General features: G+C 43.1%; 4 protein-coding genes across 9 annotated transcripts; 1 reads left to right on the top strand and 3 right to left on the bottom strand.

Moving 5' to 3' along the window:
* Positions 1–44,821: 44,821 nt before the first annotated feature.
* Positions 44,822–96,306, bottom strand: LOC143329072 (rho GTPase-activating protein 12-like). 5 transcript variants are annotated; one of them, XM_076744750.1, is made up of 18 exons: positions 96,070–96,306; positions 88,156–88,927; positions 57,380–57,643; positions 55,489–55,695; positions 54,916–54,996; positions 53,966–54,094; positions 53,037–53,111; positions 52,185–52,246; positions 51,688–51,769; positions 50,521–50,622; positions 50,130–50,228; positions 49,415–49,517; positions 48,935–49,054; positions 48,258–48,356; positions 47,982–48,059; positions 47,713–47,847; positions 46,814–46,919; positions 44,822–46,282 (listed from the first exon to the last, which is right to left on the bottom strand). In XM_076744750.1, the coding sequence occupies exons 2-18, from the start codon at positions 88,852–88,854 to the stop codon at positions 46,108–46,110; spliced, it is 2,616 nt and encodes an 871-aa protein (XP_076600865.1). In that variant the 5' UTR covers positions 88,855–88,927; positions 96,070–96,306; the 3' UTR covers positions 44,822–46,107. The 5 variants fall into 5 exon arrangements, with proteins under 5 accessions (XP_076600865.1, XP_076600866.1, XP_076600867.1 ...); XM_076744751.1 differs by lacking the exon at positions 53,037–53,111; XM_076744752.1 differs by lacking the exon at positions 55,489–55,695.
* A 1,084-nt stretch (positions 96,307–97,390) lies between these two features.
* On the bottom strand, positions 97,391–115,627 carry LOC143328778 (kinesin-1 heavy chain). The gene is made up of 26 exons (XM_076744092.1): positions 115,250–115,627; positions 110,989–111,076; positions 110,784–110,857; positions 110,581–110,685; positions 109,878–109,926; positions 109,522–109,577; positions 109,354–109,441; positions 109,118–109,242; positions 108,806–108,910; positions 107,315–107,460; positions 106,911–107,059; positions 106,442–106,629; positions 105,747–105,815; positions 105,257–105,463; positions 104,723–104,866; positions 104,401–104,592; positions 104,149–104,266; positions 103,536–103,591; positions 103,290–103,399; positions 102,986–103,087; positions 102,696–102,756; positions 102,154–102,225; positions 101,836–101,940; positions 101,350–101,566; positions 100,727–100,859; positions 97,391–100,307 (listed from the first exon to the last, which is right to left on the bottom strand). Exons 1-26 carry the CDS (start codon positions 115,373–115,375, stop codon positions 100,304–100,306), a joined length of 2,889 nt encoding a protein of 962 aa, XP_076600207.1. The 5' UTR covers positions 115,376–115,627; the 3' UTR covers positions 97,391–100,303.
* A 4,034-nt stretch (positions 115,628–119,661) lies between these two features.
* Positions 119,662–124,789, top strand: LOC143329276 (sodium- and chloride-dependent betaine transporter-like). Its single transcript, XM_076745101.1, has 14 exons — positions 119,662–119,827; positions 119,970–120,104; positions 120,290–120,427; positions 120,587–120,686; positions 121,234–121,366; positions 121,482–121,616; positions 122,520–122,623; positions 122,783–122,907; positions 122,999–123,111; positions 123,194–123,331; positions 123,426–123,528; positions 123,699–123,799; positions 124,116–124,286; positions 124,679–124,789. The coding sequence occupies exons 1-14, from the start codon at positions 119,662–119,664 to the stop codon at positions 124,787–124,789; spliced, it is 1,773 nt and encodes a 590-aa protein (XP_076601216.1).
* Positions 124,790–125,459: 670 nt separating this feature from the next.
* pold3 (polymerase (DNA-directed), delta 3, accessory subunit) lies at positions 125,460–130,466 on the bottom strand. 2 transcript variants are annotated; one of them, XM_076745157.1, is made up of 12 exons: positions 130,308–130,466; positions 129,597–129,652; positions 128,945–129,044; positions 128,805–128,844; positions 128,574–128,706; positions 127,929–128,181; positions 127,763–127,835; positions 127,357–127,501; positions 127,023–127,126; positions 126,813–126,901; positions 126,610–126,691; positions 125,460–125,963 (listed from the first exon to the last, which is right to left on the bottom strand). In XM_076745157.1, exons 1-12 carry the CDS (start codon positions 130,362–130,364, stop codon positions 125,758–125,760), a joined length of 1,338 nt encoding a protein of 445 aa, XP_076601272.1. In that variant the 5' UTR covers positions 130,365–130,466; the 3' UTR covers positions 125,460–125,757. The 2 variants fall into 2 exon arrangements, with proteins under 2 accessions (XP_076601272.1, XP_076601273.1); XM_076745158.1 differs by having other exon boundaries at positions 125,586–125,963; positions 126,610–126,688.
* Between the last annotated feature and the right edge of the window lie 10,308 nt (positions 130,467–140,774).

Raw genomic sequence — 140,774 nt, 5'->3', positions numbered from 1 at the left:
ATGGAAAACAACAAAATCTGGGCTTCTTATCACCCTCAATCAAAGCAGCTAAACTCTGGGACCATGAGGTTCACTAGAAACTCTCCTAAAAAGGACCGCAACGCCAGCGCTGATCAAAACAGCTCAACCGCTCAGCAGGCCGCAGCTAAAGCAGCCCAGAGGAAATGGAGCCGCTGGCCAGTGTCTGATTACCAACCTCTGGACATCTTCAGCGCGACGGCAGAGGATCCTGGTTCAGCCTCGTGGAGCGAGGCAGAAGAGCTGTGTGAGGTCTTCATCAGGATGAAGGAAGTGGAGTTAGGCAACATGATAGAAGAAAGCTCTGGCTTCCAGGAGTGTAAGTACACAATGACAATAATTAGCTGTGCTGCAATTAGAGAGCCCACTTTAGAGCCAGGGGAGTCAGTAGAGTTGGTTGTTGTGCAATTTCCAACGTTGATAATCATCAGCAAAACTATCAGTCAGTCACAATCGATACAATTAGAAAGTTTCACAATCTCCTCATCTCATTTGAGTCTGCGTCACAGGAAAAATGACACGCGTACTGGAAAAGAGACTTTTAGGAAAATACGTGATGACGTTATTAATGCACAATATCTGCCACTTTGATGGTCCACCTGTCCTTCAGGTAAAGGCCGGAACATCAAGTACTGCAGGATACAGAAGACCAGGGGAAGACGGAAATGAAGACACCACCGAGAAAGACGACTAATTGCTGGAAATACTGTAACAGCCTGTTTGATGCTGTCACAGAGGCCACCGTCCAAATCGTCTTTCATTTTAAAGTACAGATTATTTCTCAAAATACCTTCAAACAACAATCAAACTGTAATTTCAGCACTGCTTTGAGTGGCTGATTCCCAGTCTAAAGGATGCATGTTATAATATTCTGCTTTCTTGCTTTCATTTAGAGGCTAAGAAGATTAAATAAATGAGTCTTATTGCGACTGCTCATCCACATGTTTTTTTACAGTGTAATCTGTGTGAGCAGAGCAGCCGTGCGAGTACACAGAGCTCCAAAACAATAGTTGTTCCTACTGTTCGATCCCAGAGGGCCTCTGTGCTCTTCAGGCCAAGAAGTCCACAAATTCTCTCATGTCAAAGAGCTGCTGCAACAGAAAAAACAAAAAAACAAAAACACTCAGTGCGTCTCTGTGCGCATGTTTTTATGATTTTATTCATCTTCAATTAGAGCATAAAAAACAGTGGAAGCACTGGCACATAAAGCACGCGAGTTAAACGTTACTGAAGCTTCCAGTGAGGAGACCCGTGCGGAGCGATGAGGAGGCCCTGACCTTCCTCATACATGAAGCAAACCTCCTCATGTCGCTCTTCTTCTGCAGTGGTTCACTGGCACCCACTTAGCATTTCCTCGTACCAATTTTCTCCAAATTCAGATTCAGAAACTCCAGCTGAAATCTGCACTGTTTGAATGGAAGGTATTGGCTTTACACAAGAGTGAATGCGGGCTGGTTATAATCACAACAGGTGGGAACGAGGAATCAATACACAGCAGGAGTTTCAGACCAATCTGTGTAACAAAGAACCGCCTGGGGATGAGGTTATGGTGTCATGTTCGGCAGATCAAGTCCAGCGCTGAATATTAACGAACACATTTGTGTCAGAGGGGTTTTTGGTCAAGAAGAAGCCCTGAAAACAGAGAGCAGAGGGGGAGGCGAGCAGAGAGCCGGCAGGGGAATCTGATAATGGAAACCTACTGAGAGTATAGACAGCAGGGGAATCAGACGATAAAAAACCTGTTGAGAGCAAACACAGCGGGGGAATCAGATAACAGTGAAGCCAGAGTCAGAGAAACAAGGGATCACACACACACGCACACACACTCAACAAGAGCGTCACACACCTCGGTGGCCCACGGACACACCTCACACAGAGAAAGCAGCTGGATGTCGAATGTCCAGATCAGACGGGTGACAGATTATAAAACTTTGCGGACCTGAGATACGTAAAAACACACGGAGAGGAAACAGCAGGCCGCCGGTCGCAGCAAAGATTTGAAACTTAATAACACACCCTGAGAGTCAAACACAAAGAGTGACACACACACACACACACACACACACACACACACACACACACAAAGCACAGAGGCAGGTCAGATAAGAGGAAACAGAAAATGAAAATTCCCAAAAAGTTTGAAGCAGGGAAAGAAGCAGTGGGCAGAGGACTGAAGCTCCAGCAAGCAGCTGAGCTAAGACACCGTCTCAGCTTTCATCAATGGAAAAAAAAAAGAGGACAGCAACACAAAAATGCTACTTCTGTTTTGTTAAGGGAAGATTAGCTGTTGCTGCGGTTTGGAGAAACTGGGCCACAAAGGGGAAAGTTGGAAAAGCAATTTGTCTCATTGCAAAGAGAAATGTGGCTCGTTTTCGCTGACTGAGCTGTACTTTGGCTTTTACAGATTTTTATTCCACAAGTTGAAGGAATAACAGTCTTCATTATTAATGAATAATGTGCGGCTGAAGGCCGAGCGAGTAGACTGTGTCTAAGAAGTGACTCAGCGGTAAACATGATAGTGGCACTCAGCCTCCCTCCTACACCAGCTCACACTGCCTTTTGTTGGCAGAAGTGATCCAGTCAAACCTGGACGGAGCTCATAAACAAACGGCTTGTTGGTTTGGAGATTTCGGCAGAAGGAAGGAATATTCATACGGGTGAGAGTGTCTCAGCCTCGTCACACTGAGCTGCTGACAGATGTCAACCTCTGCTTCAATCCGTAAAGGTACAGACATGTCAGCCGCACACATTTCCATGAAAAGGGTCAAATCAGCAGGAAACAGACGTGACCGTAAAGCAATAGTTAGAAATTCAGATGAGAAACAACTCTGCTATCTGTGCCTAAAGTATGAAGCTGGAGCTAGAATTGATTAGCTTAGCTTATCTCATCTTAGCGTAAAGACTGGAAGCAGGGGGGTGCAGCCATCCTGTCAGTCCAGAGTTCATCAATAGGTCCACTAACGCCTCTAAAACAGACTAATTAACACACTGTGTTTTAATCCACAGACAGAAATCTAAACGAACATCTGGATGGTTCAGAACATCTCACTAGGAATAGAAGCTAACGCAAAGCTAACATGGCTAAAATGATACGTGGCTAACAACAACTTTTAAATAAATTTGATCCTCTTAACTCTTTAATAACGGCTTAAAACTAGAACATTTTCCAGCTGTGAACGCAGCTTGATTTTTAACATTGAAAGAAAATATTGCTGTTTGTCTCCATCTGATGGTGAAAAAAACACCACGCACCTGCTTTTATTTTGAAAGTAGGGGTGAGCGTGAACAGCTTTGATTGTGGCGAGTGTGACAATCTTTGTTGCTGGCTCAGATGTATTTACACAATTCCTCCTGAAGGCTCAAATCATCTGCTGCTCGTCCTCTGTTGCTGGTGTACCTCCACAAAAACATGTTCTTATTTGTTCATTCGGCCATGGACTCTCAAAGGAAGCCTCACTATCAACCCCTCTCCCCTCTTCACGGAGGAGTTTCCGTCTCTGGCCACGTAAGCCGGTCAAAGCTGTTCTTATGTTTTGAACCAGCCGTCCCGGTGGAGAGGCAGCGCGTTACTTCTGCACCACATCATCATCAATGGAGTGTTTTTTCCTCCTCTCCATGGTAACTTCTAAGCAGATGCTGAATGGACTTTGGAAAAAGAGAAAGGAGCGCAGCGTGAGAATGAGCCGAGAGGAAGTGAGAGGCTGGTCTGTGAGAATAAAAGTGAGAGTGAGCGATATTATGAGTGTGATGAGTTTTAATGATGAATTCATCTGTCTGCATCTTTAACCTCGAGGTGGAGCGTCTCCATTTAGTTTGCTCTGCTACCGTTTTAACAGCAGATTTGGGAACATTTTTTATACATAATTGGGGAAAGTGTGAATATTTGAGAAAATATTGACTCAGGACTTGTTACTAATTCTGTGTGATTCTCTGGATGAATATTGATGAGGAACAGAAGCTTTTCATGTGAGCGAGTTTGCTGCAGTGTCTCGTCTGATGCCGTCAATGTCAACAATCATGTTCGTTGTGATGTTTCGCTCCAAAAATCAGGATTAAGAGTTTTCTCTAACATGCAGCATGGAAGGACGCTGTGTTTTCACTGTGTGACAGTGGAATCAACACAGTCAGTGGATTCAGTCGCTTATTTACATCAAGCTTAAGTCTTCTGACCCACAGAAGCAACCTCAGGACCGGAGAGTCCAAAATGGAGGACACCATTACATCCTGATGCTGCGCCGTCCACTTTCATTTAACCTCCCGTGAGTATAAACGATCCACCAAAGAGGCGCTTCGTACAGATGAAACAGAAACAAGCTTTGAGAGACACGGTGGTCGACGGGAGCTAGCGTGTAGCTGGCTTGCTAGCTCATTTGTGGTTTGCTTGTCGACTACAGTTGGGCCTGCAGGCAGTGCTCATGTCACTGAGCATCCAGAACAACGTATTTTGTGGTTATTTGTGAGCGTGCACAAACTAATTTTGCTGTGAGACTTCCTGGTGTGACCTTTAGTCTAAATGCTTTAACTGAGCGCAGTACTGTCACCCATCAGCATGTGTTTCAGTAGATAATGGAGTGAAGTGAAGTACTAAAGGCTCAAAGTGTCTCTTACACAATCGGTGAGTTTGCTGCTGAATGATGCGAGTTGTTCCTGAGCCGCCGCCTCGTCTTTTTGTCCGGGCTCGTATTCACGTTGAATACCAGATGGAGCGAGCCGGTGATCGATGCACTCTGACTGTACTTCATATTCACAGCAGCAGCTGCAGGCTGTTGGAGGCCTGCTGCCCGACCGGCCGGCCAGTTGGCTGAAACAGAAAAGACATTCAGAGTTTCTTTGAGAGCGGAGCAGAGATCAAGCTGCTGGAAGCCAGAAGAGAGGGAGGGAAATCAACGCGTTTCAGAGACAAGTCGACTCTTCTAAGCACTTTACACTAATGCATTGCATTGTGGGTAGAAAGGGCTGGAAGTAGGGGGTTGCCCTTTTGTCTGCTGTAAATTAAAGACCCACGGAAGCCAAACAGCACTGAGTAATGCAGCGTCTATAGAGCGAAAATGCTGCTGTGCTGTCTAGAAATAGCTCACAAAGCCCAACAGCTCCTTATCACATAAGACATGTAACAGCTCTCTATGGATTTGTACTTATGGATTGGAGCTCGAGGGGTGATGGAGGCTGGGGACTGTCCACAATTACTCTGCTGAATCTGAAAACTTATCTTTTTCTTGACATTTTGGCCTTTTGTTCACACAAAATGGGAATTTTTAACCGCAGTTCCCGAAACAAACAAACGGATTGTGTGTGTGTGTGTGTGTGTGTGTGAGACTTTCAGTGTCTGATGCTAAACTGTGTCACAACAGAATAAACATGCACTAGATTAAAAACATTCTCACACTTATATTTTTGAACATGATTTCAATCCTGTTTGCAGACTGAGACCAACAAGCACACGAAGGATGCGACTGATCCACTTCAGCCTTCTTCCTGTGAAGCTTCACACTCAGAGTTCATTCATTTTTCAGGTGACACATTTTGTTTGAGCAGCACAGGAAGTTCCCCCCTGGGCCTCAGCGTCCGTCCCCGAGCGGCTGCCAACACATTTTGACAAAATCACATTGTGTGTGATTGCGGGTTTGTGTCTCTTTTGGTTTGGCCTTCATGTGCTGTTGTTAAGCTGACGGTGTCTCTTTAAAGAGGCCAAACCTACAGCGGCATTCATCTCAATGCGGCCTCACACATTCTGTAAACATGCATCCGCTGATTCCCTTCAAATGCAGCACAGGAAAGACTCAACTCAGCTCCACGACTGTCACATCATCCTCTTCACCGGATTAAAGTTGAACTCTTTTTCTGTGTTGTTTCATTATTTTCAGGCGACATTATAGCCCGTCTCACAGGCTGATGTCAGGCCGACATGACTGCAGCTGCACACAAAGGTCAAGGACGTACTCGACTCTTACTGTCGCATTTCTTGAGCTCACTCCACCCTCTGCATGCATACTGCTCTGAAATCTTTCTGTATTCCTGACCTTTCTGTGGTTAATAGTACTTCATTAGATGTTTTTTTTTTACGTTGGGATGTCAGGGGCTTCAGTTTTTGCTGCTATTTGAACAGATCATTCAGTTTCCACCCCTTCATTTTCCTCTCAAGTAGCTTCATGTGTGGAAAACATCATCTTATTCTTCACTGTCTCGACAGTATCATATTCTGGGTCAGCTTGTTCTCGCTCGTCACTGAATCGATAAGATGTTCACAACGAGAGAAAGACTGTTTTTCAGTTAGAAAGAAGCGAGCTGACCCGACCTGTAGCCCACTCCTCATCTTTGTTTGAGGCGAGCAGCTCAAGGCTGCATTAGCCTTAACACACCAGAATTTCTCAGTGAACTGCCAGCAGGTTGAGTTGCATTGTGGGTATTGCAGGAGGCAGATAAGAATGCATGGAGTGAAAGAAGATGATACATCTGGTTCTGCTGCACCAATTTGGATTATTCTTCTTTAAAAAAAAACAAACAAAATAAGATTATGCCTCTGAAAAAAGTGAAAAGAGTTCACTACAAACCCGTGGAGTTAAAAATAAGTGAGTGAGGAAAATAAGATCTTCTGGGTGCTCAAAAAATTGGTTATCAGTTTTCTTTTGGTTTCTGGACAGCAAAAAAAGCTTTTTGAGCCTCTTTAAGTACTTTTCTAAAACGCACTTGTAGCTGCATTTTAACAGCAGCAGCAGTGACACGGTGGAAGTTAAACTACTCAACCTGCACCAGTGTCGGTGCACTGTATCCAAAAACCCAGAACTGGAGTAGGACTCCAGAGGCTTCAAATGTAGGTGTGTTAACTTGTGGCAAAAGCAAAATTACTCATGTACAGAACAAATTTCATGTAGGTCAAAGGATTAAAAAAGAAAACATGTGCGACCAGCAGACCGCTCAGGAAATCAGTGCTGAGCAGCTGATCATAACTCTCTGCGCTATGTGATTGGACCGCGCGTCCTGATCTGATTAAATAAAAAAGCATTCCATTAGATGCTGAAAACAAATGAAGAGCACTCAAATTATCTTCACGTCCTTCTGACATCAATCCTCTGACAATCAATGATTAATCAAGTCCTTATCTGAAGAGATTAAATCTAAGGGTATGTAGGTTTTAATCAGGAATTGATGAAAAAACACCCACCAGCCATGCACTTTAACGACTCATATAATTACCTCTGCTGTCTGGATTTGATGAACTCAAAGAATTAATGGATGAAAAAAAGTGAACAGAAAGTCTTCAGCAAACTGGCTCCACACTTCTCCTCTTTCTGGAAGGGTTTGTGTAAAAATGGGGATTGTTAGATAGAGTTAGAGAGCCTCGGGTATGGACAGTTCTGCGTTGTTTAATCCTTACCTGACAGATGGTGTGAAATGCCTGCAGGCTGCCAGTCAGATGATTAAGACAGCAGCGGGTTTCCTCAGAGAGGCACTTCCTGGCTCTGCTGGGTGGACTACAGGTGGGCTGCTCTTCATTTGATCTTACAGGGGAGAGAAATGAGGTTTTGTTAAGCTGACGGCTTCCTCTCAGTCTGCAGTGGCACGTCTTCATCACTGCTGGCCCCTGCAAAACAAAACCTGTGTATATGGAGGTCAGCGTTGTAAGAATAACAATGTTCCTGTGTGTCTGTAACCACAGTGTAAGAATAATACAGAGCAGAGAGAGAAGGGTGGGAGGATGGCATGCAACAAAGGTCCCTGGAGGAACAGGAGCATGGATGTTGCAGATCCTGTATATATCTATACGTGTGTGTATATATGGTATCCACCTGCTTTACTGCTGCCGTCTTCAGCCTGAAGGGACTCAGCGATTCCTCATGAAAACAGTTTGCTGTATGCTGCCAGGAAAATTCTAGTACCACTGGGACGAAAGAGTCTTTGAGAAGACTGGACACGTTTTCAAGAGCACTGAGCTTTCTCCAACTTCTTTTAAGAGGAGGCACACACTGACTGGCCAAAAAAAAAGTTGTCAAAGGAGAATAGTTGAACATTTTGGCAAACAGGCTTAGTTTCTTTCTTCACGAGAGTCTAAGAAGATCAATACCGCTCTCGTGTCTGCATTACTACAGCTCGCCTGGCTCTGTCCGAAGTTAAAATATCTGCCTACCAGCACCTCTAAAGCCCACTAATTAACTCGTCATTGGCTCCAATCTGTGGGCATCTCTCACGTACCTGTTTTGAATGTACAATACAGTTCAACAGTTTGGAATCGTCTGCCACAAAAGCTTGATTCAGAGCAGTCAGATAGTGGAGAGGACTTTTAATTCTATCTTTGAAAAGTCTTTCATGCTTTAAGGTTGTAGAAAGAGCTCTTTACAAACAGACGCTATTTTGTGTGAAAGGTTTGCAAAAAAAAGTAGTTTTGTACAACGGCTCAGACAGACTGACAACTGAAAGGGCAGGAAGAAGCAGAGACCCCTGAACAACAGGCCAACAAACATACAAGAATAAGTGCAGAGGGTGGAATATAAAGCCAATCACATCACTGGTTTCATCGCTCTGAAACAGCTGAGCCAATCACAGGGAAGCATGGCGGCAACAACAAATGAAAAGACACTCAACACGCTAGAAGTCATACTGTCGCCTGGAAGGTGCAGAGCGGCCGGACGTGAACACACATCACCACAGATCCGCAGCCAAAGGCAGAAGGTGAGCCTTTAGTTAATTAGTACCATGATTCTAAACATAAATAAAAAAACACTGATGACGCTGTTTATGTGACGGCATCAATCTCACATGAGTGGTCACAAAATGACGTAGAATGTCATGTCAATCTGAAGGTACTTCATGAGAAAAATACCAATGACTGAAGTGATTACTTGAATTTTCTGACACTCAAACGTTGCTTGCAGGACTTCTTCCCTTGTGTAGCACCTTAGAGGCTTTGAAGAAGGCGCTGAGCCCCACCTGCCCGGGCTCAGACCGCTGGCTGGAGACGAACCCGACCTGTTTCTTTGTGCGTGAGTGAGTCATCTCATCTGACCTTCTCTCACCTTGTGGTGGCTCCTCCTGCCTGATGATATAAATATGAATGTTTTTACACAACGTGACCAGCTCAATGACGCTTAAACAGAGCCGGAAGGTGTTTTATAATCCTGGATTTATGAAAGCGGACCAGGGAACAGAGGAGATCCAAATGGCATTAAAAGTGGGCTCAGTATAACTTTTCTCCTGTTTTATCCTTGAAACACTGATGTTCGACAGCTACAGACAGCAGCTTCACTAATCCTGCTGGTTTCTCTTTCAGGGCATTCTGGGTTTTTGTTGTTTAGGAACAAAGCTGATCAGACCGGCAGCAGCGTCCTGGAAGCTGCAGACGGTCGAGTTATTGGTCGCTTCGCTGCGGCTCGTGTCTGCCAGGAATTAACATGCTTACTGCTGGATTACACAGCGACAGACAACAGCTCTGCTCGACTTACTCTGCTCTCTCAAAAGTCAACAACGGACTTCAAAATAACACAGGAAGTAAGGGTGTATTCACGCCGAGTTCGTTTGGAACATTTGCTTGGAAACCCGGTGTGTTTCACCTCCAGCTTTGGTTCGTTTGAAAGCATTCGCACTCGGGCGCAGGGCAAAGACAAGCAGGCCGAGATCACATGGAAAGGTTGGTCTCGGCTCGCCTCTATTTGAACTATGGAGTGGTTTATTTGCAGTCAGAGTGCAACTGACCACCCCAAACATCTGGCTCATGCACTGACTGATGGGGTGCTCTTTCATCTTGGTACAGCCATTCATCAAATCATCAAATGTGCCGTCTGTGCTGTGGTGCGAGTGTGTGGCGGCGCACACCCGTCAGACCTCGTCTCCGATAGCGAACTCTTGAGTCTTCTGATGAGATGCATGAGGACACCGTGTTCTAGTCGCAGTCTAGGTGCTAGATCTGGATATTTTGTTCATTTAATGAACTCTGGTATGTCAACCACATAAACACAAAGAAAACAATCAGCAAATACATGACGCTGCTGCTCCATAATGAAGAGAAAAAAAGAAAGAGGAGGAAGCTTTTTGAAGCGAATCTTCAAGGTAAGATTTCTGACCAATGGGAGAAGAGCTTGCTTGTGGATGGCATCTGTTTCTAACTTTTGGACCACACTTGAATGTCGCCACATGAACACAAACAAAGGCGAAAAGGCAAAGACTGTATCAAATGAGTCCCTGGAGTCTGAGAGGTCATTACATCAAACAGTAAATGGCATACTCCATTTTCCTTTGTGTCAAGCTAATATCTGTTGCTAATACATTTACTGTATTGAACAGTGAGGGACACACAGGAAGACAGTATCCTCCCGCTAATGCATTCATCGTCTTTGCACAGTTTACCAGAACACACATGGATTTTACCTTGACTGAAAATACACTATTTGCTACTTTATATTCAGCAGACTTCATGTTGGCATTGACAATATAAATATGTCCAGAAAGTCCAGGAAGCTTGATACTTTGAAAGGAGTGTCAAATTTTAATTTTGAAGAGCGCTCAGAAGAAATTAATCAACTTGTCAATCAGAGCTCGGGGATTAGTGGAGTGTAAATGGATTCCAGCAGAGCTTCACTATTTTTGTGCACTAATGGCCTCATTACAGGAATAGAGGAACACGGGTTTCATTAAACCTGAAAATAGCATTTCCATTTACCTCCTCCATTAAAAATGTTTTTGAGAGGAAATCTGTCTGAGCCCAAACCGCCAGCTCAATTTTGGTGAGGAAATGAATCATGGTCATAAATTAGTTATGCAAAAAATTTAAAATGGATTTACGTTAGCTGTTTTTGTTCTAATGTGATGTTACTGAACGCACATTTGTTTGCTCATTTAAGTCACTGTTCACCCTCAGTACCACTGTGTTGTCCTGCAGAGAGGAAGAAGAAGAGGAAGGAGAGAAAATGTATCTAAATAGCTAAATTCTAGAATAATTGAACACTGGTTGGCCAACATGGTATGCAGACAGACGGGGAGACAGAAACAAAGACTGAAGGACGGAGTGAGAGCAAGGTGAGATTATTCTGGAGGAATTAATTTCACTGCAGTTTAATTTCTTGCCAAAATCTTGTTAGCTGCCACCAACTATTCACGGTAATATACTTGAAAGAAAGGGAAAGGACAAACTGGTTTTGTCAAACCAGCTGGATGTCTGCAGGGGCAGCCTGCAGCAGGGACTCCAGAGACAGACGCTGAGGACGCTGGGAACCAACAGCAACACCCTGGGATCCAGGACTTCAGGTAAACCTGAACCCAGCCAGATGAAAATCCAGGAGCCCACAAATGAAAGCTGATGGTACTCATGGAGGCTCTCTAACTGATTCTCTGAAGACCTGGAGTAAAGTTGTAATGTCCCAGAGGGGCAATTCGGCTTACAGGGAGCAGCTATGAATAAGAGAGTACAGCGATGAGTAAAAGCGCCAATGAATACAACAACGTGTAGAGAAGGCAACCAGAAAAAGAAGCTGGAGAATCACCACTGCAGGCCAAGCAGGCCAGCTGATGGACTAACAGACCTTACTGCATATATCTACAGCGTCACCTCTTTTTAAAGATATATTTAAATATGTATTCATGTTCTGTTTTACTGTGTTCATATTTGTTGTGTGTGAAGAACACTGAGTTTACATTGTATAAAATGTGCTACAGAAATAAACTGGACTTGACTGGAGGGCACTGGGCAGGAACTGGGCAACGCAGAGAAGACAGAAAAGACGGACTCAGCAGAAACTGGATGGGTCACCGTGTTTGACACCGTCTGAATCTCTAGCCATGGTTTCCAGAAAAACAGTGGCAACACCAAGCGAGGCTGTGAAGCTTTCTGTTTTCATTACAAATTCACAGCTGGGGAATTGACCCGCGCTGGCATGACAGTCCACAGCTTTAAAGGATAAGGCTGGCATTACTCTATATTTCCAGCAAATCCCAAGAAAAGACCAAACAAACAATGCTTTAGTCTGTCTCAATGGTTTATATATTCCCCAGCCTGTCTGTGGCACTCGGCCAAAAATGACACACATCTTAAAGAACAGGTCAGATTTGTATTGTTCCATTTTAAAACAGGTTCAATGATTTCTTGAAACAGCTGGTCACGCTGCAGACGCTCAGACAAGTGTGAACGGTGCATTTGTTGGGCAGTGTTTTCAGGAGGTGAATACACATTTGGTGCTGTGAAACAAACTTTGGTTCAGAGTGAAGCATGACTTTTTTTTTTTTTTTTTAGAGGAAATGAACTTGTGTAACGTTAAAGTGTAAAGTTAAAATGATGAGTGGACAGAGAGGACAGAGACACACATGGGCACAGCGGGAACACAAATGAATATTATTCATAATGGAAAAGGATTTTTTCCTTTTCTTTCTCTTTAATGGTGAATGAATGCACTTTTCCAGGTGTATCTGATTTAAGTTGAACGGCCTCAGTTATAGAACATCTTTGTTGTGCTTCAGATCTTTATTCACTTTACTAAGATGACTTTTATTCACACAACGTTAGACAGGAGCAAAAATATCGATGAAACAGTGTGAATTATGCGACGCTGTGTTTGGTTTATCTCGCCTGACGCAGCCTCAGAAGTGGAAACCTCTTTTTCGAGATAAGAGACAGCAGAGCTCCTTAAGCTTTCTCAAATACATGAAGGATGCACACTCACTGTTTATCTCCGATCAGGAAGTGAGAAGATGTCACAGCGTCCAGCAATTGGTTGAAATGTCACGCTGATCCAAAAGCTTATCTCTCAATGCGCATATTCCTCTCGTTTGTCCTGGTGTGAAAGGATGTGGGACCTGAATTGAGTTTGAGTCCTGCTCTAACACCAACATGAGTTTTACTGACATGCTTATTTTCTGGCTTGGATAATTGACCTCTGTGGATCAATGAAACTATTGTGTTTTTTCTGTCGTGTTTTCGAGTGAATAAAGGCTCAAAATGACCACCTTGCTCATTGTGACACTCTCAGAAAGAGATAAACAGAGAAAACGAGGCGGTGAAGCAGCATCTGCCTGCAGATATTTTCTGCTGCAGTAATTTCACTGAAGAGGGTGAAACAGAAACAGTCGACAGAGACGAGTTTACCTGCTGTTAAATCTGTGAGCAGAGAAATGGACTGAGCTTAATAGAAACAGGCTGAAATATACTGCTGTAACTACGTCTGCGTTCAGTTAGCCTTTGTGTGATTGGAGAAAAGGTGTACGATGTCATTAAAGACGGTACACGTCAAGCTTGAACATCAGGCTAAAACCTGAAGCTTGAACAAGTCTCAAATATATTTGGAGTGAATTTCTGCCAAAAAGCTTGACAACAGGAAGTCTGTTAGAGGTAAACATGAACCTGCTGGAGCAACTGATGGATGATTTTCCACTTACTGACTCTGAGCGACACACTGACTGACTGATCACTGCTTTATTCTTCTATCATTTCATTTATCACTTACTTCAGTAAAAGAGGGGCCACAGCAGAGGAGAAAGACACTCATCCTGTTTCTAAACTGCTTCAGAGATGTAAAGTTTTTGACGGGTTATCTTTTTGGAGTTGTGAGAAAGATCGAAAACTCTACCAGGAACAGTGCCAAACTCGAGTTTAACAAGTCAACATGGTGGCACACGTGCACTGCACAGGTCACTTCACGCCAGCAAAGCAACTTCAGCAGCTACAGTCCTCCATCCTTAGACAAAACCAGGAGAAACTCAGCTGCTGACAGCACTCGTAACTCCTCTCATTCTTTTCAGATTTTGATAGTTTACATTTCTTCTGAATTTCCCTACTTTCAGACTGTCGTCACAGCTCGCTTTGAATACCTGTTGGTGCAACCAACTGACTTTTTTGGAGGACTGCATCCAGCTGGGGATCCCTGAGGAGTGTTGTGAAGCGTGATATTAGACCCTGAGCTTCACAGCAGGAGAATTCAGAGCTTTAACAACCTCTGAGCATCTCTGACCCGTCAGCTGTGACTGACAGCTGCTCTCATCCGGAACAAAACGCTGCTACAAGAAAGAAACTGCTTCAACAGTGTGAAACGACGAGGAGAGGTCCAGCGGACTAAACATGCTATTACGACTGAGTGGCTGAATGCTTTGACCACACTGATGGATTTAGAGGACGACAAGAAATGAACCTGCTAATAGGCCACAAAATTGACCACAGATCTCTGGGCGACACGATGACACAAAGTCCACAGTATGTTAACTGGTGTGCGGACCGAGAGGGATGGCCGAGCTTCCATGAGCGTGTGAGATAGAGCACTGAAATGCTATTCAGAGGATATATACTTTTAAAATAACTTGTAAAAATAAAAGCAACAAACTCCTTATGGCTCTTCTAATTATCGGTCATATACCAGTACTGTACTGTACCCTGTGTTGGACAGCAGGCAGTGACTGAATCCAAGCCTACTGTTTGTCAGAGTACACATTCATGAGCAAACACAACGAAGAGGTGATGAAAAATTCATTCTGGCTTGAAAACAAGGAAATCTTTTCATGCAAATGCACAGAGGAATGTGGGAAAAAAAGCTGGTGTATAGAAATCTGTCTTGCATTTGCTGGTCAGGGAGCTCGTCTGCAAAATTAGAAGTGAGCAAGCAAGCAAAACTCAAGCCTGAACCCCTGCTGAGCTCCACGGACGTCTCCAGCAGGGAGTCCAGAGGACAGACCTGCAGCACACTGACTGAAGGCTTTAGAGCTGCTGCTCTGTCTCCGCCAAAAGCTTTTGTCCAGAGAAGGAACAGCTGACATTTCCAAAAACTTTTCTCCACAAGGAGACCATCTGTGCAGACACAAAATCGTTAGATAAAAAGAGCAAATTTTCATTAGACTTGAGCATTCAAGAGTAATTCCTGTTTTTCATAATGTTGACTTTACTTGGAGAGATTTAGCCATTGTTTCTATCTATTATGATAACACTATAATTAAAAAGTAATGGGGAAGCGGCCGGGGGCAAAGCATTAAAGCACACAGTGAAGTCGAGGCTGTGTGGCATGCAGACTGAGACGCAGCTTATTTTCTGTCACTGTACGACAAAAGTAGATTCAGCTGTGAATAGCAAGCCAAAGCAGGAAGCCACAGCAATATTTCAACTTCACAGCCACAAAACATCAAAACCTACATTAATGAGACGTTGAACTCCAAACAGCTCAAATGTTGTCCTCAACTTGGCTGATACAACTAAAACCTACAAAATATCAGGCTCACAGGGTCTCATGTAGGTTTCTCCGAATCATCCACACGGCCCATACAGAAGGGGGCTGTGACACCCAGAGGTCCCACACTGCGGGTCGGAGGGTCACGTGTTGTATTCGCTCGTGGACGCTGCTCTTCTGTTTGAGATGGAATGTGCTGCCAAATGCCATGGAAAACTTTGGAGCTGTTAAAAGACTGTCACTTTGAGGAGATTCAGAAGAGTTTGAGCAAGAATGACGAGTCTGACACCTTCGAAGATGAAAACAGCAGATGAGATCATGAAACTGCCATCTGAGCTGTCCAACGAGACATCTGTGCTGCTACTGTGCGTTTGCCTCGGAAAGTTCTGGATCCTTCACTCAGTTCGGCACGCTGAGCTGACAGTTAAAAGTTTTGTCGACTTCTGGAGTCGATATCTGGATTTTCCAATGTTTGCAATTTTTGGTGGGAGGGGGATTATTAGGTTATAATGCATTATTTATAACATTTAAGTGTCCCCTGGTTTATTACTCAGATTTCAATTGAAACCAGACAGTCATTTTGCTTTAATGGGCTTTCTCTCAGGAGGAGTCCTTGTGCTGGCGGTGCTGATTGCTTTGTAATTTGTGAGAAACTGCAGTAATTTCCAAGATGTTAAATTCTCTCTGTGAACATGCTGCAGAGAGCAAAGAACGGTGCAAAATAAACCCTCTACCAGAAATGTCAGAATCACCTGGAACAGAGCGAGAGGACAGCAGGTCAAAGGAAAGACGCTGGAGGAGACAGGCGATTGAACTTTCACAGCGAGGCAGGAAAAGCACCAACTCGTCCTGCTGAGACGCATCTCGCAGTCTGGAAACACACCGACAAGTGGTCTGATTGGGCAACTCATCGCAGCGAAAAGCTCCAAAAACAGGAAGAACTACTTCTTCTTTGAAGCACTTTTCCTCATGTCCAAAAACTAAGCACATTCTAGTTTGTTTATTCCCTACATGCTAAAGGAAGTGTGTTTCCTTCCCTCATTTAAATGAACCTACACACTCGATCTTCTGGGGTAAAACATCTTGATGTTGTCTTTGAAAGGATCTGTGCTGTTAATGAATCTTTGACATTAAAATCCTAAAATATCTATTTTACATAATAAAAACCAGGAGAAAATATCTGCGACAGCAACTCTTAGCTCACTCAGTACCCTTCCGGTCTCTTGTGTTACAGTAATCTTCTTCTTTTAGGTGTTTCACTTACAGATTTACACATCATTTACATTTCTTTGCATTTTCTTGCTTTCAGACATTGTGGCTTTAAACTGACTTCACAGCTTGTTCTAATACAATAAATATTAGTTAGTTAATATAACAACTGGCTGACTGATTTTTGAGCTTTGCATCCAGCTGAGGATCCCTGAGGAGTGTTGTGAAGCGTGATATTACAACCGGAGCTTCACAGTGGGAGAATTCAGAGTCTTAACAACCTCTGAGCTTCTCTGACCCGTCAGCTGTGACTGACAGCTGCACCCATCTGGAACACAACGCTGCTAAAAGAGAGAAACTGCCTCAACGGTGTAAAATGAGGAGGAGAGGGTCAGAGGACTAAACATGCTATTACGACCAAGTGGCTGTCTACAGGTTGTTGAAGGCTTTGACAGCATTGATGGATTTGGACGAGTAGTGAACCTGCTAACAGGATAGAAAACCCTCCACAGACCACTGGACGACATGATGACACAGCCTGAAAGTCCAGGTTCAGAGAGAGAATCTCGTGAAGTGAAAGATCACAAGCTGGACCCCGGTTATAACCAGAGCGCCGTAATGTGACTCGAGCTGGACACCAGCACCCTGTCTGGATATTTAAATGGTACAGGAAGCAGTGTACCACAAAGGGCATGCTGTTGGGTGTGCAAGGCGGGATGGGAGATGTAGGAAAAAGACAGTATGATATTTAACAAAGGTGTTTTTAATTTCAACTTGAAGTTCAGAGTCTGATTGTTTGAAGCCGTGCTGTGAGAGTAAATTTTACCTCGACAGTTCCTGTCTGACGGTATTACAAAATGTAAAACAGAACAGAAATCTGAAGGGAAATGGAGATGTGAAACGGTGGTGTACGACAAATATAAAAACACCAGCACACATATTTTTCTACGTAAGCCAACAAACGTCTCGATGTGAGTCAGTGACTTGGGATTCACCTCCATGGACTGATGATTGGTGGTTTTGGATTCCAAAGACTGGATACGACACACTACACCTATAATATAACCCCACAGAGCAACACAGGCCGTCTATTTTGGGTAGATTTGTTGACCCTTGAGACATTTTTGACAAAGCTCTTGGAGTTTCACAGAAAACATCATAGAACTGATTTTCCAGGCTGAAAAGCACTCATGATCTCTAAATTGAGTCTGAGAGGTGAAATCAGTGAAAAGCCCTTTGGAAAGTAACACGAGGTGTCAGAGAGGACTGAGGACTGACTGCTCTGTGGGTTTTCAAACACATGTTGGTTGGACTCATTTTCTAAAATACTGCACTGCTGCTGTTCTGGTTTGGGGCCTCAAACCTATAAAAAGGAAATTGCCCACATATACATTTGGACAATAATTCATTTCTAATAACCTGCTTCACACTCCTCGGTAATCACATAATTTCCTGCTCTTCACTAACTCTTAATGCATTTAGCGCAGCCTTAGGCGACATTCTCCATTTAGATTAAGTTTCTCCTTCACATATGTAATTTCCTCCTCTTCCTCTCCGCCTGTCTTACTGAATATAGGCTGTCATCCTCCTGTCTGTCCCTCTCTATCTGTTTGTCCATCTCTCGTCAGATCATTGTCTCTCTTCCGTCTCTCCCTCCTCCTCTGTCTTTCTTCCCGTCAGTGTCATTTTTCTCTGCAGGGCTTCTTCCCGTCACAGCTGACACTTGTTTCCCCTCCACCGATCTCCTGCTGACAGCAGCGTGGCTGATCGGAGCAAACTATTTCTCCTCCCATGTAAACATCCATTACTGACCACAGAGAGAGGGAGAGGTAAGACGCTACCAGGTGTTTGCTGCATCCAGCAACAAAACAAACCTTGTGAAAGCTCTGACCTCAATTCCACAACAGGTGAGCACATTTCCATGCTGCCGTCTGCCTCCATGACAGAAACTGTGAGGATCAGCCGTTTCCAACTGCAGCTCGCTATAGGAGATGCAACGAATGTATCATGAGAATGATTGGACGATGACTTACTGTTATCACTGGCCTGTGTCATCCGCACTGTGACTTTTTCTGCCACTGGGGGCAGAAGAATTTAAAAACAAGCTAAAATATGAACACCATGGAAAAACGCTTGATCAAATAATGGTAAACGCTTAGCAAACAGTTGCCTATTTCCACATCCAGGAGAGACGGAGCAACATTATCGTCCCATTGGAGTTGTGTTTCTGGTCAGCCAATGAATGTCAGTCTTTATGGTCTCTGCTGGATGCTCCACTTTATTTAACAGGAAAGGTATGCTACGGTGCTGAGCAAGTCACATACAGTTGACTGGTTTAAGCTCATTTGCGGAGAACAGGGTTACTGAAAGCTACATTTGCAGGCTGAACAACCACGACAATGAAATAAAAGAGGCTAAAAAGCTTCATAGAACTGCAGAGATGGTGTTAAGTCTCTGTGGCTCCATCACTGCACCTGACCCACAGAACAGAACAGGTAAGAGTTCATCGTTTGCTTTTTGAAAAGCCCAACAGGTGTTTTTACTCAGAGTATTTCTGGCTGGTTTGACCTTTGCTCAGGCTGAAGTCGGGTGGACAGTACTCTGGGAATTGTGTACATCAGGTAAAAGGTGTCATTTGTTCTGTCCTAACTGGTGCTAACACAAGATTAAGGAAAATGTCAGTTTTACAGCGTCTATTCACAGCAAAAGTCGACCACAGTGTCCAAAGTAGCTCACCCATTCATCTCTCCCTGCATAACAGAAACTCAAGAGTTTACTCTGTTTTAAGTGCTAAATTAAAACTCCACACACTTATACTGTAGATGTATTAAAATACCAAGAAAAACACTTTTTTGCTCTTTTCTGGGAAATTTTGAGTGCACTACATAGATCATAAACGTCACACTCTCGAAACTCAAATGGCATAAATCTGGAAATAAATCCTCCTAAATCCTACACACACGCCATCATCATATGAATATAAAACATGTTGATTATTAGTGAAAGTTTTAAACATATCATCAAAAACATGACTGTCCAATCTGAGTTGGACATGCGCCCTAATTTTCAGATTCATTCCAGCCACGACCACCAGTGACAGACTTGGAGATGAGAGTGCACTTGGTGTTTTGTAGCAGCAGATAAAAATCTATCCTTCGCTCTGCTGCAGGATCAACCTTCATTTTCGAAAAACACGTTTCACATCAGCTGTAACATCAATCTGAGATTCAATGAAGCCTCAGATGATGAAACCTTGTACAGCTGCTTCCTTACTTAAGGACGAGGTGCTGAACACCTTTTATTCCTTTTAAGTCCTGTCAGAGGTCAGACTCGATCTACGCCAACACTCAAGGTCATACTGAGGCAGAATAACTTAGACACCTCATTTCCAATCAGCACTCTGCTGCAGAAGGTCACGCGATCATACGACAATTCAGCTGTTTTATCTGCGAGCTGAAGCGTTTCTCAGAGCTCAGGACTGTCTCAGCGCTCGCCATCAAAATGTCACCACTCATCTGTTGATTCAGTATCGGGATGTTTGACCTACATGGCTCAATTTAGATTGAGACATTCTCTCCAAACTCAATATTAGGAGGAACTGATTCGCTGTGCTGTAATGAGCTTCTTCTCAGTAACTGCAGACATGCTTGTTTAGTCCACAGGCTGTTTGAATTGTTGTCTGCTGAGGACGAAGCGCTGAGTGTGGAATTAATGGAGACGCTAATGACTCCACTGAATCAGAGAGGAGCTGTTTGTGCTTCAGCGGCTGCAGGTTCAAACAGCTAATGGATTATTTCTCCTTGAGGGCCAGGAGGTCAAATAATGTGATGATATGGTAATCTGAGGAGAGGAGAGCTGATTTCTGATTGGATGCACAGATTTAGACCTTAAATGTGTGTAATGCTGGGATCAGACTGCACGATTTTTCAGTCTTTGACGATGGTCACCGCGTCAGATTTAACGATCACAGCGCCATAAGATCTTGCCGTGCCGGGGATCATGTAACAGTTGTCTTTTTTGGCTCGGTCTTCCTCCCTCGAGGAAATGTCAAACCCAGGCACGACTGGTCCTCCTCCCTCTTTGTTACCCTTCCATCTGTGTCTCTAAAGGTGCAAACATCCAAACACATTTTAATTCTCCTCTAAGGTGTTTCACAGCAGCTCTGATTCAGCAGGTCATTTATTCATAGCTACACCTATTTATGTTCTGCCAAGACTAATGAGCTGCTTAAAATTCTCTTTTTGTCACCTCAGAATTAATTAATGCCCTGACCCGACCAAAGAGAGGAAAAAAAACTTGCACTACATCAACTGTTTCTTTATGTAATGAATAAACATTAGAATGAAACCTGACGCTGTTATGTTGACGTTCAGCACTTTAGACTCTTAACTGTGATTAAATGAATGCTGTTTACAGTAATTAGAAAGTAATTAAGGCGATGTTGAAATAATCTCTGGCCTCTTTTGAACACAGGGCTTCTTTATATAAGCTGAGCCAAGTTGAACTGAACACAGTGACTTATTGATTTCTTACGTTTCTAAAGGTCTAAATTCATAACTCTTATGTTAAACTCTATGAATCACTGATGCATTTACTTCTTGTCTGAAAACAGAAAATAAAAAGAAGACAAAAAATATGAAGGCTGGGAAAAAGTTTTGGCAGCTTGTGATTGGTTCTGTGTTTTTAGCCAATGGCAGCATGCTCATGTAAGACAGCACTGTTGCTGCGCCTGTCGAGCTTTCCATTTTGGATAACTGCGACTTGATGTGCAGTTATTTTTGAAGACATGGGTCTCGGATGTAGGGGTGGTCAGTCCACCAGTTTTATCACCGGTGTCATGTTCTGCCGGTGACGCTTCTGTTGTTAACGTAACAACGTAACTTGCCAAATCAATAAAGAGTCTTAGCTGGACGCGCTAAAGTTAGCAACATCAGAGTGATTCAAGAGCAGGCAAACACACCGATTCACTGCTTCTACCTTTGGCCATGTTTTTGGATTCGGAGAGGCAGAAATGAAAGCAGCTCTCATGCACACCTCTCCAAAGCTTGAGAGGCCTGCCGTGCCTGGTTACGGTTGCTAAGCTGTGATTGGACAGTCGCTGTTTGGGAGAGGGGCTCTGCGAAAAGTCAATTGAGCTTCATCAACTCTGTCAACAGAAAATAAACAGAGATCCTCCACAGTATGGCTGATGAGCTATGGCTCGCAGTCTGCTGCTGCAGCAGAGCAGAGGATTGTGGGCCGCGGCGTCTGACCATTCTTCCCACCAACAGAGCTGGACTGGGCTCAGTCACATCACACTGGCTGTACAAGTGAGACTCTCTCAGCGCTGTGTAATTATCACCATTTGACACAGCCTGAGCGTCTCGTCTGGAATATGAATGAGGAAGATAAAAATACTGAGATCACAGCGAACTGAAGCCTCGTACCTGAAAGAATTATCAACGCCTCGACTCCCATCAATGTCCTCGCTGAGCCCTCGCTAACAGACAACAATTATCTCGTTTGTGGCCGCTTTGCCTCCTCGCATCTTCAGGCTGGTGATTTACTTTCTTTGGGAGGTGAATCCCTGCTGTAAAGCCTGAATATCAGCCAGTGTGTCGCAGGTTTGTGGAGGCTGTGTGGCACCAAGCCCAGACCTGCTATTGATGTGTACAGCTTTTAATGATGCAGCTAATAAGAGCTTAATGACTTGTGTGCGCGTTTGTGTTTTAAATGCCTCGTCTCATGGGAATCCTCTTCCCTCATACCGGAGGTCGGGTCCAGGCAATTTGTCATCACATCCTGTTCGACCTTTTGTTTGACCTCCCTAAAATATGTTAATCCTAAACACACAAAGACGTCCTTGTAAAATGAATCCACTCCTTTCAGCTCCATCCAAAGGCTGATATGTGACAAAGAAACCAAACTGCTATTGAATTAACTGAAGGACAGCATGATTGCTGAGGCTGTTTTGGTCCTGAAGGATGACAGACACACTGACAGAAACATACCTGCTATTTTCCACTGAGTCTCTCATTAGTTCCAATGTATGTTTCCAAATGAAAATATGCATTTTAAATTCAATTCAAGGATTGTACTTGCACTTTCTTCATGTCGAAAATTAAGTTTTAAACTAAGGACTCGTGCCCAAGGTCACAACTGTTTGACTACAATCCATAAAACAAAGGCTGGTGGACCAGACAGGATTGAGCGCTGACTGTCCTGAGGCTCCAGACCTCCCCTGTAATAAACCTGATTTTACCTTCATGGTAACTCCAGCATTATTATACAACCTTGTGGCTTAGTCCTGTGCTCAGAAATATAGTTTAGCATAAGCCAAAGTCATTTCTTTTTAGCTTCTAGAGGTCATGATTTTCTTTTAATCTGGATGCGTCCCCACTGACATGGAGCGCAGATAGAAACAAACATTACAAAGCCTCAGTAAGCGTGCAGAGACTTATACAGTAGACAGATTTGTTAACATAGCAGCACCCCTGTGCTCAAACACGCTGTGTGTGGTGGAGAGACAAATGATGTCCTTTTCAGTCAGTTAATTAGTTCTGCTGCTATTGGAAATTCAGTGTGTGCCTGTGGCAATCGTCAGATAATTACATCAAAACGTTACAAATAGAAACGTTCAAAAACAACCAGAAGAGTTAAGAACTACAGCAGAACACACACACGCACACACACGCACACACACACACACACACACACACACAGAACAAAGACAAGAGGCTAAGACAGCGATGTTTAGAATATTCAGCCCACTTCCATGTAATGTACTCCAGCATGGACTGAATGAAGGAGCGACAGAGAAGGAGAGGACACAGAGGAAGAGGAATAAAGGCCGTTTTTGTCCCACACGTCAGACTTCCAGGTGTCTGCGTGGAAATAAAAGAGCGAGCAGACGGGACACTGGAGCTCCTCAGAGAGATCACACAGATACTTTCATTCACTCTCTCTCTCACACGTTTATCAAGGTCAAATCAAAGTCATTTAATCCTCCGATGAGCTCCTGATGAGCCCGTGAGCAAGGCACTCATTGTGTGGGTGTGATCTCTTTTTACTTTGCTGTTCTCTTTTCACTATTTTGAAGGGATTGTAGATTACCACATCTGTTTGCTATGTTTTATTGAAACTTGGCCCCTGACTTGTCATCTTGTCCAGCTACACACTTGCATACTGTACACGATGAAAGACAATAATATCTAACTTCAACTAAATCCATCTGTGTCCATTCTTCTGTTAGTGAGTGGTGACAAAGCCTGGCGGGATTAAAGACGCTCTGTCACAGCTGCTGGTTAATGCATTCCTTCCTTCTTCTTTGTTATTATGCTGCATATCAGATGGTCTCGTCCAAAGAAGATAATGAAACTAAAAAAGCGAGACTTGATTCTGTTCTGGTTGTCAGTTCTTGTCTCCTCCCTCCGTCCTCTCTCTTGTCGAATGGTTGCTGGCAGTCGGCGGTACAAGGGGGGGGGGGGGGGGGGGGGGGGGTGCCATCCCAACGTGACCAGCATGCACCCCGCTTTGTTAAGCTGTTCTTTATTTGAATGTGTTGGTCTTGTCTGTCTGAATCATTGATCCTTTATCTGACTGAGGTTTGTGCAGGTTAGAATCTATGGCCCTGACCATCGCTCTGACACATCGATATCCTGACTGTGCTGAGTATTGATAGATCCATGGCGCTGTCCGTGGTGCTGAAATAGCAGACAGTTTTGTAATTGTGCCTTTTCCTTTCAGTCCTGCCCTTCTATCAGTCTTCAATCTATAATACGCCGGGCCCTGATAGAAATATTATGGCCGGTCAGTGAATGGTCTGCCTATGATAAGATGGTCGCTTTTAGAAAAACAGAGCAGACGTGGGATCCCAGTACATCAGCAGTCTATGTGCTGTGTATCTGTGCTGCTGAAAATGAATGAATGCTCCTCACCAAGCCACCTCTGCAGCAAAGCATTTTAGGGGGGACATAACTGCAGATCCAGTTTTTCTGATCAGGTTAGGGGACAAGGGTAGGGCCACGCCCCCTGTTAAAAATCAACGAATCACCTGCCGGTTTCTGAGGCAGTTCGACATTCAGGTGAGTTAAAATGCTCGGCCAATCAAGGCTTCGCACTGAACTTGATTGCATTTCAGAAACAAAAAATGGCACCTTGTCAGACTCACTCAGAAGATGCTTTGAGTAACTGCTTGAGATTCCTCCCAAAGAGTGTCTGATTGGGAAGATTTCCTCTCATCATCTTCATCATCATCTGGTAGAATAACACACACACACACACACGCACACACACACACTCTGCGGGCCCTCATTATATGGCTATGAAATGGAAGTTAGCAGGCTCAGTCTGTGAAATGTGGTCAGTAATGTCAGTTATGACACAGAGCTGTGCTGAATTGTAATGACGCTCCAGCGAACACAGTCACACCTTCGCCTCGCTCTCTCCCTCTGCCATATCAAACCATCATCGCTTTCCCCAAATCCCTCTCTGGTATCAAACCACAGAATATTCACTTCTCAAGACTTGTCTCCTCTGTGTCAAACGAAAGCAGCTCTTGCCCAGTTCCCTCTGAAAAGTCCAGCAGCTTTACGTGATTCTCGCTCTCATGTTTCAAAGCACAGAATGAAAATCACTGTCAGGAACACGTACCATGTCACCCCGTGCTCCTGAGCATACACGAGACCAATCACAACGTCGCTCCAGAGCTGTGCAAGCAGTCTTTTTGGGCATCAATAAAGTCTATTTCCCCAGACACTACCACAAAAAAGAACACAACCTTTCTCCCTAAAAACTAACTGACCAGCATCTACAAACAAAAGTTCAATGTGATGTCGTGAAGTGCACATACACTGAGACACACTGGCCCCGCTGTGAGGCTGTTATACGCAGAAGGTTGAGGCCACTCATGTTAGTGCTTTTATACATTTTCTAGAACATTTTCATTACTGTTAGGAGCAGGTTTGTGTTTCAGGACATTTATTTCTGGTCCTGAGAAAAAAACACTTTCTTGTTGCTAAGCGATGTTTTGTTCATGCATCCTGTGTTGAGTCTGACAGTTCAGTGTCGAAGATATTTCCAAACAAAAGTTGCTGAGACAAGAATCCACTGCACCTTTTTTCGAAAGTGAGAATCATTAAATAGGACATTAAAAAACGTCACAGTGTTTTTTTTTTGTTGCAACAGAAAATGCAGAATGCAGCAAGTGCAAAGTGTCAGGAGCTGAGTTAGTTTGATGTAAACGAGGCGGACTGATGCTTCATGGAACTTCTCTTCCAGAGCAAACAAGACTGAAGCTTGTGCTTTACGAAAGTGAAGATTTTCTGATGTATATAAAAAGAAGTGCATTAGGAGTAAATGGACATGAGAGCAGCTGTAAGCACTAACATGCTAACACGCAGAGAGGCAGAACATTTCATGCTCAGTGCCTGAGGAGGAGCACTGAGCCTGGTATGTGCGCTAAGATTAAAGCTGCTCTTAATGCTCTTCATGTGCTTCATGTCTGTTTATTTATAGGCATCTGAAGACTTCGTATATTTTAACCCTTTACATGTGAGGAGCTTACAGTCTTTTTTCCCCTTTGGACGATACTACGGGCCACTACAGAGTTAAGGTTTACAAGCGTGGACTGACTGCTGCTGATGATGCCTCCCTGAAGCTTCCATTCATTCCCCTGACAAGCCATTTATGAAAAGATTAAAGTTATGAACTGTCGTCTCCGTTCCAGTTTAACACAGTAAAGCAAGAGAATAATGTGCATTCTCTGGAGCCAGCAGGTAACTTTAATCAATCAGAGATTTTTTTTTTTGTTTTCATGCAGATGTGGGACGCCTGTCCTGTTTCATCCAGCAGTGACTCTAATAAAATTTCCAACATTTTCCCTGTGGAGACGTTAACACCGAAGAACAACGCGGAACAATGACAACGACTACTCGTCTCTTTTGTATTTGAAGAGCAAGAGGGTAGCTATCACATACACACAGACACAGACACAGACACAGACACACACACACACACACACACACACACACACACACACACACACACACTCTGTGGGGGTTGATTTGATGTGGGCTTAATTAATGATTTGATAACTGTTGAAGTGTTAAACAGAGCGGAGGGAGAGGCGAGACTCCCGGATGAGGAGCGAAAGCAGAGCTGAACCGTCTGTTAATACAACATGCAGGCTTCCTCTCCACCTGCCTCAACACAGCGTCTCTCTCTCGCTCTCTCTCTCCTCTGTCTGAATCAGCCTCTCTCTGCCTTGATCTCTGCCTCAGATCAGCGCAGCAGGCCGCCTGCAGCACGCTGCCAGTGATTCTGTAAATGTGGAGGAGGAGCGCTCGTTCACCTCTGCAGACTCTCTGCAGCTGCCGTTTCATTAGAAAGCAGCGGCGGTCCTTTTACCTGGACAGGGTCAGACTGTTAATGAAATGATCTGGGAGTCAAACTTCAAAGAAAAAGTAACCTTGTAATTTCAGAACAGATTCACGCGCTGACCACTTAAATTTGCTTTCCACCTCTTTAACACAAGAAACCTCTGCCGACTGGACTGTTTTCAGAAAAGACTCAGACGAAAGTTTAAGCTGAGACAAACTTCAGACTGACAGTTTTCACATGCTGTGAATAAGACAACACTGCAATGCTACTGGTCATCTCTAAAACAAAAATAGAAATGCTGTTTAATTTAACTTCCTGGATTAAACCCGAGGCTCCAAGTTTGTGTTGTTCAAGCTTCAGATTAGAGAGAGAGACTTCAGATCATTAAAAGCTGTGCAGCAGGAGAGAGCACATCAATCCGAAACCTTTGTGCTCTGCCTCACACGTGCACATTCATTTTCTATCCCTGCTTTCATGTTCATTCTGTGTCTCTAATGTGAAGCACTTGTTGCATGTGATTTCTTTTGTAAAGCACTTTGAGCTGCAATTCTTGTATAAAAGTTGCTCCACAAATAAAGTTAATTATTACGATTATTATTATTCATCAAACACAACGCGCTTTGCTCTCCTAAAATGTTGTCACTTACGATGGACTGCATAAATAAATAGATTAATTAATTCATCAATTAATGAATAAAGATCACAATTGATTAACATGTCACCAATGAGTCGCCCACAATGCAACCTGACCGGCGTCAGTTCAGTCAGAGATCCAGGTATTTTAGGCTAATTGTGGCAGCTTCAAGCAGAGATGAGGACTGGGCTGTAGAGATCTGGTAAACTCACTTCTTTCAACTCCCACAGATGTTCTTCAGATGTGTGTTCAGTCCCAGCCGACACAGACTCAGGTGACATATTTCACCATCCGCATTGGCATTTCATACAGAACTTTTTCAACATATGCCGAAAAAATCAATTAATGCTGATTTGATTGATGGAAGTAAGAAATATTTTACCGTTGCAGTGACATAACAAGAAAACCTCCAGAAAGTAAAACCAAGGCTGGACTGTCATTAAAGATTATATTTTCAATAATAAAAATATGAATCTGTACATTTTCCTATAGTTGATAAATCATTTAAGTCATTTTCAAGCTAAAATACTAAAAAATGTATCGCTCCAGGACCTCAATGTGAGACTGTTCCTCAGTCATATAATATAGTAAATTAATTATTTTTGGGTTTGGGGACGCTGGCTGGACAAAACAACACATTTAATGAAGTAACCCTGGGGTCTTTTGTCTCACGGCTTTCGCATGTTTTAATGATTAACTGGCTAGTTGAGAAAATAATCAGCCGATGAATCATTGCATCAAATACAGATGGTAAACATCACGTCACGTCAGACCTCCTTCAGTAGCAGAAACAACTGGTCTGTTCATACTGGGGTAGATAAACTGAGCAGCTACACTCCAGCGTGACAAAACGCTTCAGTCGGTTAAAGTGTCAGTGCAGGGGGGAAATCCATCACTGAGGAGGCAGAGAGACGCATTTCTACACCAGCAGCAGTCTCACAAGACTGAAATGCAGCTGTTTGAGCTCATTATCACCGTCACTGCCTCTGCCTACACTTAGAACACAGAGAGAAATCCTCAGGCACTTCTCTGCAGTGCCGAACATCATTCTGGGATGTAGGAAGTCACTAACTGATGCATGAGTAGATGATGGTTCAACAGAAAAGTACATTTAACACTGCATCACAGAAACCCTCCTCAGTGGTTCATCAGTGAACCTCCTGAACCTTCAGCTCGACTCTGTGGCTCCTCTCCGCTGCCATTAACAGCCCGGCTGCAGCTCTGTTCTGCTCTCTGAGCTGCAGGCAAAGTCGACCACTAAAGAAACAGGACAATTAGACACATAATGAACACTGCCGAGAGGAGGAATTAAAATTTAAACCGAGCCAGGTGTACCGCTGAACGAGAGAGTCAAACGTGCCGCCAGGTTTATGAAGTCAGACAGAAGGGCGAGAGGAAGAGGCGGGACTGAATCCATAATCAAACTGACGTGAGGAGAGAATTCATCCGACCCGTTAGATTTCTCTTCATCGGCGGCTGGTTCCGGATCAGAGCTGATGATGCAAAGGGATCAAAACACACACTTTGTGTCGGTTGGCTGCTTTCTCATCAAGCATTTGTTGAGTTTTGGAGTTTTATATTTTACAACCTCTTGATTAAAGACCTCCCATGTTGTAAAATCATGCAGACTTTGGCAAATGTGACTGTTTGAAGATGAAAGTGTTTTTATTTCAGAGCAGAAAGTTGCGTTCATGCTGCCTCGTAACTCTCTGCCTCTCTCTCTGATGACCTTATTTCCTCTAAACTGTTATTCAGAGGTCTTGAGTTAAGCGGCCTTTTGATCTAAATGATGTTATTAATCAGCACCCAGAGGAGAGGAATCACTAATGACCTTTATAACGAGAGGGCTGGAGTCAACATGCTTCTTCTTCTCTCCTCCTCACCTCCTGCCGTGCACTCCTCCCGTCAGCGTCTGCCCTTTTGTCTCATTTCCTTTCTTTGCCTTCTTTATCCTGTTCTCTCCTCTCACTTTTCGCTTAACATGCTTTGATAATTTTTTGAAGTGTTAAACCTCCTTCGGGGGAAGTTGAGAGATCGAGTATGAAAATGGTCCCAGAATAAAGAACAAAATATTCAAAAGATTTCAGCACAATACTGTTTGGTGGGTGCTTTCAGTCAGTTTCACTGCATGCTGGGAAACAAACCCCACAGCCGACTGCGGAAAGTGTGGAGGCTCGGACAGCTGCGGTGAACATCTTGACTTCGGGACTAGGAAGTTTATACTTTTTTTGATGTTTTTGGTTTTATTGAACAGGACAGTTACAGACTGGAAAGGGGGGAGAGAGAAGAGGGAAGAGGGACTTTGCCCGATATTCATGACGATATGGCGGTAAAGACACAGCCATAGCATACAGGGCGAAACCTCCACCTGGGCACCATCACTAGCTCATTCTTGCTACTCAAGAAAGAAAAGTGCCACCAGAGTTAATTCAAAATTTCAAATATGGCCTGAAGAGAAACACATAATCCAACATGATGATGGCGATGAGGGAAGAAAAGCATGTTCGTTTGTCCAACACTGACAACCTTCAACGCAGCAAAAAGAAAAGCTCGCTGAGGCGGAATCAGAACAATGAAACGGCTCACAGAGGCGCATCTGCTGAGTCTGACCTCAGAACAGGAAGATTCACGACGGCAGAAAGCCATCTGACTGCCAAGAAGACCACCACCCATCCAGCAGACGCAGAAACACCAGCTACGAGCCCAACACTGCCAAAAATGTTGCCCACACACAGCAGGGCCAGCGTTGTGCTCGTGACTTGGCAGCTGAGCGATGTTTTCTCTCGCAGGATAAAAGTTTCACTCTCGTTGCCTCGATGCAAAAAGCTCTTTAAATGGAGCTACGTGTTCGTTCCTGTTCGTGCTAAAGATGACGTGACTGCTGGACTAAAACAAGTACTAAATGTATAAGCTATGAGGACAACATCATACACTCTTCTTAAAACACAGTCAGCAGTAACTCTGTCAGCAGCAGGCTCATCACTGTGACACCAGGCAGGAATTCACACAGCATGCAGGCTCTGCTGGGTCTATTCTCAACACTGTCTGCGTAAAAATACAGTCCAGGACGCTCGCAGCCAATGCTTGTGCCTAAAGTGACAGTATAGTCTGCTACTTGTGACTGTGTAAGATCCCGCGGAGTGTTTTGTTTGTTCTTACTGCTCTCTATGAATGCAGCACATGACGTCATCAGCTTGTGTGTGACTCAACAGTTGACTGATTCATGATGGTGTAATTGAAATGTGTGCAGGTCGCGTACTGAAGGAGATATGTTCATTTTCTCATGTCTTAATATTGACCACAGACAGATCAGATGTGCAGTGCTTCATTTTACAGGCCAATATCGCTTAATTTTAAAGGAAATGTTGAATGTAATTTAGGAACAATTACAGTAAAATCATCATCATTGGAAACTCTCTTCATACATGTTGAATTGCACGCTTGCCCTCACAGCAGTATCATATGTTCAGCTGATGTGCTGCACGCTTACTACAAGACTCTCTGATGTGCTTGCAATTAACTGGAAATGTGCCAAGTGAATGCTATAATTCATATCAAATTACAGAAGAGTTTACTGGAACCTTCCTCCTTTCAAGGAAATTATGGGACCCATAAAATAACATGTTGTCGTTGGATGCACTCAGACTAACATGAACATTTCACTTCTTTAGACTTTTCACCCCCAAATTCACCAACATTTTGAGACTTCACCCAATTTACTTTAAGGATCACTTCCAATTATCAGCACTTTGACCAACTTGAACTGGACGAGCGTTACCTGGAGCAGTTTTGGTACATCACTCATCGTTAAGTCTGCCAAGAGTAAAGTAACTGGGTGTGCTGGATTTGGGCCACTTTGGCTTTCTGGGATTTACAGATTTCTGGTTTGAAGACTTGAACAATGAAATGCAGCAATTAACTCCCACCTGCATCTTTCATTCATTCTAAAAATGCATACAGTTATGCTACAGCACACAGGTCTACACACATGATGGAATAACGACTTAATGATTTTGCCCTGTGGTAAACAGAAACACGCCTCTGGCTTCCTTCAGGCAGACAGCAGGTCTGGGATGTGTTACCATCCTCCGCTTGTTCTCCAGGGCTCCAGGCTCTGTTTCATATTGTTGCAGCTCATGAAGGATTAACAGCTTTGGACTACAACTAAAGTTTCAAAAATGCATTGAATATTGATTAAAGTGGTCCTCTGCTCAGAATATTTCCCTTATTATCCAGAGTCACGGCGACACGGGGCGCTATGAATGCTAAGTGTCTGTCTGTAACTCGAGACAGACAGACTAGACAGAGTTCGCCGTTCATCTTGTCTGTTCAGACACTGAAGCCAAGGACGCCAGTCCGCCTCAACGAGCTCCAGCCACTGAACGAGTCCAGCTCCCACTGGACAGAAACACCTCCTCCTGCGTGTTGTTGTTGCTGTGAGGAAATGACCTTGGACTTGTTTTGTTGTGAGAATTGGACACAAAGCTTACGAGGAGGTTTTGTTTTCCATCAGCATTCAGCTGCAGCAGATAAAGAGCCCTCAGAGAGCCAGACATCCACGGCCACAACAACTTTATTTGGAGCATTTCTCTTCATGTGTGAAGCTGTTGTTTATTACTTAATAGTTTAGTGCACAGATGCCTCATCAGTTGCTGATGAGTTTCCCTAATGATAGTTATCAGGTTAATCAACAATGCGAGGCAGGTGTGTCTGCAGCAGCTGTGGGTTATAATGTTGGATCTTGTTGATCTCCTCACCTTGTTGATGTCACAGTGACGGAGGTGCATGGAGCAACTTTAACTTCCACGTCCAGCTCGTGAACACCCAAGAAACCTGCTCAGATCATTTATAGATCATAGCTACAGGTAAGCAAACGTTACTGACAGTCATCAGCTCTACCTTCATCTGCTTACACTCTATCACAACAACACTGCTGATCACAGAAAAAAAACTCTTTTAGCATTCATATTTAAATATGAGAGCCAAGGGTGAGTTTGTAAATACATAAAAGCCTCGCCTCGGCTTCTCTGACAGACTTTGCGACAGTCCCGGGGAGTAATTATAATCCTCACTCTGAGTGGCTTAAAGCCATCCAACAGCTCTGTCCTCCACTCTATGCCTGAGCAAGCAGAAAGGAAGCCATTTAGTGCGCAGGATTTTCTTTTAAAACCAATGATTACAGCACATTGGATTAAGAATGACTGAATGCATAAAGAGCCGAAGAGGACAATGAATCTGTCGTGAATTTAGACACTTTGCATCATTTATAACTGACTATTGCTTTCAACCGATGTTCCAAAGGAAACAGTAAATACATAAAGCAGACGACCATGAATTTGTGTCCCTCACAGTGAAGTCTGTCACACACACATACACACACGCACACACACTACTGTAGAAGCCACTGATTTGCCACAGTCTTATGAACCTCACGGCTTTATTGTTGTACTGACTAGCCTAAAAGCATGGCTACATTCCACTCGTTTTAGGATTATTGGCTCCATCTCCCATCCACCTCAATCCAGGCATAACTGACACACTCAAGCACGTGTTTCCAAATTTGGTACGATTATCTCTGTGGCTAAGGTGACGTCGCAGGTCAGAGTTGACCACTGCTCAGCTTTTATCATGCAGCCAAAAGATACACTCATGCACTGTGTTTGCATTCATTATTCCTGCAGTAGTAAAGTAAATGAGTAAATGAGAATACGTCTGACACAATCAATCTCCTGTTGCGTAACAGTATTTTAGTCATTGCTGGTAAGATTTGGTTGATCTGAGGATTTGTCACAAGAGGTGGAAATTACAAATTAACTTCATAACTCTGCATTTTATTGGCTGCTTGATCACTCAGCTAAGTACCAGCTGTGCAAATGTAAGCACTGTTTATAGGATTAATGGCAGATTTACTGCATCAAAGTCATTTCTGTGGCTTTTGGGGTCTTTAAGTACACTTTTAACCGGGAAGTTACACATTTCATACCGTGGCACTTTTGCTTACCAGCGGGTATGTTTGGTGATTCAGTTAGTTAAACGGATCATTGAGTACTCAGTTCAGCTGAAGGACTGTACTGTTTGTCTTTGTAATGAACACCTTCGATCGTATTTCAATGTCTAACAAGTACTAAGTAACTAAGTACGGCTCCAGATTGGCCCTGACAGACACAATATGATTCACTGAAGACAACATGAAAGGTTTCATTCCTCACGATCTGGGTGAAGATTTTCCACTCCACTGTATTGGACTCAATCAACACATATTCCAAATGATATTTAAGTTTCCAACTCTTTCCATCTTTGCCTTAACTGTGTGTTACAGTGTTAAGCTTTAAACTGTAAGAAAAGAGTTTGACGGAGCCACAGAAAGCAGAGAAACAGACACAGAAGTCCTGTGAAGCTCAACAAGTCAAACATTTCCTCCACAGTCAGTGGTTTTATTTCCACTGGGACCATCTAAAGTCAGAGTCCATGAGCTCTCAGTACTGTGAGCTGCTGCAGATAAGAGCGTCCGGCCAGCTGCGTGTACGTATGATGACACTGAGGTGTTGATATCTGTCTCTCTCTGCTGCCTCTGTCTTCTCTTCACATGCTGCGTCATCTTGTTGTTGCAGAGACAAAGAGGAAAAACTACTGCTAGACAAAAAAAAAAAAACCTCCCGACTGCCTGGTTGAGCCAACGCTTCCTGTCTGACCGTGTCCTGATAGAATCCAGTGGAGACCAGACTCTTCCAAAGGTTTATCAGCAGCCAACAGCAGCACAATTACACCACAATCTACAATGGAAACGATTACTGGAAACAGCTTCTGGAAATTTACATAACTCCGAATGACTGTCTGCCTCTCTCCCAGCATCTCTGCTCCTCTCTGCAGCATCCAGCATCATCCTCAGCTCCACAGTTAAACCTGTTAACTTGTATTACACGGAGCAAAAGGATTCTCACATTTTAATTCACGTTGCTGTGATTTCCAGAACTGTTGTGTTGCTCTGGCAGGTTTAAGTACGACAACGATTAGTGATGGAAACATGGAGGAAACATCATCCTTTGCTTCCAAAGCAGCTCAAAGAGTATAAACATCTCCACTTTCTGTCAGCGTGCCTCCTCCGTCTTCACAGGCAGACAGACAAACAACTGTTTTCTACACTTCAGGGTCTGAGATCCTGGTAGACGTTACAGGGTGGAGGATAAATAGAAAAATGTCTGCCATTTTTTCCTCAAGAGGTTCGTAGCACCCGAGAGGGCAGCTCTTATGTAAATGACTTCAGATATCAAAGCGTGTGATGTTTTCCACTGGAACTTGTTGACAGCAAATGACTGGAGAAGTGGAACTTGTTGGGAGTAATCAGGCAAGACAGCGAAGCTCGAAGCCGACACGGTGGTCAAACTTAACTGAGCATGTAAAATCACGACGTGCCGTTCCTCCTCCTTTTGTTCGACAGCCTCCCCAAGGAGCGGGAAGCTCACTGATCTAACCAAGCATGCTGTGTTAGCAGATGCTGCGACGATCTGCTGGATCTATTTAATGATTTCAGATGGAGGGTTAGCTGCTACCTGTGTCTTGAAAAAGTATATGAAAAACAACCAAAATCAGACGAAAAGCACAACAACCATTCAGCCTTGAAGCTCCAAGTTTAAGAGGACGTGTTCCTGCTGGTGTTACTTTATGCAGTGAATACGTTCAGTGGAGACAGCGTGCAGGAGAAGTGTGGCGACAAATCCCTGAGCTGTTTCTTGATGCTTTATGCTAATCTGCTCCATTATTTGCTTCCATCTGACCTTGATGGAGACAGCTGCACCCTCAGGCAAGTTGGAGAAACAGTTTTTGGATTAATGCCTGGCACACGCGCACACGCGCACACACACACAAAACACAACACACAAACAGTTGGCGTTGATCTGACTGTGACTTTCACGACTGATCTGCGTCACCATTAAAACAAGCAGACATCTAACAATAAGAGCATCTGCTGGGGTGTCAAATTCAACTGGAAATGCACGAAACAGTTCTCACATTTTTTTCTACTAAGTTATTCACATTAAATGTTCAGAGTGCAGCTTCGCTAAATGATGAGCTGAGGAGGGAGTCACACACACTGTTTTCCCTCTGAAGGCCTTTGATGGCACATTAAAGCACACCGTTCCACATGTAATGACAATGCCATTTGTTAATGGATCCACCATATTTTGGAATACAACAAAAGTTCAACCCAATCTGTTCTGCATGAGAAAGTTTTGTTTTGGTTCCGATGCAGCAGTTTCATTTAGAGTCACTTCTGTTTTGTGTGTTTCTGTTTTAATGTTCGGCCTGTGGGGATGGTCCGGCCACTTATCGATCAATCTACAGCCAGAGAAATGTCACGGCGTCTCTATGGATCAGCAGATTGGCCTTTCTGGATAAATCTCATTAACTTGCTTACACTGCCATTTTGCTGTCAGTCATCAAACCAAAATGTCAAGAGAAAACTGGCACCTTCGCTACAAGTGGTGAGGGGATTCAAACGAGGCGATCAAACATTTAGGCGGAGGCAGAAACTTCTTGTGGTAAAGCCTCAACACTCGTCAGCCCTCATCAACAGTGGGTTTCCAGCTCTTTTCTATTTCTATCACTTCAAGGGACTTTAAATATGGTCGGACTCGGGATGCACCGATCCCAATACAGGACCTGTATCGGGTCTGATACCGTGCTCGCAATTGTAATCATAAAACTGCTCAGATAAAACTGCACCCAGTACGACTTCACAGCAACCAGCCGTTAACCTCGTGTCAGCTGAGCAGGCGGGCAGAGGAGGAGCAATGTCAGCCGTTTGGAGAAAGAAGAAGAGCAGATTGCAAACTCTACTAAATTGCCAAGAGGAGGGGTGAAAAGTTGCTCCTTTAACACAAGCAGTTGAAACATCCCAAGAACCAACACAACACACACAGAGCTCAGGGAGTTTGGAAACAGCAACAACCAACTTCTCAGAAAATGCAGGAGAGGCGAGAGGAAACGTCCAGAGAGAACCTGCAGGCAGTAAAAATAACAGAGGCCAGTACATTGCTGTTGATGGTCAGCCATTGACAGGTGGAAAATAATACACGACTCTGTTGGCTTCTCTGTGTGCTGGAGTCGAGGTATGAGACTCCCAGCAGTCACCACATCACTAAAACTGAATTACTGAACGATCTCTCATTGAGCAGAAGTGAGCTCTGGGAATATCTGGGTCCAAATATGAGCTTTGAAACACTGTTCTGGCTGCATTTGAGGAGCTAACCTGGACAGTGAGCTCCTCAGATGCTCTGGCATCAGATGTGACTCCTGCTGTGACCGTGCTTCACAGTACTCGGTACTCTGTCCTGGCAAGTACCCAAATGTAAATGAAAGAAGTGGTACTGGTGCATGTCTAGGTAGGTTTCACAAGCGAGCCGAAAACAGCAGCTCTGCAGGTCTCTTCTTAACGCTGGGCTGAGAGGAGGATAAAAACACACATATCTCTTCAGAATCTGTAATATTAAAATCTTTCAACCTGACCCACAGAACTAAATCCCATCCCAATTACAGGCTACAGACTATCAATCAACCTGTGAAATTGGTGTCACTTTACCTCGAAGAGCAGTTCTCTCATTTTAGAGTTTTGAGCCAAATGAGTGGGGCCGTCTGCTCAGTGATGCTTAGCATGAAATACATTAGAAAATGATGATTGAGTAGAGTCCAACATCCACAGACGGATGGAAGTTTAGTTTGGGCTGTACCAACATGATGAAGTATGATGGAGGATTACTACACGTTTCCTTCATGGCTACCCTTCTTTAAGCTTTACGTTGATCAGATGTGACGTACAGTGTGCTGCTTTTATGTTTTAACAACTTTGTTTTTCAATGCTTATCTTGCTCTGGATGCTGCGGTGAACTTATTTAGCGTTTTTGATTTTTCATCTTCCCTTTCAGTCGCCTTGCAGCAGTGTTCTCACAACTTAAACCACTCGATTGCCATTCCCCACATGGAAAATACAACCTCATGATTTCCGTCTGAGAGCAGCGATAGATATCACATCACCCCGCACATCAACACTTCACGCCTTTCTGCTGGAGGAGAGCATTAAAGGGAGGGAACCTGATTTGGAAGGAGTGGGGTGTGAAATATATTTTGACAGGATGAGTTTTCATTCAGAGCCTGAGCAGCTTTTCCAGTGGATTTTGTCATGCCGGTTAGCTGGTTTTTCTCCCCGTAGTGACTGGCTTACACCGCCAACCAGGAGCTCTTGTCAGTCAATCTTGTCAATCTTAATAGAGATCTCTCTCACAGCCTGCAGTAACCACTGAAGCTCAAAGCCACGTGGAGACGAATGCCAGCCGAAGCTGTGATACCAAAGGCACCTGCGGTTGTGTTGTTTTCCAATCAAACCAGTTCAGCTTCAGCTGCTCAGTCGGAAGCTCACGGTGTCACAGCGAGTGAACAACAACAAAATGACTTGTTTGGTGGTGCCTCACAAACAACAACTCCCTAGATGCCCAATCACACCCAAATTCATTTGTGTGATGGAGGGAAATAAGCAGCACTGGATACAGTAAACAGGAGCTGATCATGACTGTGGCAAGCTCTAGTCATGGCTAAATGCTCTGATGGCACTGCTGCGCTGTCTGTAACGATGGTTTATATAAACTGGATGGTGCCGAAAACTAATCTGAGAGCTTCCTCCAGTTTACAATTGGTCAGCTTTGCAAATCCACTTGTCAAAGTCGGCTCAATTCTACACAAGAGAACAGAATACTTTACTTTTGATGCACTGATCACAGCTATTGAACTTACTGAATACAAAACATGACCCAGAACACCAAAGCATGGATGTGCTGTGAGAGCTCGTAACAGATCTATATCATCTATACATCAGAATAGAATCACTCACCAAACTAAACTCTGGACTTCACTGGACTCCATGATACCGCTCTGTTAATTTTGTCACTTTTACACCACAACAATCCACCTTTTCATTTATTTTCTTATCACTGCCGGTTTTTATTCAGTGTTTGTATCCATGGGTATCTATTAGCAGACCTCCTTCACGGAGTCAGACGTGGTGGGAGCTCACGGACGAAAGCAAAAGCACTCTGCAAGCAAAGTTCAATTCAGCCAAGCTCCTCGGCACGAGGCGGCTGCACTGCATGAAGTGCGTATCGACACACACTCAGCCCACCTTGCTGTTAGTCTGGGTTAAGAGCAGAGAGGCGTGCCAGCGCTGGCGACAGAAATGACTGTGGGCAATGTAATCAGCATGCAAAGCTGCGAGCAGGAGTCATAGAGGAACCTTCTAAGTGAGTGTGTTTTTGGGTTCAAACGACTAAGGAGAATGTAATTACCATGCAGAGCTGGTAAGAGGAGACACAGAGGAGGGCTTGTCTGGATTTACATGTGTGTGGATGGAGAGGGAGTTCCTCAGAGATGGTCACACACAGTCTCACATTCACACACACACAGAGGAGAGAAAAGACCATGTGAGTGTGTGTGATTACCTGTCACTGTCCTCCATTGTTGATGCTCCTCAGGTCCTCCCATCAGTCCTCAGCTGGCGGCGGCTCGCCATCATCCTCACACCAGTTGTCACTCAGCTGTTCACTGAAAACTAAAGTGGAGATTTTCTATTAATGAATTAACAGACTTCTCATTAAGAAAACACAGATTTGTTGAATTAGACAAAATTGGATATGGAGGTCTTTTTGACAGTGAAAAACTACATGGCAATAACAACACATCAGTGTGAACGAAGAGTCTGTCAATCACCTGACTCTCTGTGAACACATCTGGCTGCAGCCGCGTCATGGTACAGTGAACTGGTGCAAACACATGAAAACATACTGACTATAAGGCTTGTCTGGTCTTGCGGGACACTTACAGTCTCGGTTAAGATTAGGGAAAACATAAAACTTGGAAAAGATTTTGAGATTGTGTTAAAGATTAAATCTAATTGCAGTGTCGGGGCTGGATTCCAGTTTCTGTTGTGGTGATGGAGTGGACAGCAGCTCGGCCTGTGTTTATCATTGCCCGTACAGCCAGCGACTGAGCAGATATTAGTTTGGCCTTATCAGCAGGAGCCACAAAGAGGCCGATGGTGAAGAGGAGAGGATGCTGAGGGGAGAACGGCTCCTCTGGTAGGCAGCTAATGATCGTCCCCGTTTCTGGAGCCTGACACTGGGCCTGGGGCGCCGCCGTGACAGCCTCTCCGCAGAGGACAAATGGCAGCTGGAAATTACACGGCAGTAGCGTGTAATTTCACTGTTAACAGAAGAATCTCCTCTTCTGTAAAGCCTGAGTTCACAGAGGATTGTTATTAACTTTCCAGTATTAGTCGATTATAATTCAGAGGGCGGACTGCAAGGTCAATGTTCGAACGCTCACACTAAATCCGACATAAAGCTCCCTCATCAGCGCCTTCAGTCTGGATCCTCCAATTGTTCCATATATTTAAATCAGCTGCAATTATCTTTTAGTCTTAATATCAAGCTGCTTCATTATTTTTCTGATTCTGGTTTAAATAGATGTGGAACTGAGCCTTGTTCTTGACTGCAGATCAAACTCCTCTAAACAGCCAAACAATTATATTTGCAGTATACAGCCAAAACGCATACGTGGCAACATGTCATAGTTTGATTGAGGTGTAGAAAATGGCCTCCACATACCTTAAGTTTACACTGACTGTGAATTTATTTAGGTTAAAGTCATTAGAAAATACTGTTTAAATAGAGAGCGTATACTGAGTCAGTGACTACCAGAGGAACAGCGGTTGTCCTGACCTCATGTCTCAGCTGTAGCTCTGGAACTGGGGCAATTTAAAGTAGAACAGGCCTAAAAAGGAGCATGCTCGCTCAGCAAAAGCCTTTTCCTGGACAGATGAAGGTGCAATGTTGTGAGACCATGCACGCCCTGAGGTAACAGCAGTTAACTTTGCCTTTTTTAAAAATCTGTCTAAAATATATACACAACAAAGTACCCAAAATGTGGACGGAATTTGTGGGAACAGGATATTATGCTGTCAACACAAACTGTCCTTCTGAACACACATGCAATGTAAACCTGCATTCATTAACTTTTGTGGCCACTCGATGCTCCAACATGTTCACCGGGTATCATTAAATTAGTCTGTCTGCGTTTGGTCCTGGCAGGGACAGTTTTACATCCAGTTTCTAGAGCTTTTTCAAATGCAATGTGTTCAGTTCTATTCAGCACAACTTTATTTATCTCTGTGAGGGAAATTATATGCACATGATTTGGTATTTTTCAGTACAGGTCTCTGTGAACTTCCTGTCTTCTGTGTGTCGAGTGGTGGATGAAGGGTCATTTTGTGGTGTATAAAAGTCTCAGAACCAGTGAGATTGATTTACATTAGAATCAAACAGCACATAAGCAGCACTGTCATTAAGGGTCCCAGGATCAGCAACTGGGACAGCGGCACAACACTCTGGGCACAAGGTCTTCAAAGATCCACTAAAACAGGAAGGCTGATCCATTCATCTTCAACCTTCATCACAACTGAATGTTATTTTTTATACAACAGTTATCTTTACAGCATACTCAAGTTAATCCACAGAGCTCCCCGTGAACAGTTTTCAAAATGACAACCGCTGACAGTGAGGGTGATTATTCACAATAAAGAATCTCAAACCAATGCGGTCACAATTACAGTGAGATTGTGATCATAATTTGAAGCTTTCACTTCACCTATAAATGTACTGAACTTGTCGTCGGCTTCAGACAAACTGCAACAGGACTGAACGTGTGCTGATCTGCTAATAACACTGAGGGAAGAAACGTGAGCGCTGAGCTCAGTTCCATCATCTTAAAAAACCCTGAGAAATATGATAAATACTGCTCCTGCTTGCTTATGCCGGTCACAAATGGCAACAAAAACAGCTAAATATTTCATTTGGCCTTACTCTAAGCTTTAACCTTTTTTTTGGAAAGAGATGCTACTATTATTTTTTTTTAAGTGTAGTTTTCCAATGCTGTGCCACCCACAAATCCCAAAAATGTCGATTGTATTCAAGTGGATTTCCAGCCTCATGTATTTGCTTTTACCTGCCTTACTGGAGTCCTGACATGTGTAAATGTATTGAACAGAAATGGAATTTGGATACAGCTGAATTCCAAGTCATCACTCTGTTAATTTTGAACTGTTTTCACTAAAAAACAAGGGAGCAAGGCGACAGTTTTCCTCACTATGATTACAGCGTGGACAGACATCATCCACCCTGTAACTGAGAACAGGGGGGTGACAACATCAATCATTGTTCTGATCATTATAACTCCTCATTTCTTCCCCGAGTGGTGAGGAGGGTCAGGGGTTCGCGGTTATGGTTAGAGACTGAACCAACCTTTGATCATTCCTGCTGCCTATAAAGTTGCATCAAACAACAAAAATCTTCTCAGTCTGTGTTACTGAGGAAAAACATCTTATCAGATGTTGATCTGTGGTCTGAAGCCAGGTTCTTGACATGAAAAGCTTTCTGAGCCTCTGAACCAGACATCTGTTGGAGCCTGCACATCATGGCATATCAGTAACATCACAGTTTGTGAGCTGCATGGATCTGTCTTATCTCTGCGAGTTATTTCACACATGTGTGCCTTCCTGAGTGCTCTGATGGGAGCCGTGGCTGCTGCTGTACAGTCGAGGAACTCTGCAGGTTTGGCATTTAGCACATAACTTCCCATCAGGGCTGCTGTTGTTGTTTAGTGGTTTTAAATTATAAAACTAATTGGCATGTTTTGTTAAGGGAATCCTGAAGCCCGTTGGAGAGCAAACACTTATTAAATTTGCATTTCTTTAAGGGCAGATATTTTTCTGAGGATCTGAAGCACCAGAGCAGAAAACAGCAGGTAGGAAAGTCAAAATGTTGGCGCTTTCTCCAAAATAGGAGATATTTCCACGGCGGAATGAAAGACAACCTTTGCCCCCCGTCGAGCGCTTTTGCATTTTTCTTTTTACACCAGGGAATCTCTGATAAAAGGACCCATTATCAAGTTTTAGCCCAGACCAGACATCAAAGATCTCATCTGAATCTACGTGCCACAATCCCACCGCATTTCTGAGCATCTGCATTGCAAAATTTGACTTTGTGCTTTGCCTTAATGTCATTTCTGATCGTAATCATCCTTTGAAATGTGTCACACGACCCGGCTATCCGTTAATATAAAACTTATCTAACAGAAGTGTAGCTGTTTGCTGCCTGTGTATGTATTTTAGTGCCATCCAGATTAAGACTGCGGAGTCATTTTGTGATTCAAAAGACATTAATCTATTAGAATCGCTTACTTAAGTCACGTGATTCAGTCTTTAAAGATTCAATCTTTCCTCACCTGTTTGTCTTTTCTTCCATTTCTTTTAAATGTCTAATTTGTCTATTCTCTCATTAATGCATTTGGCAATACATTCATTTGTATGAAATGTACAAGTTTTATATTATTATCCTTGTGAGGGAGACAAGTTCAATCAAAATTACAGTTTGAAAGTATCAGTTAGCGATCTGATAACTCTATTTATCATTTCCTGACAGAAAAAAGACCACAACAGCACAATTCCTTCATCTGAATAACCCTGTCAGATCCCGATGATCTTAGTTTAGCTCTGCGTCTTTGGTCTTTGTTCTAAATATCCATACTTTTGCCAAAAGGAGCCAGAATGTGTCTAATTTCAGCCTCTGGTCTTCAGGGAGCTTATCAGCTACCTTTGGTGTTGCTAATGCTGGTAACTGACTGATAATTTTGACTTGACATATCTCAAGATAGTTGTGATCTCACAAGTCTAGATTACTGGTAATTATTTTCTTTAAAAAATACTCTGAACTTTTCATCTTTTTTCCAGAGACAGTGGGCCTCCACACTGGTGAAAAAGCAATTTTAAACTTCTGGAAGCTAATTCTCTCTCAAATGGAATAAATGTGATGCTACAGAAATCCTTTGGTCGGTTGGCTAATCCTACCATAACCAGAACAAAACTTTGTATTCAGTGACTTTTCAATTACTCACCTCTTGCAGGGTTAAAACGGTCTCTCACAGGCCTGTAGTTTGCCTCTTGGTGAAAACGGTTGTAGTTAGCTAACAGTTAGCTAGCTTGGATTCACAGCCGTTCTGTAGTCCAAAGGTCGGGCGTCACGGCGAAAAAACGAAGAAAATCAAGTCGCTTTTCCAGCATAGTCCACCTACTGTATCTGCTGTCCAGGTGTATAATCAGTTTATTCCAAATATTAACATTTTTGAAAGCTAGCCACATCTCGCTTTGTAGCTACCTAATGCGGTTGGTTAGCTTAACAGACGCCAACTGACGTCTTTAACCGCGCTAACCTCAAACATGATGTTTAGCCGTGTTTTGGCCTAATATCCGATCTATTGTGGTTTCCTACTTCATGGATTTAAAAAAAAAAAATCCAATGGCTTAATCACCTCTTTACTATGTCGAAACTCTAGAGATAAGAAACCACCCCAACAACTGTATGAGGACTTCTCACAGCTCTCAAAATAACCTTCACCTGGTTACACATGAGGAGCCATATTGGTTGGTTATGTGCTTGGAAACCAACAAAAGGTCGCTGGAAAGATAAATTTACCGTTGTTTTTTTTGTCAATATTTATATGTCTTTGTCGTAAAAGCTCATTAAACCACCCCCTCTGTCGACCGACAGTCAGTTTGACATTAGAATAGCGTACGTTGAGTTCTTCTTCGGCGTTTATTACAGCGGCCTGATGCAGCAGCAGCGCCCCCTGATGGTGTGCTCAAAGCCGCCACGTACACCGGCGTTTGCTTCACAGCGGTGGAATGTAACTAAATACTTTTACTCCAAGAAAAATTCATGTGTTTCATAACCAGAATTAAGGCTGATTTCCAGTTCAGTCCCAGTTCCAGGACCCTGTTATGCGTATTTGTTGACTGACGTGACTCACTATAAACCTAAATGAAGCAGAGACATCATTGTCATTAATCACACCTGTTCTCTTCCTGTTACGATGACTCAAAATGTTAAAAAGCTCTGGTCTTTGCCTTTTGTTCCCCTCAATAACCTCCTAATTACTGCTTATTAATGATCGTTTCATATGCATTATGACCTTAATAACTCTGTGCTACTGATAAGCATGCTAATAAACATAATGCTTGATTATAAAGTGTGACCAACTTTTCTTCACACTCCTGACAGTAATATCCAGACAACAGTTCAGTTTCTATGGCATGCACACTCCTGGCAAGGTGGAGAAATTAGGACTTCTGAAAATAATAATAATTTTAAAAATGTCCATTATGAGCTACTATAACATATCATTGACAATAGTACATGTAAATCAAAAGGAAATTTAACTAGCAAGTCAAGAGTTTGACTAATTTTGACTTAGAATTCTGCCTTGGTGTCTCAAAATGTAGATTTTTCTTTCATTTCTCTGCTGATTCTGACTCATGAGTTTGATCTACTTGTGGGCACGAAATGTATGAATAAATACAAAAACAACATGAAGAATATCTCCTTTGGAATATCTCTTATTAGAGGTCTTTATTCCAGTTTGATGAAGCCAACAGCTACTCTCCAAAGTTACATTCACCATCATCCATCTACCTGACACACAGGTAAACCTCCACATCCCCAGTTCATAACTTTATTCATCACATCTGTCGGTTACAATGATCACAAAGTAGTGATTTCTCCCTCGTATCATATTTTTTAACACTCCAGGCATACGTACTTATATTTACGATTTGTACAATATATTGTCATTAAATCCATTCATCCATCCACCCCCCACATCCACATGCACACACACAAACACTGTACAGATTTATCAGTGGAGTCATGGTCGAAGGCAGGTTTGCCTGAGCGAGTCAAGGAAAGACACAGCTGAGTACCGTGCTTTGTTTTTTGGATGTTCTGACTGCTGCGAGATGATTTGTTCTTAAAGCCAAATGGAGAAACTGGCGTGCAGACATATATTACAGAGCGATGACCTCCTGTGTGTTCAGAGGACCCCGGTCCAGTATTTCAGGAGGGAAAGAAGAAGCAGAAACAGATTCAGAGAGAGACGGAGGGAGGCAGCCGACGAACAGACATTTAAAACAAAGAGAGAGAGAGAGAGCAGGAAATGTTCTTTGAAGACACACTAAATAAAAGACCTCCATGTCATCCCTTCTTCTTCTTCTTCTTGTTCTGAATCTGTTTCTTTTCTTAGTGTCTAAACGTCTAAAGCTTTAGTACAGCAGTTTGGTTTCTTCTGTCGGTTCCCCAGTGTGGTTGATACAAGTCATAGCACATACAGTACACCGCACACAGAGTGCACCTCCACCTCCAACCTCCAATACTGACGCCTCCTCTGTGGAGGCAGCGACTGAGGCTCCTTTGGTCTCAGTCAGTCTGTGCAGTAGTCAGAGGCTTGTTTGGCCCATGCTTCAGTTTTAGGAATCCAGTGTCGGGGCAGGAGGACGTCGCCTCTGCGGTAAAGTGGCACAAACGCAGCTGCAGGAGGAAATGAGATAGCGAGCAGTGCGAAGAGTCGGAAACGTTTTGGTCGCTAGTTTGTTACATCTATGTTTCGGTTCACGACGTGTTTGCGTGGCTTTGGTCCGGAGGTTTGCGAGATTGGAGAAGCCAGTGACCACACGTTGGTTTGAGATGAAGAGAAGCTGCTCCCGGGCCGGGCCCAACCAGGCCGAGCCAGGCCGGGCTGTTTTTTTGGCAGGGCCGTGCTGGGTTAGGAAGAGCTCTGCGTCGGGAGAGGAAAAAAAACACAAAGAGGCTCATCCTCCGGCGTCTCTTTCTACCTGCCGAAAATGTTCTCGTACTCCAGCAGTATTAGCTCCACTATCTGGTTCTGGTAGACCATGTGGACCGCCATGTTCCAGGTCTCCGTTTCAGGCCGCAGCAGCGTGGGGCCGAACACGATGGCCACGCTCTGGGTGGTCATACGGTTTTCCTCGCCATGGTCGATCACCCTGGAGGAACAAGGAAGACGCAGAGTCAAACACTAAAATTTAAACAACGTTTCTCATCAAACGTTATTTCACACAGAAATGTTCTCCATCAACCTGCCGCATGACAGAGATTTGGAGAATCAGGTTTATAATGAATCTAAATTAAGAAAAGCTTTGAGGACACAGTTGCACTCAGACAACAGAATAAAAAGCAGAGATCAAAGGTACAATCTGAACAGACTACTGGATGGTGTTTACGTGCTAAAGCATCATTTTTTACAGTGTGGAGATTGAGACGGGACTACATAGAGCCTCACATGCGTCAGTGTTTTTCATGGAAAAAACTTCTAAATATGTAATTTTGATCAACAGAGATGAGGTTTTAGGAGTTTAATCAATACCTATAGAGGAGCTTAAACAGGAAAATCAACCATCAGATGAATGTGTCGGCAGCTGCAGCCTTCACTCTCTGTCTCTGACACATATACATCAAAAGTTTAAGCTGTGCTCTGAGGAGGAGAAGAAATCGATGAACTGCAGTGTTTGTCTTACTTCCTGAGGTGTTTGAAGAGAGCCTGCATGGTGTCGTGGTTTGGCTTCGGCAGCTGTCTGACCAGGTCTTTGATGGCCTGAACTCGATGCTTGTAGTCTGGAATCTCTGTAGAACAGGAAACACAACATACATCAAAGTGTGAGGGAACAACCTGAGCCATCATAGATCAAGCTGCTTCTCCTCTCACAGCTCATGAAACTCTCACGACAGTTCACAGATGCAGCGCTGGGTAACATGTAACCTGATGCTGGAGATTTATGGGGTAGATGTCACTGCAGAAGATACTAGAACTTAATCAGTAGGTAAGTGGTTTTCTAAGTGGGCTTTGAGGTTTTTAGTGGTCCATGCAAGTTTCCATGAGGTTTCCAAACAGAGTAATTCGATTTTAATTCCCAACAGGACTACTTCACATCTCATAAAGTTCAGTTTAGAGGTCCAGAGTGTGCGATGTAGTGGTATCTAGTGGTGAGGCATCAGATTTCTACCAGCTGAGGAGCCCTCGCCTCAAAACTTTAAAGGCGCTCTCTAGAGTCAGTGTTTGGTTTGTCCGTTCTGGGCTACTGTAGAAACATGGTGGACTCTGTGGAGGAGGACCTGGGCTCTGTGTAGATGTAAAGAGCTCATTCTCAAGCAACGAAAACACCACAGTTCTTATTTTCAGGTGATCGTACACGTGTACATAAAATCATCAGAAAAACTCTCCATCAGGAGCTCCTGAGAAAAAAAAATGCTTATTGAGCTGGGAAATTTAGTGAAATGATGGTTTGGGGGTTTGCAGGCACTTTGCTCTTGAAGTGAAGAGTCTGACAACGTGCACCGACGCTACACTGACTTCAGACTGCGAGTTAAAGCATGAATGAATGCAGACGTCTGCGGTACAGCTGCATGTAGCACGTACTGATGGCGCTGACGAAGTCATGGAAGAGAGCGTAGGTGAAGAGAGGTTCCGGCAGCTCCCTGAAGTACATCTTCAAAGCTCCGGTGGTCACGTGGATGTCCTCCCACTTCCCGTCCACCAGGTTCACCTTCTCATCTGGACACACACAGGAACCCTTCAGTCAGAGTGCTGCCAGCAGACACTTTAAGCAGCTTACGTGACCACAAGAAGCTTTTTTTTTCACATTATTCTCCGTTTTCTCCCAAACAACAAAGAGAACAGCAACTCACCGTGATTGACAGCAAAGCGGAGTTTTTGTATGACAGCCAGGTTCCCGCTGACTCTGTACAAGCCGTCTACACACAGACCTGCAGGGGATCATGGGAGGAAAAAAATGACATCACTTCAGCATCTGCAAATTGTTCCTGTGGTTTGTTTTTGTTTGCTTTGGACACCCAGAGGACTCAGCCACACCTGATGTGACTCAGCCTGTGTTATCAGGCCACAGGTTCATCAAAAGAAACTACAGTCCCCTCCAGGTCTGACAGTGACTCATGTGAACCCACCGTTGTTTTCCACGTGGTCGATGCACATCTTCACGAAGCTCGGCACGGTGCTGCTCTCCCTGTAACACAGGCTGGACAGACTGCAGCCAAACACCTGATCTGAAGACGCGGAAAGAGAGACGGAAACCACATTCACAAACAGTCCAAAGTCCTGCTCTGGTTGCAGTATGCGCCTTATCGACACTCCGATCTTTACAGCGGTGCCTTACTGCTTTCTGCTGGAGACAAATCAAAGGTTTCTCTCTGCAGGCTCTTTGTCCTGTCGATCAAAACTTCAACAAATCTACAGAATGACTCTAAATAAAAAACTATGCCCAGCTGATTATTATAGACGCATAAAACATCAAGCTTTCCTGACTCCTGTGGCTCAGTGGAGGACACATTAAATAAAAATAGGACATCATCAAGGTCAGAGCAAAATGGATTTATGGACAGAAAGTCAATTCAAATGTAGAAGAAATGTGAATGGAATGATGGCAATCAGTCAGTCAAGCTTCTTGTGGTTGAAAATAAAAAACAGACCACAGAAACTTTCTTCTATATTCCACTCAGTTAACCCAGCAGTAAAATGAACTTGATGTTTATTGATCTCGGCTAATAATCAATCAAACTATCAGGATCTTTTTCACCAACATGAGCAAAGCTTGTGTGTCCAGGTGGACGTCGCGCTCTTGTACCTTTGATGTAACCCTTGTCCCTGACGGACTGCAGGGTCGGCCGGCGGGTCAGGAACTTCTTCAGCTTGTGTCTGGTCTTCTTGTTGTCGGAGCCGTCCATGCTGGCGGAGGTCTTCATGGCTGCGGAGGAACGATGGGACAGGATCGTGATGTCCACCACCCGTCTGAACACACTGATCGCCATGACGGCCGCTCGCTGTTTTGAGAGAGCTCAACTGATAGGCGTCTGTTTTATAGGGCGAGCGCTGAGCCAAACACACTGTCATGCTTTCGCTTTCTATTCACTGTTTATGTATGAACACTGTTTTTATTCCCTGCTGTCTTATTTGCATTTTTCCAAGATTCATTCAGCTTAAATCTTTGACTTTTGGTGATTTATTATCAGTTTCACCCAAACGTTTATGTGATACTTCACGACTAAATGCTGCCGACGTGGTTTGTGTTCATACATGAGTTTGACACCATTTACACCTCACAGACCTCTGCCTTTCTTTGAGTCTCTGTGCTCTTTCTCCTTGTCATGCTTCTCCACACCTGGTGAGTCCGGCAGGTCCTCTTCAATGGCCTCATCAGACTCCCAGGCCTGACACACACACACACACACACACACACACACACACACACACACACACACACACACACACAGAAAGAAATACGACCTTGGTTATAAAAACCTCTGCCTGCTGCACCTTTGGACTCTCGGTGCAAGAAAACAACAAACTTGATCTGCTGATTACAACCTGAGTCAACCTGAAAACAAATAACAGCTTACAGGGTTGTTTTTTCTAACTATTCTGTTTTATAAAGCTTTTCATATTTTCAATTTACTGTGAATTTATTGACGAGTGTTTAGTCTCAGTGTTATTGAGTAAACATCAATTCAACGTCTAATATTCCCTTTATGTTACCCTGTTAAAACCACATACTAGTAGGGCAGACTGTATTCAGCACACTGCTGTTTGTCCTCTCAGTGTCAAAGTGAGCAGCTGCTCTTCAGTTGGAGATCAGCTGAGTTCAAACACATCTGACTTTTTCAGCAGGAAGCGAACAAGCCGACAGTCTCGAGTTAAATTAATAAATCTGTCTGAATTCAGAAAATGTGGCGACTTTTAGGACGACTGGGTCTGGTTTTAGGCTCTGACTGGGTTGAATCTGGCCACGCGTTTCGGGTCTGGGTGAAGGTGTTGGTCCTCACATGGGTGCTGATGGTGTCCTGCAGCGCTCGGTACCATTCGTTGATAAGGGCGTCGTTTTCTGACTGGATCAGCAGTTCTGTGCCCTGCCGAGTCTTCAGCTGAACCAGGAGAGACACAAGGAATCAATTCCAATCAACCTCTGTGGAAACAGCCTTTAACGTTCGTTTTCTCACGTCTGTTCATTCATCAAGTCAAACACTTCAGAGTGTCAACAGCAGTGAGTCATTTTTACATGTTTATTCCTAAAATATGGCAATTTTGCTTCTGAAGGCAGAAGCTTCTTTGATATTTAGTGTTACTACAGCAGAAAGATATTTGTCTTTTCTTTCATAATAAAAAAACACAAACGTAGATTCAAAACCAGGAAGAGGTCGAGGAGCCACGTCCCACCTCTATGACGTGCTTCTTGCTGGACTTGTCCTTGGAAGCCCACTCCGCCGAGCCGCCCCTCAGATCCACCGTGAACTCAGGTTTGGACTGACCGCCTCCAAACTGAACAGAGAGGGGACACGAATCAAAGGAGGCCTGTCCGTGGACGTCCTCAGTGTTCACTCACGCAACAGTTTGTGCAGGTGAAGAGAAATATGCTACTTTGATAACAGAGGACGTCTAGAGATTCAGACTCAAAGTGTGGACACACCTTTCTGATCACCTGCTCTGCTAACAGCTAAAACTTGAGCTAAAACAGATCACTGTGACATGACAGCTGCGTCAGCTCATTCATTTCAGAGAAAACTGCAGAAACTTAAGTTTTATTAAATCAAAGGAGTCTGCTTGTTTGCTCCATCAGCCTCTACATGTGCAACTAAAAGCTGAAAGCAGTTCTGCCTGTGTGTCCTGCCCTGTCGTGTGTGTGTGTTATCAGAAAGCATGACACCACCCGACCACACCCCTACAGACCTACACCTGATGATCTCCATCTGATCGAGCTTTACAACCTCTCCATCTCCAAGAAAACAGCTCTGATTAAACCTAATGGTTCATGAACTCCGTCCTACTTTTTGAGGCAAACACATTACCTGACCGCCCGTAATGTACGATCAATACGTCTATTAAAGTCCAGTCAAGCCACAGAGTGAAACCATCTGACAGTTCGTGACACAGAGATATTGTCCCTGATTCTTGCCCATGCCAGTGACTAATAACACAGAGAGGGGCTGGGGTCAGAGCATGACAGAGAGGAGGGAGGTGGCATGCAGAGGGGAGGGAGGGAGGCACACAAAGGAAGGAGGAAGCACATACAGAGGAGGCTCTGTCGAGCTCAGAGCAGCCAAAGGAGACGGACGGCCTCCAGTTACTCAACACTGACAGGAGAAATTCAGGGAAGGAGCCACTGTGGTAGTATGGCTGCATGGAGGGATGGAGGGGAGACAAGGAGGATTGGGGGGGGGGGGGGGAGTCCAAAGGTAAAGAGATGGAGAAGGAAACATGTAGAAGAGAGTCAGAGACGACAGACCGCTCCCCCTCTAATCACTGAACGTTCTGCTGTCTAGACTCGACCTCCCAGCGTTGACATGAAACAAGCTGCTTTTTCAGGAAAAGGTTACCGTCACTCACCCAGCTAGTCCCGCCTCCTTGGCCTTTGGCAAATAGCAGCGTGGATCCTTGGAGCACGGTCCAGGAGGAAGTCCAGTTCTTCCTGCGACAGATCGTTCATAAACACTTTCAGCTAACTGTTCAGGATTCGGGCCGAGTATCATGTAGAAGGTAAACAAAGTGTTTACATTCACGGTTTCTCACCAAACCACACTGTGTGTCTGTTTGACACCTAAAAAATATGTTGAATGTATTTATTTCTTCATAAAAAAGCACATTTCTTGAATAATTTCAAACCTTTATTGTTTATCAATGTTTACTGTATTGCACTCTTCTTCTTCTTCCTCGCACTTCTCGATATGTTCACACTTATGTTTTTCAGAAAACTGTTGTCAGTAAAGACAGTTTGTTTGCAAATGGCTGCATTCTGTTTTCATTTATGTTTTAGACAGCGTCCCGACTGTTGTGGAATCAGGGTTATGTAGCGTCAGCGCTGGTCTAGCTTTGGTGCTACTCACCGTACTTTCTTTCCGTGTTCAGTGATCTTTGTCACATTCAGAACGCCGCACTTCTCAGATGGCTGGAGGGAAGAAAGCATTGGGACACACTTTAAAGAAGCAGGTTACACACACGCACACACACACACACACACACACACACACACACACCAGTCACTTAAACTATGATTAAAAGCCACAGCAGAATGACAGGAGAGAAAGCTGCTGAACATTGTGTCACCAAACTGTCACAAACCACAACCACCACAAAAAACGCTGCCACCACAACAAATCACCGCTTTCAGCCTGCAGGAAAAACAGACTTCCATCATTATTCCCACTCCAGAAAGGCAGGTGACAAAACACCAGGAAGTGACATCAGATGGAAGTGAGTACAAAGATTAAACCACAGATTCCTGGAAAAAGCGACTCGTGCCGCATTTAGCCAGAGATCTTTGTTTCAGGTTTAGAAACGCAGACAATCAACACACCCAGGAAAAAAACAAACAACTGTTTATCCAAATGTTTCCAGGCGACAGAAGGCTCCTGTGTGATTTTAACATTTCCTCAGACATGTTACCCATCAGCTTATTAACAGGGATTCTACACAGGCTCACATTTACTCTCCTGCTCCAGCATTATTTCTGCCGTGTAATGCTAAAAAAAACATCTTTACTGCTACAAATGACAGATGTAAATGTTTACTGGCACACAAAACTTCTCCCAGTTTACTTCCAGATTTTCTCCACCTGTGTAGAAACCCTGCAATGAGCTACGACATGTGTCCCTGCCGACAACCAGGGACCAGGTCCGACCCCTGCAGGACAGAGCCTCGTGGGTGGTGAGGAGGCGGGTGGAGGGGTGAGTACTAACAGAGCTGGGGGGCTTGGGAGATGAAGGGCAGGAGTCAGAGTCGGGGGAGGGGGGCTTTGGGCCCAGAGGAGCGTCCTAGTGAGGAGACAGGGATGAAGAACAAACTGTCACACCGACTGACAACAAAAGGTTAAATGAGAGGACGATGAGAAGACACGGACAGACAAGAGTGTGACGGCAATTAGCTGTGAGATCAGGAAGAGTGTCCGATACCTGTGAGGGGGTCAGGAGGCCCGAGCAGATCATTCATTAGACGTGGAGGCAGGTATTTATCACAATGCTCATGCTACGACTACAAACTACTTCATCGTCATCACTTTTGAAAAATCATTTCTGGATCATTGTGGCCAAACTCTCAAATCCAAAAGTTCATAAAGTTCGTTCATTGGTTCAAGAATCAAATCAAAAGGCTCAATCAGCTCAGATGATGAAGCGCAAACAGGTGGATCTGACATGAAGGTGGGGTGTAATTATCACTCCTGTTGTGTGATTTGTAACATGCAAGCTGATTGTCTGCTTGGATTAAGGGTCGAGGCACTGATTGGTCGGTCCGACAGGCTACTGACTTGGTGTTTGTACGGGTGTAGGCGGGCAGAGACTGCGCGGAAACGTCTGGTTTTTAACAGCCGCTGCAAAGCAACCAGCCTACAACTGAAACTCTGGATTCGTGTAACACATCTTACCAGTGAACGCATCACACAAGAGCTCCACCGAGAACAAAGTCATTCTGTACGACTGGCTTTTAAATGCATACACAGCTAAAATACAAATCATTAAACACGACTGGTAAAGAAATGGATTTCAAAATTCACTTTTCTGTGGAAATTTTCATGGGAGATTTTTTTTTTTTTTTTTTGCTAGTTGTGAAATTTAGTATTTAGCAGTGGTGTGAGTGATGAGTGCGTGGTTTGCAGATTTGGGTGTCAGACCTTGTCGTTGGGGTCTTGCACGTATGCGCTGTGTCTCCACTTGGTCAGGACGATGGGGTCCACGTGTTTCCTGTCCAGACTGCGACTCTTTGGAGCGTCTCCAGACGGCTGGTGAGGGGAGAGGGTGTACTGCAGGGAGGGAACACGCAATCGTACTGTATCACTACACTTTCAATGTCACCTAATGAATAACAAACATTTTTTCACAGTTAACACTGAATATGTTTACCTGATTTACCAAACATGAATGTTACTTAATTAAAGTGAGCATTCATCTTATAAGTCATGATCACAAAGTGGGGCTAAAACAAAGCACGAGCACAGCACCCCCACTGAAAGAAGTCTGAATGTAACTCATCTACTGAAATAGTGGAGTGAAAGCAAACAGGCCACTTTTAAAGGTGTGTTTTGAGGATTTGAAGGGGCAGACAGAGTCAATATTGCAAATGTCTTGTGGGATTGAGTTCCAGAGACGGGGGCACAACGGCTGAATGCTCCGGACCCCATGCAGTCAAGCAGGCAGATGGTGGAGTTGAATAGCAGAGGAGGGTGTGTAAATATGAAGGAGTCGGCAAAGATACGAAGGACCAAGGTTACGAAGGGCCTTACAGGTGAGAGGCAGAATACTGAAAACCATGAAGTGTTTAACAGAGAGCCAGTGAAGTTACTGAAGAACCGGTCGATGTGATGTATGGGGGACAGCGGCGTTCTGGATCACGTGACTGGGTTTAGCTGCTTCGTGTTGCTCGCTGTCATGGCTGTGTGTGCCGTACTGAACTGTCGCTTTGTTACTGTAATGTTTCTGGTTTGTTTGTTGCATTCAGTTACATCACATTATTTTGGGGAATAAAGGTTCAACTTTTAGTGGCGCTCGTGTCATGCTGAGGCGCCCAGTGCAGCATCAACTCTTAGCATTTTGAGAAACAGTGAGAACTGCTGCGGAGTCTTACCTTTGGCAGCTCCCACTCTGACCTTGAACCGTCTGCACTGTAGTAATACGGTCTGCCCTGCTCGTCGACGTGTTTTAACCACTGGTGGCGCACACACGGACAGACAGGACAAATCAAGACTCATCAGTGTGACTGCTGACATCACTCAGTTATTTGTGCAATAACATCAACTCCACTGACCAGCAGACAAACTTAACGTTTCAGTGTTTTTCACCATATGAAAAGTTGTAAATAGATCATAACTGTATTGTCGTTAAACTCCGTGTACCAACATCACACTGTCATTTCACATGAATGGTTATTGCGTCACTTTTCTGTAAAAGCTTACAATAAATCTATTTTTTTAAGGAGCAAATAGCTTTGAGTTTTCGGAGGGAAACAGTTTGATGTTTTCATCCTTCCTGCAGTGGCAATCAGTCTCATGCTGTGGTGCCGAATCAGTGCGGAGGACACATTTGACTCAGGCGCTACAGAGGGAAATCTACCATAAATCTACCCAAAATCCTCTCCCACATGCATCCCCAGGAACCACCACAGTAAAGAGACAGCAGATAAGCCCCGTGCAGCCGGTACCTTCTCATTAGTATAGTCGCTGACGTACAGCGTGTGGCCGTGCTCGTCCATCTCCTCCGACCAACCACGCGGCGGCGAACCATACTGACTGTCTGACTGGCTAGAGTAGGTACTGAGGCAGGTGTCCTCCGATGACAGAGGCTGCAGTCGACCAATGGAGAGCGACAGGAAGGGAAGGAAAGACGGCGAGAGCGAGAGAGGAGTGGTCTACCATTAGTGGAAAGAGGGGGAAGAGAGAGAGAGAAAAGAGAAGAGAGGGCGTCTTTCACCATGGAGTTACAGAGGAGGAAAGACAGTCGTGCACCCAGAACCAATAAATCATCACAAACCGTCCATCACCACTTTAATGCAGCACAGACAACCAGAAGACCCATCAGAGAGCTAAAAATCACTCATGTTCATGCTTTGGACAGTGTGGCGTAAATCTGAAGGCGGCTGCAGCAGAGGGACACAGAGCAGATGAAGTGACTGCTGTTTGCCTGTAGGTGGCAGTGTGGTACAGTCAGTTCATGAAGCGAGACTGACTCAAAATCAGAGATGACTCCCTAATGAATCAGGCTAATCGGTTATGTCACAATGTGTGTGTGTGTGTGTGTGTGTGTGTGTTGATGATAAAAATGCGTAGTCACTCATTGTTCATCACATGAATCAAAACTGTAATCATTTCCACAACATGTGTTTTATACTCACAATGCTTCAAGAACAAGCCGCTCTGGTGAGGGTGTATAATCAAAGAAAAAAACACACTTCCATTTTCTCTGAGACGTTTCTCGTCTGACAGTTTAAATCTCCCCAAACAATCTGTCAGCACTCAAAGAGCAATTCTGCAGACGCCTCACTTGTCAGCTCGGACATCATTGTTAATCACGAGGAGGTCATAATATGTAAAGTACTGGCACGGCGTGTTTGTTATCTGTTTAATATCCGTCTCTGACTCATGATGCTTTCACACTGACTCAGTATATATAAGCAAGTGTGTGAGTCCTTGTAATTATATGCTTGTGAGAACCAGTTTTGAGTTTAAACTGACAATATTCTTGTTGTTCACTGGTTTCATTGAAAGGTAATACTTTCAATTACGGTCTAGATTAGCTAATCTAAGATTAAGGATTGACTTTAGAGTAAAGGTTAAAAGCCAATATATAATCTGTCAGGAGAGCTGTTCACAAAGCATTGTTCTAATGTTAGAAACTTGGTCTCAGGTGTTCAGACAGGTGAGGAAATCTGCGTCACCCAACTTAAATGGCAGTTCCACCTGTTTTCTGCAGCGGTTGACCAGGTGTTCACACGTTTGAAATGACAGAGGATCAAGCCCTTTGTCAACTCTTTCCTCCACATTTATCAGGTTCCCACGTCCTCCGCTAACAGCGCTAACACCTGAGCTGCTCTGAAAGAATTAGTGTTTGCATTCATGGAGAGGTGCTGAAGTGAAGCAGCTTCATCCACAGGACTCTCCATACGGCTTTACTGCACCGTATTCAAATCACTCTGGCTCAGCTGGTCAAGAAATGTGCTTCCTGTGTGCTACCAGCAAACACAATGTTTTTATCTCTGTAGCTTTCCTTTTTATCTCTTCTAACAACAACTGCCTGCAACATTGAAACCCGCCGACCTCTCAGCTTGAGCATCTAAACTCCCGATGAGGGAGGGTTCTCTCACAACCTCTCTCAGTGCTAGAATGATCTATAAACCGAGTGTAAACCACCTTTTAAAAGAAAAGATTTTGTTTCACTCATATTTCACTTGTTCTTGACAAAAACTGACTTTACTAGCCCATCTGGCATGTGCTAATTTAGGAGTCTCTGCGCTGGAGGTTCTTCATCACGACAGATGTGAAGTACTGTGTGTACGTATGTGTGTGTTTCTTCGACCCTCTGTACTCGATCTGTACCTCAGAGCTCTCTCCTGTGCTGTGGCGATCTGCTCTGGAGCTGTTGGTGTCTTTGGCTCGGGGCGGCTTCCAGGTCCTCTCCTGGGTGGAGCGGTTGTAGTAGAAGTGCCGGCCGTTCTGGTCCTTGTAGGTCTCCCAGTCACCCAGAACATGGAGGGGGGAGCCGGAGGGGAATGGGGGCATGCTGGTCTGGCTGATCTTCAGTTCCTGGAGGTTGGTGTAGACAGGGGACTCGGAGCAGCCCTGGCCTGACGAAGATACCGTCTGATGGGGAGAAAGTAAGAGAGACATGGAACTGTGAGTCATCGCTGAGTGTTTTTAAGTCTGTTATATAACCAGGGAAAAGTTCCTCGACAGCCAGTGATGATACAATGATGTCAAAAATTCACAGCTTTCAGAGCGTAAATCACCTCCACCTATAAGCTGGCCGACACTTCCATCCAAAACAGCTTAAAACACCCTCTGAGCGCACCTCACCCCCACATTGTTACTGCCATGTTCCTACTGAGCTGCACGTCCAGTCAATCATCTACTCTTTGCAGTATTTGTGCTGAACACTGAGTGGCATTTAAGCATAAAGGAAACGGCTGAAACGTCAAAGAGCTGTAGTTCAAGCTGACATAGCCATTGTTGGCAATAAAGGAGCTGAATGAACTCAGAGGAGGAGGAGGAGGAGGAGAAGGAAGACAGGGGAAGGAAGTGGTGTGTTATATAACTGAGTGGCGGGGACCCATGTCAGGTAGAAATAAGGAAGTAAAACTGACTACCAGGATGCATCCTGAGCACTGGGAGGACAGTTCGTCCAGGCTCATCCTGACGGCTGCAAACACAGAAAACTGTGGTGAATGAAATCAGAAAGTAGACAGTCTCCTACAGCTCGAGGTGACGTCTTCAAATCGTAGAGATCCAGTATGCATTCTGAGATTAGATTCTGAATAAAAAAGAGAAGTGTGTGCAGACAGCACTGAGTACTGAGACTGATACAGGCTGACCTGTGAAGGTCCTGAGGAAAAACATGAATTACTTTTCAGGTCCTGTTTCAATAATAACAACAGAGTGTCAAACCAGGTCGCTTGGCAGAGCAAAACACACTGCAGAAATGTTCCTGTTAAACAGGAGGGGAAACCTGAACAACCACAAACCAAATGTTTTTATGCAGTTAAGATGGGAGAGTCTACTGTGCACGCAACCGCCTCTTAGGCAGGCGACCAAACAAGATTTCAAATACTGTTTGTTCACAAAGAGTGAATAAGCTGGTCAGTATGATTTACAAGACAAATGACACTGGAACAAAAAAGTTAATTCCTGTATCCAGTCGAACTAAAACATGTCCACTGCTGGAGTACAGCCTGCATGCTGCCTCTAATGACAGAGCATCCTTCTTCAAAACCCCTGATGCACGACTGATCCAGTCAATGGGCTGCTTGTCATGATTATTTCATGCTGGAACCACAAAGAAGCTGCCTGGCTGCAGAGCGACAGGGCAGAGAGAGTCATAAATAATGCCAGTGCCCCAAGGCCTCCCGACACGGGCCCTGTGATGTTTTTATTGCAGGGGGATCAATAGGGATGAAATATGCAGGAGCCGAGCAAACAGCTGGAGGTACCCACGAGAATCGAATATTCAGTGGACCAGAAGAAGCCTGAACTGTTCAATACAACATCGCAGCACCACAAAACAAAGGTGGGCTGCATACATGAATTACATAATTCACTGAAGTTTCTTCTACCTGTTTTTGGTCACTGGTCGAAAAGCCCAGACAAAACAGGGAAACTTACTTTACTAAGTTCTACCAGCGAGCCACTGAGCAAAGCAGGAGACTTCCAAAATAAAAGACTGCGTTTACCAGAAACACTCTGTAAAGCTGATTCTGCAAAAGTTGCAGCTTAGAAGTTAAATTATTCTCAAGAGTTGAAAATATATAAAGTTTTACCTCTGGTGGTGACCAACTAGTGAAGACATCATCCTCCTCATGTACTGAGACTGCTCGAAAAAAACTTCTCCTCAAACGGATCATTGCCATCGTCTCTGCTTAATGCTTGGACTTTGAATGACTGCGTGCAGTGATGAATGGTGACACTGTGCTGTGGTCTTCCTGTATATTACTGAGTGAACATGTGATTTAGAGCATGGATCTGTCAAAGGGGAAGTTCTGGAAGTCAATCTGTCGTTAAACAGCCAGTAAGTTAGTCTCCCACTTCAGTGTGAGCCACAAAACCACATTTTCCCCCAAAGCTGCTCTGAGAGCTCAACAGACTTTCCACAAAAATGTTTAAGAGCTGGGTTTTCCCAGCAGCGTCCAGGAGAGCGACGCAGGAAAACATTTTAACCTGTTTACCTGATGGCATATGTGCCCAACTTTCCACTTCCTAGAAAACCCATTCAGGACTCAAGAAGATCTGTTTCCAGTATTTACTCTTGGCTGCTCACACATTCGGCAATCTGCTCCCTTTCAGCTGATAAACGTCCTTCATTCAAGGGAGGAGAAACTGAGGATGATACAGAAGGAAGGCTGAAGAAGGATTTGAAGCGTAGATACAGCTGGGTGCAACTCAAAAGGAGAATAGTGTAGTGGATTTTATAAGCCACAAGGTTGTGAAACCCCTCAGCTTAAGGTTCAGCTACAGCCTAAACATAAAACCCACTAGAACTGCAGTTAGGTGTTCCAGTGACAGCAGCAATATGGGCCATGTCAAATAACAGCACACATTATGTAACTGAGGGCTGCGCCGCCAGGCTGGCTTGTTAAAGATGCAGAGGGTGACTCTTGACTCCATTATAGAGGCGGTATATTCCCGAGCAGCTGGTGCTGGACATCTGGTGTGAACAGACTGACCACCTAATCAATACTGAGCTCTAAAACCAGTGAACCACAGTGGGACATTAAGAGGTTGACCTCTTACACCGAGGGAGCTTTGAAAGTACACTGCGCTTCAGTACGGGTTGCCAAGTGCACAAGTGTTATCATGTACTGTAGAGCTGCAGAGTGGCAGGAGGTGCGTTTGGGTTTCCAAAGTTAAAGTCTTGATTGATTTATCGGCATAGCTAATGTTAGAAGTTGGACAGTTGGGTAGACATGAAACTCTCTGAGCAACTGAGTTAAAGGCGTCAAGCAGTCAAATACAACTTTAAGGAGCGTTTTGGTAAATTTATCTAATCATTAAACTTAAAATTATGTAGGCAGGCTGCTAATGTTGAGTTCACATGTGACTGTTGATCGTAGAACTCGAGCAGTTTAAAGACTGTTGGAGGAGCAGAATAATAATCGACTGGTCCAGTGTTCTTCAGCTGAGACAAACCACATCAGAGGCAGAGGGAAAAAGAGATGAGAGAAAAGGGAACGACTGAGACTCTGCTGCAGGCACTGCATGCATCAGAGCTAATATTAGAAGGACATGGCTGCAGATGCTTTGGCAACACATCATTTATATTTAGACTAGTTTGGTGTGAGATTCAGAACACTGTGTTCATTTTGTGCAAAGCTGCTGTCCTGATTCACAAAAAGTTCACTCTAAAACTGCTGGGCTGTGTTTTTAAAAGCCAGTGCCAGGTGGAGTCTGCTGGGTCCTTTCAGTGTTTGTTTCACTTGTGGTTTCAGTGAATCTTTCGGTGGTTTTGGATGATTTGGTTCAACTTCTCGTCCTCAGATTGCTTATTTTGTCTGACCACAAAATGAACAAATCCAGTGACTTGAGAAAGAGAAAAGCAGCAAATCTGAAACGAGACGACTGAGTTCAGTGCTGTCCTGAAAAGAGTTAATGAATGTATTATGCATTATCATATTTACAGCTACATGGAACTATATTCCACAGCCAACATGTTTAAGCTGTCTTCTTCCGCTGACACCAAACCAATGACTCTTAATCCAAACCAGCTGAAAGTGGACTACAACACCAGAAATGACCAGAGGTGCAGGCGTCAGCGCCCTTCAGGTGGCAGCCTGGCAACAGAGTCTGCGAAGTCTCAACGGGGATGGGCCAGAGGAGCAGAGGGAGGAGGAGGAGCAGGAGGTGGGGCTCCACATGCTCACCTCCTCTCTCCTCCCCTTTTCTGTTTGACACAGATGAACCTGCTCTGCTGCATACCGCGGGGAGCTGGCCCATGAAAACACACGACACACACACTCGTAAACATACACACAGCCGAGCACTTCGGTGCCAACGCATGAGCGCGCACACACGCACGAACACAAAGACACGAGGGAGCGAACCTCTTTTCTACGTCCTCCTTCATTCAGTTTTCAGCTCCGCTGGGGCAAAGTGCCACTGCAGAGCTCTCCACGTTCACAGTCACACAGTGTGGTACCGAGACGCTGCCAAACGACATACATTGCATAACATGAGTAGGAAATGTTTTGTAATGTTTTCCTCTTTGGCAACACCTCCAATGAATATGACAGAGGCAGATATTCAGACTGTTTCCTTCAGTCACTTTTTGAGCCATTTTGGATCCACAAAGTAAAGCTTGCGATCATGAGGCAGGCTGTCATTGTACGACTAGTCTGACACAGCTATCATGATTTTAGCATGATGGATAACAAAAGGCACTGATTTTGACCACAGCCAGAAAGCCAAATAGCTAACGTGATTCATGTTTGGGTAAAATGTAAATTTGATTTAAATGTTAATTGAAATGTTAATTTAGTCCAACCTTTCAAACTGTAACAAATGTGCATTTAATTTTGACTTTTAACGATGTAACTTGTCTGAGCTGTTAAAATCTAGCTACAAAAACAGATTTGATGCCTTGTTCCTGCTAATCTGCGTATGTATTTAGTTATTGTCATGTCATTTCTATATCAGATACAGTTTAGGATGGAAGCAGTTACTGGTATTATAGTGCTGGGTGCTACATTACTTGCTGGATGTGGGACAAATGGCCAGTGAAACCAGCCAGGAGGTGTGACGGAGCCTGACCGAAACAGGAAGAGAGGAGCTGTGTTCATGGAAAATGTCCAGCCTGTATTTCCGGATGAGATTACATCACGAATACCATAACACATTCAAAAGCCTTGGAGGTTTTCCAACCTTCTAGCTGCATGAATGCTAAGTTGATATGTCTGTTTCTCACCTGTACTTTATATCTCTGGTATAAATCCATTCAAATTCATTTTGTCCATTTTTCCCCAGTAAATATCTACACGGTGAGGGGGAGCACTGAGTACATGAGGGAGGGAAAAGTGAAAAAGTTGCAGAGGAAAATAAATATTCAGACTCTGAAAACCCTGAAGCTTTGAGAACACATGTCCATTACAGCCTGGTGTCTCTCTCACTGTGGTCACTGTGGACTAAAATCTAACTACGGACAAACACGCTGCAAGTCAACACAAAAAGGCCTCCAAACACTGGCACCACCCAAGGCAATTACGCAATGCTAGAGCAATTCAACAGGAGGGAAGAGCAGCCAGTGCAGCGCAGGGTAAACTCTGTAACAGCCTGAGGTGAGCCTGACCTCTGAGCGGTCTCATGAAGCTCGGAGCTGGAGTCAGGAAGCCGACAGGCTGCGCTGGACTCCTCACAGGGAGCTTCATCCATATTTAAAACCATCAGTTACACACATTACACTTCCATGTGGTCTGGGACAACATCCATTCATTCACACATTCCTTCACGGCACAGACAATGACAAAGACAAAATGAGAGGATGCTTGTGAATGGTGCAAGAAAGAAGGTTTTTTAGAATTACTGTATAAAATATGACTGATGAAACGTCCACGAGTGTTGGATACCAGTGATTTGGGATGGCGTGTAGGGCTGGACGTTGGCACTGATCTCCAACTTCAATCAATTTTTAATTCAGAAAGTCTGTGAATTTCAGTTCAGTTAAATTGGATTGAAGTGGACATTAGATAAATATCAATTCGACCAGTGAACAGCTATCATCTATGTTAACAGATTGAACAATAAAAAACATTTAATGCATGTTGTAATTATTTGATTTCCAGAAAACATGCGTGTTACTCAACATGTAGCTACAGGTTCAACGTTTACATGTAAGAACAGCTGGATTAACATCGCAGCAAACAGAGCACACGTCGCTTTCTGTTTGACAGCTTACTAATAATAATCCATTATTGAAGTTAATGGTCAGTTTATTCCTGGCAGGACAGAAAATCTATTTAATCATCTCATTGTTTCAGTACTAATTTGATTAGCAGCGCTTTTGCTGCTCAAATGGACCAAAGCCGACGTTATCAGTCCCACCAAATCTCCTGTGGTTGACTCCACGTTCAGGTAGCTGATCCTCAGAGACTGACTGGGTGGTGCAGCTCGATCAAATTCAGCCTCTTTGTGATATTTTGTCTGGAGTACATTTTGGAAAGAAAGGAAATGTTCTTTGTGGGATTTGAGGATCTGCACAGTTAGAGATCAGAGAGAAGTGATGTACACGATCCCGCCTGAGTGCAGCATCACTGAAGTCTGCCAGAGAAGCAGGTCCACAGAGGGATCCTGGTCTTGTTCTGAATCTAACTCTCATCTACCCCGAGCAACAAATAAGCCAAAAGTCAGAAACATCAGGAGGGAGGGAGAGTAACGAAGGCAGTGAGGCAGGACGGAGACAGAAGCTGCTTGAAGATGATCTGTCTCCTGTTGCATCATTCTGAAATATTAACAGAACGCCTTCCAAATTCCACACAGTCACATGTAAAAGTTGGGGTTATGGGCTAAGTTTTTGTACACGGTCTCTCTTTTTAAACTGTCTATGAGCAGATGTTTTTTAAAGACCAACAAACTGACCAGAGAACAGTATTTGATAGATCCACTAACAATGCAACAGTGTGGAGCTCTGTGTCTTTACAGCCCTGCTTCAAAAACACAGGTAGTGGTGGGAGAGACGTGTTGTTTCAGGTCCCACTGAGACAATCCAGGAAGCACAGTTGAAAAAATAAAGAAATAATCTTGAAGGTTTATCAAATTTCACAATACTGCACAGCAGGGCTGCAGCGATAAACTGGTTTCATGCTATACTGTGGTATGAAAACTGACAGCATACCATGTACGTTTGCTCATCGACGGTATTGAATCCAATCGTATTAGTGTTATTAAAAAAAATTAATATATTTCAAGCGATATCAGGTTTGAAATTATAATAAAGAAACCAAAACAAAACCCTTATGTTTTCATTCCTTTAAGGGTCATTTTAACTGATAATAATAAAAGTGACTGCACACTGGGATATTTACTGAGACTGTTATCGGACCGTGAAAACCTCATACCCATGCAATCCTCCTGCACAGTAGTTCATATTATTATGAGGAAGGATTAAATTCACCTGGAAAATTGGCACAGCTGCAGTTATTTCAGCTTTCATTGTGACAGAGGTAAACATGAAAAATGTGGTGTTCGTACCTCAAAGCAGTGCAGTTTACAGAGAATATGCGCTTGTACCTGTTTGATTGGCCCAAGCATCCTCTCCCCAGCTGATGCTGCACTGCACTGTGACAGACTAGAGCCAGGACAAACCAGAGCCTCCAGCATGGGAACGCATTCAAATGAATGAGGGGGCTGCTTATGCAGGGCTAAAGTTGGTCTGATGCCCCTAAATAATGGAACAAACTGAAACAAAATAAGAGTTCTTCTGTGTCTTCAAAGCCATAAATCACATCTTCCACAGCGTATGATTGTGTGTTGGGGCTGAATACAGTTGACTGTGGATTGCGTGACTAAATCTACAAAAGGACACAAGCAGAGTACAGAACGTAAGAAGTGATTAGTGTTGGCACTGCCCACATGTAGGAGGAAATGAACTTTTCCACATGTTTTTTTTTTTTAAGATTGCATATGACCATATGCTTGAGTGTCTGGAACAGCAGCTGTCTGGATGCTGCTCTGCCCTCTCCACAGGGCACCAGGGCTATTCTCTGCAGGCTGGGACATGATGCCTGAACCCACGGTCACCCTCTCTGAATGGGGTAGAAAAAAAATCAAACTTTGCAGCAAGACACTTGGTTTTTCAGACCCCTTCCAGACACTTTTAACCACAGAGATTTAAACCAAGTGAGCAGGTACAGGTTCAGTGCTGCTCAGCGACACATTTTCCCTCTCTAGGCTGGAAGCTTTTCCCAAAGTGATACACGCTTTTTCAATAAACACTAAAAATGGCCGTGTAACACCCTCAAAGTTAAATATATGACCAGTGCTGTGGTGACGTTTTTCCATAGAGAAGGACCAGCCTGAGGGAACGCAGGCAGCGAGGCAGCTGACAGCCTCGACTGAATGATTAATCCTCTAAGTCCATCTACCTGACATGGTCGGAGCTAATGATGCTAATTCTGCTGCATGGTGGTTGGCTGCAGGCTGGAGGGATCCACTAAGGACAGCTGGCATGCGTGTGTATATATATAAATATATATATATGGATATGTACGTGTGTGTGTGTGTGTGTGTGTGCGTGTGTGCAGGTGATTATGTAAGAGGGTAGCGGGGGGACAGGTGCGGTCACTGCTCAGGACACATAATGCAATGGGATGTGACTTAGGAAGATGCACGCTGTGTGTAGCTTTCTCCTCCAATTCGGGCTCTGTGGAGGATTTAATGTTATCATCTAATGCAGACACACAGTTGATCATTAAAACGGCATTTTTTTTTCAAAAGCTAAGACCAGGAAAAGTTCTCAAAAGCCCAAAACAGAAGACAGAAATCCTTCAGTACGAGTAAAAACAATGGAATCGCTGAAATTAGAGAGATAAGGTTTTTACTTGGACAACAGAAAAGCCTAAGACTCAGAGATTAGCTTATCTGCTGCTTTTGCTAGAATGAAATGTCACAACAGGCTTTCAGACGGCATCTAAATCGCCACTGATGGATGTTTGCATCTTGATGCCTGTATGGCAATCCAGCTCTGCTGAACCAACACAGCCGAGGAGGATTAGGATGTGAAGCAGAGATATGGAGACCCCTCATGTCGGCCCTCCTACTCAGTTAATGCCAGGCTCAGTCTCAGCATCCTTCTGGAGACCTGAGCGCCGGCTATCTGAATCTGTTCATCCTGTTTCAAACCATGCATATTAAATAAAGTGCTTTATGAAAGTCCTGAGCAGAAACACCCAGTTTAATTTGTGTCCTCATTTAAACGGTGTATTTATCTTGGGATGGTGCAGCTCAGCACACAGGCTTGTTTTCAGCAGAGAGCTGGTTTATGTTCATGAAGAGGGAGGGGCAGTTTTCTACTGTTCGCTGCTCAGAAACTTCAATAGAGCTGTTGGGTGGTCAAATCCGTTTCAGGAGGGAGCAGTTTTTATTTACTTTGCACCAACATTTGTCCCAGATGGCCTGCAGATTTCAACCAGTGACCTTCTGATCACAAACCTCACTAATGTACAGCTGCTCTCCAGAGTCTGAGACTGAGGCACGAAGCTGACCTCGAAAAGCAGAAGAGCTGTAACTATGTGAGCAGAGGAAGTGTAAAAAAAGACATTAATCTGCTGCTCTGACAAATGAACTGTTGGTACAATAGGAAGCAATTATGGGTAGAATTTGAAGATTAATCTGTTGAGAGATCATTGACGAGATAGGAGAGGAGAAGAAAAAACAGTTATGCAAAACAAGTATTTTCTTCAGTCTTTTCTCAAATATTTACTTTTTGTGTGAAATACTGAAGAGTTTCACTTTGTCAGACCGTGAAGAAACATCAAAATTGAACTGACAAGGTGAACATAACGCTCTGGTTGAGCTGCTCAAAGCTGTGGACACATACAACCTGTTACGTGGGGGTTTGAGTGGGCCACAAACCAAAAAAGTTGCCTCACAGGGACTCAGCCTCTTCTCTGGAAAACTGCAGATCTCTGACCTCTCCAGGTAAAAGAATCATCATTTTAGTCACATGTAATGTTCAACAGGCAGAAATAAATCTGAGGCCACTTCAATGCCCCGATACGCTTGATCAGTCCAGCCTGGTAGCATCTGCACATCTGAGCAGACATCAGGGCCTTTGAAAGCAAAAAGTGTTTCATTTATTGTCAGATGCTGTTTAACTTTGTGTGCCTAATTCGATGAACCAAACCTCTGATTTCATTTGAAAGTGATGAGGCAGATGGCTGCATCTGTGAGTGCGTGACTGTGTGAGCCTGTTGTAATCCCTCTGTGGCAGACAGGGCACATTCAGTTCATTTCCCATTCAGCGGGACATTAGAGAACACAAGCGGGACACAGCCTGGTCGCCACTGGAGTCGACTAAAGCCTTACTTTCCAATCAAACGCTGACTTCTGGTTGCATACAGCACACTGTGTAAAAGTAACAGAAGTCAGTCAGAGACTTAGCTGTGGCTACAAAGACACTGTAATTAGACTTTAATGAATTTGTGACTGTAACATTGTTTAAATTATCCTGATGGCACAAGTTTCAATCCAAGTGAAAACTCAGCCCATTCAACTCGTAAGTGCGTTCCCATCCACCTGTTTTCATTTGTACAATTTGTGCATTTAAGTGCGAACAACAGGAAACATCTGCAGAAATGTTTTTATGCTTGGCTTGAAACAGTAGCGGATGCCCATTTTCTGGAAATTCAATTAAAATTTGGACTAAATTTAGAAGGAAGCTTGGCTCGTGTCCCTGCATCTGTCAGTGGAGAGCGACAGGTGGGTAGCAGAGTGTACTGCTGTCTGGCAAAGTGTCTTTTAATACCGCAACTGAAGGACATCAAAGCCAATCATTTTCAATTTCTCCACACTACGGCTTTCAAGATTAGGACGGGTCAATTTGGGAATTTGTTGTCTGCAAGCACGAGTGGAATTCTGTCTTGCAAGCTTTGCAGTTCCCTTTCTAGAAATGCACGCCAGCATCCTTAATGAGTTCATCAACCTGCACACTGAACCAAAACTTCATCATCCAACCAGCTGTGATGAATCACTCAAATCAATGACCTCAACAAAATAAATCAGCTCAACTCCACCACTCGCCGTTCATTTTGGAAACCACTAAACACAGTAGTGAGGAGTTGAACACGTTCGCTTCCTTCCCTGCTCGTCCTGTCAGATCACATTACAACAGACACAGCTTCACTGTTGAGCGGTCTGAGCCAGCTGGGCCTGCTGAATGGGTTAAGAGCAAACTCAGGGGGGAGGAACAGAACTGAGTATTATTCCTTCAAACATAGACACAGGTCTTTTAAGGCCATCAGTCCAAATGTGCTGATGTCCATTCATGGATGTGAATGAGGCTATAGGCCCATTAACCCAGCAAACAGAGACACGACACACTGTGATGCTCTGAGCTCAGCACAGTGTAACTGACAGAGATAAAAGGATCCGAGTAGACTTGACTCATTTATGTTTGCCTTTAGTGAGGCCACCGGCTGAAATACAGTCTGTCCACAGATGTCTTTAGAAACAGCTGTATGTTGTCCACCTTCAACTTGAATGCATGTCTCAACGCTGTTTCTGGGCCAGACCTTCCTCAAAAGGACAAAGCATGACGGGACGTCACCCAGCACACGAGTACTGTCCCCATTAACCACTCCAAAGGTGGATTATAAAAACCCTCAGGAGACAGAAACCATCATGAATCATTCACAGGAGTCTGAGTGACTTTTTTTAGGCGATGTACGACTTCCGCTCCGTCAGGTCAAACTTTGCAGACATTACTAGCCTCTGTTTTTGTTTGCAGGGTCAAATTTTACAACCCTGATTCTAAAACAGCTGGGATGCTGCGTAAAACGTAAATAAAAACAGCATTAAACGACACAAACAAACTGTGTTCCTGAGCCCGTGTGATAATATCCTTCATCCAATCATGTGTTCACAAAGTGGTGAACCTCGCTCCACCCTTGCCTGTGACCGACTGAGCCTTTCCAGGCCGCCCCTTTCATACCCAATCATGATCTATCACCTGGTACCAATGAGCCTGTTTACCTGTGGAATGACCCAAACAGGTGTTTTTGGAGCATTCCACATCGTTCCCAGTCTTCAGTCTACAATTTTTTTGTTTTTTGATAATGGATTAATCATTCAAGTCATTTTACAAGTCGATTAGGATTACTCAATAAATGAAGACAGCAATCAGCAGAATAACAGATCATGAAAGTTGCAGCCGTAGACCCCGAGTCCTCAATACACAACCGGTATTTGACCATGAAGAGAAAACAAAGGGAATGTGAAACTATAAAGAGAATCTGCTTTCTTTCTCACTGGAAATCAATTCTTCATCACACTCTTTAAGACTTCCTGTAACGACATCCAGTGCTGTGGTGGCAATCACCACCAACACCATTCCCACATCAGTCTCACAGCTTTAGCTCAGTGCCCACGGTTTCTTCCCACTTCAGGACTTATGAAGAGCCACATTCTTTTCCTTCAGGCATTAATAATACCGTGAGGTCGAACATGTGGGTGAAAAGTCAAAAGGCAACAGGGCTGATGACAGAGGCAGCAGAGGGACTGTAGGTGCACCAGCCCACACGCTGTTTGATGACTCAGTGTTGCCACTAAAGTTCCCTTTTAAAGAGGCATTAAAGGAGCACAACTGCCAACATGAAATGAAGGCAATACAGAACCAGACGCAAACATTTCAAGGTCTGAGGGTTGAGAGACCTAAGACTTAAAGAGTTAAGACGAAACAAACGCAGAAGAAGAAACAAGCAGGCAAAATTATTCTCTTAATGAGTTCTCATTTCAGAGCCCTGACATCATGAACCAGAATGTGGAGAAACGCTTTATAGGGTCGTACAGATAATGGAAACACTAAAAGTCATGTATTCAAAGCATAGACGTAACAGTGGACCTCATACATGAGTGGGCACTGGAAAAGTGTGAGTCATGCCTGAGACATGACACAAGTGGCCTTTTTACCGACGGCACAAATCACGACAGAGGCCAGAAATAAGGGAATTACTGTAACTGAGATGAATGTGTTATTTAAGAGGGAGAATTAAACCTGATGGCGTTCTGGGTGAAATGATTCTTCCTCACAGACTTGGTTTGAGTCAGAAACACGATTAAAACACGTATTTGTTCACCTTAAGGCCATAATAGAACGGCATCAGCTACACTACTTGAACAAAGCCGCAATAGATGGTAAAAACAATACAGTCTTTATTTGGCTGATGTTAACTTCTCTATCTCTTACAGCTCTTAACAGTCCTTAAATTTTGCAGAAAATGGCCGCACAGTGAGCACATCAGCTCAATGCCAACTCTGATTTCCATTTCTTATCTTGTTCTTGTTGTACTTCAGTGGAAAAATGATATCAAACTGCCTGCTTTTCAGAGGTCAGTGCATCGCTGGCCTGATTGAGGTTAACTGGGTTACTGGATTGACACTGATACAGGACATTCTTACTGATGGACCCAGATGTATTTTAAGCCAACTGTGCTTCATTTAGAAAGCCTTCAGTTGGATACTACCACTGAACTAAGTTATATTGAGCATGAAGTAGTACTGGCAGTTGATGTACTGTTAATATAAACACAGGCTTCTAGTGTACACTTAACTTTTTCCTTGTGGTGTTTCCCATCTTTGAAAACTTCCAAGTAAACTGATATTTCCTGGAAAACTGTACTGCATGTACTATCAAGTCAAACTACTTTGGTCTCGTAGCTATAGTGATATCCCACTGGTTTAAACTCAGCATTGATCCCTCCCCATCCTGTTAAAACAGGACACACACCACATTTAAGGGCTAGTATCCACGGGGCCTTTCAGAGCATCTGCAAACATCTGGGAGTGATTTCTGTCCAAGGTGTGAAAGTAAAAGGAGAACCGAAATGATTAGTGAAGAAAACGAATGGTCCCAGCTTTTGTAATGAGGTTGATTATGAAGACATAAACCTGCATTCTGGAAATTTTTTATGAGCAATTTTCATTATATTATGATATTTCGTAGACGAGAGAGCAAACAGCAGAATACTCAGCAATGAAAATAATTGGCAATTGCAGCCCCAAATGAAAATATAGATTCAAAAGGAAACCCAGGATGATACTTAACAGATAAGAAAATGCCAGGAGAACACTACATGCTTTCAGCTCCAGAAAGACAGTTAAACACGCTGTTACACAGAAAGTGAAGAGGCCAGTAATTGCAATGCAGGACATCTGAGCAGCAGCATGCACCGACAAAATGACACAGCAATTAGAAAAGCTAGCAGTGTAATTAAGCTTGACAATGTGCCCATACAGTATTCCCTCCAAAGTCTTTTCACAAGGTCAACAACGGTGCAAAATAACTGACGGTGAATAACAAGGAAATAATATACAACTAGAGTCAGTCGATGCAAAGACACAGTGCAACAAACCTGCTTCAAACTCCTATTATACAACATGCCTTACTTTCCTTGTTGTTTTCTGTGGCACTGAGGTAAATCTGGGTAAATCTGGATCCCCCTCAGTCCATGTAGGTTAGCCTAATGTGTTTCCAGCCAGAGCCTCATTGATCATCATGTATCCCAGTTAAACCATGACACGCTGCAGAGAGCTGCCTGGAGGAAACAGGCCAATCTGCTGCGTCTCCTCTTAAAGAAGAAACCACAACACACACGTCATTTTGTAACAGAAAGTGTTTTTACTGTTAGTTTTGTTTAGTAATGATTCATTGATGGTACAGGGTGGTGGCGTAAAAATCTGGGTAGGTTAAGATTTTAAATACCAGAGTAAAATCTGCTGTTGAGGTGGTAGAACCCTAACATCTCCTTCTAAAATGTCTTCTTTCCCATCGTCTCCTTTGTTGTGCGTACGTTCTCATAGCTCATTTCAGCCTTTGTGTTGACCGGGGAATCATGTATTGACCTGTCTCTGCACACCTTAAAGAATGCGAAGCGAGAGCGAGAAAAAAATACACGTACTCAAATACTTTTCACCTCCTCCAGCTACAGAGAAGAGGCCACGTGTCCCAGTTTGCTCACAGCCACATGCCTCAACAGCGCACCTCTTTATGGAGGAGGAGGAGAGTAAAAGGGCAGGTATGAGGAAGACACAGGCAGGAAGAGTGATGCCCCCAGGCTAAGGATGAGCCTTCATCAGCCTGTAGCATGTCAGAACTTCTCTTAAAATGACTTCATGGGCTCAGATGGAGAGAAACTGTGCACAAGGAATACAGAGGAATAGTGCTCACGACCCTGATTCCCAAAAAGTTGGGACACTGTGAACAGAATGTGCTAAAATGCTAATCTTTTTTGATATATATTCAATAGGCTGTTTGCAGTCACCTGATGTTAAATTCAGATGGAGGGCAGGAAGTGAAAACCGTAATGGAAGAGATGGAGGAAAGTTCTCACTGTGCTAGTTTAGATGAAATTACAAGTGAAAGGTACAAAGAGAAAGTCAGAACATATGTTGGATGTGACTCTTATGATATGAGGAGCAATCTGTCAGCCAAACTCAAAGTTTGCCTGCTACTGAGGCAGGAGATATAACTAACGACCTGGTCATTCAGACGTCATTCTACTCTAGAAACCAAATGAAAGCAGACAAAAGTATGGAGACATACAACCTTTCTGTTAGCAGCACAAACAAGGTTAATTATTAAATGTAATGCAACTCATTCTCAGAGTCAGACAAGCGGTAGGATTCAACAGCATCTATCTGGCAGAAAACCCAAAGTATATTATCTAAATTCAACAGTGAGAGTAGCACAGGGCATGTCTGTCAAAGCCTTTCTATAGGACAGCAGCAGACACACGCCTACGCTTCACACAGCAGAGGGGACTGTCCTGTATGTGAGACAATGTTCGGCATAATTATGTTTTATGTGTTAGGTTTTATTTTCCATGCATTGTCTACTTTGATCATAAAGTGGGATTTATTCTCCATCTTATTTGACATTTTTAATCCCTGTTTTTATGTCCATTGTATGTCTTTTCTATGTGAAACACTCACTGGGTGCATGTGCTTTCTTTGTTGTGAAGCACATTGAGCTGCACTGCCTATATGAAATGTGCGATACAAATAAAGTTTATAATTCTTATTATCATGTGAGACTACACAAAAAACGGCATAAAAAAATCTTTGTAAAGAAGAAGAAGAAGTGAGAATTGCTTGTAACACTTATCATTGTTTAGTTGCGTTCACAATGAAGTCTCCGTTCTTCATGAACATTAAGTATAAGTTACGTGAAGAGTGAAGCAACAACAGACAAGAGCTTTCACACACTCACACACTGACTGACTGCTCTCCTGAGTGGATTGTAAAATTGTTTATATCCACCTTATCTTTCCTATCATCTTCTCTACTGCAAAGAAAAACTCTGCAGAGAGTCCATGGACTTCTGTCAATAATTAATATTCATTCTGAGGGCGTTTTCACACCTGTACACTTTGTTTGCGCCGGTCCAAATCAGTTCATGAGTCACTGAATTTGGAGAGTTTTGATTCAGTTTCTTTTCACACAGAGAAAAATCCAAGTGAGCCAAGATGCAGCACTGCAAACCACATGACAACATCCGCTTCACTCACTGGTCAGATGTGTCTGAGGCGGGAGCAAGAAGGTAAAGACAGGAAGAAGGTCCAGAGGGAGGCGAATGCAACATATTACATTACATGAGTGTACGTCTGACCTTCATTCATTGTTAGTTGCTAGTAACTGTTAAATTCACTCATCTGCATCCCACAATGCAAAGCACACCAGGCTGCGGGAGCCATTCAAACCTGCAGAGTACACTTAGCACTTGGATCAGATTGAGGTTGAATCACGTTCCCATCAAAAAAGAACCACCCCAGAGTTTGTTTGGGACTGGATCAAGACCACCTCCTCTCAAGGGTCTGCAGAGGGTTCGACTGACAGCCTTCACTCCAGCCGCACTGACCGGGCAAACACACCGGGTTCATTTTAACCAAATCAAACAGGTTAGGTATGAGAGCACCCTGAGACTATAGAGGTGGGCTTGTGACTGTCACACCATTTGTAAACTAAGTCAATAAGGAACCCTTGAGGAAAGCATCTCATCCATGATGTTCCGGTTGGGCGGCTTTAACCAACAAAACACACAGCAGTTGAGAAGTTATTGATGCTGACTGCATGTGAAGCATGGTCATGCTGAAAAATCGTGTAAAATGTGTGGAGTACAGTGAAACCGGTACAAAATGAAAAAAGGGGCTGTGTTGCACAGGAGCTGTCAGCTGCTGTAGCTTGTCTTCAAAATGATTCCTGGCAGTTTTCAATCTGCCAGCTTCCACTCAGGGGATGAAGCATTGTAGAGAGGTGAGCCTGAGATAGAAAGTGCTGGCTGTGATTACTTCAATGACCATGCAAATCCTGCAAGGTCACTCTGATAGGCAAGCAGGGAGGCACAGAGGTAGATGGAAAACTCTGCTACAATCATGCCATGATGAATTCAGCAGGGAGCTTTTTCCCCCAGACATGTTCCAACCTGAACCGGAAAGTGAGAATTTGCCCATGAAGCACTCAGGGGCACTCAGTTAGAGGCGGTACAGAGTCTGAGTAAATGGTGTATAAAGGTACATTTATAAAGGAAACTCAAAACTCTCTTTGGCATCAGACGTCATATTAGATGACACTCTACAGAGCTACAGTAGACCTGAAGAGCTGAACTCTTACATCACGTTATGTGGACTGTGGTTGAATAGTTGGCTGAGATAAAGAGGTTCTCCACAACAAAGGGACACTGAGACTAACTGTAAGAACAATCTGATAAGTGCTTGTTTTTCCATGAAAGTACAAGACTGACTGAAAACAAGCACATGACATCAAACAGTCTCAGCTTCCTGGTCCCCTGACTTCGATTATTTTGTCTATTCAAGCAGCCATGGCAAGAAACAATCATCAACTGTAGGTCTCACTGCAATCTAATAATCTCGGATCTTCACTGGTGAATTCTGGTGTTTGGCTGAGTAGCATGAAGTCTTCTGGGTAAAGCCTGGACCATTTATTTCAACTTAGATTTCATATTTTCCACTTTTGGCCATCCATTCTGTTCATTATAACAGCCTTGTACTCATCCAGTTAATTGCTTAGCTCTGGGAACTTGGCGACAGTGCCAGAGCCACGTCCAATAGGGGTACAGTTTCATGAGCACAATGTTATTTTAAATACAGGAAATTAATAAAGGATTCTCTTGTCTTAAACCAACAGGAATGGTGGCCAAAACTATGAAAATAAGACCCAATTTCTGACGAAATGAAGTTAACCTTCAGTTCAGATGGTCTCTCAATGTTTGTGCTTCTTTTTCATGTTGTTTTGGTAAATTTTCATTGGCCACCATTTAACCATGGCTGAACAGATTCTAGGTTTTCTGTTTGATATATTCACTTTTCATGTATTTTATCATGTTTTATGTACCTTTGTAAATGTATGCTCTATGTTTTACCTGGCTGCAAGACACATTTCCTTTTGGGGACAAGAAAGTTGAAGTTCCTGTGGCGGGGAGGAGGAATAAAATAATAAACTGCTGACATCTCTGGGTCAGGATGAACCATGTTCGTTCAGCCTTTCTCTGCCAGAACACATTTTATCTCAGCAAAAGCTGATAAAACACAAAGCGAGAGCTGCAGAGGGTTACATACTGGTAAAATTTAGTGGCTCAGTCTCGACACTTCAATGATATATTTACTCTATTACAGTGTGAAGCAGAGCAGTGAGGAGAAGGATCAGATTGAGTGCTTCACACTTTAATAATTACAAATTACCAGAGTACAAAGAGCAGAGGACCCAGCACAGAGAACGGTTTGTGAAGCTGACAGATAACAACAAGCACTGTGTGATTAGAATTAGTTTTCACCCAGGCTTACTAAAATCCAACTGTCCTTGGAGAAAAAATGCTTTTCTGAATACCAGCCATTCACTGGGCCAGAACCTGTATTTCTGGTCTTGAATGCAAATGAAAAAAAAAAAAGTCTGCATCATTTCTTTGGCTTCAGACAGGAAACCTGAACAAAGTACAAAAAGCTGCTCACAGCAAACCAGTTCAACAAGCCAAGGAGAGATCGCTGGATTGTCTCTGTGGGATTTAAGCACATTTTACAGAGAACTACAGCAGCACTAAATCACAGAGATAATGTGGTATATTATATATGTTTAACCTTCAACCAAAATTATCAGAAGGCAGGACGAGGAGGAAGAGGAAAAGGAGGAGGAAGAGGAACAGGCAGGCAAGTCTCCTAGAATAATCTATTAATCTAATCTGAAATGGAATTACCTCAGAGTCCAAACAGGAAGTTAAGGAGCTTTTATCCTGCAGGAGAGGAGCTAACATTAAATCTAGGAGAGCTGACAGTGTGCAGCTCATTTCCCAGCATGACTCTGCAGGTCTGTCTTCTTGTGCTTGTGTAAGCTTTGTTCAACTTTGTTTTATCAAAGCAATTAAATCTCAGTGTTTCAGACAGTATATTTGGGAGCTAGTGTCTTTACTTTGTCATGTGCAGGCTTTAAAGAGAGGCGTGGGGAGCAGGCAGACAGTCATGGCAGCACAGCTGCTTGATGACAGCTTGACAAATAAACACACAAGCTGCAGAGCTCGGTTTGAACTTGTAGCTATGCAGTTTAAGGCTGAACCGGCCAACTATTACGCCACACTGCAAGCTACCATTATACTGAAGAAAATACCTCTGACACTAGCCTACACATGTCTCAGCTAATTCATGATTTAACTCCAAATAAGGAGGCCTTGAGCTATGAAGAAACATTCAGTGCTACAAAAGGCTCAGACAAAACCATCAGTTTGACCAGCTGTTCAGACTAGTAGAGTGACGTCATGGTGAACCAGTTACAGAAAGAGAAAAACAAAAACAAAAACAGCTGTGTCACTTAGTTATAGCTGCATCATGTATGGGTTCACAGAGTGTTGGCTAGCAGGCTCAAAGATCATCCACTCATTCCTCTCGTGGTGGAGACTCAATATGGATGCAGAGAAAATCAACCAGACTCAGATCAGACTTTCAGTGTGCAAACGTTTACCTCGGTCCAGGCCCAATACTCCATGTTTCACCTGACTAAAGAATGTGGCCACCATCAAGAGACACCATGCACTGCGCCTCTTGATGTTTGCAAGCGCTGGGTAATAATTATCTCCCTATAAAGACAAAGGACATGGATGGATCGACGTGGATAATCATGAATAATCACAGTGTGCGAGCACTCTCACGTCAAAAACATAAATAAAGACAGATTCCTTTAAGAATGTCAACTGGCGTGTCAATAGCTCACATCACTAAAACTGTGTACTTAAGATCTGGTATTACATTTTTTATACAATGTCAGGTTTTCATGTAACTTCAGGTTTATTAGAACAAAATAAGAAACACAAAGAAAAGCCTTAACAAGCCTGCTGTATATATGTCACGCACAGCAGAATGAGAACAAAGCTTAAGCTGGGATCATCCTGCCATTGATCCCCAACCAGTTCATGTTACTTCCATTTACACTCTGGGTTCTTTATCCAATGACCTCTGACCTGATCGTAGCAAACCAGCCTACGTTACTGTGCTACATGTACAATGAAAGGGTTCAGAAAACTAGATGCAGTGACCCACTGACATCAAATCTTCGACTTGTGACGTCCGTAAGAAACCCACTGTACGCTCTGAGGAAAGTAGGTCTTTGTAATTGAAGGCTAAACCAGCCTGACGGCCTAACATGCACACATGCTCCTCTTTCAAGCTCAGACCAGTGAACATCTCCTGTTCCCATCTTTACACTCCATGTAGGCACCACACTTCTCTGGTATGGTATGGCAAAATGAAAATAATAACTTCTGAGTTCCATTTCCTTCCCCATTCCATTTCCCTTTGAGATTAACCTGACAATTACTTTCTCAATTAAAAATAGAAAGAGTGCTAATAAGTAGTGAAACAAATTGTGAAATAATCAGTCAGAGCTGCTCACAACAGTGGACTGTTGCTTTGCAGCTCAATGATTTATGTTGCTGGTTGTCAGGCACATCAGCTGCTTCCACATTACACAGCGTAGTACATTTGTTTGTTTTTCTGAAACCTCTTCATCAAATGCACAAAGGAGTTTCCACACCAGCATATTCAGATGTCATAGCAGGTGTTTATTCTTGCAGACAAGGAAAATGCACAGTGTTACCCCCTTTTTTTTTTATCAGTGACCCCACAAACAGGCCACAGGTTCACCACCCCTGATGTAAACCTACTGTAGCAGAAATAAAAGTATGAACCTTAAAATGAGCATGTGATACGGCCTCTTTAAGGAAATACTGTTCAAGAAACCGAAAATTTGTCACTCTTCTTCTCTCCATGTCTTTTATAATGTAACACATTCATATTAAAACTAGGCTAAATGTTTTTATTATCGCCAAGTCAATAATCTCTGACTCTGACTCTCACAGGGGGCAAAGTGCACACAAAGATAGTCTTTTCCACTGGAAAGTGAGAAATTACAATGCATGCTGTCATCAGCCAGACAAGCATGAGTACACATGGGCAGGGCCACAAGCAAACCTTTATTTATACTGGACCAGGAGATGATATGGTGCAAACGGCTCTCTGTCATTAAGTGGCTGCTCAGAAACATGTGGCGGTTTGGTGGGGCTTGATCTCATAACACAAAGAGTTGTGTTTAAACTGAGCTTCTTCTTATGTACATATATAAAAAAGAAATCAGTAAGTCTTCTAAGAGGCAGGTGAACTTTTTTAAATGCTATTTTTTCTGCCATTTAACAAAAGCAAAAAGGCAGAAAATACAGGAAATGGTAGGTTATCAATTGAAGACATGTGATGCACTGCAATTGAAAAAAAAAAAAACACAAAAAACATCTAGAATAAAAAAATGGGTCCTTTACATAAAATGAGCAGTTTATGGCTTTGTGGTTCCGGTAAATTCATACTTTAAGACACTAACGGTAAGTAAGAGTAAAGTTTGCATTCAGTCTCTGCTGATTTTGGAAAATAAAGCCCTGTTTTCAGTCAGATGTATTTGGTTCAGTGCACTGAATGAGTAAAATATCAGTCACTCTGTTTAAATAACAGCTACGTTATATTCGAAACACAGACAAATAGAGAATATTCTGTCCCGTCTGCCAAACCGCCTCCTCCTCATCATCACTGCTGCCCCGAGCTCGTCTCAACAGCCAGCTGTCCAAACAAATGTTACGTAGCCAGCACTTATGTAATGAAGCATGGCAAGTGCTTAGCGCATCCTCTTAGCTATCCCGTCTCATGCCATCATCAGTTCAAACATCTCGGAGTACGCCTGAACCTCCCATCTGTTCCTTCTGGCTAGAAAGTAGCTGGGATTCAAACAATCGATGTCATGGATCACTGTGAGCGCTCACGCTGAACGAATGGATAATAAACACAAGTCTGCCCCTGAGCTTGTGAACAAAAACTGCAAGATCAGAGACTGCATGTGTGAGTGAGAGAGGGAGGTAGAGAGACACAGACAGAGAATGGGGCAAAGGCAGAAATACAAAGCTGAAAGGAATAGTTACAAATCTCTGAGTGCGTGTACGACTGAAAGCATCTGAAGATAACTTTAGGGATCAACACTCTCCGCTTGCCTGACCGGGATCAGGATATGAGTGCAATATAGAGTAGCAGGCATAATGAAATTTAAACCAGGCAGGACTTCATCTAAAGATAATTCTCTCAGCGTGCAACGAACACAGCAGATGCAAAAAAGACAGCTGTCATGTGAGCATGTGTGCTTCCTGCAACCCAAACCGCTTAATGGGTTATCATGAGTTGCATTGTGTTAGAAATATTTGCAAGAGCTAGTGACTGTGCAGCACATCACTTTGAATACCTGGACGATTGTGCTGACTTGCATGTAGTTGTATGAACAGATCAAGTTCTGGACGCCTGAAGTTCACTGTTTCTGTATTTCTGAGCGTCCCTGTCGGCGCACATGCACAGATAAAGAAGCTGTCTTACCGTCTCATTCTCATCTGGGTACATACTGTCCTGTAGCTGAGTTGCCGCTGCAGAGGAGTAAGTCTTGTAGCCGGCGGTGCTGACGAGGGCACTGATGATGCAGTGCAACACAGCAGCCTCTGCCTATTCACAAACTCTCTCCCTGACTGACATGTCACTGTGGCAAACCAGATAATGTCTCTCTGGGGCCCTGCACACACTCAAACACACACAATGACTCTTTTTCACTCACACGTCCTTACATAAACAGAGAGAGAGAGAGAGAGAGAGAGAGAGAGAGAGAGAGAGAGAGAGAGAGAGGGTGCAGAGCTCAGTGATGCTCGCTCTCCCTGAGCTGCCACAAAACACACTGCTTGACCTGCCCTCCCCTAATGCCATAATGCCACTCTGCACAACACACACCAGGATGCTCCAGCTGAAATAATAACCAACATCCATGTACACACACACACACACACACACACACACACACACACACATGCGCACACACACGCTTCTAGTGGGATTAAGAAAAGCTCCATAAAGTGAGAACACTGTGCCCCCTGCCCCCACAAACACACACACACAAACACACACTTCTTTGTCTCTAATCAAAGAAGTCGTGCAGGGCAGAGTTACACTGGATGATCTCCTGTAATCACTGCGCAGGAGATTCATCATACTGCTTACAGTTGTGTTTTTCAAACCTCCCTGCTCATCAAGAGTCTAACTTCTACCACTCAGGGTGGAAATCATCACTCCTGTACCTCCAAAAGGCATCAATCTACATGATACTGTGACAAAAATCACTTTGAGTATCTCCCTGATAAAACTCTATTTCTGCACCAGTGTGAAAGCTCTTTACATCTTGGCTGCAATTTTTGCCACAAGTCTCACTCTCTTGTTCATATGTAAATGAACCTTGATGGTGTTAAGTGACTGGAAAACAACAGCCGTGGGTTCTTCATATATCACACAGCTGTCATTCAGTGGCAATCTGAGACACTGTAAAGATACAGATCAATACCGGCCTTAGTAAGTGGACCAGGTACCGGCCATGATGTGACTGATCCACATTAAACACAGTTTCTTTGTCAACGTTTCCTTGATAAAATTCAGTCTTTCTGTGGTCACTTACACTACTGGGACACAATGTGTGGCAAACTCAGTGTTTAGCACCACAGCGATCTCTGGCCTCATGTTTCCTTCCATTTAAATGACTGCAATGAGGTCCATATGAACAACTGTACAGATTCTAAATGTAGGAAGAGAACACTGATATCAGATCAGCACTCTTTATCTGGCGACACCCTGAACTGAAGCATAAGAACTGTACTGAGGCACAAAAAATTGGATCTGTGGATCCCTACATGGTATAAGCAGCCAAATCTTCATGAACATACACGTGTTGTTGCAGTGCATCATGAATACGGGCTTGAATCCAAGTAGATACAGTCAGCTGGGTGTTAATTTTAGTGTTTTACCCACAGAAAAGCAGATGAAGGCAGCTGATTAACCACGGAGCAAGAAATCAGATTCAAAAAAGGCTGATTAAGCCTCCATTGAGTATGAAATGAAGTAAACAATGGAAACGTGTCTACTGTCAAGAGATTATACCACATAATTTACTTCAAAGTATGCTAGTATTGCAGGCAGTGCTGTGAAGGAATGAGGAGGGCTGTTTTATGGTAATACTGGATTAACACCATTTTTAGTCAATGTCATAAAGTAAAAAGGTATTTCACTTCGCTGGATAGCCGCAAACAGACAGTCCTCTTTTTAAAACTGACTTCAGTGCAGTGCAGTGACTTAACTGATTTGTTTTTGGAGTGTTAAAGACAAGCGTAACTTTACAGTGCTTCAACACAAAGAGCTGGACAGGTGGACCAGAGTTGGACCAGAGCTGGACGAGGAGCAGGTGAATTTTAAGCTAAGGCAGACAATACAGGAATGAGAGGATGACAGAAAGAGACTCAAAGTGTCCTTCAAACCCTGCTTTGTTACACAAGAGCTGAACACACTGCAAAGGAGTGGGTCAGCTGCCAGACCGCCTGAAGCTCTGTGTGTTTGTGTTTGTGTAAGTGTGTGTGTCCCAGGTTGAGAACAGTACAGAGCAGCACTATAAACCCCTCAGGGCTGCTTCCTAACATTGGCGATGAGCACCAAAACTGACACTACCCCAGTCTGCACTACTCCACTGAGACTCCTCTGCTTATTCCCAAATGAACTGCTGTTTGCAGATGGTGATTTTCCTGAAAGGAGGCATCTGTGAAGTCATTCTGAGGCTAACATCTCAAAATACATCAGAATCCACAACAGAAGCGGTGTGATAACTGCACCAAAGATTTAGTTTACATGTACTGTACTGATGCATTTCAGGACAAACATCAGAGCCAAATCGACAAATCAAAAATTTACATTTCGTCTTTTTGGACAGTTACTTCAGTTTTTTGGGGGTTTTGGACAGTTTTTCAGCCAAAACTAGATAACTGAAGATGAAGACACATGAGTCAAAAAATAAATCAACAGTAACGAGAATACCCTACAAATTAAAAAGTTAAAATAATCAGCAGCTACAACCCTAATAAACACAGCATGCCATTGTGCTGACAGTCACAATCATCTGGCTGGCTTACTAGTGACCCAGATGTGAGAGAAATGGGTTCGTGGCAGAGGGTCACCAGCTGTAATCCACAAACAATCTGGCAGGAAGCATGACGGCGGAAGATAAGACGACAAAGAAAGAGTATAAACAAACTGCTAAGGTTATCAAAAACATAACAGAGCAAGCAATTTCAGCAAAGACAGTAAGAACAGTAAGTCGGGGGAAAAAAAAAAAGTGGATTGCTTATTTAATTTCAATGTCACTCCCCCTCTGTCAACAGCTAGCATAGCAGTGCCCTCGAGCAAGTTATTTAATTACTGCAGTTCAGCAGTCAACAGTAGCAGAAGAAGAAGAAAGAGGAGGCTAATGTATTAACTGTAGCAACAGAAAACCAAGGAAAAGTTAGAAAGCTTCCTCAGCGTCGACTAATACTATTCCTTATAAAAATCTTTACAAACTGGAGCCCATTGTTTATTGTGTTTCCATCTGGGGGTCCTCATCATGAAAATACCGGGACCCCCTGAAAGAGAGGATGATTTAGCATCTAAATGACCCTGCAGTGAGCTCTGACTGTCCCTGCCAACATGTGATATAATAAGCCTTTTTAATAAGGCAGAGAAAGAGAATTAACAGAAGTGCAGATGGTCGGGGTTCATTTAACAGATCCCTCAGAGTGTGTGTGTGTGTGTGTGTGAGTGAGAGAGAGAGAGAGAGAGAGAGAGAGAGAGAGAGAGAGAGAGAGAGAGAGAGAGAGAGAGAGGGGTCTGTATGGATGTGTCTGCTCATGTGTGTCTTTGCATAACTGAGCAGAATTGGGTGTCCTTACTCAAGACCACTTGACTCAGTACATGTGTGAGTGCATGCATGCATGTGTGTCTGTGTGTGTGTGGGCATGAATGAATGGCTGGATTAATAAATGACTTGTTTTTATGTGCTACGGATGTACATTAATGTGCATGGGTGTGTTCGGCCACTTAAAGTACAACAAGGTGTGACAGTGTGAAGACACACACTTGCCAAATCAACTTCCTGCCACACTGCGTCGCCTAATCAAACAAATGAGGAAGTGCTTCCTCCAATCAATCATCCCGCTGAGAGTCATTAGTTGATTACAGCTGTCATAAAGAACGATGGGAGTCTGCAGGGTTGAGTGGGGGTTACTGACTGTGACAATCAAAGGTGGGGGGGTACAGAGAGGGGCTAAATCTTACCTGCCTGTTGGTTTCAAAAGTGAGAAACTGAGCAGAAACTGAAAACTGCTGAGGGAGAACATCTCATTAATGGACTTAAAATGCTCTCCTTTGATATGATTTGATGACTTATAGATGACAAGTTTCTTAATAAAAGACCTACAAAACAGACAGCAGTCCAGGTTTTCACACTGTGTTTGCAGCCAAACAGAACCGGGTTAATAATGAGGAAAATAAAATCAGGAGAGTTGTAGGTAAATTAAGGCTGATCTATTACACAAATATAGACAGTCAAGGTAGCTGAACATCATGCGAAAGGTCAGATTCAGTCAATATCCATCAAATTCAGCTGCTACGCTATTTCCCATGAGAAGAGCCAATTTCTCCAGCCGTCCTTTTATGGATATCATCTTTGTACAGACAGAACTGCACAGTGGACGCCCACAGATTTCAATACTTCCCTAGAAATTTCTCCTTATCCGCTGCAACAGCTACAAGACCAAAGATTAAAGAGGGCCATCACATGCCAGGAGGAAAAGTCAGGGTTCAGCAGCCAGGATTTGACATTTGACAGTGTGAGTTAAAAAAAATAAATAAATAAAAATCATTTTTGGAGCCAAGGCTGAATGTAAATTACGTGAAATTCTTCCATACAGAGCATCCAGCATGTTTCTCACAAGTGCTGTTGGATTATTTTGATCCTGAAGGAAGAGGGGTATGAAAAGCAGAATGGATGAGGCAGTGCAGTGAAGCAGCAAATTAAAACACACTGAGACCTTGACAGCCATTATATTCAGAGGCTGGAGGGAAGCACCGGTGGATTCAGTGTCCAACCCACCATGGCCAGGGGCTTTAAAACACACTGTATGCGTGACAGCATCAAGTGATATCTCAGTCGGTAACTTCAACATTTTCTAACAAAGGATCAATGGCTGTCGGGCTTATAAGAAACTCAATATTGATGTTGTGACAGCACTGTGATATTTTTCAAAAATGGCTGCAACATTTCTTTTGGTACCTCACAGCTGTTTCATCATGTCTCCTCTGGACTATGTGGATTCTGATTTGCTGACATTGGTACCAAATGGGCTTCATTCTGCATACTGATCCACCATTCAGAGCCCAAAGTCAAACTTAAACAAACGTCCCTGTCCCTGTGGCCCCTGGGACGAGAGGCCTAACTTAGATTTAAGGTCTGGTCACACCAGGAAGCGGCATAGCGAAGTTGATGCATGAGTCTTGCAGAAAAAGGTGGTGATAAAAGCTTAGTGATTTAGGGCCTACTCACAAGGCTGGCGAGCTAACACACACGCTAGTGCTAGTCAGTCACAACAGCTCTCGAGCTTTCCATTTTGTGCTATTTGCTCATCCATTCAACGAAGTGTTACTGGGAAAAAGCTCTCTGAACTAGCTAGCTTGCTAACTGACACTCAAGCTGTCAGCTCCCTCAAAGGTCAGCATGGAATTACTTCAGCCATCGGGACTAAATCTAATGATCAAGACAATTCCAATGAAATCCATTACTTTGGCCAAAAATTTCACCGTTTTAAATTCTGGTGTGACCGGACCTTTAGAGTGAGTGACAATAAATGAAGAGGAAATAACTCAATGAAAGCCATCTTCCCAATATGTCCCTCAGATATCATCAACATTAAGTCAGCAACGTCTGAGATATTACAAATGGCTCAAACAGAGTACAACAATCCCAAACTATATTAAAAAGCAACTCGGGTGTCTGAGATAATGACAAATGGATGATTCAATCACAGCCCCACAATCTAACCCCTACTAGAAAGTGCCAAGGAATGAAGCCTGGAGGATGACAGAGCAGCGGCTGTTGAAAGTTGACTAGTCACTAAAGTAGTGACAAAGTAGACGCCAGCGTCAGCTCCAGTGTGGCAGATAAGAGCCTGGCGAGGAGCTGTGCAGCTCTGCACACTCATGAGCGAGTAGCTTATCAGAAGGAGCTGGATGAGCTGCCAATAAGGAACGAGGCCTGGAGCTGGAGACACAAACACACAGCTCTACTTTGGGCCTTTACACTTCTCCTGCTTTAAAAGACACTCTTTTAAAAAGGACACTGCAGGAAAGGAAAGAATATATGAGAGCTGAGATGGGGGAGGGGAGGGGTTTGCATGTTTCAGGAAGTCCTGACTCACACCTGAGCTGTCGTCACCAGCAGCACGCTGCCAGGACAGGAACAACAAACAACCACCCCCTGAATCAGGGACAGTTTCTCTTCAGCAGGCTCGTGTGGGGAAACGTCCTCAATCTGCCTCACGTGAGCTCTGCAGGTCGGTGTGTCAACCTGACCAAACAACAACGCATCACAACCAGTAGCATGTTGTTAACAAGTCAGCCCATTCACATATCCTGATCAAGGAAAACACAGAATACCACATCACATCATTTCTCTTCTACAGCAGGAGACTCAAACCGCATCATCACAGTTACACCACAGCGACTTACACACTAAAACCACAATCTGGTGTGTAAACACGACTATTTTACTCAATTTCTAACCTCAGGAAACAAACCAACTTTGATTTTGTTGTCTACTTGTCAATTCTCAAACAAACAGCATAAAGAACTTAAAAATATGTCAGGGAGGAAACTTAAACAAACAAAAAACAAATATGAGGCAGAGATGTTGAATTTGATGTAATATCTGCATTTGTTGAACAAATGTCACAGAATGAGAGAATCAGTGAGCGTTGACTGGATGTCTACATTACCAAAAACCAGCTCGACCACTGTGGCCTTTCACCTGCCATTTAAAAGGCGCACAGAGTGACTGAGGAAGGAAGGAACTCCATTGTGGACGGGGCCTGCCTTCGAAGAATACACGGACTTTAAAATTGTATATGCTCTCTTTTAGATAACCTTTAAAAACACATCATACTGAGTCAGTGGTTACGTCAGTGTGTGATGCATCGCTCTGAAACAAACACTTCTCAAAGTAAAGTTGACAGAGTGTTGGAGAGGCCAAAACTTGGAGGGACACATTGACTAACTCAGAGGCAAGCATCAGAGTAATTTAGCAGATGTGAAGTTAAATCTTAAGTCTTTTTTTTAAGAGAGGGGTAGAAGTTTGGCAGCTTTGTCGGGGACTGACTACAATACTTTTATCACTTCATACTTTGAGCAAATGTACTGCAGGATCTCAAAGTCCACTTCAGGTGTATGATAAATGTGGGTTTCTTAAAAGATGTATTATTCACAAATAACTAAGAAAGCTGTCTTTGGGCTTGATGACTATTCTTTGTCATTGTACTGCGGCAGAATTGATACTTATGACATATCAGTGTTGGTATTCAGGTCAAAAGTCCACAAACTGTAAAAGTACTACTCTTTACATATGTAACCTGAACACAACGTCGACTACAATCCACTCCTTTCTATGCACAAAAACAGGTCTACACCCAGTGGCAGCACCACAGAGAGCCGGTTTCTATTTTCTCACTGGCTTTTGTTCAGCAGCAGACTGAGCTAATGATTTCAGGAACAAACACCCCCACTGACCGGGCTCACAAGTAATCAGCTGCTCCATCTCGCTGAGGCTTTCTGACTGAAGCTGTGCTCGTCAGTGGCATTAGGCCTGGAGTGACAGAGAACTCCCCTGTTCAACACAACTTTCTGAATTTGGTCAAGAGATCCGAACACCAAAACATGTCAAACAGAAGGGGAAGAAACAAAGAGAAGGCCAGATTTAAATGAATAACATTGGAAAAATGAGTAGAGCAACTCTAAACCAAGTGTGACACTTCCAGAGCCACAAAGGCACCAATACAGATATAGTATCACGGAGCTATAATAGGAAAGAAAGCAACAATCTAAGGTTAATCTACATTTGTTAAGATAGAAAAGATCCCACAGCTTGAAAGGGGATTCCACTTCATTGGTGCATGTGTATAACAAGTACAGTGCAGTAATAAAACAGCCGTCAACAACTATTGACAATGTTCATCAGCAAACTTCTGGACACGGCTCCATTGTGTGATATGTACCCCTGACTACAGACTCCCATGATTCCTGTGGGGTGATGCAGTAAGAACTGTATATCAGTTCTTTTGACGAGTTGATTATTATTTTGAAAGCCTCTGATGTTCCAGTCCTTTACTGGGGCCTGACTTTCAGCTGGATGTCAGAGCTAAAATGAACGTCAGGTTTCTCATGCATGAAAACATTCACCTGCACAAAATAATCTTGAAATCGGTGTGGCCTTACCTGGAGATGTTCGGTGGAGCTGCTGCTGAGTTCGTCTCCTGACTCCGAGTCGTTGGTGCGCCGCTCTTCGCCTGCAGAGTCACAGTGTTGGGTGCTGTCCACGTCCAGCGGGGCTCTGACCATCTCTGGGGATCGAGCTCGGGTGCGGGGTAGAGTGCTGGACTTTCCTTTGTGGTCGGGCTGGAGGCCTCCACCGTGGACAAGGATGTCAGCCAGAGCTCGCTCATGCTCGGTGGGAGCGTTGGGGGCGTAATGGTGGTTGTTGTCCTTGCGCTGACTGGGGGGACTGAAGTTCCCAGAGGAGGCAGTTTGTGCGGAGGGTGAGCGCCGATAGCTTGACTCATGTCTGTGAAGGTTCTCAGCGGGCTGTTCGTGGAGTCCTAGGTCCAGATTGGTTGGCTTTACCCAGAGTGCACCTCCACTTTGTGGAGGTGTGTTACCAGTGGCAGCAGGAGGATGTGGGATAGGTTTAGAAGGCGGCATGAGGGCTTTACGGACTTCACGGACATACTGAGCAGGTACATAGAAGGCTTTAGTCCCCTCTTCCTTCCTAACCTGCCACCAGTCCTCGTTGGTTTTCTTGACCAACATGTAGCATTCCCCCTGGTGGATGGCGATGAGGCGGTCCTTGGACTTGTATTCATAGTCGTACTCCACCTCGATGTAGACCTGGCCCGGAGCAATAGGCAGTTCCGCCATGATGCCTCTGACTGTCCACGAGGCCGCTCACCGCTAGAGGGAGACGTTTATTAGCATGACGTCCTGAGCAGAGCTGGAGGGAAAACAACAGGGACCAAAAGTAAGCGTCAGTTCAATATACTGTAAATACATCTCCATTTTGATCTTTTCTACTGTTATTTTATGCTCAGCAATCATGATTTCATCAAAACCTCGGCCTTTAAAAGAGTCTTCTTGGGTGTAACAGAGGTGTACCACATGACCTCGAGGTCCTTGAGGACATCGTTACTTGTCATTTCCATCTTTCTCTCCCCACATTTCCTCTGTCAGTATCTGCTTCAATATCATAATGTCAAGTTCTGTGAAGTTTCTTGCTGCTGGTGTTTCGAAAGTAAAATAATACATTAAAATGCAAAACCAGATATATAGTGAGCTCTAACAACACGGATGTTGTCAGATGCTTTACGTCAAGTCTAGTTTCCATTAATTAAACATATTTGACTGTGAAATAATTCCTCAGGGTATACAAACACCTTAAGGAAAACCCTTTAGGACAAAATGCTGTGAGTTTTACATTTATAACAGCAAAGAAAGCGGTTTGTTTGAAATAAGAAGAAAAAGAAACTAGTTAGCTGGCATCAGCAGCAATTCTGATTATCAACAGTCGAGGAAAATAGTGTCTAAAAACTAAAACTTCATTAAGTGAAAAATCCAAGGAAATCTAAGGAGTAAAAATGGCAGAAGAAAACTACAAAAAGTAAAATAACAATCTCACAGTTTGTAACCCAGCCAAGGTGACCAAGCCTCTGTAATGTATTCCTGAATCACAAAGATGCCTCATCCTGTCCTCTTACGCAACACATGTTACAACAAAGACACAAACAAGCATGTCTTTTAAAGCCTAATGCTCACCTAACCCAATCAGAACAAATGAACAGGACACAAACTGAAGAGCTGTAATCCTATTGAGGCTGTGTGCTCAGCTTCAGAGCGGCACATAGCATTAGACAGAAGGAGGGGAGACAGTAATGTGACTCACATGGTCGTCTTCCACAACTGAATCTCTGTTTCTGTCTGTTCAAACCGTCTTTCTCCTCCTGTTTCTGTCTGCTAATGTCAGCTAGTCATGCAGCAACTGAGGCGTGTTGAGCGCAGAGATCGGTCGAATCACACATAGTTTCCTGCTGAAGTCACATGTGTGCTTACATACACACGCAGACTCATTTACAACATGAGGTGAGGCTCCAGCACACCTTGAGCAACCTGAGCTATGAGGTGTCTCTCAGCCACACACACACACACACACACACACACACACACACACACACACACACACACACACACACACGGCCGGCCAAACACAGGCACGGTCTGAAATTAACCCAGCCAAGCACCAAACGTGGGCGACTAAACTCTTATTACTGTAACTTGTAGTTACAGGATGTAACCCCAGTTCTAGGAGTACGTGCACAGCCCATTATAATTCATTAAGCACACACTCACACATGCTTTGATCCTTGGTTAAAACAAAGTCAAAAACAGAGGCCAAAGCTAAGAAGTTGTTTCGCTAAATTAACAGTACACACTTAGCCCGTGGGCAGAAATGTGACATGATGAGATCCAGGCACATACTGCCTGAGGCTGCCTCTGTGTTATTCTGATAGAAAGAGATGGTACTGCATTGCTGCTAGTGCTAGCTGGAGCCTTGGGTAATGGTAGGAAAAGAAATATTTCATGCTCTAACAAGCTTGAGAGTTCAAAGAAGTCTATCCTGCCTGGTTAGCCCTGTTCAGTGTTGAGTGTTGGACTTTCAGAGGATGGACTTTACAGAACCGTCTATGGCCTTACTAGAATCTTATTTTTGAAGCGTACATTTAGCACTTGTTGCGGTGCTGGAGGTGCATTACAACACTGACTTCTGAAGGTATTTCTACAGCTTCCTGGAATGCTGGTGATCTAGGAAATGAAGCGTTTGCAAATTAGTAGACAGTCAAATGTTTAAATGCACACTGCAAGCTGGTGAATGTGTGAGGTCCACTATCAATGCAGGCAGTTCATCATATTTCATCATCGCTCTGAGTGTACTGAAAACAGGGCCGCAGGGTTAGCAGTTGTAAGCTTTTAAATGTGAATTTTTGACCAATTCAGTCCTATAACACTGCAATGCAAAATGCCACACCGTGTTTATCATTTTGACCCTCACTTACGGTGTTCCCATGAAGGTCATCTGCACAGTATTTTACATTTTAATGGTTACTTTGACTTCACCAAAGCTTACAACCAAATAGTAAAAAATGCCAAAACACAGCACTCCTTGCTGGGCACACTTTGGCCCTCTTAAAATCATCCAATGACCCTCGCCATCCAAAAACAAAACAAAACACGGTTCAAATGGATTTCACCCCCAGACTTTGGCTGCACAGTGGTGCAGTCTGGTGAAGCAGATGAAGCAGCAGGATATTACAGCGTCAGTAGCAGTTAAAGCAGGATTGTGTAATGGCGGTCGTAATAACAGTCCCAAAAATGAATCCGTGTGTCACATCCAGTCAGACCTTTGCCTTAAAAACCAAGATCCTGACATTGATTTTAATGGAAAACTCAAGACAAGAAACTTGTCTTTCTGCTTTTATATGCATGATTCAGACACAGAAGACTGGGCACCAAACCAACAAGAAGAAGAACCAAGTGTGTGCACATCCAGGCGAAAATATTACAACAAGACAACAACAACAACAACAACAACAACAACAACAACAACAACGACAACAAGACAAAAAAAATCTCTCTCTGCAGGGCACGAAGGAGAAAGGTCTGCACACTGTTAGGCCCCAAATAAATAGTGTAATTCTCGTTAAGAGGCAATGTTTCGATCCGCATGCTTGTGGAAGATCTTGTAGATCAAAGCGCTGCCTCGAAAAGAGAATTAAAGAATTCATTTCCTCCTCTGCACACCAAACCAAGCATACAACAAACAGCTTTCATTGCCAGGTCTACGTTGTGGTTGAAGCAGGCAGACAGATCTGGACAGACACATTTAGGGAATCTATTTCCAGAGAATGATTTTGCCATCCTATTCAGAGTCAGGAAGATCCACAATGAGCAGATAATAGGAAGTATCCACATTGCAGACACACAAAGCAACGTGAGCTTCACCCTTTTATAGCCCCTTGATTGTCGGGCACTATGCATACTGCAGCTTTAAAGGGCCGCCACAATAAAAGTGGCAGCTGAGCAGTAAACCCGGGTTAGGCAGCTATTATGCAATATTAACACTGCATCTGTTTACCTTCACCAGTTGTGCATTAGCTTAATAAAGATCTGTGATTAGGTGTGATTAGGCCAGTCCGCAGATTACTCCTGATACAGTGACCACAGGGACAGTATCACCGTGGATTACGTTGTTGGTCAGGCTCACTGGCTCTGAGGGAAATCTCACCAAATCTATACAGAACGTCCATTAGCCAAATTAAACCACACACTGCCTCCGCTGCCCATTCACAGCTCACAGTGACACAGTGGGCTGGTGAAGCATTCGACTGTGTGACGGGCATATCATGACAGGAACTGGCAGCCTTCTTCATTAACCTATGACATGCTAATTCAGCTGGCTGGCGAAAACAACAGCCTTTATTCTATTTCTGTCTAATCCTTGTGTCGAAGCCGTGCACTGAGGAACTTTACCTGCATTTTTACTGAATAATAACTCATTTTTACCCATATTTGAGTACATGTTCCATCAGCCCTCACTCATATCATCCACAGGAGGTGTGAGATTTTATCTGTGCACATAGCTACCCTCAATGCTCTATTACACAATCTGTCACAGTGATGCACTTCATAACAGAGCTGTGCTTTGCTCAAAGGCAGCCTTATCTTTCCTGTACTTTTCCAATTCTGCTAACTAAGAGCAAACAATAGGCCTGACTTTATCTGCCTGCTCAACAGCAAATAGCATTCACTGGAGGCTTTATTCTACAAGTATCACTTGGCTGGGAAATTTTTGGACTTAAGTCACTGCAGCAGGTGACAAAAGTTGATTTCCTGCCACCATTGCACAACATTTCCCCTGGTGGTTTTCTCTTCACTCATTGGCTCCTCGTGAATATCTGTTTTTAGGTAAATCACCAACCAGTCCGACAGCGTTGTAATCTGACTGAAACCTCTCATCTCACATGATACACTAAATCTAAAACCAACAACAGCACTAAAGGCTTGAACATTTTTTAAAGCCGACTTAAGAAATTTCCAAAGACATTACAGCTCACATGTAAACATAAAGGCAACAAATCTTTTTTGTATTTTCAGGTCAAAATCCTCCTGTTAAAGGTTCTGCAGTTGTAAGCGGAGACAAAATATTTTTGAGCTGTAACAACTAATTTGACTAATTGTTTAGCCAATTGACAAAAGATTAACTGCCAACTATTGTGAGCAATTACTGCTTTCTGTTATTGGATGTGATTAGAAACTGAGGGTTTGACGGCTAATTGGACAAAACAAGCCATTTGAAGACAGTACCGTGGCCATTAGCCAACTATGAAGGGCATTTTTCACTATTTTCTGACAATTTTACAATTCAAATGGTTCATAGATGAAAATAATCTGCCAATCAAACAATAATGAAAATAATTAGTTGTCGCCTTAACATTTTTAAACCAATGAAATGTCCCCTGTTCTCCCTCTGCCCTTCTCATCAGAAAAATAACGCCTCTTCTCAAGTAATATTATGCATTTAATCTGGGCAAGGCACAAACAGCCCACATATTAATTAAGGCATTTTGGTTATTCTTATTCTTCATACTGAAAAGCCTTTAAAAGGTTAAGTGTTTCTTTCACTTATCTCTGCCTACATTAAACTCCAGCATCAGCACTGCTATTTAGCAGACAGCACAAATCTTCTCCGAGTCCAATCAGCGAAATCAGAGGAAGCACCTTAATTTAATGTGATGCTAATAAGATTTAGAGCAGGCTGCGGGGTGGAAGGGTGGGTCTGAAGAATAAAACCATCCAAAGCTACAAGACATGATGGTGTGGCCTTGGCTGAGGAGGATAAGGTGACAGGAAGGTACAGAGATGTGTGGGACTGTGTGAACTGATGTGTGGTGGAAAATCTGTCGTTGTCAGCACATGTAAGAAACACACCCTCCCATTTTCTCACACCTCTGCAAAACAAAAAGCAGCATCTTGGAAAGGCTTTCTCAACGTTAACGTCTGAGATGCTTCCACGGAAACATGGAAAAGTGAGGCAGCCAAGTCACTTCTCTGCGTCGGGCCTCACATGACATTTATTAGCAGAGTTCAGAGCATTTCTATCCAGAGGACGGCTGCCAGTGATTACTTTGAGAGGGTTATTTTCATCAGTGAGAGCACAATTCTCTCCCATAATGAAGTTATTTAAAGAGAAGGGAAAGGAGGTTGGAGAGATGATTATCAGGCTCACTGAGCTCATTTTTAGAGTTCACACAGTCTTGTTACTGTACAGCCAAGACGTCAACTTTTCAGAAACAAAGCTATGATTTTCTTCCCCAAAAGTAACAGTAAACTGTTTTCTATGGAGGAAATAACCCCCTAGAAAACTGTCAAACGTCATTTTTCAATGCTTTGAGCAGCACAAAAAGCATTCACTTCTACTATATTTGGGTGGCTGCAGACGTTTTAGAGACAGAGGCGTCAAACAAAAAGGTTTTTTTTTGTGAAATCACAATTTATGACATCAGGAACTAGCAGAGCCAGTCAAGTAGTGCATTGCGACCTTCTCACATCGTCACACCAAATGTAGGTCCACGTTTCCAGAAACAGCCTGGATTCAGCACACGCTGTCCCAGTTAGGCACCTCTCACTTTCCTCGACACTCAAGTCCCAAAAGTCCCCTGCAACTGTCAAAACCACGATCTGTCACACTTCAGACCACATCCAGCTGCAGCTCACTTAATGTGGGCGAGGACACGGCGTAATATAAAACACAGCAGAGGACGCGTTTAGAGGCGGGACGGTTGGACCATTTCACCAGCAGTCAAACCTGATTCGACACAAGCTCACCTTCCTGCAATACAGTAAATCTGTCTCTGCTCACCTTTACCTGTAAATGAACTAATTCAGCAGCCATCACAACCATGTGGAGTATGAATCAAGAACATGATTTACGGTGTTCAGACAATAATACGCTAATTTCATCCACTGCGAATTCATCCATTCAAATTCTGATAATCAAACTTAAAGTTGCTGCTATCAATTAATGTATCAGAGTTTTCCAGGGTGGTGACAACTCCAAGCTGCTTACTTTGTCCAACTAAAAGTCCAAAAGATAGAAATAACATTCAGAAAACAGAAAAGCAGCAAATCCTCACATTTCATAAGAAAATTACTCAATTATCAAAACTGCTGTCAGTCAAATTTGTCAACTGTCAACTGACTCATCGCTTCAGTTCTGATCATAATTGCACAGAAATGTAATAAGTAATCCAATTTATCACACAATCCACTGAATCCATCAAAGGTGAACACTTTTGAGAGAATACTTTGAGGTCTTATAACTGATAACAGGCTTTTGTCATTGTGCTTATTGCTACTGACTGCTCGATTAATCGAAAAGTCAGCACGCAGATCAATCAACAGCACATCAGCCAGCTCGACTGTGATTTATACTCCAGTTTTCAGACCACAAATATTGGACTTACCTGAACAATGAGCTCTTCAAACCTCTGATATGAACGCGTTACTTCTCATTTCACGTGATCACATTCAAAAGGTAAACGTACATATCACCTGCGCTGCTGCACCTGACAGATGTGTGTTAACACATAGCTAAAGAATTACTGAAACATTCCTGTCTGAGTTAGCGAGCTGCCTGACTGCACCTCTGTGGTACAAAACAAACACCTGTATACATACACCTCTGTCAGGCGTTACTGTTGATTTTCTGTGGTGTGATTCCTTTGCTAGTATTCCTAATGGGATTAATTAACTGCAGTTCCTGATACTTGAACAGCATTCCTCTGAACTTTATTAACCAATGGAATACTTTTTGTGTCGTCGCAGTAAAGGTGTAAAACTCGTACCTTTAACTTACAAACACGTTTTTTGGTCCTATGCTGGAGTTTTCGCTCCTGTCTGGGCGTCTTGATTTAACGTTACTGGAGCTAATCTGCCGCTAACGTTAGCTAGCTAATTAGCTTCGTGGCTAAACATTCCTCAGTGTCCCAAACAGTGCCGCAGTCAAAGATCCGCACCCTCACGTACCTTCCCGACTGGTGTGAGACCGTCCTGGGAGAAGAGAAAACACACTCCGGTCGTCCTGGGTGAGGATAAATTCCCGTAAACTTTCCTGTCGACCGGCCACAGAGTGAAACTAGTTCGTTACTTGTCAGGTTTGTCAGATAGCGGCGCTCCCGTCTCTCCTGCTCTTCCCTGGCCGGTGTAATCCACAGCGGTGCTCGTTCCCGCGGACTCACGCCTGCCCTGACAACTTTGGCAACTACCTTCAGAGCGAAGATCGTCTATAGAGAAGATGTGACACTCTACACTTTTTAGGAGAACATCTGACCCCCATTGCGCTCGGCGAATACCCCCAGTCTACTTAAACTTTGGCGTTACCATCATGACCACTCTGGCACAGAGCCGATATTTCAACCCAAAAAATAATAAATGCTGTTTTATTCGACTGTTAATACAACTGTTGGTTATGTACGTAGTACTGCTTATGAGCGGTAAATGATGTATCCTAAGCGGCTATGTTTTGCTAGTGTTTCCATTAATTCATTAAAGCGGCACCATGCTTGCAGTGGAACTCCAATCAGAGTGAGAGCTCCTGTCTAATTTTTACTCTATGGTTCGAGCCCTCAGGTGTTCGGGACGCAATCGGGGAATCAACGCCACCTGACGGTTATACAATGAAACTACAAATACATAGCTGGATCCAGCTCGTTTGTGTCCACCTGCCCGCTTCAAAGGTGCGGCTAGATTTTGTTACCTTTGGACAGAGGCTAACTGTTTGCCTCTGTGTCCACTCTTTGTGCTAAGCTAAGTTAGCCGGCTGCTGGCGTTAGCTTCATACTGAGCATACAGACGTGAGGAGCGGTATCAACCTACAGATGATAAGAGAATCGAGGAGTATATCCTAAATTATGAACTTTTTGGAAATATTTTAATATTTAATTGCTGGTTTCACTCGAGGCACACGCGAAAATATATTGAAAATAATCCGAAAGGTAACAATCTTAAAAAAAAAGGAACGTTCGTATTTAAAATTTGCGTAAGGAACGTAAGGTGACGGAATCACGTTGTAACGTACGGAGAAAACACAAGGTTGCATTTAATTAAGCAATTACAAACCCGACTAGTCTCCAGACACTACACTTACAGCTGCCTCCAAATATTACTCATTACAAATCTTAGTTGTTCAGTAAAGTTGTGGGACTGTCTCACTGCGACAACCCTTCACTCCTCTGGTTGCAGGAATATGCTCCAATTCATGTAAGAGAATCAGACCTCACCAAAGGGACAGAAATATTAGACAATAAGGAAGTCTTAACTGGACACAAAAAGACGACAGAGGTTGGTGTTTTCTCATAATTATTTAATCACACATACATTTACATCATGCAATCAATCCAAAACTGTGATCTCATGAACTTCCCATCTCTGTCCATATCAGAGCCCTGCTATTTGTGCCCCAGTTCTCCAGGAATGATCCAGTACCTTGTCCACCGATGGATCCTCAAAACTGTCCTTTAGAAATTGACCAACTATTACACAGTAATAAAAAAAAGTGGCTACACTTTGTTTTTTATTTAGAATTAATGCAAAATTCAATTCAGGTAAACACCACAAATATTCTTTGTTGTTTTGATTTATTACTTTTTCCCTATTTCATATCCAGTTTTGGTGGAAGGTCAACGGATAAACATTTTGAGGTCCATGCTGCAGAGTCTCAGCTAATCTAGAAGATTATACAGAGGGAATAAACCACCTCGATAGACACCAAACACTGTCCTGTCATAGAAGCGGGGGAGCGACTCCTCCTGCAGCTCGTAGAAAGTAATTAATACGACTTAAATTATTAGCTGACGACAAACAGTTCATTTACAGGGCTTTGGAAACTTCTTTTTTCCTCCATTCAAAACAGCCACATGTGGAGTGTTTTTATGAGTGCAGGTATTGTGAAGAAGTGCTATTAAACCCAACTTTCCTGTTACGAGATGACAGGTCTTAGCACGACATCTTATGAAAGGAAGTCAAAATCCCAGTCCCCCTTTTCCAGGTTGGTTCCACTCGTCTCGGCCAAAAGCATATTTTTCAGCAGAGAGTTTCTTTAATCTACATTTCTAAAAAGCTGAAACTAACTTTAATATCTACCACTGAACAATCGGACCATCTTGTCATCTGCAGAAAGTTCAGCGTCCTGGTACGTGAAGATACTCGTTGATTTTAAGAGTACGGTCCAGAAAAAAGCATCATGTTCCAGCTTTTCAGAAAGAGCGATGAAAGAAAACCTCAGTGAGAAAACACATGGAGAGCCAAACGTTAGAGAAGCGAACGAGGAAGAGGGGCAGGACTTTGACTCCGTATGGCAGGATTACTGCAAGCACACCCTGCTCACGCCTGCCGGTTGACTGATATACAGTGTATTTTACAGTATATTGCACTTGCACAAGATGTTAGTGTTCTCACGCTGGGGTTACAATCACAACAAGCTCTTTGCCGATGCACTGGGGCTTCATCACAGGGTTAAAACAGAAAAAAAAAAATCAAGCCGTGGTGGGAATTAAAATGAAAAATCATGAAATGACACTAAAAAATACAACAAAGACAACAAAACACCAAATAAATCCTACACCCCTGACTAGATTTAGTTAAATAAACGCTTCCTCCAGATGATGACAGAAGATTGTTGTGCAATTTCAGACCCTGCTCTCCTGATTGGCTGATCAGCGGCAAGGGTCTGATCCGTCGACTGACACCCCCCCGCCTGCCATTCCCCTTCAAATATGCATCTACACCATCTATGGAACAATGAAAGAGATACAGTACATAAAATCCAGCAAAACACGTTGTTTTCTGCAAATTTACAACCAAAGGGGCACGTACAGATACAGGTCCTAAATCTAGAAGAAACAACACAGAGGGTGTGAGAGGGAAGACGAAAGAAAGGGAAAAAAAATCAAAGCGAGGCACCCTTGAAAAGAAATCATGATAAGACAGGGATCAAACAGCTCCTGATCGGTCAGGTTTACGACTAAAAAACAAAAAAAAAAACAGGTCCTGGAGATGAGCGAGTGACAGCGACCCAGCTAGGACAGGACAAGCATTGTGGTGTGTGCTATCTCAGTCTATACGCCTGCAGTCTATATGCTCCAATGTGCAGAGAGATATAAATAGCGTCCATTAACACAGCATTATTAACCACTGAGATAAGTAAAAACAGTACATTTAGCTACTTAGCATAGGCTATGCTAAAAGGTGGAAGTTTGTTGTGTTAACCGGATCATTCTCGTCCTTCCTCGCTTCCTCTCTACATTCTTTACATCCTTCTCATGAAGTCACCAATAACGAGTATAGGTTTTATTTTAACTTAATGATAAAAACAATTGGCCTCCACAGGTATTTAGTTAAATACATCTACAGTACACTGTCGCACGTCTTGGCTTTTCATTTTTTTCGTCCTTCTTTTTCGCCGTTCCCGTTTCGTTCGGCTCTCACCGGGGAAGCGTGTGCAGTAGTGCCAATTTTACATCTGTACAAGACCGGACAGAACAGTAGTGCTCAACGCCATCTAGTCAATTCAAAACCATACAATTTTTTTTTTTTTTTTGTAATTTTTTTTTTCCTTAAAGAAGCATGTAAAATCTATCCAGAGAAAAGTGTGGTTAACAACCAATAATAGTTATGATGAAATGTACAGAGGTTAGCCTATAGGATCAAGCTATTTCTCGTGGGAGAGTCTCCTTTTTTTTTGGTCTTTTTTTTTGTTTCAGGTTGTGTTTTCACTTGGTTGCTTTTTTCGGATCTTGCCACCCTTACATTCAGCTTGGCACAGTGCAGAACTACTCGCACGACGACGACGGATGACGACGGACTGTGCAAAACAAAAACCGAAGCAACACGTTGGAGGTGCGCGCGGTTTCGCTCACCGAGGCTGCGCTCAAGACTGCGTTTGGTTCAGTGGGTCAGAATATTATTTTGCCTTTTGGAAATTAAATTTGTTGTCTTTTTTTTTTTTTGATTATATCCAGTAAGAGAAAAAGAGATAAGTCATGATGAGAATTGGGGTGGGGGAGTGGGTGGAGGTGTGGGGCTTGGAGCTGTACAGGCCAGGAATATTTATATATATATATTTATAATTCAGAAACTCCTTCGTGGCTCCACAGCGGCGACGAGGAGCCTGTTCGCTGTAATGGAATGACAGGTTGTCGGGGTGGGCGGGGGGGGTGATATTGGCTTCTTCGGTGGTGTCATCCGGCTGTCCCGCTGCTCTTCAGCTGCAGATAAAACAGGACAAGTCAGATTTCCAGATGTGTCAAACAGATTTCACTTGGAGTAAAAAGGAGGCGGCTTTTGTGTTCCTGCATCTGCCAGCACGAAAATCCAAATATTAACACGTTAACTAAAAACTGGATTCTTAACCGATTAAAGCAGTACTTGTACTACTAATATTTGATATAAACGTCCATGTATCTACTGAGTAAGGGTATAATCAGTCTTGAGTGTTGATTTGTCCTCACTGATGTGTAAATTTGTGTTTTATTGTTTTAGTCTAAAATTAAAGGTTCTGAAATGGAGTATCTTGGCTCTTTGCCGTCACCAGAACATTTTAATGTTCCTTCTTCAGTTACTGCATTTCTTAAATGACGTGTTGTCTCGTTATCCTCCAGAAAAGAAGGAGCGGTGGTACACTTACTTCTTCTCTGGCTTGCCGCTGCCTCCTCTGATGGACACCGTCTGGCTGTTCTGGTAGAAGCCTCCTCCACTGCGGTTGATGTTGGGGTGGGTGGGGGACGCCACCGGCTGCTGCCCAGGCCTGATAGGCTTGGCTGGGGAGGGAGAAAGAGGAGGAGGAGTGAGGAGCGTAAGTAGGTGTTGGAGAGTTTGAAAAGTCTTTTCAAGCTTACACATGACTGAAAATGGCAAAATTTCTAGGTATTCATATATAATCCCTGTGTGTACTTGAGTGTCCTTGTCAATAAATGCACTCCTCTTCGTGTGTCTCTCTGTAGTTTGGCTTTGGTACATTAACACATGTGCATTCTGGCCTGATGTTCTCACCACAATAAGAGCATAAAAGCTTCTATATTGGGTTATGAAAATTGCTACGTTTCTGGTCAGTTTTTGATGTAGCTGGAAAGAGATCTACTTAAATAGGCAACTAACCCTCATTTAGAGGGTTAGTGAAAATGTACACGATCTGTGTAATAGTAGTATAACAGGATTTGTCTCCAGCTACCATATCACAACAGCCTCGTGTTTTCTGCCCTGAATCAGAGGAGGTGTACACGTGTTCCCATCCCATCCATCCCTACTAACCGATCTGAGCCGAATGTCCCCTCCTGGCCATGTTCTTGGCCCTAACGGCCTCCTTGATGCGGTCCACCTCCTGCTGGTAGCGCTTGCGGTCGCGGGCGGCGTTCTCCTTGGCCTCCTTCAGAGCAGACTCCAGGGCCTTGACCCGCTCAGCCGTAGCACGAAGACGCTTTTCCAGTTTAGGAAGCTCACAGCGCAGGTCTGCATTATCACGCACCAGCTGTGGGACAAACGGCAGCGTCTTAGATCATTTCTCCCATCTAACTTTGGACAGCAGTCCACCAGGGAAGCCCGGGGTGAAATGGGCAAATAGATTTAGCAAGAAGATAGCAAGGAGAAGTTGGTAGAGCACACTGATTTAAAGGCAGAGAATAAGATAAAAGAACAGGACAACTACAAAGAGGATCAGTCCCGCGAGGGTGCTGTGAGACCTTAAAGGGACAGAAATAATCTCTGAATCGTTGCTCAGTATCTATATTAAAATCCTACCTGTTTGTGAACCTTGGTGAGTTGCTCAAGATTGTTCTCAAGAAAGGAGATTTTCTGTTTCTGTGCTGCGCTGCCGCCTGTGTCATCCGAGTCCATCTCAGCGCTCTGCACGACAAACAAAACACAAGGATTAAAATGAAAATAATACCCGGCGGGTGTATGATCACGTCGCACTATCCTTTAATCTGCACCACTTCAGTCATCCTGACATTGTTGCTGTTCATGGCAGAACTAGTGCGTTTGTTTTGTAGTTTTTCATTTTTGTGCTTGATAAATCCCTCTCATCCCACACAAAAACGTTTGATCATAGTGTTTCACCTTTTTCACTCTGGTAGCCAAGTCCTGGACAAAGAGCTTCCTCAAGTTGTGCAGAGTCTGCAGCTCCTTGGCCTTGAATGGAAAAAGACAAGCGCAATGAAAATGAGGAAAAACTCATTCTGAGATGATTGAAACAAACTGAAAGAGTTAAATCCAAACCCTGAACACAGCAGGTATCAATTTAGAGAAAGGAAACTCATTGCAACAGCAGATGTGAACAGATGTTCCTACATTTCAAAGCTAACACTCAGGCTGCTGCTGAATTCAAAATCTTTCACTCATTCATAATGAATGTTTGCTGTAAATACTAACTGCTGAATGAAAAAAACACTGAGTGGAACAGCCGGAGTGGAAATTACTGGTTTGACTTGTTTGTCCATTTTGGCATTTACAACTTGCAGCAATGTGTTTGTTCAAACTGGAAACAAAAAGTCAACTCAAGGATAGAACAAATTCTACTTGCAACAGGATGTAAGTCCACCATCTGATCTGACAGAGACCCACAGTAAGTAGATTCAATCAGCTGATTTAGATGGACTCACCACTGTCTCCTCCAGGCCCTTCAGGTCCTGTCTGGCCTGCTCCCTTCTGTCCTGCATCACCCTGAACAACAACAAAAACAACAACAACAGCAACAACAGTTAAGATCTATCTTTGCTGTTGTATGAAATCATACAGACAGTAAGCAGGTGCCGTGCACAAGCTCAGCCTCTGCTAAAAATACACGTCAATGTGATATTCTGCACATTTATTGTATCTGACCATTGAAGTGAACCATGCTGAGTGAACAGTGTGGTGTGTGTGTGTGTGTGTGTGTGTGTGAGAAACCTACGTCAGCTCATGCAGCTTGCGGCTCTTCTCCTGGTCGGTGGATTTGAGTTTCTCGTGCTCCACTCTGAGCCTCTCCTGCTCCAGCATGATCTTCTGATTCAGACTGAAGGACACGACACAGCATCATGTTTATGTGATCCTACTGACTGAACCTCAGTATGCTTTTACTGTACTTACAGTTGTCACAGGATAAAGTGAAGTATCATACTTGAAACATTGTTTCCTTACTATTTTATCATTAAACGTCATTTTGTCTGTCTATGCTAACATGCATCTCTCCAATGGAGTGACGACTGAAGACTTACTCCTGCAGCTCAGTGATGAGTTTCTCCTTGTTGTCCAGCTCATCTCGCAGGCTGCTGATCTGCTTCTGATGAGCTTCACGGTGGGAGTGGATCTGCTTCTCCACCGCTTCCTAAACACACACAAATACACAAAATTTGCACACTTTTTATTAGACAAAATAAATTTGAGAAAAACACAGTAAAAGACCAGAAGCAGAAATGTTTCACACAGTTGTGTCGACTGTGTAACGGGGCAGAGAGACACACCTTGACTTCATTGGCGGTCTGGATCTCATTCTCTTTCTCCATAGCATGGACTTTCTCTGTAAAACACAAACACAGGATTCATTGTCATGAGGTGGGATAAGAGGGATAAACACAGTAACCTTCGTCTACACTTAACACTAAGAATATGAAAGTTAGGATAGAGATTATGGGATTTTGTTCATTGATTTTAGTTGTAAATTCAATCCTGTTTTGATTCCTGTCACATCATACGATTAAAGAAGAAACCAGAACAGGCCAAAGGCAAAAACCAAATCTAGACTTTCACACACTCAGCCTACTACAACTTTTGCCATGCCGCTGCAGTGTTGTGCACTTTTAGCATTTGCTTTGAACTACCATGCTGTAAACCCAATGCAATACAGTAGATCAATACTTCAGTATCAGAAATAAACAACTGGAGCTGAAAAGCGTGCTTCATAACCAATCCCCAGCTCTCATAAAATTCCAATTTAAAACAAGTTCCTGAAACCTAACCCTAGCAAGTTTTAGTGTACAACTATTTAGAGGTTAAAGACTTCCTGTTAGGACTGACGGCCTCCAATCAAAACATTAAGGGGAGTGGAAGTGAGTGCAACTCCTGCTCTTGACGTACCCTGAGCGCTGAGCTTGACAAGCTCCTCATTGAGAGAGTCCACGTTCTCCTCCAGCTGCCTCTTCTTCTGCTCCACGTTCTGCAGGTACTCAGTCAGGGACTTGATTTTAGCCTCATGCTGGAGACAAAAGAGATAACACAGATGTTGATGTGTACAATCCTTCTGGGGTTTTCAGAAATGAAACTATTCTTTCTTTGCATGCACACAGGACTTTCAGCTCACAGCGTTGCTTTTGGCCCGTTCTATCGTACCTGGCTGATGCGCAGCTGGCAGGCGGCCAGCTCCTTCTCGTTCTCGTCCATCTTCTTGTTGCTCTCGGACTGGGTGCTCTCCAGCTGCTTGCAGCGTTTCACCATGGTCTTCACTTCAGACTTCATCTTGCTGATGTAGAGACGGGCCACCGTGAACTCCTCATCAATCATGCCACTGCCACCGTCATGTTGCTGGAAGGGGAAAAGAGGAAAGATGTAGAGGCATGACCGCATGGAGGAGGAAGACAGAACCAGGTGTTCATGCATTCCATCATCAGAGCATCTGACAGCACAGTTTTATCACTGCAACTTCTTCCTCTACCTTGATGTCATTGCTGCCTACGGCGATGCCAATCTCGGCGAGGTCCTTGAGCAGTGAAGACATCATCTCGGTCACCCTCTTCTTCTGGTGGTTGGACATCTCCTTCAGCTTCTGGAGCTCAGAGTCCAGAGAGGACAGGATGGACTGCAGAGGAGAGAGCGTGTCATTCTTTCTCTCAGAATGTTTGTCTGTTGTTTTCAATGTAGAAAAAACAGCAAGGGATTTTTATTTCAACTTCCACTATTTTGTGATGAATGTAAAGGATTTTCTCCAGTATCAATCATACTTAAGGCACATCATGAGACCACAGTCAACCACCAACCCTTCTGAATTATGAAAGAAAGGAAGGGGCTGTAGCAGAAATAAATGTGCACATGTGTGTGTCTGCAGCTGCTTTTATCCCTGCAGGTTGTAAAAGTTTAATTATAGTGTTGCGTGTCAACACAACCAAAATAAAGGACAACTAAAAGGCACATGACCAAATTTAAAGCGTCACGGTGACTTTGGGCATGCTGATATCTGTCCTCAGCTCACCGATTTCTGGTTAAGCTCCTCGCTGATGGCCTCAAACTCCTTGGTCTTATCCTCCACCTCCTGGCTCTTCTGGTCGTAGTTGACGGCCAGCTCCTCCAGAGCCTGCAGTACCTCCTTCACCTCGTCCTTGGAGGCCTCGTTCTCTGCTTGCAGGCGGTTCAGCTCTGCCTGGAGGTTCTCATGATCGCGACGGGAGGAGGCTAGAAGCTGCGAGCGGGGAAGAGAAGTGTATTCATGTTACAATGTGGATGAGTGAGCAAGTAGCATTTTTATTTGATCTGTTATCGAACACACGTTTTCCTCCTTAAATAGATGCAGGTGGACTGAAGATTGTAGCTCTACTTGAGACAACAGGACTGGAGTAAAATATAATTACAGCTTGACAGCTCTGATAGCTTCATGTGTTAGCGCACACCTCTGAAACTACAAAGATCAAGAGTTCACTCTGCACCTGCGCCTTCCCTCCACCTGCTGGACCTCCAACACTCACCTCATCCTGGTCCAGCATCTGTTGCTTCAGCTTCTCAGCCAGCTGGCTCTGTTGGTTGATTTCCTCGTCCTGTAGAGTGCACAGACACAAAGAGACATTAACACTCACACCTGGCATCACAGGTACCACTGGACACGACTGGTGCGAGGTGACAAAACGCCTTGGAGAAAACACTACTTGCACTTTTTCTTATAACATCTGAATTTGGCCAAAGAAATCAGCATTATTCTGTTTAATACTGCCTACTGAACCTCTGCTAAACAAGGATATATTGTTTGTAAGAGTATAAACTTGTTTAGTTTGTCTTGTTCAAAAAAGAGTATATTTACTAAATAATGAATAAATGTGGTCTCTAAAAGAAGATCAGAAGTCGGATTTCACAAAGACACCCAACTGACTACAGAACTGAAACTCCTGAAGCGGTCTCGTTCTTCAGGCTGAAGCATCCATGCAGCCCGCAGGACATTCAACAGTAGGTGACATCTATAGATTTGCTGGTGAGAAATGTAAAGATAAACTCCACATCTGGTGTCTTGAGATTCAAAGACGAGCAGGAACACGTTCGAATCGAACAGATGCCTTGCTTCGCTCTAATCTCATTGTAAGATTAATTGGATGGAAACCATCCAATCAATGGGAAGCTTGAGGCAGAGGAATGTCGGAAGGAATCAAGCCTGTTAGTCTCTCTCCCTCACCTTATCATCCAGCTGTTTGTAAAGCTTGGCCAGCTCAGCCTCACACTTGTCTTTCTCCACGTCGGTGAGGCGAACACCTGGCACGTTGGGCGTGGAGGCCGGCTTGTCGTTGAGTATGTTGTCCAGGGCCACCACCTCAGCGTTGGCCTTCTCCTTGTCAAACTGCTCCTCCACTGGCACGCTCTCACCTGTGGTGGGAGTGCACACACATTCAGTATATTCAAATGGCCAGTTAAGAGCCTCATTTGTACTACCAGAAAAAGCAAGTAAGATCAAAGCAAGTTGTCGCCGCTCCTTGGAATTATATGCACTTAGCCAGCTGTGACCGTAAAGATAAAAATTTCTCCCACAAATGCAAACAGAATCTGAATCAAACATAAAAAGTTGTAAAATTTTGTTTCCTTGGTGTGAGGCATCTGTGGATGGGCATAAAAGAAACAACGGAATAAGACACAATCTTCTTCCTCACCATTCCTCCAGCGGTTGAGCTCGTTCTCCAGCCAGGTGACGGTGTTCCTCAGGGTCTTATTCTTCTCCTTCTCCCTCTCATACTTCTGCTTCCACTGCTCTGCTGTAAGCTCGATGTTCACAGTGACAGTGTTCTTGATGGTCTTTGCTCTAAATGTAGAAAATAACAGATTTTATTCCCCTGAAAGTCCTTCAATAAGGACATTTTATGCACCATTATCCTAACTGTGGCAACAATTAAGAATACATGTGCGGCTCTGCATGACTTTTTCGACACCTGTATACGGACTCCTTAAACTATTTTTAAAATCATTAATAACAAAATTAATTTTTGTAAAGTATTTATATTAGAAACTGAAGAAATTCCATGAAGCACCATGGTGTGTTTTTGTTTGGCCTACAAACCTTTGTCCGAACATGAGGGTGGATTTGGTTTCGGCCTCATTGTAGGAGGAAGGCGAGCAGCAGATGACAATGGTGGTTCGACAGTTACCACCCAGCGAGTCCTGCAGGATACGGGTCATCTTGCTGTCTCGGTAGGGGATGTAGGCCTAGTATACAGAAAATATATATACATGAACACACCCTACAAAATCTGAGAAACAAACTAGTCCAACAAAATAACTGACTAAGCACCTTTTGACGGGACAACACCTCTTACAACACAAATCATCATTTCCTACTGTATTTTATTACACAAAACAAAGACAGAAGGAGGAGAAGTGTTATCTCACAAAGCAAATGCTGTACGTTAAAAGTTGTTGTTAAAGCTGTCATCTCAAACCAAACTTGATGATAAATCCAGATGTATTTATTCTTAACTGGCATATCACCCTGATTATGAATTATTTGACGATAATGCCCCACATGACAGACTCTGGAGTTACACAGAGGGGAAAAAAGCACAAAAGAAAGCATGGTATTCTCTCAGCTGGGATAATACACAAAAAACATGCTGCTGCTGCTGTCCTGAAACAGAAGAAGACGTCTGTGGTTTCACCAGCACTGAGCCAACAGGAAGTGACGGCTTCGGTAACACTTCTCATACGTTCAGTAAAAATAAATGGCAGTCAAATGATAACTCGATAAAATATTGGTATTGATACAAAGAGCCACGCTGCAGCAGTCTGCTTTCATTCTTTCAACAACACTACGCTCAGTCAGGAGTGAGACATCTCTGCACAATAGCTCATTTGTTTCACACATCACAAACATATCAGCAGCTGTCTGCCCCAGGTTGTTTGCAGAGCGAAGGGGCCCTAGAACAAACCAATTGTTGATTAAAGTGAAAAGTGTGAAATCGCTATAAAGCAGCAAAACAAAACATTGCTGGGAGGAAGGTTTTTATCGGCTTGAGTTATTTTTGCAGCACAAAGGACCAGTAGATGGTGGAAAACGGCACTTGCACTGTAAGATAACTGAAAAAGATGCTGGTTTTCCAGATGCACACCTCGCTCAGGGCTGTGCAGCTGGTAAACAGTAGACTTCTCTTATGTCTGATACATTAAAAGTAATGTCCGCAATTTCAAAATGCCATAAAAAACATTTGTGAAACAGAAAAGCACCACCTGAGGGTGTAAGAGATCTAACATTCGTGGTGCTGAATAAGCTTCAAAATAAAGCCAAAACACATTGGGACTCATTATGTTCTGGAGTAAAGAGAAGGCTTAACTGATAAGACAGCTACCTTTGTCACAGTAACCTCAATTAGGAAACACGTTCATCTCACCAGATAATTCACTTTTAGTTACAGTGCAAATCAAAAGACAATACTAACAGAACAATACAACATATTCAACAAATGGCTCAACAGATGGATTATCACACAGACGGTTTAATGGCAGAAACATCACCAAAGTCACTACGACTAAAGAGAGCTGCAGCAGAGCTACTGACCGTTCCTTCAGCCAGAGCAGAGATGACGTTTCCCAGGGACGACAGTGACTTGTTGATGTTCTTGGCTTCATCCAGCACAGCTCCTTCTGCTCCGGTTTTACTGACCTGAAAGCACAGGGAGTGCGTGGCAGCTCAGTGTTTAGATAAAGAACAGACTCTCATCTGAATGCAACCCACGTAAATAATTAAGGGAAATGGGTCTACCCAAATTCTAGATCTCAATACTTAATTACAAAATAATGAAGACGCCAAATAAAACAAATCCACCAGCATCTATGACAGATGGTTTAGCTTTCCTTTGATTCTCTGTACCTTTTCACTGCCAGCCAGATCCACCAGGTAGAGTTTGCCGCTGAGCTTCTGCTCTGTCTGAGTGTTCTCCTGTTTGACGTTAATCAGGAAAATACTGTGACTCCTGGAGCTGTGCTCGTTCATGTCTGAAAGAGAGATGACACCCATACGGTCAAAACACGGCAGCCTAAAAAAAATGCAAACACTACAGTCATTTGTGACAAAGACGGTTGTAAAACAGCAGGACGACATCTTACTTGTAACTGCTACATGTCTGTTTGATTTGCCCTCATCAATTGTATCCATGACCTCCTCTGGGCTGCAGACAAATCTCTCAGTGCAGCCCTTTGAAGAAAAGCAGAGTGTCAGATTATTGGTCTTCACAAACAAGATTTACCAAATTATGACAGGAGATAACTCCTCACCTTGACGTAGGGTACTCTGTTTTTGTCTTCATGCACTGACAGGTTGGTCTTTGACACTGGGGACGAGAGAGAAAAGGTGTCAGGGGAATTAAGTTAGCATACTGTGGGTATACCACTTTATAATTTCCCACTTCTTATGTAGACGATATCTGGTCATCATATCCCAAAATGGTTTTTCACTTCACAACACGTGTGTTGTTGTATCTACAAGTCATTATTTACAACAAAGTCATTTTGCCTCCAGCTAACATCATGTTTCCAACCCAGATTAATTCTCTTTTAGCAGCTCATTCCGTCACGGTCCAACCCTGAGAGATGAGGGGCAAAGCCCTCACTGCACCATCGCAGCCACTTACCATCCAAAAGGTCCCGGATCTTGTCTAAGTAAATTTCAAAATATGAAACCTGTGAACAGAGAAAGAGGCTCATTATTTGGCAATCCAGCTGAGAGATCGGACAAACAAAATACACACAAGGGGTTTCCTTGTTTACTGTAAATGATAAAGCAGCACTGTAATATTATACAGCTTTTAAAAAATACAGAAAAGACAAAGATGCCATTATCTGCTTATTATTACAAATAAGGGAAAGCCCAATAAAAACTAACCTCAAACAAATCAGAGGTGTGAAGGTGTTTTGAGCATGGTTTCCAATGTTTTTCTTTTCTAATTCTTTCTTTGAATAATTTATTTCTTCACACTTGCCTTGCATCGATTCTGCCAGTTAGTCAGGGAGGCAGCTCAACGCTCATATTTTCACACGAGTCAACACTGAGATACGTTTTCTGAACAGCAATGAATAATGTTTCACCACTAAAGTTTCATTTTTCTATCATTCCCAACACAACAAGGATTTACCACCATGTGCTGTAACACAAGAGTAGAGACCAAAAAACACGGCAGAGAGTCAGCCAGGAAACATGATGCAGCAGTGCTAAGTGACAAGTTCCACATCAGCCTCCTGCATCAATATTTGTGTCATGAGAAAAATGCTCTGTAACGGAGAACGGCAAAACAGGAAGAAGGACGCAGTAACAGCTGGCTCCTTCAAAGTGCTTACTTTGATATGAAACTCCAGGTTTTCATCCATGGAATAGATGTAGTTGAAGATATCTTGCACTATCCTGGGGATGATGCCCATTGAATCTGTGTCATGGAGATTCCCCTGCAAACAGACACCAAATGAATTGTATGTAATGATGAGAAGTGACGATGGACTTAATTGGAAAATACACAATACTGGTTCTTAGACATCATCCATACCTCCATGGTGTGTGTTTTGCCAGATGATGTCTGCCCGTAAGCAAAAATTGTTCCATTGTATCCCTCCAGAACATCTACAAGACACCACACACAAGTTTATGAAGCGAGGATTCAAAGGGTTGTTTTTTTTTTTTTTGGTGTATATGCCTCTAAATAATAGGTCTGGTGTGTACTACATAGTTATACAACAAAAGTGAGGCCTCACCTTTTACAATCTTCTGGGCGCAGGCATTGTACACTTGTTCCTGTGTTGTGTTTGACTGAAACACTCTGTCAAACATGTACGGTTTGCCCTGGAAAGAAGAGAAGAAGAGCGAGTGAGTAACAGTCATGGCACCAAAACAAAAGCCATTATTATGTAACCTTATTGAAAATGATAATCTGTGGCATGTTTTGTAAACCATCTGTGTGCACTTTCTTTCACAAGATGACAAACGCAGAAGCCATTCGACATTAGTTCAGTAGTATTTTTTCTGACATCGCTCTTATTTGATAGAAGACAACAGAGATGCAACAGAAAATGAGGGTAACAGGAAGGACAAGCAACAAAGATCCCCTGCTAAACTCAAACGATACAACTCCTCATATCTCATTTAAACTCCTCTCCAACAATCTGGACACAGCATTTACGATCGACCTAACTAGATTCTCAGCTTTTACCGCTAACTAAGCCAGCCAGTCTCAAACAAGCAGACTGTAGCTGACTGTGATATCCCATGGGCCAGTCAAAACTTCAAAGCACAGTTCCAGGAGGATAGCGGTCGATAGCTGGATTTAAGCTGGCAACTGCAAGGTAAGAAAACTGATGCTAGAGGCACTTCTGAGGTTCAACTGAGATGGCTTTGGAGGTTTGAAGTCCCGGTTGACTCATCTCTTCTTCGGCCTGATGGGTGGGGTTCTAGCTGTGATGTATGAAGAGTTTCACAACAAGACAGCCCCATCACATCTGATACCCCAGGTTACAAAACGTACTCACATTAGTGGCAGCAGATTAGTTACTGTCAGATTCAGTGTTGACACCTGTAAGAGCAACAGACGGCTAAGAATGTTGTCAAGCAGCTAGTGTCACCTGGAGACACCACCCATTAGCGCTTTCTCGTTGAGGGCAAACACAATCATAACTCAAGGTGAAACCAAATAGGTCACTGCCTGACATTAGAAGCCACACCACCTTTACCAGTACTACAATTATTCGGACTACTACAGCTGAGATGTCCTGAATATGGACTCCGGCTCATAATCCCCCCGACAGACGGTCACATGTGAAGCACAGCCCGGTGTAACACAGACCAGCAGCATCTTAAGACGATGATAATTCACTCCAGCTCGCCACATCCTGGCAATTAACCCTGTCCAGAACATGAGTGCTGAGCCACTATCAGGCCTGCCAGCCGCTGTCAGCAAACAATAGCGCAGCCTGAGTTTAAAGTCCTCATTGTTACTGCTGCTACTGGCCTCGTTACCTACACTTCTGTCTGATGGGATTACTGGCTGAAAATGTAATTAAAGTGAAAAGAATTGTTAGAGTATTAATAAGTGCTCTGTCATGTTTCTGCCTCCTGACGGCTTTGTTATGATACTTGGCCAGGTCAAGCTATTCGGGAGAGACAGTAATACACAGTCCAAGGTTATTCTGCAGAATCCTCATGATTTTGTTGTATAATGCATGAAATCTACTTCGATTTGTTTTGCTATGACAAAATAAGAAAATTCTTTCAACGTGAGTTTGTTGATAACCTTGTTTCATGGTACACAGTTGGTAGGAAAACCAGGTGTGAATTACTTATATGTTTATTTACTTTTTCAAATGTGTTACGAGCAGTTTTACTTATCTCTCTAATCCTTTTCCCTCCTCTCATCCCTAACGCACCTCCACCATCTAAAAGTAACTCAGTCATGTTCTTGCAGGGCGTCCCAGGTTACAGTATGCTAATAGGAAATGTGACAGCAAAGCATGGGGCAATGACCTGATCTTTTATGTGCAAAACCAACAAGGAAGTAATGGATGTATGAATAATTCACCTGCTGCACACTACACTGGCAAACCCAGCTTGGCAAACCATTCTAGTTATGACAGCCATACAGCCTCATCCGGAAACTTCATCTCCCTCCCTTTCCAGCAAAACACTGGCAGGACTTTAAAGCGAGCTGAGTAAGGGCCCACTGCAGAAATGTGTTCTAAGACAACATCTCTGGTGTGCAGAGCCAGTGACCCTCCATGAATATCTGAGAGTATCAAAGCAGAATCAAGGCCAAGGCAAAGGTGGTGTAGCTGCTTGTAAGACTTCTCCACAGCGCGCAATGTGGTCAGCTTCACCACTGGCCGACCAATGCAATCGAGGCTTCGGCCTCTCGGTCCACGCCCCAGATTGTTTCAAAACGGATAAAAATATGAGCTAAATGAGTCAGTCACCTACCAGGATAAGAGCATCTGCAAAACAAAAGTACACCATCATAATAATTATTACCCTCCCTACCCAGAGAGATTGCCCAGCGCCCGGCCAACTGCCTGCTCTGATTGGTTGAACAGCTGGTTACCAGGAGAGAAAACACAAGGGGATTACACAGAAGGCTGTGCCGCTGCTTATGAGCACTGTAAGTGTTGTACTTCTCAAAGCAGATGCACCATCTGAGGCAACTAGGCTCTAGCCTGCAACACTTGCGTTCTTTGCAATGTTCACTGGCATTTTGGCAGTATGACTGGCACTCTGAACTGGGCTGGGCCACATCATGCCTGAGGGGCACAGACAGTACGCTTGCTATTAGTTAAACGCCTGAAGTCAGTGTCAGCAAAACTATTCAAGAAGCCACCACAGCAACAACAGTCTTCTGTTTTGCAGGACAGAAAAAAAATAATCATCCTGTTGTTTCCAAATTCACCACCCAAATTAGTAGTTTCACTCCAAAGAGGACTTGATTCATATCCACTCGGCCAAAACATGCAACTTCATGAAGGAATTCAAGGTCACGTTCTCCTTCCTTGTAAAATCTTTCAAAGTGTAGGTGAGCCTCGACACCAAAGTCCAACAAGAGGATGGTAGTTTGTCGCTGGGGATGCGTAATGTTTAACCTTGATTTTTGTTTTCAAATGATATACTGTGGCTTTTGAACATTTGGCATGTCCCGACTTGAGATATTTGCCTGGCTTTTATGCTGCTTCCCAATTACTAAAGTCACAAAGCCTATGAAAAGACCAACCTTTCCCTTTTCCTTTTATATGGATGTAGTGCAGAGGCACGCAACGGTATGAATCCAAGCTGTGTAAACTGCCTTTTTAGAGACAAGCCCACTGTATACGTGTACGATGACAATGCATCAAGAACACATCATTTACACACTGATATAAGGGAAAATTCTTTGATGATTCAGTAAAGTTGAGGTAACATGGCACTACATTAGCACAGGCATTTCCTTCTTTTGTCACAGTGGAAGTTGTGCCCATGCCATTATCCTTATCAAGTGCTGCAGGGGTCTGTATCACTACTAGGCTAATCAAACCACACATAAACTTGGTTTGATTCCAAACTGAATGCCCTCTTTAAAAGAAAACATATTAAGTATTTCCTGAAATTTCTGAATATGTTGTTGGACCTACTGGGTTACTGACTGTAAAGTGTCCAGTCACTCAAGGCCAACCGAGTACCCTGGTCTGCCAATAATTTGACATTTCCACTGTCACTGATATCATTTGGACGTTACTATTGTCTGTTTCCGATTCAGAAATGGAAGCAGATTTTCATTCGAGGTTACATTCAAAACTCTGAATAATTTCGGCTTGATCTACATAGGTCATGGTTATGTAGCCAGCTGGTCAGCTAGCTAATGTTAGCTTTAATTAAGCAACAGTATTAAAACTAGCTAGCTAGCCAAGGCCGGCTAATCTGTCAACTACCAGCTGGCCTAGCCTGCTAGCCAACAGGCTGTTAGCCACTACTAAATCAAAGCTGGCTTACGCTTTATGCTGACGCAAACTGTTCACATTAAATAGCTTTATCGTTACAGATGCACAGCCACTTATTAATTAATGTCGTGGTAATAATGCAGTGAATGGCGTGCAGGGTCGGCACGCTAACGCTGGCGACATTTTAACCTGTGCGAGCCTAAGTGTTGGTGGCTTTGTTGAATGACAGCTCGCTAGCCATGACAGAGCAACTGCGAATAGACATTTTACGGCAACAGTAATTGTCCGACTTTGAGAAATGTGAAACTGAATGCTGCTTTCGACTGTCCACGAACTGGACACTGAAAGGGTACCACGTTTAATATAACTGACTGTTTCGGTGGCACCAGAAGTTGGCAGCAGCTAAGGGCCAGCGGAACAACGCAACGGTGAGGGGTCAGCCCTTGCTAACGTTAGCTAATATGCTAAGGTGCTAACTACAGTAGCTACAAGACAATCAAAAATGGCGTACTGCTGACCGTCCCTGAGGGCCCTGTCAAATAGGTAGCAACACAAAATAACTCACCGCAATAACAACGGTCTCGTCCCCTTGAAACTTGGGAATGTATCTGTCACCCCTGACCACCTCGGAGCTGTTCAGGGGCCTAAAACGGCACATCACTTTGATGGTGCACTCCGCCGGGTCGGCCATCTTCCACGGTTTACGAATGGAAATTCACCAATAAAATTTAAGTATATCCTGGATCCCAGGAGCGGCCGTGGGGGGCGAAAAGGGAGGCCGAGCCCCTCTGTCCCAATCTCAGGTTCTGGAAAGGGCGATTATCTGTCGGGCATACAACAGAAATCCTTGTTTTCCTCTCAATCGCTTCCCCCTCCTGTTAGGAAGCCATGATACCGGTGGATCAGCGGCTGGCCACCTCACCCCTCCTGCTGCTGTGGCTGTGGTTCACCATGACGTCACCCCGGCGCTCCCCTCCTCACTGTGTTTGTGTTGCTGTAATGAAACTCTGAATAATCAGCGAGCATCAACAAAAACACCTCTCAGCCTCCACGAGCAAGAGAAAATGTCAAAATGAAGCACGAGGTTTAACATTTATTCACAGACATTTGCTTTTTTTTTGTCTGAGTAACTTAGAAAGTGCATTCACTCAAGTGCTGTAGTCTGTTTACTTTTTATATGTACTTTTCACTTTTCTGCTCATTTCTACTGCGTTTCACAGGGAAATTTTGTGCTCTTTACGTCTATATTTACTTTTTCCTTTGCAGATAAAGATTTTACATGCAAAACGTGATCAGCTTATAAAGACATGGTTCATTGGCATAAATGAGACTAATAAATAATGTGTAAAGTGATTTAAACATTAAAATGCTGCTTATGTGTTAATGAATCAGAAATAATCTAATAACATAACAACTGGGTTTTAGCTGGTTAAGTTGGAGCTATTTTAACCATTTTACATATTGGGTGGTTTTATCTTTTTCTGGTTATTTTCTATGGAAAATCTTAATTTGAAAAATAAATAGTAACTACAGGTGTCAGGTGAATGGAGTGGACCATAAAGTACAAATATTTGCCTTTGAAATGTGGTGGAATAGAAGTATAAAGTAAAATAGATTGAAAGAAGTCCAGGAAAGTAACAGTACCTAAAGATTGTATTTAAGTGTAGTGCTTGAGGAAATGCATACTTACATTCCACTTGGACCTATCCAGGTAAAGTAGTCCTAACCTCGACCATCTGGGCCAAGACAGTTGCCAATCTCTCCTTCGTCTGAACACCTTAATAAAAACTGCGGAACTGCGTCTGTGTCACAATCTTGTCGTCATCTGACCACCAGATAAATGAGTTAAACTTTAACAGTTGATCTGGTTTTATGAGGTCAGAGGATAAACAAGTATAGAAAGGCAAGTCAGTATTTCCCATTGACATGTAGTTGACTAGCAAAGTCTAGCAAAATGATAATATGCAGTACTTAGAGTACCAGTACAATAGCACAACAGGGGTATCTGTTTCAGGCAAATCAAGCAAAATAAGTACTTAACAAGTGAAGGTACTTCATCACATTGGAGTTTAGGGGAAAAATGTGCAAAATGTGCTTGTAATAATTCGTCGTGTCTTTTAACCTGTGGAACCCAATGAACTCATTTGCATATCCATATCTACGAATAATGAGAAGACAAACTTTGTTATGTACAGTCTATGGTTGAAACCCTTGAAGTTTTTTTTCTTGTCCCAGGTCTCCCAGGATTACAAATACGTTACGCTGAATTACAGGGAAATGTGTGTGAAATGAAACACAAAACTACGAGAAATTTCCATTTGATGCAATAAAAAACAGCTCCTTTCTTTTGAATGTTTAACTGAATATAAGTGTGATAAAGCTTCAATTAAACACTGGAGCAAATGATGCAGAGTACGACATCACACAATGTGGAAGATGGAAGGAAAGTGTCATGGAAATATTAGGAACACTGGTGCTATTGTTGCACCCAAAAGAGGATATTACTGCAGCCTGTGACTCAGCTGTTTTTAGACTGTATGCTGTGAGAGCTGCAGCTGTGGAGCCTCCTAAATAAAAATTCATCATGTCTGACCTCACTCAACAGATGCTATAATGGAGCAAAAAGCCATGTCAAAACCACGAGTGGCTGAGCACATTTTCTGGCCACTCCCTGAAACAGTGAAGGATATCCTTTTTCATGCTGGAGTGCTGAGCTGATACAAATACCAGTTCTACTGGCCTACTTGTGTGTTCACCGAGGGAGCGAAAGGGTGTGGTGCTCCAGTGTGAGCTAACAGGGTAGTCTAGTTGTCACAGAGCAACAAGTGCCAAAGACCACATTGTCTGCTGTTCATCATCTACGGGAATGCAAAGGTTATTCTTTAACATGAGCTGGTTTTGTTCTCTTTACACCTTTCTTTGCAAATTCTGCTACTTTGCTTTAGCAGGAGGAAGCAGGCTGAGATGTTAGTTTATCATACTACGTTACATATGTATTTAAGACCCCCCCCCACCTCCCACCCCACCCTAACCGTGTACCAAAGGGCTCAGCATACAATTAAGCCTATTAGTTGACAGCTGTGTCTTGGTTATTATAGTCTCGTAGCTTCTCTTTCATTGTTAATGCGTTCGACTGCAGGCAGGCACGGCGGAATAACATTACATCAATCTACATTGTCTGTAATGATAAGTACTTAGAAATGAGGCAATAGCCATTTATTTACACAAAGCTCTATGCATTTTAGAAAAGAATAAACAATCAGCCATTTAAAATATAAAGTCTGTAAAAGTCACTTTGGTAACAAAATCCCTCAGGAAGCCTGTGGGTGAAGGTGAAGGACAGAATTCAATGATAATTTGAGGATTTAGTGCTTTTCTAATATCACAACTGAAACTTTCAGCACTTACAATGAAGAATCATCCCAGTGCGTCTGTAAGGTTTCAGCTCTTAAATATATATATAATTATTTTGTATAATTTTCATTTTTGTAGCAGGTTTTGCACTTGACCAGGAATACGTGTTAAAGATGTAAGAAAAAAGCAAACAGAATAATTGAAATGAAATAATCAGAAATCACATAATACAGTGATGCTGTACATGCATTTAAAAGTCTGTTCTGCATTACTTCACAACAATAATGTAGCTTAATAATATAAAAATCAATGCTATCTGATCTGATGTTCAGAGTGATGGGCTACAAAACTATGTTTTTTTTTTGTGTGCTAATTAATTTTCATACTGTATGGAAATAGTGGAGTTCAGGACATGAGTACAAACAAATTTCTAGGACACAGTAGCGTGTTTGCAAAATGATTTGCAGAGGTGGGAAGTTTTGTTAATGAGTTGAAACATGCAATAACACTGGTTTGACCCATACTGTCCTGATAAAACCTTGAAAACCAGGAAAACAAGCTGTGCCTCAAGGCACAGCCAATAGCTGATAGGGACGGCTAACAGCTGACAAATAAAAGACATTGAGTCACATTTTACTGTGGATCATTACACCTCACAGATTGCTCAGAAACATGTAACATGTGACTCAAAGCATTTAAGTAGCTATCTTGAGATTTTAGTTTATGGAACAACTTTTTTCTACAAATTCAGCTGCCAACATGGCCTCAAGGTCAGAAAAACTGTCCTATCATCACAGCAGTGTCCTGCCAGATGCTAAAAATTCTTACAACTAGAAATTCACCACAGTAAACCAACGTAAATAAAAAAACATGAATTCACCCTAAATTATTTATTAGGTTGGTTTGACTGTCCTCTCACGTTATAAATACACAGTTTAAAATAACAATTGAAACCTGAGGATAATCCCATATCTTAAAGCATTTATTAAGATAAGTTTATATATGTATATATATATATATATATATATATATATATATATATATATATATATATATTGTTTGTCGTGTGTTGCTAACTTGACTCTGTCAGTGTTGCTGCTGCAGCAACATTACAGTGGAGATGCTGTCAGTCCAATGCTGGTTTCCACCTCTCCAACTTCCTCTTCTTCCAGGATGGGTCTAAAGCAAGGTGACAAAGGATGGACGAATGCTGATCCAGGAAAGAAAAAGGTGATGGGGTGGTCGAGCACGTCTCAGTTCTTAACATTACTTTTGCAGAGCAGGAAATAGAAAAAATGTGCACTAAAAGGTTAGAAAAATAATACAACTGGTGAACCTGTGACGTCAATTAAAAACAAGCTCATCTTACTAAGTGATCGGTTTGCTTATCATTAAAGCAGCCCCTGGCACAGACACAGTTCAAATAGAGAGCAACGACTTTGTGTCGGCTCCATAAAGCTGCATTACAAGAGCAATTAAACGAGGCCCTCAAGAGCTCCTCTGGATTTTGCAAATCAAAAACCAAGCATTGGATCCAGAATGTAGTCAAATTAAGGAAAGTCATATATAAAAGCAGCAAAGTTTGCAGTACTTTGGAATTTTAACTGAAACACACCACGGACGATGTCTTTGATGTTGAGAAGAAGAAGACGAACAGAAAATCAGAAGAGGGCTGGAGACAGAGGACAATGGACCAATAAAAAAGAATATATTCTGGTTGTTGCAGGAAATGTGGTCGGCCTGGGCAACGTATGGAGATTTCCTTACCTCTGCTACAAGAATGGTGGAGGTGAATCACAAACATTTCTTTGCAGAGTTGCATTACGGTGCATCAAAATATCATTAATATCACCAATTGGTAAGTAAACAGAATTACTCAATGAACTGCCTTTGCCATGGGGGCACATGTCCGTATTTTTATAAACCTACAGGTGCCTTTCTGGTGCCATATGGTCTGTTTGCTGTGGTGTGTGGGATACCTCTGTTCCTGCTGGAGACCTCATTTGGTCAGTACACCCAGGAAGGATTCATCACCTGCTGGAGGAAGTTATGTCCACTGGCACAAGGCGAGTTGATGTGTGTTGAGATGAAGGATGGACTCAGCATAAAAAACATTTTAACATGATACTTTAAGATCAACTTGAGAAAGCAGCTCTGACAGTGTGGTTCACAGACATATCTGTACCGTCTCCAGACACCTGGAAATGAAAACCCTAAACAGAGTAAACTATGTTTCCTATTTGTTTTTTAGGAATTGGATATGGACAGGCTATAATCAAACTGTATGACTTCAGCTACATTATGATCGAAGTCTGGGCTCTCTTCTACCTGGTGTCCTCGTTTAGATCCCAGCTCCCCTGGACCACCTGTGAGAACACCTGGAATTCAGGTAGACTTTAAATATTGAGTACAGCTTGCAAATAGGTTCTATAATATCCTTACAGCATATCTGCACTGTTGTCTGAGGAGCATCATCTATTCATCTGTCATCTGTATAACAGTAATTCCTCATATTCACTGTTACTCCTCTGTTTGTCCTCTAAACCAGCTAACTGTTTGGATCTTCAGATTTTGGATTCTCCTTTAACAAATCTGACAAATCAGAGCATGCTGAGAAACACCACCTCTGCTGCTGCTGAGTTCTGGGAGTGAGTCTAAATTCGTTTTCTGTCACTGACCAATAATGATATTGGATTGACTTTTCACAAGCACTTCACGGAAAGACTATTACACAGTGCAAACCTGGAAAAAAGCCTGAGACGTACCATGTCATTAATGTGCCACAACAGCGTTCTACAAAGTGTGTGTTTCTTTGTCGAGAGATGAACCTCTTAAAGCTGTTGCAATTTCTTTTGTAGTGATGCTGAAATTTAAAAACAGAAAAACAATCTCAGAATTTTCATACAACCGCTTCAGGCCATTGTGAGACAAATTCCAGGTCAGGTATCCACTTATCTGCTGATAATATTCCAAACAAATACATGTAAATCACTGGCAAAATTGATTCTTGAAAGACCGGGTTTCCTACCTTGGCTTGTGTGCGCAGTATGTTAAAGACATAGATGAAAGTAAAAACATTTAAACTGTTTAATATCTGAGTGACATGACTTGACATCATTTGTAACACTGCCAAATATCTGGAGATCATTCATCATAATTTCTTGTCATACTGTATCGTGCGTCCCCTCTCGACAGACGGCGGGTGCTGGGCATGTCTGGAGGTATTGAGGAGCTGGGCAGTGTGAGATGGGAGCTGGCCTTGTGTCTGCTGGCCTGCTGGGTGTTCTGCTACTTTAGTATCTGGAAAAGTGTCAGATCATCTGGAAAGGCCAGTGGAAATAGTTTATCTAAATGTTATACTTGTAGGAGACAGAAACTGTCATTCTGCATTTTTATTGAAGTATTTTATCTTATTTCCATTATAACGTCTTTTTTTTTAAAAGGTTGCATGCTTCACCGCCACTTTCCCCTATGTGATGCTCATAATACTGCTCATCAGAGGCTTGACTCTGCCTGGAGCCTGGGACGGGATCTACTACTACCTGTATCCAGACCTGAACCGCCTGGCTAACCTTGAGGTAATCTTGTTTATATTTGCATCTAGAGTATACTGACAGTCACTCTACGTGAGGTTCAATCACAGACCATATTTCTATCCCATTTCTTTCTCCAGAGTGCCTGAAATATTTTGAAGTTGCTTCTGTTCATTTGTCTTCCTTTGAACAGTGTACAGCCATCTGATTTAATGAGGTTGGACTGAGATGGCCTTATCCTGCAAAAACCTGGAAGATCAAAAATGGCCAGGTTTCTGAGTGGTTATGAATGAGCTAGCCATTTAAATTCGGGGTTAGGCTCACATGTTGCCAAAGACCGGGAACAATGCTAGAAAGGGTTCACTCAGTCCAGTGAAAAATGCACCCGGTAACCGTGGGCAAGAACTGCGTCAAATAAAAAAAACCCAAAGTGGCCACAAAATTACCGAAATGACCTAAGGATGCACCTCAGCTCACTGTGCATGGTGCATTATGTCTGCACTTTGAGCCATGAGACTTGACTCTTAAAAAGACAGGCCAAAGTGTCAAATAAACCTTCCTACAAGTGAAGGAAGGCCTGTTAAGTCTTTCTAAGAACAAATGACAAACATGATGACAAAGAGGATCTGCAGAAAACAAGTATGTTATTATTATTATTATAGGCATATTAATGTACTTTTTGTGACATTCTACATGTTGATAGAGACAGGGCCACAAAGTGCGACATTAGGAATTCAGAATGTATTGGGGCAGCTTTAATGAGTCCAAGTAAGCTACAAAACACAATCACTGATGTAAGAATACCTTCCTTTTTCATGTTATCATTTTGAACTGGTAACATACCAGTCAAAGGCCCCCATTCATCAAGCATCTCACTGCACTCATTGCACTGAAAGTTAAACTAGGACTCCCCCTTCAGTATATAATGCATCTTTTCTTACATTTCAGGTGTGGATAGAGGCGGGGTCTCAAATATGTTTCTCCTACAGCCTGACTGTAGGGACTCTAAATGTCCTGAGCAGCTATAATGAGTACAACAACAACTGTTACAAGTGAGTATGACACAGATATTACAACATCTCTGACACCATATTACATACAGTTGCCTTTACAAAAAAGTTTTAAAAGACAATATATCAAAAAGAAACATGTTTTGCAAGTAGGCAGAGGAATGTCCTCACAAGGGTCTGTTGTCTTTGTGTGGCCTCTAGGGACAGCTTCTGGCTCTGTCTGCTGAACAGTGGGACCAGCTTTGTTGCTGGATTTGTCATCTTCTCTGTACTTGGATTCATGGCTCAGAGACAGGGTGTTCCTGTCGACACTGTGGCTGAGTCAGGTATACTTGATTTGATATAAGCTGCTTCTGTAATTCCATGTTAGTCCAAATTTAAATAACTTTGTCTTTCTTGTTTGATTCCTGTTCACAGGTCCAGGTTTGGCCTTCATTGCTTACCCTCAGGCAACATCTCTGATGCCTTTGCCACAGTTCTGGACCATCTGCTTCTTCCTGATGCTCTTTTTCCTCAGTGTTGACACACATGTAAGATGTTTTGTTGTACTGCCTCTTGATTAATTACCAATGCATTGCAGGCACAATAAACTGTTTGCTCATTTCATTTCAGTTTGTGACGGTCGAATGTTTTATCACCTCATTGAGCGACTTGTTTCCGAAGCTGTTTCGTAAACCTGGAAGACATGAGATCTTCACCCTCGTCATCTGCTCGTTCTTCTTCCTCATACATCTGATGTTGGTCACTGAGGTGCATAAACTATATCTGTGAAAGTACATCCTGCTGTCAGAAAAGGTTTTTATAAAACAATTTCTTACATTCATATGTTGTCTTCCTGCTGCAGGGAGGGATTTACATATTCCAGCTTATTGATTATTATGGCACCACCAGAGTCTGTCATTATTTCATGGCTTTATCTGAGTGTCTGGCTCTGGCCTGGAGTTTGGGTAAGCAAAAAAACATTTACATCTTATATGATTTCAGTAGGCAGCTTCAGTTAGATTGACTACATTGTCTGAATGTAACTTATTTTAGTGACAACATGCTGTTATACTAATAAAAAAAACTTTGTACAACTTTTAAATTGGCCTAATGTACAATCTAAAAATCCTGTCAGGTGCTGATCGTGTTATTAACATCATTGAGGACATGACAGGACAGAGACCGTCTGTTTTCTTCAAACTGTGCTGGAAATACATCATCCCTCTGCTGTCACTGGTGAGTCAGGGAGGTTTTAACAGAAAAATTGTTCTAAACAAGTCTACAGCCATGCCAGCACCTCTGAGCATAAGCACAATGTTGCTGGGAGGCAATACCACATTGTGGTTTAGCATGCTAACATTCGCTAACTAGCTTCATCAATTACTAATCCTTCCAATTACTGTTCAGATGTTTCAGTATGAAGGTGGACCAACCAACCAACATTGCCATATCTAGAGCTATGGTGCATATTTGTGCAGGTTAACTAAGACTATTAGAAAGGCTCTCTGTACTCACTTTTTTGGGTTTGTTTGAATTCTCTGCACCTCTACAGGCCTCCTTTATCCTGTACCTGGTTGATTACCAACACCTCAGGATTAACGACTGGTACATTTACCCTGGCTGGGCGTACGCAGTAGGATGGACCATGACACTCTCCTCTGTTCTCATGGTGCCACTGTGGGCAGCTGGACAGATTTGTCTGACAGCAGGGACCTTCAGACAGGTCAGTGTTTTAGGAGGACTTTTCCTGTAACTCTGGAAGCCTTGAAAAGAGCTTAATGTCTTTTGTCTAATTAATGATTTCATATTACAATCTATGGCCACCCATCAATGGGTGCTCTGCAAGAACATTGGGCATTTGCTGCTGATGGATTCTCAGGGGCAACACAAAATACAGTCAATAAACCTCGACAGAGGGCATGACAGGATTCCTTCAGTACGACATCAGTGGGGATTTGAGCCCATGCAGACATATTTAGTGGTGGACTGTTCCACAATGTTCCCTTTGAGGTGTTCTCTCAGTGTCCTGCAGTTTTAGCCCTAAATGTCTCATCAGTGTCATAATGATTCCAGTTGCGTGTAAACTTACTTGTCTTGTTCTCTGGTGCGTTCCAGCGTTTGTCCGCCCTTTGTCGTCCCGCTGAAGATCCAGCCTGGAAGACGGAAAGCCGAAAACCGAAAGAGGAAGGGACGACAGTCCAGCCGAGGACCTCTGAAGTCTTATAAAGTAGACATTTCAGCTGTACATCAGCTTCATGTGATCAATGTAGTTTAGGAAAGAGACTTCAGAGATAATCAGCTCAACTTTCGGCTTTAAATGACAGTTAAAACAATTTCCAGAACACGTTCAAGCCGTTATTCAGGCTTTGTATTGCTTTATATACATATAGTAAGTTGACTAAATGAGGATTGAGACTGTTACTCAAGAGAAAACAAGCAGTGTGAAGATGTCCTCTTTGGCTCTTGGGACTGATTTTTGAAAAGATAAAGTGATAATGGAGATAATTCTTTGCATCCATGGCTTTTTGATTGTGGTGAGGACATACTTCTCCTCAGATCTACACTCCAGTCTGAGTGTTCAATGTGGGTGGCTCCTACACAATGAATTATTTATTAACATGCTGGGCGAACAAGTTTTGGATTAGATACAGTGAGCTAGGATGGTAATTTCTTATTTGAGCACTGGGAAGGACTCACTTTGGGTTTTAGAGAAATTAATTCAGAGCCAATAAGTACTGAGTGCAGTGAGTGGAAATATTCAGGACTGCAAATATTGAAATGCTAAAAACTTCTGAAATCTACTTGGATTCACCTGTTGTGTGACATTAAACCCGTAAACATTAAAGCGTCCCTGCTTCTGCTTGCCTGTTTAATCAGAAGCTGAGACGAGTTTTCTGCTATAATCAGAGCTTCATCATTTTTTTAATCAGCTGATTTGATTCTGCACAGCAAACTTAGAATTTGTTCTCAAACTGAAACTGAAACTGAAACTTCCTTTGAGGAAAAACACGTCGACTTTGAGTTTTTAATGTTTATTCAGTATCGCATGTGTTCACAGCTGCTCATGGCGAGGGAAGGTAAAATGGGGGAGTCCGTGCAGCTGAAGTCCTTTTGGAGAGTCACGTGGTTCAGCTGAACCGGTTTTAACAGAAGATCATGACTGAGAGTCTGCAGCAGTGCTTGTGGTTCCGCCATCATTTCTTTTGGAAAAATCCCATGATGGACGCTTGTTTAGTTCCTTTATTTGCATTTGCGGAAGTTTTCTTGTGACTTTTCTTCTCGTCCTGTTTGTTACTTGCTGCTGGTTTTGCTGGGAAGGGGTCTTTTGGAGCTGGTTTGGTGGCCTGAACGTCATCTTCTGTTTCAGAGTACGATTCACTCTCATAGCCTTTCTCTGTCACTGTGGAAAAAGAAGATAAACCACAGCGATTTTAGGCTCCACTGTGCTGGTATTATTTTAAAAAGTATTGTCAAATCCCATTTATACACACAGAAGAAGGAGCTTTAAATACAATGCAGTAAGTGCAAATTACAGATATGAAAATTACAATGCAACTGAATCAGAGCTGATGATTAATTCAACATTTCAACAATTAAATAATGAAGCTGTTTTTGAATAACAAAGCAAAAATGCCAAAAATGTACAATTTCCAGTTTCTCAGATGTTCATATTTGGGCTCTTATTCGCCCTTGAGAATATTAAATTAAATACCTTTGGGTTTTGGACGGTGGGTCCAACAAAACAAGCAATTTTAAGCCGTCAATTTAGGATTTGGGAAATCGTGATGGGCTTTCGTCCTGGCAAATTAACTGATATTGAAAACTGTTGCAGCTCTCACACATTTCAACAAACCCAAAATATTAGAGGCTTTTAAACACAGTAATTGTTCTGAGAATATATCAACCAAACGATGAGAGTCAGTATTAAACACATTGTTCTCTCTCGTGTAAGTTTTTATGAATTCTCTCTCAAGTTTATGAATGACATTTAATGTAAGTTTAATAAATCCAGACAGAAGTTTTCAGTCTGTTCAGTCTTTTCATACCGATGCATCCTTCATCATCGACAAAGGTGCGAGACTTCAGGACTTGTCTCCTCTTCCTCGTCTTCATTTCAGAGTTCCTCTGCTGTCCAACAAAAACACATAAAAACACTGGATGAGCAACATTCGGTGTTAAACACACAAAGAACTTTTCAGCTGAACATTGAATACGTTTTAATATCTAATCACCAGCTTTGACGACTTACATGTGACTGTGAAACGGACTCGGCCTCCTTCTTCGGAGGTGAAGGTGATGGCTCTCTTGTTTCCATCTGCTCAGGAGAATCTGGAATGACTGAAGAGGTGAACAAACGTTAGTCTTCTTCCTGTAGTCGATCAACACCACTGTTCATGTGTTCTCAGGCCTATTTTTAACTTTAACTATTGATGAAAGACTTCGAAAGGTCACCGCTCACCGTCTTCATCGCTGCTGTCGGGTTCAGGCTTCTTAATCCTTCGTCGCTTCTTCTTCCCCATTTTCTCCTCCTCGCTGTCAGAATCTACTGTTCGCTTGGTTTTGCTTCAACAGGAGAAACACTTGTGCTTAAATATGTTTATAGCCTTCATTGTCCATCATCACTCAGCGAAGACCATCTCTTACATTTCTACAGGTCATTAAAATCAAGACTTTTCTAGGTAACAAACACAAAATCCAGGACTTATCTGCATCAAACCAATAATATCAGTTTGAAATAATCCACATTCAAAGTTGATGCTTTTTCCCCTGAAGGGTTACATGGACACACGCACCTCCTGGAGTCTTTCTTAGTGTCTTTCGACGGCTTCACTGCTGCAGCTTCTTGCTTCTCTTCAGGCTGTGGACTCTGGCGTCGCTGCTCTGCGGAGGATGATGACGGAGCTGCTTCCTCCTCCTTCACAGTCTTGACTGGTTTCTCTAAAGAAACGAGGACGAGAATTAACGCCTCACTGCTGCACGCCTCCACCGACCAGTCGAGTTGCAGTTGTCATCCACGTCTGTCCAGACTCATTTAATGTATGTGGTGAAGACTTTGAAGGGATTTCATAAAAAGGTGTGAAGTGTATTTTTTGGTGAAATGAAGTTCACACTACATTGACACCCAAACAGAGAATGACTTTGCTCTCATGCAGCAGGAACAGGAACAGAAAAGGTGAATTCTATTCAAGAAACACTCACTTTGAGTTTGACTCCCGAAGAAGTTCGCCATGGGACTGGCTTTTGTGGCTGGTTTGCTTTTGGGGGCATCGACCTAAAACACCGAACACAGAAGTATAAAAACTACAGCGATCGTTTATTCCTTTGTGAACAGCAGTTAATCAGACCAAAGAATACAAAGCCGTACCACAGGTGCATCCGCCTGCTCCGACTTAATGTCTTTGCCATTGTCCTGGTTCTTAGGAGCGGTCTTATTTGCAAACATTCCCATGATGCCTTTCTGCGGCTTGGTGGAAGGTTTTGAAGCGCCGTTAGCCTCGCCGTTCACGACAGATCTTTTGTGCTCGGGCTCTGGTGTGGGAGCTCGATGGATTTCTCTCGCCTGCTGCAGCTCCAGAGAAGACATGGGCACCGCCCCGGCACAGCGGATCGCACTGTACCTGCAAACAGAGCAGAGGGGACGATTCGACGCGTCCATCAAGTCTGACCGTTCTCACATTACACAGGTTTGATCTGTTTCCCCTTCTAGACTGAAACCTCCACACTCACGTGCAACATCAAAGCTTCCAATAATGTGAATTCACCCACTGTGTGTTTTACTTCTTACATTCTTTACTTATTTATCACATCATTTATCACCCTCTGCTGCTGTAACACTGCATATTCCCCCCTGAGGGATTAATAAAGGACCATCTTAACTACAGTACGTGATGAAGTAGAAAACTGATGGAAGGGTTTATTTCTCATCTACTCATGAGATGAACCAGCTTTTCCTCACCTGTGGGGAGACTCTGATCGATTTCTACTTTTAAGCACACAAACATCAACACACCTGCTGCAGTTCTTCAGATTGTCTTTCACAGCATCGTAGTCAACGCTGTAGAGGGGGCCGCTGTCTTTCAGTAAAGCTTTCTGGACACTGTAGACGTGGACGCTGACGATTAGGCTCAGCTTGGATTTGAAATCTGCAGACGAAAAACATGTGAGGTTAGATGATGATTCTACAAAAGATAAATAAACAAAACAGAGAGATGAGGAAATAATTACGAGTTTAAACACTCACCTTCCAACTGGTCCTCTTTGACAACTGACACCTTGTGACTCTGAAAGGAGCAACAACGTCAGCAACACAAAATTAAACCTCAAAATCAGAGGAGTGTGCAGAAATATGCAAACAGGTCTTATTCACTGACTGTTTCTCACCGTTTGGCCATTGTCCACAAACTTGCCTGACACGAGGTAGGTGGCGTGAAGCTGAGCTGAGCTTTCCTTCCTCTTGTGATCCAAATAATGGAAGAGCATCCTGAAGACAAGACAGACATTTTTTCTTCTCTATTCAGATTTTATTTTCATAAAGTTGCTTTAAGTCTGAGCTCGGTAACAGTCAGTGACACCACACTGCTTCCCACATGCTGGCAGTGAACATTTTTTTTATTTGTTTTTTGCCTTGATTTTAATGATAATTTGGATAATTTCTTGAACTTAAAGGTTCTTTCTTGACCTTGGAAACTGGTGAATGACGATAATAAATCATCACCTGCCCAGAAGTCCACAGGTAACATCATTCATAACAACTAAATTATCTCTCTGATAACTGCAAAGTGCGATCTGATTTGTTTTATTAAACTAAACTGATGATTTTAAGCGGGTTGCCCCATTTTCTGTGCTGGAGAATTTACTCTAAAGCAAATTAGCCTTAAATCATTCAATCATTACTGAGGATGCAGTGATTGTTCCTCCAAACAGCATAAACAGGAAAACCTCATGTTTTCTAATCAAAGTCTGGATCTTTGGCTTGTTCCCGTTTCTGTAAAGCTTGAACATTGTGGCAGAAGCCTGAAGAGCAGAAACTCACTGTTTGGCTGTGTTGACATGGACTCCGAGAGTGAGACTGAGCCATTTATAGGTCACCTGTTAACCAGAAAACACACCACAGCATTTGAATTTCAGTGTCGTTGTCAGTCATATTTGTTTGCTACAAGAATGAGGCGACAACTGCAATTCAAACAAAGGCAGATATTTAATGTTCGCGTTTTATTCGTCAGCCTAACGTAACAATTACAGTTAACGTTACAGTACGTTTCGCACCGAGCTAACGTTAGCTAACGTGCCATTCTTAGTAACGTTAACCGTTTGGTTTCCATCGTTAAATTTGATAAATATGTCGTTTAGCTAACATAATTACAGCCTTTAACTCTTGTTAAACGTTTCATAAATCCTACAGTGTTCGACTGACGTTATTTCCAAAACAACAGTTGGCGGTTTCTAGCAATAACTGAAGCTAATCATATATATATAAAAAAATAAGTTTTTGTTTAATTGAAAGCTAATTTCAACATCATTCATAAGCCGAATTCACCAGACCCTTCACACAAATCTTATAAAATTGTAAGCCACCCTAGGCTACCTTTCAGGCCGATGTATATTCTTATCAAAAATTAATGATGCAGTTTTTGAACGCAGTTCGACGGCTAATTGTACCGGGGCTAGCGTCAGTCAGGTGGCATTATTTCACCCGGGACAACATTAAAGAAGAAGACATATCACTAATCAAGGGTGCACTTACTATCTTGTTGTGGTCGTTGACAAACTCGTCGATATTATCCAAATAAAGCTCGTCCATTTTGTTAGACTGTTCGTGTATATGGACGTCTTGCTGAACAGTTTTAACTGCGCGGGAAGGTAGTTTATTTACTTCCTGTTAAATGTCACGTGTGCCCATTCTTACTTCCGGTGGGATGAGGGCTGCAGGCTGCCCTCTACAGGACAACAACGGCAACAGAATGACGATATAGTTTAGGAATAAAGATAGTGATGGAAATATCCTCTGAGCATCCAAAGTCTGATAAATGTTATTCCTTTATTACAATAAACACACATTGTAGTCAATTCTGACTCAGTCTTACGTGCACCATCCTGCTGCTGTAAATACTTAGTAGAGCACGACATGTGCATCATTCTGCAGCTGAGATAGTTCCCATCAAATCCACTATTTACTTATGTTTGAGTAATGTTCGCTAAAAACTACAATACCCAGGTGTTTTAGGGAATAACTGGGCATTTTTAAAGCTACACTATGAATCGTTGACCCGTTTGTAAAGATTAATTAGGATTTGTTGACAATAAGAAAATCTGGAAGAACACCAGCCTTTAAACCTTCATACAAGCATTCAGTGGACGGCTCTTTCATTGATGATGCAGAAACACCTGTGAAAACACTGAAAGCTGTTTCTCAGGAGTAAGTGACGTTTCATCAGGCTCAGGTGTGATGTAGTGGATGTATTCTGGGATGGTTTTACTGTGATATCGCAGCTTTCTCACCCCTTTTAACACCCCATTGCCCCCATCATGTCACAGGGCTTTCAGCTCGGTAGAACAGGTACAATACTTGGTGATAGCTTAGCACACATAACCCAAGAAATAGAAATCACCACAATGGAGTATTGATGGTTTGTGAAGCTTGAAATCCTTCTATAAGATTGTGCTGTACCTGAATTATGGCAATACTGCTGTTTTAAAGAAATAAAATGCTGACTGCAAACTGAGCCACAAGGATCAAAGATCGTAAAACGGTTAATGGATAATAAGCGCTGCTTTTAATTTGCTTTAAACAGGGAAACCGACTGGCCAATAAATTGGAATAGGCGGCGTGACAGCAGCAGAAGGCAGTTATAAATGAAGAAAAAGCGGCTCCTCTGCAGGCTGCAGGGAGGAGATGAGCAGCCTTATTAGTGCATCACAACAATATACATTTGGATTTTTAACGAGCTGCTGTGACAAAGATATTCAAGAAAGACAACGCTGACATACAAAACCTTCAGTAACCTCATCATCAACTTTTCCAGACAGATCACTGGCCAACGCGAGGGCAGCCTCCACTCAGCTTCACTGCTTGTCATCATCTGTCTGCATCAGGTGAAGCTTATTATGAGTAGAAATGAGGGAACCAGACTGTTCACACATCACTTGTTAGGATGAATCTTTCTCAGCAGGGTTTAGAAATGTGATTAAGATGATGGACAGGGGCCTAAATATTGATGGCGTGCATGATTTCTAGTTGCTCTGCCGTCGTGCTGAAATCTAAAGCGATACTAGACAGTTAGAGGCAGTATTTGCCGAGTGTCTGACAACAGCTAAAAGACCGACAAATGAGGCAGTGAAGGTCAGAGTCAGGGGTTACCAGAGTCATTCCAGGCATCATGATGTACCAACCAAGGTGTGGAAAATAATAATGATGACAGGTCTCCAGGGGCCCCATTAACACTACCCGTTACTAGAGTGAAAACATAGCAGTGATGTTTTAGTCGGACCTCGCCATCCACGCAGGAGGCCCAGGTTTGATTCCCGGAAAAATGCAATAACCTTTTCAACCTGGATCACATCGGAAAAGAATAATAACAACTGCCCTTTCAACCACAACGTATCATTGATCGCTCAGTGGGGAAGTTCACACCTTCTACCTGGGGGGTCTGGATGCCATTTCTGGCCAAAGCAATAATGCAACCTGTGTTAAATTAAAGCAGAATGAAAAGGTCTCTCCTTAGCATTGATGGCTCAGTGGTAGATTTCTCACCGGGATCCCCTCACGTACAAAGAGAAAAAAACAGGCGTACGGTCCAAAACATATACGATGCCATCATTAAATGATCATGAAACAACAGGAAAACCATCGACAGGGAATTACAGTTTCAGGCAATACACATGTTCATTTAAAGGGTCAGTTCACCCACATTTTAACAAGTGATTTCTTGCATTGAAGGTTATCGCTGGAAATTCGTTTCTACCAAAGAAATACTCCCTAAGAAAACTGCTGACTGTGAGATCTGTGGATTGAATTCTTCCTTAATTTAAGTTTAAAGGGACAACACATCAATTTTACACATCAAGATCACGATCCTCGTGATGGGGAGCACTATTTAGCCTGTGACTATGACAGATGTATACAGTCTTCTGAGGCTCTGAAGGAAGCTCCAAGTCTGCAAAGTCTCTGTCTGTAGAACTTTAATGCATAAAACCAAAAATATCTGCACGGCGATATGAGATGAGAAGAAAAACAGACCCTTTAAGAGAGAGTGTTGGATGCATTGGTGAGGCTGAAGAAGCAGAACTGAACTTATATTAATTACATTTTGTGGGAAAGGTAAGGTAAAGGTCTCCAATGAAGCCTGTAAACAAGCAGAATGTCACGTCGCAGTCTGTGGCTGCAGACACAAGAGCGGCTGTCAATCCTGAGGCCACCTTCATTATTTGTGAGCCAAACAATATTCAATAAATAAAAAATAAAATTAAATAATCAACCCCGCTGTGCTTATTAACCCTCTGAAAAAAAGCCCAGACTGAACGAAGAGAGCAGGTGAAAGAAAAAACACTCAGCTGTCCAATCGGTGTCACACGCTGGAGAGATGATGATTAATTCAGGTGTGTCCTCACTGTTTCTGCGCTCAGATGATCTCACATAATATTTAGACAGCAGCGGCTCTGAATCTTCAGCCGCCGAGGAGCCGACCAGCCCGCATGACAACTTCTAACAGAAATGTCAAACAGAAGGGCAGCAACGTGCGGCAGACGAGGGAAAAATATTCCCCTAATGGTGACGAGAATCACAGCCTCTCCTGGAGGACGCCGAGCAAAACTGAGGTCCTCACATGGAGCACGGTTGGTTAAGATGAAGGAACAAAGCCAATCTGATCTTCTTTGTCTTTCTTCCTATATGCTGCTCTACATAAGTCAGATATACCTTTGCAACCTCTGTGTTTGAAACTCATTGTAGCTCAGTGCATGATCGGTCTATCGAGCCGAGCTGGAAAATACAGTCATCACCACGTTAGGAGACGCTTTCCTGAGTGCAGAGACGTAAAACTGCTCCGAGTTTGAGCAATACAGCCTCACAGCAGCATGTCAGCAGCTGCCGATCAGTGAAGGATGTTCAGTGTTGACATACAAACCATGTGACCTGTTCAGCATGTGGCTGGAGGCTGCCTGTCTGTTTATATCTATCTATATCCATCCATCCGTCCAATCATACACTTCATTTTTTAAAGCTGGGTTTGGTTGGATTACTGAATTCAGCTCCAAAACCACCCAGATTTCTTAAGATCAAAACATAATAAATAGTCAATTTAAATATTTATTCATTGTTTTATTAGAAGGATCAGGATTTAGCGTAAGTTAAATTTAAGTTGATGTTGTGTTTTTATGGGAGTTGAAAGGATTTTGATTCGATTAAGAAGTTTGAGTGACTGTAAGCAGATTCGGTGATCTGCTCACACCACAGTGGAATCTGAGCCCCCCCAGCTGCCCCTCTGCTTAGCTCAAATGCCTCTCTGGTTTGACGTCATGGGGCAAATTAAACCTCGACTGTGACCGCAAAACCCTGAACATAAGAGATGCTGCTTCTCATTTTTGCCCCTGAGAGACTCTGCGCTGCTTCTGGGGAGACAAAGACACCGCGTTTGGTACCTTTATTGTTCATTTTGCACAGGAAATAATGCAGTTTCCTCTTCCTGTAAAGATCTGCACACTTAACATTTCTGTGCACAATCACTCTGTCTGTGTCTGTGTGTCCACCTGGAGGTTCATTACAGGTTTTACTTCACAGCAAAAGCAAACCTCCTTCACAGAACAGTCAGCGTTGGACTCTCTGGATAAGAATCTCTTTGTGAAGCTCAAATGTATTTAACATGCAGCTTCACATGAACTCGAAGTGTTGATGAGAGTCAGTGGTACCTGCAGGTGTCAGAGTGTCGGATGAAAGTTTTCACACCGTGGAAACAACTGTCACATGCCGTCAACTTACACCACATTCAGAACTCTCCTGGTCCTCCTCAAACTTTTCAGCGTAGTATCACCTGATGTCTGGACTCAAATACAGTCAGACGCTGCTTTATTGAAGCACTAATTCAATTTGATTTACTAAGCAGAAGTCATTCCACAAGCTGGATTTAAAGGGAAATAAAGAGAGGAGCAGAATACATAAAAAGTAAATACATAAAAACAGTAATGATATGAAAAAAATGACCTCATAGACTTAAGATTAGTCATTTATAGATTCAGTAATTAATCAATATGTTCAAACTGGCACAACTTTGTTCAGTTCTATTGTAGTTTTTCAAGCTGCAGTTGTTTGTCGCTCTGTGATTACAGTAACATGCTGCAGCTTAAGGGGGTTTCTGTTATTTTGTCCACCCCCTGTGTGTTGTCACTGTTTATTTGCCGTCTCAGTGAAGCAGAGAGCAAATGAGCCGACATGACAACGTCTGAGAGCAACATCTAATAGTTTCACTGACAGAGATTTCTGCTGTGCTCTCCACAGCCGGCAACAAGAGCCATCCATCACACACACACACACACACACACACACACACACACACACACACACACACACACACACACACACACACTGTCATGTCTCCATCACTGCAGAGGACATTTCATTGATGTGTTTTTTGGAGACTTACCCCGAACATGACCACTACTGGCCCAATCCTAACCTTACCCTCACCTTAACCCAAGTCCTCACCCTAAAATTTCATGATTTACGTTATGAGGACTTGCGATTTGTCCCCATAAGGAAGGCAGGTGCACGCGCACACTGAAGCTCAGGGGACAAAATGTCGGACTTGTGCGTATGTTTGAGCTCTAACACGATTGTCATTCCAGCGTGTTTTAACCCACCGCTCTAAAATCATGAGACCGCTCTGAGATTAACTTTATCTCCTTTTCAGTGCAGACAAACGTAAAAAAGGCTGCAGACAAACATCACACATCAATTTCCAAAGGAGAATTAGAACCAAAATCACACTGAAGCAAAGCACAAAGTCCATTCTGCTGTATGGCAGCGTTCCTCTTTGAAATGAATCTGATGAGATCTTTCATGTCTGTCGGGGTTAAACCTCGATAATGGATTCTTTTATCAGCGATCCCCCGCTGTAAGAAGGTGAATGCAAAGCATTTGGCACAAGAAAACGTTTTCTTTTATCCTGCTATGGAAACATCTTCTAAGTTGGGGAAACATTCTGACTTTTCTCCCCTGCTGTTCTCTGGCCCCTGATATCACATTTGGCCGCTCCAGATCCACAGAAAAGATATGTGCTCTTAGAGAAATGCATAAAGAATGTATTAGATATCTCTCGCGCTGCCTGCAGGCCCATTTCAGACGCGTTTGTTCTCCAACAGGTTTTAGGATTCCCTCAACAGGATATTCTGATTGGTTTTATGATGTAAAGCGATGGCTCTGAGGGCAAGTTATCTGCTTGAATCCATAACTGCCAACTTCCTCAACTGTACAACAGCAGTCACGCCTGAGGTGTGAAACAACACGTAGAGATCTGACAGATCCAGGCAGAAACACAGCAAACATACGACATGCTGTGCAGCCTCCTACAGATGTCTGCTTCAGACGCACGTGCTCTTTTTTCTGATCGCAACGATACGCTTCAGACCACAGATTACATTTGATGAGACGTTTCCCTCCCAAACACCAGCTGAGAGGATTGTTGTCATTAGATATGACGTTAGATCTGAATTGTAATCGTCTTCACTGCAGGTGGAGAGGTAGTGTAACAGTGGGAGAGGAGAAATGTATCATCAAAACGCTCTTTATGTTTCCTCTCAGCAGGCTGCTGGGCAAAGACTGAATAATCAAATACAACTGTTAGTCATTCTTTGGAGGAATATAAATCCCTGAAGGACATACCACTCTGGAAACAAATTAATCCACTTTAAAGAGTTGGTTCACACAAATTAAAGAAAAAAAAAATCCCTGCTTCTATTATTCAGGTAATTTCGGTTCTATTTGTCCTGGTTGTGAGATATTTCCCTTTGAGATTGATGCAAACAATGTTCCATTACTCTGCATCACCCAAACTGCTCTATGAAGGGCTATTTGTAGAACGGTGTTCCAGTGAAAACAGTTGTGTTGTAAGGGTATTGTTGATGTTACAGAGGCAGAAATGTCAAAACCAACAACGTCCTCATATCGAACTGAGCACATCGATCGTCAATAACTCCCAAAACGACACACATCACCGACCAGCGAACCAGACCTGCATCGTCACGTGATTAACGCTGTGAAACGGTCACGACTTGGTTTGATTTAGGCAAAAAAATTCTTGGTTTGGTTTAAGAAAAGATCATGGTACGTTGTACAATGTTGACTTCAGTTTCACTCAGGACATGAACAGCAGTCTCCTGGGTGAAAATCCCGTGTTAGCTTGATCCGTCCATCCACCCCGTCCCCTCTATATGTGGTCTTTCTTCCTCACCCACTCTCAGTGAATGTCCATGTGTGTCACAGAGGACGGGCTGCAAAGAATCTGGACCCCTAAAACAAGAAGCTATCTGCATGGAGTGAACTCCGTGAACCTACCTTTAAATAAACTGCTGGATTCAGTGAAAGCTGCGTGCTGGTAGTTAAAGGAATCCTGTACATCAAAGCCCACAACTTTGTAAGAAAGCAGCTATGACACGCTGAGGGGGAAAGCACATACTAATAGAAAATAATGAGCGCCGTTTTAAGGCCATAGGCGCTGCATTTATATAAGAAGAACAAAAGGTCAAGGCCAGTATGAGAAAGTTTAGACACTTCAAAAACACTTTGCTGTATTTGTCCTTCTGCAACTCTGAACCATCAGCTCATTATTATTCTGGAGATCAGACGCAGTGGTTTACAACAACAGCCGCTGGATTACTTTGAGCAATCATCTTATGAATATAGGTAAGATTAGGTATATTTTTGATATTTTAGATAATGGATGAGTTTGGTTGTTGACAGAAAAGTTCAGACAGTTCAGAAAAATCTGCACCCTGTTTGCACAACAGACGTAGTTCAGTACCTGTGAGCTGAGCCATCAGGAGGAGATGGAGGGGATGGTGGTGGTGTGAGAGGCAGGCGAGGTGATGAATGAGCTTTTTCTAACCCTAATCAAGTTGATTTTAACCACAGCGCTGTCACAATTTAAAACTGAAAAATCGTAAATGAAGCAAAATGTTGAAAATATAAAGAAATATGAAGTTTCATACATTTCTCCAACACATCGTTGGATCGCAGAAACGATCAATGCCAACATAATTTTGGTGATTCTGTGAGCAAAACGGCATTCAGTCATAAAAACATTGCTCTGTAATGGTGAAAATTTCCACAGGGTGCTGTTGAATTTGATTTAAGTCAAACTTGATGTGGGTCAGTCCTTCAACGCTTTGTTTTGGGTGCAAAGAGTCCAGTGAGTCCAAACTATCAGTCAGATAGTGTATTAGCAGCAAAATGGAGGCCAAAGTGTCCTATAACACAACTGTGCAGTGTTGTTTCCCTTTGCATTTTAAATTATGTCCATTTCATCATCAAATATGTGCCATTTGCTTGAAGACACTGATGATGCTAATTATGATTCCAGTGGGAACATCTCTGAAACAGTGACAACACACAGGGGGTGGACAAAATAACAGAAACCCCCTTAAGCTGCAGCATGTTACTGTAATCACAGAGCGACAAACAACTGCAGCTTGAAAAACTACAATAGAACTGAACAAAGTTGCGACAGTTTGAACATATTGATTAATTATTGTATTCTGCTCCTCTCCAAATCCAACAGTTTTGCTTGTGGAATGACTTCTGCTTAGTAAATCAAATTGAATCAATGCTTCAATAAAGCAGTGTCTGACTGTATTTGAGTCCAGACATCAGGTGATACTACACTGAAAAGTTTGGGGAGGAGGTGAGCGACTTTACAGCCATCAGCCTCATTTTCCAACCACCAGATTGCTTCCAGCCTGAATTTTGATCACACACAGTTCGGATGCCACAAACTCTGCACACTCAGACTTCATTGGATGAGAAGATTCATCTGTTCACATTGAAATTACATGGTAGCTGTCGCTGTTGGTCGTCCACAGAGAGGCTGCCGTGGCGGCACCCAGGCCCGGCGTCAGGCTCCATCAGCGGGGACAATCATTAGCTGCCTCCCTGAGGAGCCGTTCTCCCCTCAGCATCCTCTCGTCTTCACCATCAGCCCTTTGTGGCTGCTGCTGATAAGGCCAAGCTAATATCTGCTCAGTCGCTGGCTGTATGGGAAATGATAAAGACGGGCCGAGCTGCTGTCCACTCCATCAGGAGAATAGAAACTGGAATCCAGCCTCGGGGCTATTGTTATTCAACAATAGAGGACGCTGTAGCTGAAATCCAGGGCAAGGTGCTCGAAACAAAACACAAGACAGGGAAAGGGTGACAGATTGACTTAGTGTCTACAGTGACTGTGCCATAGACAAAATGTCACAGGTTCCACCCCTGCTACAGTCGCCTTCCAGAGTGCTCAAATGTCCCTGAGAAAGATAATGATACTGTTGTCACCCATTACAAGCCACTCTGAATGACAGCAGCTGAACATCAAGTAGAACCACAAATACCTGTGATCCACGTGTGCTGCAGAATTGTTGTACAATAATACAGCATATGACTAATTCTAGAATAATGACCTCATCCTGGACCACCATTTCTAAAATGATGTCACCCAGATGTTTTTGAAGTTATGATGCTTAAACATGCAGTAACATGTTTTGGCCACTTGGTGTCAGTGGAAACAAGCTGTAAGCACAACGCTGACATATCGTCACATTTTAAGTCCATATGGTGAATATATATAAAATCAAACGAGGTGCAGAGAAATTTGACTTTCTTGACTTTTAATATCTCTGATAGGCTGATTTTTACCTCCTGCTCCAGGTGTCATATCCATAAAAAGTCTATCACAAAAGACTAAAACTAGAAAAGTAAGACCCAAACGGTAAAAAGGGATCCAATCAGAGGACAGAGAGGCACATCACCTTGCAAAGTATGTACGAGCTGTTGGCAGATTGGGATTTAGGGCAGAGGAGATGCTGACGAATGAGGGAGCAGGATAACACACAGGGATTCATGAGAAAATAACTCCAGCTGCATTCATGAATCGCCTGGTCGTCCTCCTCTGATCACACTCATCTTCCTGGAAGTTCTGAAAATTGCTTTTTATATCTGAGCAAACAACCGATTACCATTGTCGTAAGAACACAATCACTCTGAAATAATATCAGGCGTGTTTTTCAAGTGGTGGATGTCACTTTGGAACAAACGTGGACATAAAAGTCCGTCCGAGCTAATTTTATTGTCTGTTACTGTTACATCAAGCCAGCTTGTCAACAGGGCCACAGCCAGGATTTAGAAGTGGTAAAGTCTGTGTTTACTGTTCATTATTCAAACACCGTGCCCACTGAAATCACTGTGTTCGGTCCAGTGCAGCCACCAAAATGAAGGAAAGTAAAGGAAACACCACATGGGACATATGATTACTTCGATATGATCACTATTGTATGATTAACGTGAGTAACACACTGCCACATCCATTATGTGTAATTAAGAGAAGGGAAACACAGCAGCGGGGAAGGTTGTCAGTGTGTCTCTCATACAAATCCACATTCTGCACAAATTACAATCAAATCTCAAGTTTAATCACCGTGTCAGTTAGTGCTGGTGGTGACTTTCAAATGAAATTTAAGAAGAAAAACAACATTTGAAAAGCCTTAAACACACTTGATTAGATTTCCATATTTGTGGCGAACGGCTGATTCCCACACAGATTCGTTTAGCGCTAAAGAGGCTCATTGGTGGCAGATTTCTTGCAGATATTCTCCTCATGTCATTACTCCTCATCTCTTCGACCATGAAGGCTCAGTCTCAAGCTTCGCTGCGCCACACAAAGTGATTATTAACATTATCCCTTCATGAATGCTAATAGTTTTTTTCTAATGGAGCTGGCTGTACGCTTCCCTGTAATGTGATATTTCCACATTTGTTTAGCTTTCATCAAGCGGCCGAGTTGAAAAAGTCCTGCGCATAAAATCTTAATGGTGGACAGTAAACACACACACACACTCCCCAGGCTGCGTGTGTGTGTTCCCGTCCACACAGGAACTCCCTCACACACACTCAGGACCTCTTCTCTGACTCTTGCTACCAGGTCTGCATGGTAATCACACTCTCCTTAATCATTAAAACACACTCACA

Source organism: Chaetodon auriga, chromosome 12, assembly GCF_051107435.1.
Source record: "Chaetodon auriga isolate fChaAug3 chromosome 12, fChaAug3.hap1, whole genome shotgun sequence".
NCBI classification, from domain to species: Eukaryota; Metazoa; Chordata; class Actinopteri; order Chaetodontiformes; family Chaetodontidae; genus Chaetodon; species Chaetodon auriga.
The sequence above is the reverse complement of the archived record's forward strand: the minus strand, read 5'-3'. Positions and strand labels throughout refer to the sequence as shown.

Excerpts from the sequence above, each read along its gene's own strand:
- pold3 (XM_076745157.1), bottom strand. The coding sequence starts at position 130,364 with ATGGACGAGCTTTATTTGGATAATATCGACGAGTTTGTCAACGACCAC. Across the intron at positions 129,653-130,307 it reads TCAACGACCACAACAAGATA|GTGACCTATAAATGGCTCAG; the intron begins GTAAGTGCACCC and ends TCTGGTTAACAG. Across the intron at positions 128,182-128,573 it reads AATCTGAAGAACTGCAGCAG|GTACAGTGCGATCCGCTGTG; the intron begins GTGTGTTGATGT and ends CTCTGTTTGCAG.
- LOC143329276 (XM_076745101.1), top strand. The coding sequence starts at position 119,662 with ATGTCTTTGATGTTGAGAAGAAGAAGACGAACAGAAAATCAGAAGAGG. Across the intron at positions 121,367-121,481 it reads GTGTCAGATCATCTGGAAAG|GTTGCATGCTTCACCGCCAC; the intron begins GCCAGTGGAAAT and ends TTTTTTTAAAAG. Across the intron at positions 123,332-123,425 it reads ATCTGATGTTGGTCACTGAG|GGAGGGATTTACATATTCCA; the intron begins GTGCATAAACTA and ends TTCCTGCTGCAG.
- LOC143328778 (XM_076744092.1), bottom strand. The coding sequence starts at position 115,375 with ATGGCCGACCCGGCGGAGTGCACCATCAAAGTGATGTGCCGTTTTAGG. Across the intron at positions 105,464-105,746 it reads AGATGCTGGACCAGGATGAG|CTTCTAGCCTCCTCCCGTCG; the intron begins GTGAGTGTTGGA and ends CCCCGCTCGCAG. Across the intron at positions 104,867-105,256 it reads AGGAGCTTAACCAGAAATCG|TCCATCCTGTCCTCTCTGGA; the intron begins GTGAGCTGAGGA and ends TCTCCTCTGCAG.
- LOC143329072 (XM_076744750.1), bottom strand. The coding sequence starts at position 88,854 with ATGGCGGAACTGCCTATTGCTCCGGGCCAGGTCTACATCGAGGTGGAG. Across the intron at positions 55,696-57,379 it reads GCACAGGAGAGAGCTCTGAG|ACCACTCCTCTCTCGCTCTC; the intron begins GTACAGATCGAG and ends CACTAATGGTAG. Across the intron at positions 53,112-53,965 it reads TGCAAGACCCCAACGACAAG|GACGCTCCTCTGGGCCCAAA; the intron begins GTCTGACACCCA and ends TCTCCTCACTAG.